The sequence below is a fragment of the Psittacula echo genome (genome assembly GCF_963264785.1).
Source record: "Psittacula echo genome assembly, chromosome: 23".
In the NCBI taxonomy this organism is placed as follows: Eukaryota; Metazoa; Chordata; class Aves; order Psittaciformes; family Psittacidae; genus Psittacula; species Psittacula echo.
This window is the reverse complement of record NC_137748.1, coordinates 6,284,498-6,408,358: the sequence shown is the minus strand read 5'-3', so window position 1 is coordinate 6,408,358 and position 123,861 is coordinate 6,284,498. Positions and strand designations below refer to the sequence as shown.

The window sequence follows — 123,861 nt, the reverse complement described above, 5'->3', positions numbered from 1 at the left end:
ACAGGGTATCTGCTAGTGAGCTGCTACACGAGCTCTGAACGTCATTAATGATGGGGAGACAGAAGCTATGGCAAGAGGAAAGTGCTGTCCAAGCCTTTTCCTCAGCCTTCCCCCACCAGGCAGACCTATTCAAACCACTTCATCCAGCAAAGAGAGGTAAGGGCAGATGGAAAAGTAGACTTTAACTCAACAGCACAATCCCAGGCAGACCCTTTCTTTCCCATAGCAGTTTGGGAGTTATCAGCAAATCATTCATGAGGGGTTCTCACCAAGCGCAGATGCTACATTACCACTAGCGGGGATTTGGGCCCCATGCGTGGCCACACACATCCCATGACCCATCTCAGTGCAGAAGAATCAGCATTTGTCCCTCCACCTGCTCCCCAGGCCCTACCCCCCCTTCCTGATCACATGCCCCTTCATTTTAGGGTTGTTTTCATGGTATATTGACCCTAGAAATTAAAAAATACATATTATCTGTGTCCTGGTGGGCTCCTCTGCAGCTGATGAGGACCAATAACCGTGTTCCAACGCCATTTCTCAAGAATCAGTGATTTAACATAGAGATATGTCCCAACCATTAAAGCTGTGTCTTTTCCTCCACTCTCTTCTTCATCCATGGGGAACAGCAGTATGCAGTACTGCACAGAGCAATAAAATGGGTGGAAGACCCCTCTCACCTGGAGTGCCAAGACCCCTCCATGGCCTTGGCACTCAAACCTGTGGCTGGAGAGAATGAGAGCACAATTCTCAGTCCACCCTCTGTACAGCACGACGAGTAGCTCCTGGATTCACCCAGCAGGAAAAGCATCAGCTTTCTAAACTTACAGATCCCAGGAGAGCTCTAAGGCACCGCCCCAGTTCAGAAATAAGCCCTCTTCCAATATTAAATCCTGTGTCTGGAAAGACTCCAAGTACCTGACTTTAAAAGAAATCCCTTGTTTGGTTGGTTTTTTTTAATCAAGAAAAGGTATTTAATATTAAATAGAACATTTATTGCCTTGTAATGATTTTACTGTAGCCAGGTATTCTAGCACTGAATGGAAGACCTTTTTTCCATCAATTTGCTGTATCCAAAGTTTTATAAAGTTGTAGAGGTCGACTTTTTTTATTTTATATTCAGAAAATGTCTCTTTTTATAAGCATTATTTATTATATAATGTATATACTTGAGTTAACTAAGATTATATATTATATAAATATATATATTTGGAGAAAAATCTATTTCAACTTGCTTTTTTTTTTGTGCTATGTCATTAAAGAGAAGGTAAAAAACCAAAAACATGCACTTGCCAGCTTGTGTGGTTTGCCTCTGAAGGTCCTTTAAGTCCTGCTGAAGAACAGCTATGGCAATGGTGGTTCTTCATCTAGCCTCTTGTGCACAGTCATACAAGGGCAAGACAATGATGGTAAAATATAGCAAATAAAGGAGGTTTTACAGCTGAAGGCTAAGTGTGCCTAAAACATGAGATTACTGGATTAAAACAGACTTTCGACTTCATATTCACCCCCATCAATGTTCTCTCAGGCTGTCATTGAATCACCTTTTGATGGTTTGGACCATCAAAGATCCAAGTTTCCCCCTATAAAGACAACTCCCGTTCATGAATAATTCTGTGGGGGTTTCTGCAACACCTCCCATACATTAATCATGCCTTTAAGTGCACACAATTTTACACAGATCTGGCCTCAAATATACCTATCCAAAGGACACAAAAATAACAAGATTGTTCTATTTTCCTGCACTGATCCCAAATTTATACACAATTACATCTGCCTTCTGGCAGAGTGCTGTCTGAAACATGGTGCTGCTTTGTGTGTGAATGATGCCCAACTCTGACTGTGCCACATCACAGACAGCATGGAAACATAGACTAGTTTGGGTTGGAAGGGACCTTAAAGCTCATCCAGTTCCAATCCCTGCCACGGGCATGGACACCTTCCACTAGAGCAGCTTGCTCCAAGTCCTGTCCAGCCTGGCCTTGACCACTGCCAGGGATGGGGCAGCCACATGTTTCTGCCTGGGCCATCTCCTGCTGGGTGGCAGCAGCGATGCCTTCAAAGCTACAAGAACACCAACAACATGTCACCAACAAACCAGACAACCAGAAAGTCCAGCCTCACGGAGTGCTTTGAGCTTAACAGTGTTGTGAGTGCAAGCTATCTGTATGTCTGCCCACCATCCCAAGCTATTCTCCACCACACCGCCCCCCCAGACCCCATCCCAACACTTTGAAATATATTTGCCTTTGGTTAACAAATCTAGTTCAGTTAAATTTCTGGAAAGCTCAGGAAAAAAGCAGTAACAGGGAAAAGAAGGGGATGAAGAATTTGGCCATTACTGTTTAAAGCAATACAGTTCTTACCATAAAGCCACTCTAGTCAAGGTAGTAGAGAAAATGTGGTGGAAAAATGCTGCCAGGAGTCATCCTCTTTTGCCACCTGCAGGAAACACTTTGGATGGAGATCTCAGAATAGGTTGGAATAGGTGGAATGCCACACCCAGTATTTTGTCCTGTTTTTTCAACACAGTCGTCTTCAAGTGTGATACCCCTGCACACACATGCACAAATCCCTGGGGCTTCCTCAGCACTGCAAGGTCCAGAAAACTCCAGGATGGGTTGGACCAGAGGTTTTCTCAGCCAATCCATTTAAGACTACCTGTGGTCAAGCTGTCCAGGCTGGGAATATATATTCAATCAACCCATGCTTAGGTACAAACTGAGCATCTCTCTGGCTATCAGCAGCCTGAGAATAGCTTTGCTCTCTTCATGCCATACATCAGCATTCCATATATACACCTCTGTTCAACCAGCACCAAAGACACAGATGTCTCCTAGATCATCACAAGTTGTTGTGCTTTTTATTGAATCCACCGAATGTGCAATCAAACCAGATATTTATTCATCAATATAGTTCTGGACAAAGACACAATAAGGTTTACATCATTTGCTCTGAAATATAAGTTAATGTGTGCTGCTGTCACTAGGACCAGCAGAAGAAAGAAAGGAACAAATCAATTCACAAGATCATACACAAAATGAGAGGGAATAATAACCACTGGGACTCGCCATGTCATCACAATACAACAGCACTGCCAAAGGAAAGGAAAGGAAAGCAGAGTGGAGTGACTAAAATACTCCAGCTGCTGTAAGTGCGCACTAAGGGCTACAGTACCTTCACCTTTGGGGCTGACAGAACGTGAAGCACCCTCTTTCCCTGGGAACACCACTTTGGGTACAAGCTGCTAACCCTTAGCAGCATGTCTGGTCAAGTTTAGGAAGCTACAATGACTAAGATCCCATAAATGGCTTTGATTTCATGCCCCACCAAATTGAGGTATGTTCCATAAACCTTATTAAACGTGGAGCCAAAGAAACAGAGGGGAGTAGCCTCATACAGTCATCATCGACAGCATCACATTGACGTGAGATGACTACTGGGGAAGGACCACGTAGCAAAGTTTGATACATTCCTTAACTTCAGTGCAAAATCACGGCAATACGTTATTTCGTGCATCTGCAGGGCTTGGCTTCCTCTCTGCCTCTACGGAGGAATTGCAACTTTGGTAGCATGGCCAGAAAATGAGATATAATGAAGCTGGCTACATGCACTCATGAAGAGCTTTCAGGCTGGAATTAGCATCTCTAAAGCTGTTAAATTAACAACAAGCTTTGATGCCTTCAATATTGGATTTGGAAGTTTCTTCTACTCTGATCAACATACTTCCCTGCCTCCTTCCAGTCCCTAATGCCACTAGCCAGTCTCTTTCATCGGGCCACAAAATACCTGGATATAAAAGAAAGCAGGTATCAGCATTTAGGCAATTCTGGAATTGAATTACTATGGGCACTGTCTTTAGGTAATCAGTCTGGCTCAGTGTTCAACAAGGCATAGTACGACATAACATCAGATCAGGATAGAGTCTTCACCACAGACTGTCAGGTTTTATTAGAGGTCAGGAGTTTTTTCCTATAGGAGCAACTGGATGCTGGACACAAGTGAGCATTAGCTTCAAAACTTACAAGGCATTTCCCTCATGCTCAAACCAAATGAGAATGCAGCCTTGCCCGCACAGAGACAGAAGCACAGTGTTCTAGGAGACACTTCCACATGATACGAGGATATTAAAGACAAAGATACTGTATTGCACTAAACATGCAGATTCCACATTGGGTTCTTGGAAACAGGGGAGCATTTCACTTTGTCCAGTATGTGCAACACAGAAGAGTAAAGAGCCCAGTGTGTATCCTCGAGGTTGGTCACTTTTCCAGCTGTTGATCTTGCACTTGGTCCACCTTCAGTCTAGGCAAGGAACTCTTGCAAAAGAAGCCAAACCCGTCAAGAAAGCATGCACATGTATGAAAGCATCAAGCACACACTGGAACCCACTCACATGGAGCCAGGATAGGTACTGGTGTGTTTCCCCAGCACAGGTACTGCCCTACAGGTATTAGTCATTTTCTAGGAGATGCCACTGTCAAGCCTGGGCTCAACTATTCCCTGTGATACCTACAGGGGAAAGAGTACGACATCCTTCTCTCAGACAGGAGAAACACAACAAATCAAAGTTCCAGATTTTAGACAAACAGCTGGATTTTAACTCTAGCACAGCCTCCTCTGATTTACTTTAGTTCAAGAACGCTAAATCGTGGTCCAACATCTCATTTAAAGGCACAGCTAAATTAAGAAAAGCAGAGAACTCAGGCATGCTGGTTCTCAAAAAGTTGCCAGGACCTCCCCCCTCCCAAATCAACCGACTTACAGCTGCAAGGAGAACTGAGCTGTTACAGAGTTCTATAAACAGAGGAGAGGCCACACTGAGATCAGCTGCACTGCACCACAGCTTCCCCTCAAGGAGATGCTTGTTTCTGAGCAGAGAAGAGGATTTTAAGCACTGCTTTAAAATAAAAGTACTTACGTTCCTTCTTCTCTCAGAAGAGCCAAGAACTTTTTCACCCGGTACTCAGGATCCATCTAAACATCAAACAAAACAGATCTCCATTAACGTGATGCAATCTTACAGCAGGAAAATGAAGCCACAAAGACAGCTGAAGATGTGTGTGTTTGCTTTGCCCATGCATTGGCTTAGCCAGAGATCAGCCTGAGTATGTCCTCATACATCCTCTGTCTTCCTCACCTCCCGTACAGCTCCAGTAGCACAGGAGAGGAGCTGCATGTGGTGGGTTAGTGCATAAGAGAAAGCTGAATCCCAGCACAAGGCTTCCAGAACCAGCAGTACCAGTGTGTGGTTTGGCTCCATCCACCAGGAACATCCCCTAAAGATCAGTCCTGTCTCTCCTCAGTGTTCGGTTTAAAAAATCCCAACAAAACAACACACAAGTTCAGCTGTCTGCACAGTTTAGGGCAGCATGAAGACCCCCTGTCTACAGCATCATAGGTGTGCAGCCACGGGGCGATGCTGTTGCAAGGCTGGGGTGAGCATTTCCACCAACCTCCAGATTCAGAACTGCCCATGATTTACATAACCTTTGCCTTCAGGTTTGAAAAGAACCAATGCTTAAGGTCAAAGCAGAAAAAGAAAACATCCTGTGTCAGAAGAAGGAATCCATTGTCAAGACTGAGTGAAATGGACTGCAACAGAGCCAGGCAGTCCCTGAAGACCTGCACCCTCTAAATACATTTAATACAAGTGAGCAATGACTTACTGACTTGCCTGTAGGTATGGAATTAAAAGCCAAGGAAGAAGAGGAAAAAGTAATCTAGATAAATGACTTTATTCCCTGAGGTGACATCCAGTCAGAGCATATCCTTAGTGCTGTGCAAGTTTTAACAGAATTGTGAATAGTGAACGGAGGGATACATGACTTATAGCTGCTAAACTACATGCCTCTTAGCTTATGCTCAGCCTCTCCTAGGAAGATCTAAGGACAGTTCACTCAGCTGCACTAAATCCATTTGATGTGAAAAGAGAGTGTGTGTGTGAAGGGGGGAAGGACTCCGAAGGGCGCTGGGATGTCAGTGTGGAGGATTAGGGCTGCACGTTACACCCTCTCATTTTTAGCATGCATACACTGTCGAGCACAAGCTTGATGGCTGCTCGCAGGCATGGATGATGGCTGCGGGGGAGGGTTAAGAGCTACATATTTCTACCCTCTGCAATTATTTTCTTTAAAGTGCTGAAAGTGGAAAATCAAGAGAAGAGCAGCTGAACAGCCTGACAGATTTATCTGCTTCAGGGAGAGAGCGCATACACCTGCACAGGCACCTTCATCTTGAAAAACAGCAGGATCCTAAGTGATTGCTATCTGCAATCTTAACATGCTGGGTGTAGAGAAGAAATTCCATGCAAGGTAAGTTAATCCAATCCTGCCAGTTGCCAGATGCTCTCCTCTGAAGTGCAGCTCTAAACAGCCTATAGGCACTGTGGGTTTTAAAGACCTCTCCCTGAACCAAGACCTGGTGATTCCTTTGTTGAGAACATTTCTTCTCACTGTACCTCTTTTCTCAAACCAATTCAAAGGCTCTCCCCACACAGCTAAAGCAGGAATCTGCAGAGAAGTGGGAACCTCTAAGACTGCTCCCATTTATCCCAGTCCTTCCTGGACCAGAAACATTCTTACTTGTAATGACATTTCTATCAGCATCAGCAGCTTCTTGATACCAATCCAAACAGGCTTTCCTTTGACATTCTGTGCAATAGTGCTGCGTTCCTTGTCTTTGAAGTTACCCAGGAGCTGGGAGGGGGGAATAAAATACAATAAAACAAATAATCAACAAGAGGAGATTGTCAGTAGGAATAATGCATCCTACCTAACTCAGGAAAGAGAATGAGAAACTAGAAAGCATTTTCTAGCTTGGAAGGAAAATTTGTTGCAATATATCTAGACAAGGCAAAACACATTTTAGCTCGTCTCGTAACATCTCTAACCAAACAGTCAGTCTCTTCCATGATGCATTCCAGTTTTTCTCCAGATTAGACTGCAGAAGGAACATAGTGGCTCAAGCCAAAGTGAGCTTTCAAAACAGCTGCTAGAGCATCTGTGTCTTTCAGGCTTTGGTGCTATTATTTGAAGGGGGCCTACAAGGATGCTGGAGAGGGACTCTTCACCAGGGACTGTAGCGATAAAACAAGGGGTGATGGGTTTAAAGTAAAACAGGGGAAGTTTAAGTTAGATACAAGGAAGAAGTTCTTCCCTGTAAGGGTGGCGAGGTGCAGGCACAGGTCACCTGAAGAAGTGGTAAATGCTCCATCCCTGGCAGTGTTCCAGGCCAGGTTGGACAGAGCCTTGGGCAACATGGTTTAGTGTGAGACATCCCTGCCCATGGCAGCAGCGTTGGAACTGGATGATCTTAAGGTCCTTTCCATTCCAAACCATTCTATGATTCTATGATTCTATTATCATTGTGACAATTCTGCAAGTTGGCATGAAAGATTTGCCTGCAAGTTGTTTTAACAGCTTTCAATATTCACTACGATTTCCACTATGACATAGAATAAGAAGCCATTAAGTGCATGAATTTATACAGAACCTATAATCTCTTCAGCACCAAACACCTTCATCCAATGTTGTTCCAAGAGCTTGACACCCTCAAGGAACATCAATTTTAAGCGTCCCAGTTATATTCATTACTCACTTCCATGCCCTTGGAATCTTTCAATCCACTCCACAAACTTTTCCCCTAAACCTACTATTCTCTCATTCTCCCTTAATTTAGTGTATGAAAAAGTAATTCAGAGAAGCCTTAGAACTGATTATGAACTTAGAACATAGATTATGACATAATGTTAAGTGGAACAGTGTTCCCAAACACAGATCTACTGCAAAATTACTCCTTTCCAACACATTTTGAGCTTGTTTGTCATCACTGAACCTTTTCTTACCTCCAAAGCCTCCATCAGCTGCTCCCCCGTTGCAATGTTGGGCACATGAATTGTAGTGCTGAAAGCATTCAGCATTTCCATTTCCTGCAGGACATCTTTGCGACTGGTGGTTCCAATGATGAGAAGCTTGCGACCCTGTCCACACAATGGAGTAAGTGTCAACAAAGGCAAAACGAGAGAGGAACCAGCTTTGGGAAGTTTCAGCTATCTATACATGAAAAATGGAAAATGGCCATGTAAAAACACCACTTAAAATAGAACTAATAGGATTCAATCTGCCAGTAACTGAAGTCATCTAGAGAATTCTCTGCCACTGTGCAGACAGTTGCAATGGTTTTACAGGTCACATTTGAAGAGCAAAGGTTGCTGTAAGTCTTCAGAGTTCCCATTGTCATTGTGGTTGTGTACAAGGACAGTACCACGTCTGGCACTCTCAGAGTTCAAATCAACAATGCACACACCAATTCCAAGTTGACCTGAGCAATAACGGTTTGTAAATAACAGAGCAATGAATGCAAAACATCAACTGCCAGTAACAATCAACTTTTAGTTCATGTTGCAAATGCTATTTCAGTGCTAGTTGTATGTCCCTGTGCAGTGTTCAGAGACACTCATCAATGCTGGCTGGTGGCTCCATCGAAGGAGCTCTTGGGATTACCAGCTGCGATCAGTCCCTTTTCCAATGCAAGGGACAAGGAGCCCATAGGTTGACCAGAAGCCTGGCTTCTGTGGCCTCCTCATTTGCTGTACAAATGCTTTGCATTCCTCTGACAAAGGATGAAAACCTATTTAAACTTAGTAAGTCTTTGATGAAGATGCTGCATCTTCACGGTATATGTTTCTGTTTCTCAAGGGCCATCATATTCCTCAACAACCTGTGTTTGAACAGATCCTGCTCCTGCTTTGAGTGATCACAGAATCATAGAATAGTTAGGGTTGGAAAGGACCTTAAGATCATCTAGTTCCAACCCCCCTGCCATGGGCAGGGACACCCCACACTAAACCATGTCACCCAAAGCCTCATCCAACCTGGCCTTTAACACCGCCAAGGATGGAGCATTCACAACCTCCCTGGGCAACCCATTCCAGTGCCTCACCACCCTCTCAGTAAAGAATTTCTTCCTTAGATCCAATCTAAACTTCCCCTGTTTAAGTTTGAACCCGTTACCCCTTGTCCTGCCACTACAATCCCTAATGAATAGTCCATCCCCAGCATCCTTGTAGGCCCCCTTCAGATACTGGAAGGCTGCTATGAGGTCTCCATGCAGCCTTCTCTTCTCCAGGCTGAACAGCCCCAACTTTCTCAGCCTGTCTCCATATGGGAGGTGCTCCAGTCCCCTGATCATCCTCGTGGCCCTCCTCTGGACTTGTTCCAACAGTTCCATGTCCTTTTTATGTTGAGGACACCAGAACTGCACACAATACTCCAAGTGAGGTCTCACAAGAGCAGAGTAGAGGGGCAGGATCACCTCCTTCGACCTGCTGGTCACGCTCCTTTTGATGCAGCCCAGGATACGGTTGGCTTTCTGGGCTGCGAGTGCACACTGCTGGCTCATGTTCATTTTTTCATCGACCAACACTCCCAAATCCTTCTCTGCAGGGCTGCTCTGAATCTCTTCTCTGCCCAACCTGTAGCTGTGCCTGGGATTGCTCTGACCCAGGTGTAGGACCTTGCACTTGGCATGGTTAAACTTCATAAGGTTGGCATCAGCCCACCTCACAAGTGTGTCGAGGTCCCTCTGAGTGGCATCCCTTCCCTCCGGCCTATCAACCGAACCACACAGCTTGGTGTCATCGGCAAACTTGCTGAGGGCGCACTCAATCCCACTGTCCATGTCACCGACAAAGATGTTGAACAAGACCGGTCTCAACACCGATCCCTGAGGGACACCACTTGTTATCGGTCTCCAGACGGACATCGAGCCATTGACCACAACTCTTTGCATGCGGCCATCCAGCCAGTTCTTTATCCACCGAGTGGTCCACCCATCAAATTGATGTCTCTCCAATTTAGAGACAAGGATGTCATGTGGGACAGTGTCGAACGCTTTGCACAAGTCCAGGTAGATCTGCCCCTGTCCATCAGTTTCGTAGCCCCATCATAGAAGGCCACCAGATTGGTCAGGCAGGATTTCCCCTTAGTGAAGCCATGCTGGCTGTCACCAACCACCTCTTTGTTTATCATGTGCCTTAGCATGTCTTGCAGGAGAATCTGCTCCAAGAGTTTGCCAGGCACAGAGGTGAGACTGACTACTCTGTAATTCCCCGGATCATCCATTTTTCCCTTCTTGAAAATGGACAATGAAAAAGCACCAGAACTGGCAACAGACTCGAGTGCTCACTTCAGGTTTGTTTTCAGCCTAAACCAGCATAAGGAGATGATGCCTAGCAGGCTGGAACCAGAGCATGCCCCAGCTCATGAGCTTCACCCAAAGGCAACACTGTGCTGACTCTCCTGTGTATTCATCACTGCCTGCACCTCAGGAGGCACCACGCTCAGCACCTTAGTCACCTCTTTAGAGGGCCAAATCCCCAGAAACCTAATAGGGAATTTAATGTGAAGCAGCCAATTCCAAGACTGATGACAGAAATGCCAGGTTTAGCACTGCAGTGGCAGAGGGAATGCTTTATTCCTAGACAAAACTCACCTACTGGCAGCCCACAGCAAGCCAAAAAAGGACTGAGTGTCTAAAAATGTCTTTAGTAGCCCTGAGAAGGGCATGCACTGTCCACCTAAATACAACTATTCCATAGGCTGCTGCTTCCACTGTGTTCTGCATGCCCACTGCACGTTATTTGCTTCCTTTCTGATCATCAGATCATTGTGTAGCAAGGCCAGGAAAGCATTTTCTCATTTTACAAGTCTGAGCTAAATCTGAACAATTCAGTAAGACCTTGCAGGTAAAGTGGAAAAACCAATGCACTCAGAGTAAGTGAAGAGCATTTGATCCTCACGCCTACAAGAAATTCAGAAAGCTCCCTCAGGTGCTCATTTTCAGCTAAAGCACTTCATAGCCCAAGAAAACTAAATGATGCTCTGCAACAGAAAAGCTTTTTGCCTGCATAAAGACAAACTTTCAGTGGTCTTCATCTTTGGAAGGGGGTGGTAAAAGAGACTTTAACGCATGCTTGTGAGCTGTGTGAAATGAGTTCCCCAAGAACACTTGACCCATTACCTGCTCGTGAGCCACAGAAGGCTGGTACAAATACCTCTGCTCTGAAGTTACCACCCAAGGACAAGGTTAAAAGGTGCCTCCAACCTGCCAAGATAAAACTAGGCTAACAGCACACGTGAGAGCAGAGCTGATGCATGCTTGAAGCCTTCAGAAGGCAAAGATAGGGATTATCAGCAGATCTGATTGAGAAAATTCCATCTCGATTCTGATTCACTTCGCTTTCATAGTTGCTCTCTATTTCCTCAACACATTGTCCTCCATGGCCTTTTGTTCAATTCAATAGTAACACTGATGTACCTGATGTTATATATGCTCTAACTCAGGAAACAGTATAAGCCCTGTAAGAACTTCTGCTGCCTTATTCACAACATTTGAACAAGTCAGGTACATGCTGTTAGGCCCCTTCAAAGAGTTTTCTCGTTATACAGGTAAGGTGCTAGGGTACAAAGGAAGCCAGACTCTTGAACAGGACTGAGCCCTCCAAACCAACCCTCCTGCAAGCACAAACCCATGCAATGCCACACCACCAAGCCTGATCTGCTTCACAAGCTATAGTAATTCTTTTAAACTGTTCATTGTTACTGTATGTACCTCCCAGAATCCAGACCAGCTTGGGTAAGGGGTTGGGATAATGAAGTTTCCCTATGAAGTATGAGCATTTTAGGGGGAAAAAAAACCCACTCAAATGCAGCCAACAAGGCAGGATGTGTTCCCAAAATACACCTAACAGCATGTATATTGTCTCTGGCTCAGCAGCAAAGACATCAGTCAAGGGAATAACAGCCTGCAGCCTTGAAGGATGCCACCTGAGCAACTTCCACACAGATGAAGTCCATGCCTGACCGTAATAAAAATGCAGACTAGTTTGGGATTTCAGCCCAGACTAAAAGGTCTCACCAGGACAGGATGTAAGCAGCACAGAAATGGAATGAATCAGGTGAGTTTTACCTCCTGCAACTTAGGTGTCCACAGATGATCTCATTCCCTGCACTTCCTCCTTTGCTAACGGAGCCCAGCTGACATGAACCTCCTCCCAGAGAAGCTGCCTACACTCTGGACTCAGCAAGCAAACTCTTCTCTAAACAACTAGTTCAGTTGTAGAAAACCAAACCGCTGACAGCCACATTTAGTCAGATGAATCCCAAACTTGCTGTAAATCAGGCCAGCGGACAATTACTACACACACAAAAATGACTCTCAGGGACTTACTGCCATTTAGGAAAGCCACTGGAATGGGCCATTGTGGCTAGTTCTTTGCAAACACCAGCTCGATGCTAAACCTCACCCAAAATGCAAACACTGATGTTTTTAGAGTGGGAAAAGAGTAAAACAAAAGTCATTATTCTAAAGGATGAACCCAGGGTGCTCTCTGTAGGCAATCCCAGCCACTTCAAATCCAGCAAAGTTGGAGAAATCAGAGGAAAGCACTGGGGATGGTCAGATATATGAAATGACTTCCCAAAATAGGTTCATGGGCTATTGAGGGGTGGGGACACATGAATCTGTTCCAAAATAGATTCATGGTCTATTAATAGAGGAGATGAGGGGGAAAGCTGCTTTTCAAAAGAAATGCTAGAGAGCATGACCTGAAATGATCAGTATCAGTTTTAAATGAACAAAAAAGTGTTTGCTTTCACCAGACAGCTCAGCTGAACTCAAGCAAGCACCACACTATGACTGGCAAAAGCTTAACAAGGCTCAAAGCCGATAGGAAAAGTTAACAGAGGTCAGATCCATCAGCAGCTTTTAGATCTGTTAGGACCCATGATCAGGACCCTGAAGGGTTGAAACCTCCTAAGAACAGATGGCTATGCTGCAAAACACTGCTTAAAACATTTTCACAGCTCCTCCTCAAAACATTCCGATTCTTTCCCTGCTTTCTTCAAACGAAGCTATGTGCCTAAGCTTGCTCCCTTTAAACTTGACCCGCTGGAAAAGCAGTTTCCTTAAAACAAGCATCATCTCTGCTGGATCAGTTACTAAAAGAGAATGAACTGTCAGGAGTCCCTTGTACTTTTCAAAGTTTCAGGCAACTTGCTCAGCAAACAAGGGGAAAACCTCCAGAGTCACAACCTGTTTGCCCCAGGCTTTACCACAGAAGCATGAAAAGCCATCAAAAGCCAAACTGGAAAAGCTGCCCTCATCCAACTACTCCGCAGTGACACCCACCACAGGACATCACTGGGTTTATTCCTGCTACTGGGAAATGGACTGCTCATGTCCCCCATTTTCAGAAATACTCACATTTTTGATCCTTAATTTCCACAGCAGCCCTTGCAAAAGCAATGTGCCACATATTGAGCCCACAGGAGAGCAGGCTTCAAGCTGAACTTCCAAAAATCAGGCATAACAAGAGAGTAAGTACCAAGTCAGGGGGAACTTGGCGTTTCAACAGCTTAAGATCATTTGGTGTCAGGCTCATTACCAGGGCCATTCTGGACCCAGTTCTTCCATCAAAAGGAATGAGATACAGCACGCCACTGAAGTCTGGACTCCCCTTGCCCATTTTTAGGCAATAAAAGTGCCCCAGTTGGAGCTCAAGGTCCCTCTATGCTGACGGGAGGATACCCAATAGAGGTGCATGTCTTGCCCCAGTGCCTTCTAAAAGTGCGATAACCCCAGACTTCACCTTCCCTACTACAGGGATTTCACCTGAATGCAGGATATCATCATGCAGAGAGCATTGGGACCCAAAGATCAAATGAGAAGTCGTTTTAAACAATCATATTTTCAAGCATTATGAGATTGATTTTTCTCATTATGAGATTGATTTTTCTACCCCATTATTCACTTCCTAATGGGCACCATATTATTGCATTGACTATGCAAGACAAACCAGAACATAAAAGAATTACATGGACTCTGCTACAAGCAAATAGAGTCTCATCACATCAGGGGAGTCTCAAATGTCAGCAAATCTAGCCAGCCCTAGGCAAGGGGAGTTGAAGGGAACTCAAGCTATGCTATAACGAAGAGGTGGATACTAAAGTGCCTCTGTCGGTTCACCCACCAGCTCTTCACTCAACTTTGGACCCTGTATCTGTTTGTGGGAAATCAACAATTCTTCACCTATAATGGGACAAAACATAATTCCCCAGGTTTACAAGTACAAAAGTACCCTCACTGTTGACTGGAGTGCCAATTCACACCAAGTGCCGTGGAATCAGGAATGCATCTGGGATTATACCAAACAAGGAGATTATTCCCCCTTTTCTTCCCGTCCAGTATCCTGGAGAGGAAAGGGGTTGGGGGCCTCTGGGAGCAGTGGAAGGGCATCCACAAGAGTGGTGGAGAGCATCTTGCTAAGCCAGCCATTTCCTAACACTGCACAGATTGTACGTCCAGCTTAGCGCAGGGATGCTGCAATGGTCTTTCACCCTTTGAGCCAATTGTTAGCTTTTCACAGGAACCAGCGGGGAAGCACATGTGAAACCTCTGTGGGGCTGGTGAGTCTCTCCATGCCTTGTGTGACTCTGCATGTAGATGAAGCAGCTTCGGCTTTCGGAGCTGCTGCTGCTTAGTTCTCAGAGAAGTCCTTTTCTCCCGCTTGGCTCCCTGCTGCGACAGCCCTTTTCAGTCTTTCTATCCCCCCCCCTGCCCCTCCCCAGTCTCCTCTCCTGCACAACACAGGGAAACTCGATTGAAATAAAGACTCAAGAGAACATGGTTCATTTTCTTCTCTTCAATCCATTTTAGAAAAGACTTTTAATTGGTTAAAAAAAAGGATGCTAAACGAAATGCCATGGTTTTGAGTCATCTTGAACTGGTAGAAATAGATACCACCATTTAAGCATTGCTGAGGGGAACAAGCACGCAAGAGCTGTGAGCAGGAATTTAAAGCAAATTCAGAGATGTTTCTAGTTTCTTTAAAGTCTAACGTGTTTACCCTCAAAACCTCTGCAAAGGACAAAAGGAGCCAGGAAGCCCAGAACACGAGAAGCTTGAAGGATTTGTCCTTCCCACACCATGTTAAAATAACACAGCTTCAATAGGAACAGGGGAGTCTGGGAGGCAGCTTTCATAAGCCAGTTCAACAGAGACATACACCTCAATGCATAATTAATAAGATTTCATCCCAGAAATGCTCCTCTTGCACACATAGCCTACAGTAATTGTAGGAAGCTGCTTGCACATTAAGTATACTCCCAGCAAGTGATGTGACAACACCGTGTGAATACATAATCTGGGCCACAGAGATGGGAGCAGCAGAGCTGTGCTGCTGAAGTGTGCTTCCCACTCATTCCTTGACTGCAGTTTCAACTGCTTCAATGTTCTTGGTTGGAAGCTTTTCAAATCAGCTCTGCATTTCGGGCCCCTCTGACTCGTGGCACAATAAAGAGCCTATCTGAGAGCAGTAACAGATATTGTCACCCCAGCATCTTGTCAACAATTTCTCTCAGCACAAGGATATACCTGGTGTGTCCCACAACACTCCACTTTTACAAGGAATGAATCTAAACCCATGATCCTAATCCCACTGACATTCATTTTGGTTTCACTTCATGGAGTAGATTAGTAACACTGACGCTACTCATGAACATTTAAAGCATGTATCTGCATCTCAAATTACAACAACCCCCTGAAACCAGCCATTAGTTCCAAATAAATTGCTCCCCAAGGGAACTAGGCATCTCAGAGGGAAATTGGAAGGGTCTGGATTAACTGGTGTTATTATCTCCCTTGTGGGTTTCTCACTTGAGCTGAAAAACCCCAAGAGTCTCCAAGCTCAAATTCAATCCTTTTCACAGTAAACACAGCAGAAAAGGCCTCTTCCTGCATGACACCACCTCTTATACACGATTTTGCTTTTTTTAATGATAAAAATCCCCATATGCCATGACTATCACAGGGAACTCACAAGGAAAAAAACCCTCTGAAGAACCGTATCATCAGAGCAGCCGAAGTAGGTCATGGCCCAAAGGGTCCATCTAACCCAATGTCCTGATTTCCACAGTAGCCAATAGTGGACACTTAGAAAACAAAAAACCCCACGCACATCATCAATCAAATGGTGACATTTCCTCAGAAAACACTCTCTCTACCCTCCAACAATTTATGGCTTAAGCAACCATAATATTGGCTGTCAACCCAAAGTCTCCCAGCCTCAAGGGCATTTCAAACACTGCAAAGTACAAATCTCCAGTAACATGCATAAACTTGGCAAATATCTAAGAGCTTCAAGCCCTGCATCCTGTTTTCTGGGGGACTCAGATGCCAACAAAAGCGCGTTTACACAGCAAAACACATTCAGAGGATGCAATGATAAACTGCAGAATTTAGTATTTTGAGTTCCTTCGACAACTGAACCAAATCGCAGTCTATTTTTCCCTATTGATTTATGGGAACAAACATGTCCTGGTGCTGTGGAAATACCCAGCAATGGGTCAATAATTACATGAGAATATGATGATCAAAACTGGTGGTACTCTTGCAGCCTTTCTGACCCGATGTATGTGATAACAGAATCCCAGTTTTACATTAGTGACTTCATGTGTCCCAGAAAGCTCACTGGGGAAAATCTTTGTTCTTCCAGGTTGCCAGTCACGAGAGGAACTTCAGGGCCCGTGGCATTAGAGTTTAGTTCAAAGTTCTGTATTTGAAAGGTCTTTTCACCAAACTCTCTAATGAAAACAATACTCACGCATACATCCCTGTTTCCAGCATCTTAAAAATGATAAAAAATTGAGTTCATGCAGGCTGTGCTTCTGTGCCTTTTCTGACACCACCTTTCAAGGTTTTCCTGTTGGTATGTTATTTATTCATGCAGCTACTTTCACAGACGCAGCAGAATTCCAGCGAATGACAGGAAAAATGGCAAACAAGAAAAGAGAAGGGTCCCTGCCTGCCTTTTTCAGCACAAGCTTCAGAAACGTTATCGCTTGTGATGTTCTTAAATCTCATCAAGCCAGAAAGTGCAAACAGACAGGATCAGCATGAGATGTAAGATCTTAAGCTTTCCTTACCCATTGTAATTAACACCTGATAATTTCAAGTTAAGAACAAATTAAAACCCTGACACCCACAATCATACATTACTTAGAAATTGATTTCTAAATAAGAAGGGAGCACATGGTTGAGCCAGGGATTGATTTGGACTGAGCAGTTCCTCAGTTAATCAGCAAGCAGACATCTTGCATGTTTAAGTTTTACATGGTGAAGGTTAAACTTGTTTCCTTAGTCAGTATTTCTGGGGCTAACTGCAGAAGATTCAGCCTTAAATAATTAGATAATTGAAGTTGAATCCTTTGAAGTTATCCTAGAAATGTCTCACTGAATAAGCAGCAGCAGGCTAGGATTAACTTGACTGAATCAAGAGACAATAGCACTAATACCACTGGCAGCACAGCAGCTATCAGCAAGACACAAAGCTCTCCACTGTCAAAATTATTACAGGAATAGGGCATCTCACCCCTCAATTACCTTCTTACCTGAGGGGGGGGCTTCTTTAGCAGCACAAGAAGGGCTTGCAACACCAGATTAGAGAACCGTGGTCCAATTGGGACATAATCTGAAAGGAAAAATGCATTTTAATGCTCACTAAGCAGATGCTCATTTAAGCCACATCAGTGTGTGAGCCAGTTCAATGCTCTCAAAGGAAACAGTTCCTGATCATTCCCAGTTTGCCATATTTCAGCATTTCTGTTATTTGAACTCACCCAGCAGTCTCTCAATGTCATCCACAACAACGCAGCTGAGTTGGGACTTGTATGCGTCATCAAAGATCTAAAAACCAGCAAGATGACCCATTGTTACATCTCAGCACCAAAACTACAATAGTCATGACAGGAGCTGATGTCCTGTTTGTAGCCAAACACAGCGGTGTGTAGAGGAATAAACAAAGAATGGAAAAGCCAAGGACCAAGAGACTCTACCTTCATTTAACAGAACACTGCCATGTCAACCAATTCAGAGCTCAGATTTGCTTTCTCACCCCGTACACAAAAAAGCCAGGTGCCCTGTGTTTCATTGTAAGAATGGACAAAATTGAGCACATTTCCTCTGTTTTACGGAGCTGGAACAATACTGATCATATAAAACTACACAAATCCCCCGCAACTGCAATGCAATTATGAAGATTCCTACCTAGGCTGGATATTGGTTACTTTTCCTTAGAGCATACTGCAGGGGGAACAGACCTGCTCAGGTACAGATTAAGCCTCCACATCACCCTTTAGAGCAGCAAACCAGTGTCCTGCAAAGCTTTGGATTTAAACACTAAGCAACACTAAGAACACCAGTGGTGCTGCAGGCCTGCCTCCAGCATCCACTGATTCAAGTGAAGTTCAAATAGCTCCTATTTGAATCTCAATTACAAACTGGGCTTCCAGCTATGAGCACATTGCTTCTCTTAGAAACTATCCAATCCTGCAACAAACTGACCTTAGAGCAACGTTTCACTTAAATGCTTCATTCAGTATCATTCAGCTAGAAGAGTAAGTGCTGGCTTGCTTCAGCAAATGGAATCTTCCTTCCTTCCTTCCTTCCACCTGGCTGCTTGAAATGATTTAAGCTGTACAACTTATTTGCATTCCCCCAGCTTCCCAAGTTGTTAAAACTCTTAACATTGCCACCTCCAAACTTCTCTTAGTCTCATTCAGTCAGAATCTATTCTCAGTGCAACCCTAAGCCTTTCCTTGCCTTCATCTTTGCAGGCAGAGCTCTAGCTCACCACAGATGAGGTGTTTTGTTCCACTGTCAGTCATGATTACCTATCAGACCCAATTTGGGCAGACCCCTGGAATTCTCCAAGTCACTTAGTGTCAGTACCACAAAAACATTCACTGAACTTCATAAATAAACATATGCACAGGAATTTAGGGCCTGCAGAGAGTAGAAAACACAATCACAAGGATAATTCCTTTTTCTATCCACCAAAGAACATAGAACTGGACTGTAATCAAGCAAAGGAGCAGGGCACGAGTACCTTCTTCATAGCTTGGCACTTGGCAGTTTCAGAAAATCCAATCATCTTATCAGGAGAACAGATCTTGATAAAGGGAAAGCTGGATTCTTCTGCTATTTTTGCTGCTAAAGCAGTCTTCCCACTGTGAGGGGGACCTGAAACACAGGACAAACATAATGAAAAAATGAGGGACAAAACAGCTTTGGTAAGGCTCAGCATGGATCTCTTCAGTGTGTTTAGACCATCTTTCAGAGGTACCTGCATTCCCAAATGACCTTTTCCTCTATGCACAAGGAACACACTAACTCCTAGTACAGTGCAGTCCCCCAGATGAAGAAAATGGATGCAGCTGTTTGAGAACACACAGACTGATTTGCCACAAAACCAACACAAAAGAGGATGTTACACATTTTGTAGGACTGGCACCAAAGCCACCATGTGCTTGTATTTTGGAGACACTTCTTGAAATGTATGTATGCCTCTTCTAAATATGATTTCTGCAGGTACTGTGGCAAACAGCATGTCAATACCACGAATGCCAAGTAAATACTGACAAAGATAGCTTGTTATTTGCCTGAACTCACACCAGACCAATTCAGATATCAAAGACACATCTTAGTCTATACATCCAATACAATTCAGTTTTGGAGAGGCAGAAGGGACTGAATACACATGGCCACATAATTCTTTTTCTCAGCTTTTTACAGTTCTATCTTTCCTCTCACGTGTTTCTTTTCTGTCCAGTTGCAGGATGTAACAGACGACCACGTGGGCAACTGATAGGAACAGTTTGCAGAATTTACTTGACGGTTTTGGGGTAGTTTTGGGCTTTTTTCCTTAAATTTACCTTCCAGAAGAACACTGACCAAAGGAGTGCGGTCACTGTTCTTAGTCTGTTGAACAAGCAGCTCCCCATCATCCAAAACCCTCGTTACTGGATCACCCCACTTAATAATACCATTCATGATGTAGCTTGCATAGTCTTCCTGGTTGGTTCCAAACGCCTGTATTAAAAGAAGGAACATTTATTTAGTGAGGAATTTTGCATCCCATCAGAAAAACAAGAAACAATTGCACATCACCAAAGTGACCAGAACCAAGACTCTGGAAGATGCTTAAGTGAGACAGTCAGTACCGGAAGACCCCATTGGTGACACACAACATTCCAGTTCAATAGAGTGAACACTGGTGGAGACCATGCACATGTAGAAACATATTTTCAGGCACCCTCAAAACAAATTCCAATCAGTGCAAGTTGTCAGTGGGCTCTGAATCCACACACTTTAAAGGTAATTCTCAAAAATGAGGCTTAAACCTCCTACTACAGGAGTACTTCACTGTGGAGTGAAGCTGGCATCCATTGACTGAAGTAGCCAAAAATGAAGAGCATACATACAGCAGGAAGAAATTCCAAGCTGCTCTCTTCATTTCTTCTATTCCTTTTCATGATTCTTGCACACAACAAATGGTACAAAACAGCCTTAGCACAGCAGGCAGAAAGAGGCTCCCTAATTTCATTCTGACAACACAGGACACAGTATACGTCAGCCCATGGTGCACCATTGTCTGTTTGATCCCAGAAGGAAGTTGTCACCCAGTGCAGTTAATGACGTGAGGTAACTATTACAGAAGTTACTCTTTGCCTACTTACTGGTTTGATGTCATTCTCCAAGGATGCAAAGAAGTCTCCTCTTGTCACACGCAAGCTCTCTGCCTTCTCCATATCCACCTCCACTTTGTTGCTGGCCTAATAAAGGCAACAAAAGGCACTGAAGTACAGCAGTACCACACACAAAACCTTACCAATTGCGATCCATGGATCCAACCCTGTAGATGGTCTATGCCAGTAAGAAAAATGCTTCTTAACAGGACATTTGTTGGACATATGCTGAACACTGTCATCCAAGCTGTCAAGGCCAGGCTGGATGAGACCTTGGGTGGCATGGTTTAGTGTGCGGTGTCCCTGCCCATGGCAGGGGGTTTGGAACTGGATGATCTTAAGGTCCTTTCCAACCCTAACTATTCTATGATTCTAACACCAGTGGAGCCATCATCATCTTCACACAGCCCCATCCATATTCCAGCCTCACAAAGTCATTAAGTAGAAGCTGTTCCACTCCACTGGGTGGAAAGCGGAAGTGAAGAGTATGGCCATGACCCTGCAGAGTAAGGAACTAAGCATTCCATTTAGAAGTTGCAGAAAAACCTCTTCATTATGCTTTCTGGGTGCTGGATTGGAAGGGGATGAAGCCTCCTCCACTGTGTGATTTTTCTCAGAAAGACACAGTTTGGTTTAACCCAAGTCTCAATCTATCCACCCCATCTTTGGCAACTAAGCCAAAAATAAGTATTCTTCACACACATCTATTTTAGGAGGTTTTCATTCTCTATTCAAGCCACATTACTGTCCTCTCCACACAAGAAAGTTTTTAAGGGGACTGGTAAATATCAGATTTCTTTCTGCTTTGTCTTTATTTGCTTCAGTTTGACCAAAGCCAGGAATCTTCCCAAGACACTGCTATCAGTACTACTTGGAATAAATAGGCTGCAGTTAACTCGGCTTACACTGCACTCCTTTCTAAATGAAAAGCATCACCTTTTTCCCCTTCTGCCATTCCCAAACCATCCAGCAACATTTAAAAGCTAAAGACTGGAAGCAAACACCCAGAGAGACAGCACTACCACGACCTTCTCTTGTCAACCATTTCTCAACTAAAGGTACCAACTAGGAGGTCACCCAAAGCTGCTCACACTGGAGCCAGAAGGTTTTTAATTCTTGAAAACAACTTGAGAGCAGCCTTTAAAGCTGAAAACTTCATTCTGACGCCTGCAGCCTTTAAAGCCAGTTGGAAACGTGTTACTGGGTACCACAGCAGATGTTGTACCACAACTAACTGCTCCAGATTCCAAACCAAGTATGATTTTCATTGAAAGTTACACGAGTCTGTAGAACACCACCTGCTTCTACCTGAGAACTGAGCGGCCCTACATGATCTGATAGCTCAGAAATAGGAGATTTCAAGGGGGTTCTTGGAAGCAACCTTTATCACCTTTGCCTAAGACCAAGGTGATGGATGAGTAAAATAACTTTAACCCTTACAGATGTGTCTCAGAGGCATCCTCTACATGTTCCATCCCTGGCAGTGTTCAAGGCCAGGCTGGACAGAATCTTGGGCAACATGGCCTAGTGTGAGGCATCCCTGCCCATGGCAGGGGATTGGAACTGGACGATCTTAAGGTCCTTTCCAACCATGACTATTCTATGATTCTGTGATCTGCAAGAACAGGGAGTGCACTTGAGCACAGGAAGGAAAAAAAAGGAATAAAAATAATCACATTATGCTTGTCTCGTAGAGTAGCAAATGCAGCCTCTAGACAGCAACCTCAGGAACCCACACTGGCCAGTAACACTGTGCCAAACAAATAACGTTAACCAGAGGATGGCTGAAATGAGAGTCCCTTCTCCCAGAAGCATCCACCAGGCAGCAATACAGGATGCCAAACATACCAACCGAGTGGATCTCTAGTACAGGTTGATCACTAGTCTACTTTGCAGATGGAAATGAGGGTACTTGAAACACTATTAATATATTCCTGAAGTTGTTTGTACACTTAAAAACCAGGGGGCTGGGGATGGGGGTGTTTGGCGTCTTTCTTTCCTAGCCTTAAACGAGTTAGAGACACACACACATACTTTGAGAGATTATCAGCAGAGTTTAAATGATTTAGAAGAATAATACCCCTTGATTTTCAATTTGTGCTCTTGCTTCTGAAAACTAGGTCAGGCCTTTGATGGAGATTTGAAATTTTGCAGTACTTGTAGGAGAGAATAAAACGCTTTAGTGTATTTCTAGCTTTTTAGTGGATCATCTGCCTGAAGGCAGCTTCAGAACAAACAATCAGACTAGCCAAAAATACTACATCCAAGTGTTTGAAAAGAAAACCAAAGTGTGGCCACTTCCCATTTGGAAGATACCGACATACATAAAGATGTCAATCACATACCAACCTAAAGGACGGGACTGCACTTCTACATTCATGCGTTGCCATTTTCTCTGCTTCCACTGTCACATTCCGGTACAACAGGGAATATATCAAAACCCTTATGGTCCCCAAAGCCACACAAAATTCAGGCACTTGAAAAAACAGCAGCTATAAGTAAAACTAATTCTTTCAGGAAAACGGTTTGCCTGAGAAGGGCTGAAAATACCTCCAGAGGTGCTGATTTTTACTTTTGTTCTGAGACAGAACACAAAAAAATGAGAAACTGTTGGTGTTTGTGGGATTTCGCTACAGGAAACAGTGACTTTCAACTATTATGGCTACACAAGAAAAACGAGCAGAAAGAACCACTTTTCCTTTAGAGAATGCTCCCAAGAGACACAAACGTCTAAGTAACCAAACGATTTCTCACTTAAATAAAAGCATGATGTGCTTCCCTCACACTCAAGTTTGGACAGACTTTTCAGTTAAAAATCCTAGACCAGTGCTGCGGAATTGCTGTCAAAGGCTTTTCTCTGCAGTAACCCCAGTTCTTGGCCACTAGAGCAAACGGGCTGTGCCCTTCAGCTGCCTTCTTCACGAACTAATCATCTCATATTTCAACACCATCAAATACTGTGGTTTGCATCTGGATTAATATAACCTGACATTTCATGGTCCTTAACTGCTTTCTAGTTAAAGATACACTGACCTCAGAAAATCAGCAAGCACGGGGAAGCAAGGCAATGTTCCTCTGGAATGGAAGGAGCTGTGAATATTGTAAGTCTCTTATGGATGATCATCAAGCGAATACTCATTTGAAACGGAAGACAGGCTCCAGCATGCATCTTTCCTATATAACTGGCTGTTCTCACTTCCATCTCTTGACTCCTGGGTCCAATCCATATCACTGAGCTCAAGACTCTACTTTCAGTTTTTATCAAAATACATTGACAAGCACCTTCCATCCCCACTGAGCTATGCAAGAGCTTCTTGGAGGTCAAGTGGCTCAATGAAAGGGGCTTAGATGAAAGAGGTAATTCAGAACGACGTAGAAGCACAATGAAATGTTAGTGTCTGTATGAATTCCCTCTCCTAAGGTAGGCTGAGATACCGTTTGGAAGTAAATACTCAAGAAAAGACTCCAACCATAATTATTTTCCCCAGTGAGAGATGACAGGACTGACCTTAATGTGTCTGTTCATAGCTGTAGACTGAGCAGCTCGAACTAACCCTTCTAATTCAGCACCACTGAAGTTTTTAGTCTCCACTGCCAGTTCTGCAATGTCCACATCTTCAGCCAGCAGCTGGTGCTCCCGCATCCGAACCGTGTGGATATGAAGAATCTGAAATCGACCCTTCTCATCTGGCAAGCCTGAGATTTTAAACAGAAGTCAGTCAGCACCTCAGCACAGCAACTTCAGCAAAGCCCTTCCTGCTCCTCAACAGTCTGGCTTCCAAAGGCTCTTTCTCACCATGAGCAACTCATTCTTACAAGCAGAGTATTTGACAGTGCTTTTTGTTTGAGAACATTCAATTACACTAACTGCAGAATCACCTCCCTTGACCTGCTGGCCATGCTGCTTTGGATACAGCCCTGGGTACAACTGGCTTTCTGAACTGTAACTGCACAGTGGTGCTTCGTGTCCAATTTTTCAACCCCCAGTGTCCCAAAATCCTTCTCTGTAGGGATTGGCGCATGGAAGAACACGTGATGTGACAGGAAGTTGCCAGGAGGGACAGGAACCAGCTGACTCTAGGGAGGTGCTTAGGCAACAGGTATAAGGAATTGTAACTGCGCAATAAGTTGTTGCTGACCCGCATTCTGTGAATGCTCTATATCTTGACCCTAGTTCAGAGGGAACTAGTGCTTCCGTCCCTCACCACACGAGTAGTGAGAAACTACACTTCTCCACAGGGCTGCCATCAATCTATCCATCTACCCTCCAGGCTGTCCTGATGTTGGGAACTGCCCTGCCATTGAGCCATCGACTACAACTCTTTGGACACGGCATCCAGTCGATTCCTCATCTAACGCTTCATTCATCAAACTCCAATTTCTCTCATTCAGGGGCAATAATGCTGTGGGGGACCTTATCAAAGGCCCTATAGATGTCAAGATAAATTACATCTGTAGCTCATCATTTATCCACCAACGCAGTTACTCCTCTATAGAAGGCCACTAGATTAGTCAGGCACAATTTGCCCTTTGTAAAGCCATGTCTGCAGTCTCTAAACACCTCCCTGTCCTCCATGTGTTTCAGCGTATCTTCCAGGAGGATGCTTTATGATCCTGCTGGGCACTGAGGGGAAGCTAACTGGTCAGGAGTTCCTACGAAGCACCTTACTCCTCTTTTATCAAGTAGGTGCGACATTCTCTTTTCTCCAGTCCCTGGACTCTGCCTTCCTGCTATGACCTTTCAAATACAGTGGAGAGCAGCTCAGTGACTATACCATCCTGGGATGCATCTTGTTGGGTCCAATGGTCTGATAATTTGCACTGATTACTGTTTGTGCTGAGGGTATGTGAAAAGACATTTTAAAATGTCCACAGTCCCCAGCAGTGGTCAGTCCTTATCATCTGATCATTTATTCTAATGCCTTGCTTCATTTTGCCAACTAAAGATGCAGGTACTAAACCTGTAACGTTATGGAGGGAGCTGCATGAAATTTAGCACCTCTGCCATCCTGGTTCACATTATGATAAATATTTGCTTTATTATTAAGTACATGTGAGCTTATGCATTGCACTATGCCAACTTGCTTACCAATCTCCATTTTCACCTCCAGCCTCCCTGGTCTCAGCAGAGCCTCATCAATCAGGTCAGGTCTGTTGGTCATTCCTAAATTCAAAGTTAAAAACCAAAATCAGCATTATTTGAGCTTACTAAGTGGGTCTCCAACTCCCGAACACAGCCCACAGAATTCAGAAGATACCCCAAAGAATCTCAAGTAAACAGGCAAAACATCCCCATCTTCAGAAATGCAGGAAAAGTCATGCCCTGAAGCAGAGTCAATAGGAATCAAGCCTGTACTTGTGACTGTATCTGCAGGGCTCCTGGCATCAGGTCAACTAGACAGCACAGCTAGAGAAGCCCCAGTCCTTCATATGCCAATACACATCATTCCTTGCAAGTTTTCTTAGACTATGAATCACTTGTTATCAAAAGCAAAAGAAGGAAGTTTTTGAAAGCAGCAATATCAGCCAATTTGAGTGCTATCTCCCTTTAAATCTGCTCCTGATGCTTGACAAATAGCAGACATTCAGTTTGGATTAGTCCAAACAGACATAATACCACTAATGATAACTTAGTTGACCTGCAATGAGGAAAGTATCAGCAGTTTTCAACCAGAACACCATAACAGAGAAAAGTAAGCACCATCATACCGATCACTAGGATGTTATTGAGCTGCTCTACACCATCAATTTTAGACAGCAGCTGGTTTACAACAGTATCATGAACTCCAGTGCTCCCCGCCATGCTTCCTCTCTGCTTGCAGATTGCATCAATCTCATCAAAAATGATTATATGCACACCGCTGTTTGCTCCAAGCTAGTGGAGAGAAAAACATGTCAGGAATGCCCCATGTCATCACTGAAAGCCATCCAAACAAAACAGTAACTTCTCAACAAGCTCAGTCCCACAGATACAGAACATTGATACCTCTAAGGGCTTTTAGCATCATGTTATGTGTGACCCCTTCCCAGAGTAACATCTTGCCATCCTCCAAAATGGGATGGTTGGTAGGCTTTGCCCAAACATACGGCTTCACAGCTGACATCCAAGGAAGAGGACTAGGCTGAATGGGAAAAGCAAAAGCCCAAAGCTGGAACACACAGCTCAGACACAGAGTCACAGTACTGAGTGTCCGGGAAAGCCATCCAAAAGGGAGATGGAGAACAAAGCATGTCTGTGGAGGCAAGCACCCAGTGTGGGAAATACTCCCAGTTGCACTAAAGTTAGTAAATACAGGCCTTGCCAGAGCAGCTTTGTTCTGAACATTTTTAAGGAGCCCATTTGTTCAGTGCCAATCAGGAACAGAACTGCTTATTTCCAGGTTCACTCAAAGGTGAAGCAGTTGCAGCTGGTAAGAGAACAGGATACTTTTTGTGACTGTATTATGAAGCTTCTTCCCTTCAAATTCCACCTCTCAAACATCTTTTGTGGCCAGTGGAGACCATACTAACACTGGGTAAATGTGCTGTCCCTGGCAATCTGCCCCAGACACAAGTCATTACAATACCAACCTTTTCGAGACCTTTTTAATCTTACAACTTGTCATCAAGACCATTCCCTCCAGCCATTATAAAGCCTATTTTAACAGGTGTGTTATTGCAAAGGAAAAGCAGCTCACAGCTTTCAGCCAGACTGCAATAAGCAGAGAGGAGACTCTTTCCACTGGGATGGGTTACCATGCAAAGCTGACTTACTAATTAATAAATCTTCGGCAGAAGAAAATGAAGTTATTTCAAGCCACTGTCAAAATCTGCAGCTTTCTTAGGTGCAAATAAAATTAAGGGATATAATGTCCTTTGCTAATGTCTTCTGAAAAGCCCTCCCTGTATTCAGCTGTGACTTGCCTGATGTACTTTCTTTATCAGAAAGATCTATCAAGATGAAGTGATCCACAGCAGAAAAATTACTATAGCACACATGAAATAAGTATTTACACCCTTTAAGGCTGTGAATGCTCCATCCTTGGCGGTGTTCAAGGCCAGGCTGGATGAGGCCTTGGGTGGCATGGTTTAGTGTGAGGTGTCCCTGCCCATGGCAGGGGGGTTGGAACTTTATGATCTTAAGGTCCTTTCCAACCCTAACTATTCTATGATTCTATGGGGCTTTTGAGAGCTGATTAAAGTAATGGATAAGAAAAAAACAAGCTTAGGAAAAACAGAATCTTCATCTCCACTTCCAATTTAAAAGACCTCTCTGGTTTTGAGACACTATCCCATCCATTAGCGTCCTGCTGAGGAAAAATAACGACACATCGGATACAGCACTTTAAGGCTTATAATATACCTATAAGGCTGTAACTCAAAAACGTGAACCATGAAAGCTTATTTGAAATTCAGCCTATGATATGTGTCACCTGAATTTAGTAGCAAAATTCCAACTAGATTATGTCTCCCCCACCAAAAAGGAAAAAGGGAACAGAAAAAGAGAGCAAAATTTGTGCAATCCCAATTTTCAGCATTGTTTTGAGCCCTTGACACCCCATAATACAAAGCACAGCATGACAGGCCCTACTGTATTACTTGAAAATAACCCTGCATGGAATTGAAGCTAACTGTCCATCCTTAGCATAGCTGGCTAGAAAATCAGGTACCTTGTCAGGTTCTAAGAGTGTTTTTCCAGTGGCCAGCGTGTCCATCTGTAGAACACTAATATTCCCTGACTTGCAGGGAATAACTATAATCACAAGCTAAGGAGTGACTCAGGCTTTTAATGCAAGCAGTTATTTTCTGATTATAAACCTCTTTTCCGGCCATTATTTAGGCACATTCATCCTGACCATGCCATTTATCTATGTTTGCATTACCCTTCTTTGTTCTTCTTCTGCATCAGCAAACAGCTTGCGGATGTTGGCCTCGGACTCGCCCACATATTTATTGAGGATTTCTGGACCATTGACCACCTTCGGTTCTCTGGCATTCAGCATCTTGCCAATCTGTCTCGCCATAAGTGTTTTACCACAGCCTGGAGGTCCATACAGGAGGATGCCTTTCACATGCTTGCAGCCTAGAACAGGAGAGAGCATGTTTAGAAAGCAGGCGTATGATGGAAAGAGCAGTACAGGGAAGAGGGAGTTGCTGCTTACAGTAGTGCTATTACAGGGATCAGGCTGCAACATACATTAGTCTTAGCTCTACTCAGTGCCTTTATAAGTGAAATTCAAACACAGAATTCCCAAGCTGGGTCAGAATCGTTCCAATGATGTGGCAAGGGCCAGGAAAAATAACCCGTGGAAGAGTACAAATGCTCTTGCATGCATTAAGCACACAAAGTTAACAGCTAAGGACTGAAAGCCTGAATTATAACTTCTGGTTAGGAATCCAAAGCAATAGAGACCACTTGGTAAACATGTGAATAACTTTTCAGTTCAACACAACCCAACTCTAGGGATGCTGAGGGGCTGCAGACACTTCATTTATATCACCATATGCCCTGAACACCAAGCCAAGATGTACTAGCAATTTAGGAAAGGCATGTACTGTACCTGGTTGGTTTCTCTCTCCAGAGGAAGAAGTGCCTACAAAGTGCCTACAAAGGAAGCCTTTCTTCACAGAAGAGCTCCAACTGAGTTTAATTTTCACGTATGTAAGGAAAACAAAGCATGAGACCCTCAAAGTTACTCAACAGCCTGTGAGCTCCCAATGTAGACATGGATCAAACACATTAATCTGATTCTTGAAAGAGAAAACAAGAAGCATTATCTAATAAAGGCCTTTTCACCCCTGTATTGGGCTTTAATGAGTTCCTTACAATACACCTAGTTATAATTGCAAGTTCATAGGAGAAATACTGAGAGAACAAAAAGGCTTCTAAGAACCACTAGAACCATCAGCCCCAAAAGCTTGACCTGTAACCAGGAAGACCTGAAACATTCACTTAAATAAGAGGGCTTTGAACACTGTGCAGGAGCACTGGCATTTAAATTCTCTCCTCTAGGGAAACACAGGAACCTATCTGAAGATGAAACCCCACATATTTTGTTTCAAGAAAATTTACTGAAACCTTAGAAATCTTGAGGTATTAACTGTCTGAGGTAAAAAGCAAGACCTTAATCAGTAAAAACTGGTTTATGCTGTAGATGACATTCACAATGCATTAATTTTACACCATATTCTTGCAGTCTGACTTTGTTAAGGATGCAAACCATCCAACAAGAGTCCTGTAGTGCTTAAGACACACATTAAAAGCAAAGCCCAACAAAGTAGCAGACTGATGGCACAGAGCTCAGCCTTAGAGGAATCAAGTTCAGTTTCTACCATCATCAAAAGTTCAGCAAGCTTGGGCACAGGGAGTTATTTGTCACCCACATAGAATGACTTCCCTTCTGGTTTCTGGCTTGTCTCAGCTATGTGGTAAGTTCACTCCACACAAGAGTCCTCATGACTACACAGACCTCACAAGCAACCTTCTGCCTTTAAAGAACAAGTCCTTTAATCCTGTATTAACTTACCCATACTCAACTGTGATTTCTTTTACTCCTGAATATTATAGCAATAAAGAATTAACTTCAATCTCAATAACTGCTCAACACAAAACAATTTCTATTACCCACATGCACTGCTCACTTTCTCTTTCAGGTTGTCCGTACACTGGCATGAAGATTCAGGAGAACATTGCTATGAGAAGGGTTTGATCCCTACCAAAGTCCCACAGAGCACTAGTGGTGCATTGAATGAGCACAGGAATAAAGCTGAATGGGTTTTATGGGCTTCTCTGCAGGTAAAACATTTACTACAAAAGATAAAATTCAAGAGCTTCAGCTAAGAAGAATGCCTTAGTCAACGTTCAGGCATCTACGAGTCAAGTACATAAACACCATAGACTGTCAGTAAAGATGAATTTCGCACAGGAACGACTGAGGCGTAGATAAATTAAAAGCTCCTCCTGTCAAATCAATGTCACGAAAGGTATTGTTAACGTGTTTCGTGAAGGAACATGATCACCTCTGTAGCCAAACAGCACAAAGCAGGATTTCGATGATGAGTGATGCTTTGAAGGGAAATCCCAAGCAAACTGATGCTCAGACAGCTCCGCTGTGCTCAACCAGAGAGGCTATCAAAAGGCTACTGGCAAGTCAGGGCACATGTGTGTGAACAGGCCTGGGAGCATCCAGAGAAAGGCAGGGAAATGGTGCTGTGGAGGATTAGTTTTCTCTAGTATGCTTTCAAAGAAGAAACACAAAGCACAGTCTGGTCCTACTTTTTTTTCCTAGTTCTCCTGCAATCCACATTCCCTCTTCTAGAAGGACATACAAACTCGTTATAGCCACTAGAAGCTTCTCTTCTACAGCCCCCAAAACCTGAACTTCTTGAAAAGCTCCAATATTCCCTTCCTCTACCTGAGCTAACATAGCTTTTGCAAAGGGCTACAGCTGTCTCATGTCCCACATTGGGAGCATATAGAAAGCAAAAGGCAAAGCAGCAGTTCCAGCTGGAGCACCCTGGCCTTTGGATAAACTTGCTTAGAAAGCTTCTTAGGATTCTCACCCTCTTCCTAGTCAAATTTGCTTATCATGAGAAAGCATCATCTCTTACCTAATAAAGGAGAGTGGCTGCTGGAGGAACAAAAAGAAAGAAGGCTGGTCAAAGGCTGGCTACTGCTTCAGCTGCCCACCCAAGTCCTCAGCTGGACTCTAATGCCATTTGCTATTCACCCCTCCAGAGCACAAATACCAGCTCTGGGGCACAGCAGGTACCCAGAGACAACCCAACAGGTACCAAATCATACCCAGACAAGCTCAGCCAATGCTGGGTATTTCACACTCAGGCTTTAGTTCTCCCACATCTGAACATCAAGGACACTACTGACCATCTGCTCCACGACTTGATTGCCACTGAATGAGCAACACTGAGAGCTGGGTCTTAGTCGGGTGGAAGAACATTCCTGAAACCAAGGCAATTAGTTCCTCTTCCAACAAAATTGCCACTAGCCACTACAGTAGAGATTTCCCTGCAGAACTGTGTTCACCTGCCTAAGTAAGTTCTAAACACAAGCAGGACTTTGTTAAAATAGGCAGGTGACGACAAACTACAAATGTGATGTCTCGGATCACAGTGGGATCCTGGGCACCACAAAGGAATTTTGATTAAGTTTATCTCCTCTTTGCTGTTTTCACCAATGCAGCCCAAATGTCAATACTATTATGAGAATCTTCTAAACACAAATGATTAGCAGTGCAGACATCTCTACCTCCTTCAGCTTACCTTGAGGCCTCCAAATCAAAGGTCATTCCTGTAACATGATACTTAATGATGAAATTTAATGACATACCGTTAGAGGTTGAATAAATATGTTAACAGGAACTAAAATATACCAACATGGGACACATTCTGCACAAAACATTAGGGAAAAAATCATAAAATCTGGTAAGAATGAGAAAGTTACTTGTGTTACCAAGAGAAGTCAAATTCTATTTTGAATCAGAACAGAGCCTACAAGGATGCTGGGGAGGGACTATTCATCAGGGACTGTAGTGGCAGGACAAGGGGTAACGGGTTAAAACTTAAACAGGGGAAGTTTAGATTGGATATAAGGAAGAAATTCTTTACTGAGAGGGTGGTGAGGCACTGGAATGGGTTGCCCAGGGAGGCTGTGAATGCTCCATCCTTGGTGGTGTTCAAGGCCAGGTTGGATGAGGCCTTGGGTGGCATGGTTTAGTGTGGGGTGTCCCTGCCCATAGCAGGGGGGCTGGAACTAGATGGTCTCAAGGTCCTTTCCAACCTTAACTATTCTATGATTCTATCACTTACCCGAAGACAAGATCAAGTTTATTTGTTCAGCTCTCACTTCTTTTGAGAGATCAGAAGAATGTTTTAGTATAAGAGGGATTTTCTCCTTGGGAGTGTAATTCCCCTTTTAATTAAAATCAAAGCATTCTGGTGTGATTGTATCGTTGAGATGAACCTACTGGGGGAACTGCAGGGATGTGAAGTACCGATCTGCACACATCAGGGAGAGATGCTTATCTTTGCACATTCATCTTCAAGCAGGTTTGAGTCAGATCAGGGTTCCCAGACTTCACCTGCCACACAGGCAAAATTTCCCCAAAAATAGAGCTGATTGGGATTTTCCCCTCCTCTCATCCTGTAAACCCAGAACTACTCCAGCCTGCATCACTGCCTTCAGTTAATCTTCCTGTTTGATTTACGTTCTACCGACAAGTAGCAAGACTCAAGTAACTTGTTTGTGTTTTTAACTCAAAGCTGTGACAGGGCAAAGGCTACACCTAAACCAGAAGGGTTTATTTTAAAAGGATTCTCAATAGCCAGTTTCTTGATCTATCAAATCATTTGCCACTGCAAAGAGAAGACAACCAAGTCAGTAAGGTCTTCCTATAGCTTTCTCAGCATACTTGGTTTGGCTGTGAGAAGTTTAATGCACGCATATATAAGGAAATAATAACCAGATTTATGACAATGGCAGGACATTTATCAATTTCTGATGGAATTTGATAAAAATGAAAATAAATCAGCTTTAGAGAAGCTCCCAATGGAATGCCTTTGGCTACACAAACAAAATCAGGACTCACAGGAAAGGGGATTCAGATGAGAGCATCTATCAAAAAAGCCCATCTTTAAAAGAAGTCATCACTGTAGCAGAAGAGTAAATGCCTCTGTCTCTTAATAGAGAAGCTACAAGAATGCAGCTACTTTAAGCTGAAGATTATGCAGAACTGCTGGATGGATTGCTGAATACAGCAGCTGATGTTTACAGGCATTTCCCACCTGGATGCTAATAGCCATAAATCTCACCAGCATTTTCTCCTTTTTGGAATAAAGCTGCATCACTTCAGTCTACTTAGAAAGTCAACATGGTATAATTTGTAAAAGCCTTGTGGAACACTTACCCACACAGCATTACAACATAAACAAGTATCAATGTAACAAGGTGACTGGGATGTCTCAAGGCCTTGTTTTCCAGCTGGACTAAAACTGTGGTTGCCAAGTAGTGATGTTGCCTCTAACCAACACCACAACTGCAGCCAGGTGAAGTAAGAGCAAAAGTCTTCTCAGTACCTGACTATGGCCATCAACATAGAAATTCCTTGCAGCATAGTTGGTGTCAAGCCCCTTCTCTTCCTCCTAAGCCTGCCATCTGAGACCTCCACATTTCCACCTTCCTGTGTCGAAGAGCAAACATTGTTCTTTCCTGGCCATGCAGAGTTTTGAAGTCCTCTCTCTCATATCTCTCCCAGTGGTCTCTTCCCAAGGCTGAAGATCTTCAAGCCAATCCACAGCTTTTCTAGTCCAACCATCATGATGACTTTCTTCAAAGTGCTTCCAGTTTTACTGCATCCTTTCTGATACAAAGGCCAAGACTGCATTCAGCAATTCAATACGTGAACAGATTACAGATTTACACAGTAGGCCCAGCAGTCCTCCACAAAGAAAGTGCACACAGAGGTCTTTAGATATGTAGAGAAAGAGTTAAGTGACCAGATTCAGCCTTACTGGCCACAGGGAACCATGTGCTTCAGCCTGAGTAGAGCACTTCATTTTACCACCACATCAGAAGGAAGCACTGATACACTTCTCAATTAAGAAAAGCTAACAAAAGAAAATACTAAGTTCAAACTGCTAAATACTTCTTTACACAAATGAAGATTTCATGTGTTATGTGGCAGCTATTACGAAGATCACTGGCAATGGGCAGGAATAGGAAATCGGAGTAGGAAAAGAACAAGAGGCAGCCCTCAAGCATATTAGATATTTGTAGATTACCTGGACATGACCTTCACCCAGGAGCACTCAGAGTGGGTGAAATCATCTCAAAGTCACTGAGACTTGGACAGTGTGGGTGAGACACTGGAGGGAAGAAAGTGAATGTCATCCAGAACGTTATAAATGGAAAAGGAAGGGAGGCACAGGCTTGGACTAAATCTTGAGAGATCTCTTTCAATCTCAGCTATTTATTGATTGTGCGATCTGGTCTTGTCACTAACTTAATTACTGGAAAATTCTGGCACAATATCTCTTAAAGTAGGTAAAAAAAAAAAAACAAGGATACAAGAAATAGCCAAAAGGAATTTCTTAGATCAGCCTGAGACAACTTCCCTCTAGGAAAGGGTAGGAGGTCACACAGAGAGGGGTTGGAACTAGATGATCTTCAGGTCCTTTCCAACCCTAACCATTCTATGATTCTGTGAAAAAAACAAATAAAGCAATAGAGGGAGATTTAGACTTTCATAAAGATATAAATAGGTCTTATAAATCTTCATGAGCATGTAGGAAACACATAAGCTGATTGAAAAACACAAAGTTAATGGAAAAAAACCCTATAAACTTTAAAGCACAACGAGAAAGGATCCAGCCTGAATTTACTGGTATGCAGTGCTTTTATTAATAGCCTGGAAGATGGAAGAGAATACTATCACATCTTCACATTACAAAACCAAGAGCTACAAATAAACTGATGGGCAGGATTAAATTCACTTAAAACCAATGTAACTTGATGCACAAGTTTCTAAATTGGGGTAGGAATAATTACATGCATGTTGCAAAACTGAAAAATCTCCCTCCTGAGGATTATAAAGAGGCATATATACTGAGGCACAGGCAAAAGCCACCAACTGAGCTGGAACTGATGAGCACTTCAACTACTGTGCCCTGGTTTGGTCATCACGCTTCTAAGCGGTGAAGAAATGACCAAGGGAACAGAAGCAACAACTATTGGTGATCCAGAGGTTATGAGAATGGTTTGAGAATCTGAGATCTCAGCCTTGAGAATACTGAAGAGAAACATGAACAGACAAGTACATAAAAGCCTCGTTCAAAACCGTAACAGAAATAAGCAATGGATGAACTGCTGCAAGCCTGAGAACAGACACTTGAAAACTGCTGATGGTGAAGATGCAGGAAGCAGTGCAATAGGCCTCCTTGGGACGCTCTGCCATTTCTGTCACCTCAGTTACAGGTTAGACATGTCTGACACCCATTCTTTCATTCAAATGATCCTATTTTAAGAACAAACGGCATGAGATCCTTTCCATTATTATTCCTCTTGTATAATATCCGAGTACTTCAAGAACATTAATGCATCCATTTTTAAGGTAGCTTAAAAGACAAGCCTCCACCTCACAGGCAGAATCCAAGGAAGAAAATAGTACCTGACTATCTGCTAATGCGAATGTTCATCTTGTGTTTTGTTAATACTTCATTTTTATACAGTGATCTGTACTCAAAAACACAGAGCTCTGAAACCAAGCGATCCCAAGAGGTCAGAGGACATGTTACAAAGGCTATGAGGAAATAGAAATTGCCTTGGAAAAGTCTGACTTAACCTACTTAGTGATGGTAACAGGAGAGGGTGGGGAATTTGGGTTCTTTCTGGTTCTATTTCTTTCAAAAGGATTGTATCACCAAAGATTTCTCTACCTGTTAATTAAGTGTACCAGTATGTACATCCAGAATCTGATTTTTCAGTGGCCTTTACAACAATTAATGGGCCACAAGTCAGAAAAATCACTTCCCAGTTGAAAGTGCCCTGCAAGTGTAAAGTTCCTTCCTTTAAAGTATCACTGCTAGGGAGGCCTCAGAGGGCACTAAGACAGAAGAGCGCTTCTTGTTTCAAGACACCTTCCTCCATCTTCATCCAGATTTATTTCCGTTTCTGCTGGGAAAAGCATGGGTATGGAAAAGTAAATTGCCCCTTAGGCAGCAGGGAGCTATGGCAAGGTTTAATGACCAGATGAAGCTGAGCTAAGGCCTCTTTTCTTGGATAAACCAAAGATTGTAGCATCAGAGTAGCATTTACACTCTTGGATGATATGGTTAACTACTGCTGATTTATATGCTTCAAACCCAGCACATTGCTTGGAAGCTAGATACACCACACACAAATTGTAAGTAATCTCTGAAGGGTCTGTAGAGCCTCTATGTAGTTATGGGACAGAAATATTTATTGCATTTGCAATGGGAGTTGCAGTTTGTGAGCACTCGGCAAAACCAAGCTCTGGGTGAGCACTAGAGCACCAGATAGCAAGCAAATTCCTTCTTTTCCTTTCCCAATAAATTACATACAAAGGTGAACAGCTGTCACACTGACATTTCAGATCTGAAACATAGTTAAGAGCAAGTTCTAACTAAGGCAAAGCAAATGAATGTCAGAAAGCTTTGTTTTTTCACATTTCAGATAAGCCCTTTAGCCCTGGGCTTCATCACAGAGCTGAGAGCTCTGCTGGGAGCCTACCTTCTTACCAGAAAAATGCTGCTTTGTGGAGTATGTGTGTAAACATGCACACGTAAGGGTCTGTGTATTTATATAAATACTATGGCACACCTTAAACTCATTGCCCAGGGTAATCAAAATACAAGTGGTCCTTCAGAGAATCTTTGTCTTCCTGTATTAAGCAACAGCAATTAAGAGGAAGAACCATCTGAGCAGCACACCCTGCAAAGCAGCTCCATAACCTGCAGTCAGCAAGGATTCCAACCTTCTCCAGAGGTACCTGGTGGAGATGTAGGTCCTCCATGGCAAAGGTAGCTGCTGCACATCACTCCCAAGGAGTGCCCAGCTGACAGGTTAATTCAGCTAATGATAATACTAAGGGAATGCAATCACAGTCTGACACACGACTGCTTATTGTACTCCCAGACTGCACACAGCCAGGGAAGTTGAATAGGAGAAGCTACCACCAAATCAGAGAATCACAGAATGGTTTGGGTTGGATGTGACCCGAAGATCACCTAATTCCAACCCTGCCACAGAAAACAAAAACAAGCTCTAATTATCTGTAACCTACTCACATTTTCCTCAGCACAGCCCAGTGACACTGATGAGAATTCTCAAAGTGTACATCTTTTACCTTAACATATGGTCACATCTAAGGACTTTGTACTGCAGCCATGAATGTATATGATAAATGCTTCAAAAGGTAAGAATATTTCAAGTCAGGGATGCTGGGCTTTCCAAAGGCCAGCTGTCAGCAGCATTTCTGAACTGGGCACAACAGAATATCTAGGTAAAAGCTTTTGTTTCCACAGCCAACACCATTTCTCTCATTTCCTCTCTCTACATATCTATTTAACAAATTTAAGTATTTGATACCGTCAAGGAGAGACATTGAAGTTATGACTTGCTCACAGGAGCAAAAACCCAGCGATCCAAGATCAGGCCCCAGAAAGCCTTGGCTATCAGATGGATGTGAAGTGGAAAGGCAGGAGAGAATTGTGCACCAGCTGGACTTGGCCTGCAGGGTTTCTCCAGTGTTTCTCCCTAAGTGTTCAAATCACTAAGAAGAGACCCAACTCACTTCACAGAGAAGTTTAACATTGATTCCACAAGCACTGGGAACAGCCACACACAAACAGGACCCATCTTCAGATGAAAATCAGCTTTGTAATCAAAAGTTTGATTGCTTCATTTGTGGGGAGAGGGAAGGTGGATCAAGAAATACAAACGTACACAGGAACTACACAGCTACAGGTTCCAAGTTTAAATATGAACCCACAGAGATTGTATATTCAGAGAACAAGGACCAGCTATAACAGCCCCAGCCACTTTATGGGACAAAATAAGACACCCGCAGCTGCATACTACTTACTACAAATCAAAACCAGCACCATTTAGCCACCTGCCAGCACATGTTTACAAAGTCATGGGACTGCCTTTCCTCCCCACCAACTCTCCCCCCCCAAAAAAGTTATATTTAGAACCTGAGCTTTTATTTCACAAACCCCAAGGCGTGCCACGGCCTGTGCATCCTCTCCAGCACTTCAAATCTGACCAAGCATAGGTCACACAAGATGCTCCATTTCCCAGGTGAGAAGGATATAGGTTTACAATGCAACTGGACATATAACCCAGGACCACAGATATTTAATATATAGAGCAGGATCATTAAGACAGAATTTCCTTTGACCTACGCAGACAGCTCAGTAGGTCAGGAACAGGAGCATTCAGTCTCACTGCTAGAAAGAAATGCAGAATCCAAAAGCATTTCAGTTCCAACAGAAAAGTATTCACTTAAACCATGTATCTCATTCATTCAGTGTTGAGTATTCATGTTGTTTCTTTGTCCCCTTCTCTAGCCAAGTAACAAGAATAAGAAACACATTCAGCAGCAAGAGGGGAAGAACAGGCTTTGTCAGTTTACTAGATCCCCAAGAAACTGCTGTGTTATAGCATCATAAGGCTGTTAGTTAATACCCAGTCTTTACAAACCAGAAGTAGGCTCTATCCTGTAACCCAGTCATACTTCTCTGGATTACACTCACCCATTTGCTCCACAATTTCAGGTGGAAAAACTCGAGAAGCAAAAGCTCGCCGGAAAATATCGGAGAATTCTTTGTCCAGGCCCCCAATGCCCATCTTCTCAAAGTTCCAGTCTGGGTTGATGATAGACTGGCGGTTCTCCTTGGTCTTTGATTTACCTGCAAAACCAAGAAATCAGTCCAAACCTAGAGCACAGCAGAATACAACAAACAGAAGTACAAACAGCAAACCAGTTCTACCAGGTCAGACCCATGTCCAGCTAACTTGAAGTTTGGTCCTAGCAGATGTTAGCCAGGAGGATGCACTATGACGAGGATGCACTATGACAAGGATGCAAGGGCAATATACCAGAGACTCCTGCTTAGTCAACTATTTTCCCAGCCTTCTAATTGTCCACTTCAGGGATTTCACAAGCCAGGTGTTGCTCCTGTGTATTTAAGGATCCATGGTAGGTTTCTCTGTCACAAATTCACCTAGGTGCCCTTGGAACCATGTAAACTTCGAACGCAGAGTGCCCTACAGCATCTCACCATGCCTGCCACTGCCTGCACGACCAAACACCTCCTTTCATGTTTCTGAACCAGCTCTATTTCATGTCTCCCAAGTCTTGTATCTGAAAAGGCAGTAACTAATTCTAGAATGGCTTGGGTTGGAAGGGACCTTAAAGCTCATCCAGTTCCAACCCCCTGCCACAGGCAGGGACACCTTCCACTAGAGCAGGCTGCTCCAAGCCCCTATGTCCAACCTGGCCTTGAACACTGCCAGGGATGGGGCAGACACAATTTCTCTAAATAGTATCAGCCTCCACTCTCTTTCAGGCTACCTGGGATGATACCAGCTTTGTCTTGTGTCCTCCTCTGTCATGCCTTTTGCAGGCAGAGCAGTTCTTCCTCCCCTATGCAGCAGCTGCTCCACACTTGCACGCCCTTGTTCTCCTTTCAGTCTCCTCTATTTCTACTACATCCTTTGACAGACAGGAACTGAGTGCACTGGTCTTTGCTTGTACCTTAAATACAGGTACAAAACTATATTCTGCTTTGTTCATGTTCTTTTATTAATCATGAGTAATAATTCTTAACAACAGGGCTCAGGCTGCTATGGAGCATGGATCCAGCATCTCCTTGAAACTATCAGACCTGGGATCTTGGCCCAAAACAGCAATCATTTTTAACCGAGGTTAGGAGTGTCTTTCCTCCCACACATCCCTTTCTATTTATTTATATTGAATTCCCTCTGCCATTTGATTTCTTAGTCACCAAGATCCATAAGAGCAAGCTTTGTCACCTCATTACTCACTCTCTTTTCCAGTTTATTCAATAATTATAAGGAAAAACAAAGGCCTCAGCAGAGATTCATGATGAACTCCACTGGCCCTGGCTGTTTACTTCTACCCTTTCATCACTCATCTACTCATGCCAGGACCTTCTCTCTTACAGATCTTTGTTCAGATTCTTTTTAAAGAAACTTTGATAAAGAACTGTGCTGCAAGAGCCTTGCAAAACAAGCAGCCTATGTCAGCCTTTATGCCTGGGCTTTCTGATTTCCATAATGAACTCTGGTCAGACCACGAGGTAGGGCTGACCTTCCCAGTGTAGCACCTTCAGACAGGTATTCACAAGGTAAGTTCTTTATTACAGTTTCTATTGATTCCTTCGGTACAGATTTCAGGCTCAAAGATCTGAAGCTCACTGATCACCACTTTGAAAATGGACATTATCTCCCCTAAAAAGCCAGTGGGTGCAAACTACAACTGTGCATTTTGCTGATTTGTTCCATAATCTCGTCTACAGATACTTCAGGTTGAGCCAGATCATGATTTAGCACGAGTTAGTCCAGTAAGTACACTAAGCCAAAGTTTGGGTTTAGCTGAAATGCACTGCTGTTAATCTCGGACTGAACACATCTGGAATCAGTATTTCAATTCCAAGTGCAGCAGATCAAACAAGAACATGCTTTTTACTAACAGCTTAGGGACAACTTTGTAGTACATACAACATACAGCACCTATACACAGCACTGTGCAGGGCAACAGTGAGCATTTAATTCACTGATTACTGTGTATTTATTACCTCATTGCTCCAATACAGCTTTTAGATCAGACCACAGGGCCAGGGATGTTCCTCTTCCCATGGAGCTTAGCCTACACTCCCCCCTTCTGGCTGCATCTGATCACAATGAAGTTCTTGCAGACTGAATTCAAACATCAGCCATTGGGTTTAGAACACATCATTTCATGCTAAGTAGGAGAAATAGAATTGGCTTGCTTTTAATTATTACAACTCTTTTCTATTGAAAAAAAAAAAAGAAAAGCCCTTTATTGAAGGCAGTGCTCCATGACACTTACTTGACTTTTATCTCCTCTCTCAGAATTTAATTATTCAGAGCTCTACAATTCTCTAGAGACTAACAAAGCACATTAAGTACCTCTGCCTCAGATCAATGAGAAGATTAAATAAAGTACCAAACTGACAGAAGTAAATTGAGGCGTAAGAAACTCTTGTCTGCAGACATCGAAATTGAATCACCAAGAAGGATTCCTATTTCCAATCATTCAGCTCTCCCACAGGACCACTCTTCACACCTATGCATGCCAGGAGGAACATCACAGGTCACTATATGACTTTGAATATCAACCAAGTAAAATATGTGGAGCTGTTGGAGCGAGTCCAGAGGAGGCCACGGAGATGCTGCGAGGGCTGGAGCAGCTCTGCTCTGGAGCCAGGCTGAGAGAGCTGGGCTGGGGCAGCCTGTAGAAGAGAAGGCTCCTGAAGGGGAGACCTTAGAGCAGCTCCAGTGCCTAAACAGGCTACAAGAAACCTGGAGAAGGGCTTTGGACAAGGGCCTGTAGAGACAGGCCAAGGGGAATGGCTTTAACCTGCCAGAGGGGAGACTGAGATGAGCTCTTAGGCACAAGTTCTTCCCTGTGAGGGTGCTGAGGCGCTGGCACAGGGTGCCCAGAGAAGCTGTGGCTGCACCATCCCTGGCAGTGCTCAAGGCCAGGTTGAACACAGGGGCTTGGAGCAAGCTGCTCTAGTGGAAGGTGTCCCTGCCACTTACAATGCTTAATCACAGTCATCTACAATGCAACCTATGGACCTCAAGGCAGCACCAAAACTCAGCCTCTGTCACAAGCTCCTGCAATGCTGGATGAGTTGAATTCTACTTTCCTCAGTGGCTGATACCCTCATTTGTTTAATTTCTAGTAACAAAGTATAGTCAAGCAGAGCTGTGCTTTGAAGCCCACTACAAAAATAATCAGCACTGAAACTCAATTGAGTGCTCACTTGAGCTCGCCAGGTTCCCTGAACCCCCGCTCCCAGCAACCTTCACCTATCACTTCTTATCTGTGGAAGAGCAGCAGCAAAAGAAGTTTCTTAGCTCATGGATTATAGAAAGAGGGAACAAAATAGGAAAATATAGGAAAGGAAAGTGAGCAATATAAAAAAGAAAAAGAAGAGTGTGATTCAGGTACAGGACTTGAATCACACCCAGAAAAGAATCGCTAGAGCCATATTACCAGCAAGGGAGGTATTTGCAACTTTAGGCTTGGTTACTATCCTCCTTTTCAACACTGATAAGGAACTGCCAGACTAACAGAGCATTTAGTCTGGCTGGGTAGCCACCAGTCCTTCAGGACAGCCACCAGGCACACACAAAGACAACCGCAGGGAAAGGGTCTCCATTGCCCACTCTATGGCCCAGGTCCCCATCATCAAAGCTGGTGGCTCTATGGGAACAAACCAGATCCCTCCCTAGCCCTACACCAGCTTCTAATTGAATGTGTGGAGGACTCAGCAATTATTCCACCATTTCTTTGCTAGTGAAGTCTGAAACGGTACATGGTTTGCTTTGTTGAGGCTTTAGAAGCTGTCTCTTTAGGAAGAGCTCAGGTTTGTTCATAATCTTGCTGCATGGACAGTTAAACAGTCCATGAACCCACAGCGCTGCGTTTTGCAGCTGCCACCAGCTTCTGAAGAGCAGCACTTTCAGAAGTGAAGAAAAGCCAAGTGCTCTTCAGAAGCTGCCCTTTCTCTTGAAGAGGAGATCTCATTAGAGATGGCAATTGCAGAAGTTTTGCACTCACTTTGAAATCTGGGCTATACATCTAAACAAGCCTTCATTTCCTATTTCCCTGCTGGTTTAATTAAATGTAATGAGAGCAGTGCTGGCTTGTTGGTGTCCTTGAGAAACAGCCTTCTCAGATGGTTAAAGAGTTAAAACTATTTCAACTAGCTGCTGTCTTTTGCTGGGCCTACTGGTCCATTGTGCCCTTCTAATCTAGGCCTAGGAGTGCAGGTTAACTTCTCTGCACACCCAACTCAATTTTGCACTGTTGGGACCTCTTAAAGTCTCACTTACCATTTCTCCTCCTATCTCTCTCTATTTTAGATATCCCATGGTGATATGTGTGGAACTGCTCTAGTATGTTGGTCACTTGTGGAGCTTCGTACTGAGAGGACAATGACATTTATCAAGCCCCTGTTTAGAAGCATCAGAGTCTGCTGCAGGGGTGGCATCTCCTCAGTGCAGTGGCTTTCAAGAGAATCCTAAGCACCTACAAACTGCTTTCTAAAAGTGTGACCAGTTCCTACAGGATCAAATTCAGTCATTTTCCTAACCATTCTATGACTTATGATCTGCTAGTTCATACAGATACCTGAGAGACATTTTGAGATGCAGTTTTCAATGGATTTGGTCAACTGCTATAACCAGAAAAACAAACTTTGAGGCATACAAGTCTCTGAGGCCTGAAAAGCAGCAATTTTCAAGCAATATTTAAAAGCAATATCAAGAGTGGCACTTACCAATCAGATTGAGAGAGGAGTTCTCAGCTTTTTCAAAGGCAACTTGACTGTTCCCAAGAATCAAACCAACCTCAATCTGCCAAAGGGAGGGAAACAAATCACTACATTAAATTCCTAGCCTCAATTTCCGATTGCTCCTTAGGTATCTCCAAGCACATCTCAGAAGGCAAGAAACAGCAGCAATGGCTCCACTACAAAAGTCCCTGGGAAGAATGTGAAATACCAACACCATCTTCTCTAAAATAACATCACTAAAAGCAGAAGCTCCTCGTCTTCTCTGAGGCAAATGGCACAGCCAGATGAAAACAGATGTGCAACTTCTCCAAACGCAAGTAACCTAAATTCCTCCTGGTAGCGAGATCTGACCAGTACTTGGATCTCTGCAGTCCCTAGGGAATGAACACGAATTCCTGTAAGCTTACCTTTTGCTTTTTGCTTGCTCCAGACTCTCCTTTGAGAATGCTGGGGTCCATAGCTTCCATGTCCTTTACCACCATGCCAAACAGTTTGTCATTAAAGCTGAACACAAGCTGTGGAAACAAAAAGCAGAAAGGGAGTTTCATTCATTCAAAAGCTAAAAAGGATTTTGACAAGAGAAAAAAATAAAGGATTTTTGAAGAGAAACAAGCCTGAAGACTAAGTTTACCACCCAACAAATTCCATATAGATTTTACCCTGTAAAGCTCTGGTGTACTGAACACATGCTATTCATGTCCTATACCTAAGAGTAATAGACCAAAAGTAGCAGAAGATCAAGTCAATAGGAAAAATTCGAACAAAAATTCTCTTTCCAAGAAAAGCTTCTCTTTCCCTCCCTTTTCTCCGCAGCCAAATGTTCTATATCATCTCTTGACATTTCCCTCTTTAGATATTGGGGCCAGGCAAAGAGAATAATTTAGCTCAAGCCTTTTGACCTTTCACATTTCAGTCTGACAAGGATCAAACTCAAAATCAGTGCTAGAGTAATGAGACAGGATGAATACTATGAGAAGCAGGGTCTGTCCCACAGAAAAGCAGGCTTTGCACAATTCCTTCCTCCAAGATTACACTTCCAAATGACCTAAGGCCATGCGAGTTGTAAACTACTGTGAGAGGCAGACCTCAATCCACCCTGAGAATATGGCAAACCAGAGGCTATCACAGATATTTGCAGGGCCAGAAGCCCACCTGCTGCAGAGCTGAGAAGGCTCAAATACAGGGTCATCAGCTTTCAGAAGTCCCTAAAATCCGCATTTTACTACCGGAGTCCTTAGAGTAGCAATAAATGTTATAATAAAACACACTGCACTTGAAAGGTGCTACTGATACTTAAAACTGGTGTTCATTTTGCTCTCACACAGAAGAGAAACAACAGTTACTTCTCGGAAGATTCCAGGAGCTGCCAAGATGTGAATGCTCCATCCTTGGTGGTGTTCAAGGCCAGGCTGGATGAGACCTTGGGTGGCATGGTTTAGTGTGCGGTGTCCCTGCCCATGGCAGGGGGTTTGGAACTGGATGATCTTAAGGTCCTTTCCAACCCTAACTGTTCTATGATTCCATGATTCTATATCCAACCAGGCCACGCCAGAGAGAATCCACCTGGCTCAAGCCTTGGGAATCTTCCTCACAAAGACAGATTTCTTTAGATGAGGAAAGGGCAGATTTTAAACTACTCTGCTCATGCTCTCAGTGAAAGCCATGCTGGTTCAACTTCCCACAAAGAAATCATTCCCACAACAAACCATCTCTGCCTATGAGCTCTCCTCTACAGCACAGAGATGGTACCCAGGCACTCTTCAGTATCTTCCATCACTGTAGCACAAAAGCATGTGCATGTTACTGAAGATCACGTTAGACTTCAAAAGCAAAGGCAACCCCGTACCTGCTGGCCTACAGAGAAGGCTTGGCTGTTGAACTGCTGGATGAATTCAGCAGCCATCTTGTCTGTGTCATATGGGTTGGAGTCAATGTTCTTCTTCTGCAGGAAATCGATCTCAATGGTCATTGTGCCAATACACTGCTTGGTCTTGTCGAAAGTATATAAGGAAACTGTTAAAAGAAAGAAGAAACAGCACATTTCAGAACAGGACATCCCCCTTACAATATATGAAATATACTCCAAGTTGGGCAGTATACATTCTTCCACTCAGAATAAGCATTGAATATATTATTTCTGACCCTTATTGCTCTTACATTCATGTTCTATTATTAGATCAACAATACAGCAACATATCTCCACTGAAAATCCCTGCATTTCTTTAAAAACTCTTAATAGTCTCCTTTAAAACAGCTCAAACATCCCACAAGCTTTGGGGGATGAGGACAACGAAAGCCAATTCACACATCCTGTAGTATCACAGTACCTACAGTATCTACATCTAAGCTGTATGTACCTGTCTTCTGGCAGCTTAAAAGCAAGTGTTAAGAGTAGTCTTGTCAAAAAATCAATGACAAGAGGTCATAACTGGCTTTCTGTAGCAACACACTGACCAGCTCTTCTCCAGAGGAGTGCAGTCATATAGTCTATCAGGCTTCTACAGCCCAGAAGAAATCATCAGTTACCCCTCACTCTGACACAGAGGAAACAACCCCTAGCCCAGAGGTGCGCTTGGGCCTATCCTAATGTGCCCCAGGTTTCCTTCAGTAATGCAGAATCAACTGAAGAGCCCTTGAAAGGGGGCAGAAAGCAAAGTGGCATGGAAGACATCGCCAACTGCACCTAACTCACACAGGTGACCAGGTACATCAGTCAAAACAAGAGGCCACTTAGGGCTTTGCTGCAGCAAAGGACAGACAGGGATGCTTCTCCAGAAGGTTAAGGCACATTATAGGAGATTTGCTTTAAGTCTCATCTGATGCAGAAGTTACAGCTAAGTGTAAGCAGTACGAAGTGAATAAGGGAAATTAGTATTTCCTATCAAGCCTCTTGGCAGTAAAACAGATCCAGAATAAACCTGTAGATGCCTGGGAAGATGTGATGTCAAAAGAAGCATCCACCATGCTATGATACATGTTTCATTCAAAGTAAGAGAAGAGGGAGAGCCTGTCTCTTGCTAAAATCTGGTCACATCACAGAACTGAGGTGTCAACTGAATACGAGTAGTCCTGACATCAAGGACTGAAGGCTGGGGGTGTCTGGTACAGAGGAGAGCAGTGATGCACCACTGGCGATGCAGAACAGAAAGCAATAGACAGCACTAGCCCCAAAAACCTGTAACATCCTAGAAACAGAAGGGCATGCTGAGGAGGTACCAGTGTAGAGAATGCAGCTGAAGCAGTCAGCACCCTTCTCCATATGTGCATCTCTAACTGCAACACGGGACCTGACGAAGCTGAACCACTCCCAGAGCAAGACAACATCCACTCCAGGCACTCAACCTTTCCACAAAGGCAAACTAACAATATCCACTCACCTGGAAAACCTTTACCATATTATTAGAGGCTCAAGGGGACTCAGCTTCACTGTGCCACTAAGCACTGGACTCCATTTAAAACTGACATTTAAAACATAGCTTTCCCACTATTAAGGGAACGAGACATAGAGAGAGCCCTGGTAAATCACTACTTTTATGAATACTTCTCCCTACCTGTAGAATAGCTTTACAAATCCTTTACACTCAGCAAGGAGTCATATGACATTTAGTCACTGCATAACATTACTGCATTCTTTTTCTGAATACATGTTCCCACATAGTTGATAAGCTTATAGGAAGGTCTGGTACAAGTACAATCACTAAAATGCTCTTAGTACTCAGCTAATGGTGCTGAATTCTAGTGTTTCCTTCCCCAAATAACTTCAGTACTAGACAGCACTTATCTGTAAGGCAGCTGGCACGTTACTGACCAGTAAACAAACAAGGGTAAAGAAACAAATACGTTTATTTTACTCTCCCCTTCATTATAAGTTATTCCTCAGTATAAAAAACAAAGCCAAATCAACTAGCAAAAAGAACTGGCTTCCAAGCAAGATCTGTGAGGCATCTACTTGTGTAGAGAGGCAAAGAGACCCACTCTAGACAAAGACATCAGACTTAACATTCAAGATCCATGCCCATGGGCTTGCTGAACGCAAAGGAGCTGGGAAAACAGCCAAGGAGTGAGATTCCCTTACTGGCAAATGTCTGACAAAACCAGTCAAAATAGCCCTCCAGGTCTGGAAAACATGGAGAGGCAGAAAGCCTGCAGACACAAGAGCAACTCCCTTCCACTAACAAAGGCCTCATATTACCTGAAGAAAGGCTGAAGGTCTGAGACGTTTCACTTCAGTATGGAAACAGAGAATTCAGCTTTTATAAAGGTAGGTCACCATCATGCTGCTGACTGACTTACCATCTATCTCTTGCCCGATGGCGAGTCCAGCCCATTTTCTCTGTCAAAACAAGACAACAATTTCACAAATCCTGACATTTGGTAGAACAAACACCCCCTCAGAGACAGTACCCTTACTCAGAAAAGCAGCTCCTCCATGAGAACCTTAAGGAGCAGCAAAAAAGGGCAGAATGGGATCTTAAAAAGGACCCCAAACTTAACAGAAAAGTCAAAAACATGGAATCATTTCTATTAACAATTCTATTTTCTGACCTTAGGAATTTATTCAGTTCAACTTCCTTCATATTATTGGTCACTCCTTGTCTCAAAGGCAGAAGATAACATCCTGGATAAAGCTTTTGTCATTCTGCTCATTTCCCACCAAAGCTCAGGTGCTGCTCACACAATAGGTAGTGCAAGAGGCAAGAAAGGCTGTTACAAGCTCCATGATCATTTTAAAAGCTTACCTGTATATATTAGTTGCAGGAAACGGTTGTAATGTGCTTTAAGGAACAATATTACCTAAAACAAAACTTGTTCAGAGAACTAGTAAGAATGAAACTGTTCAAAATCTCTAGGTCTCTTCAAATTCCTTGTAAAAGATTTGTGCAGCACAGAACTGCATGTCAGGTGGGAAATGGTTCAATAATTATGGGATACAACAACCTACAAGCTTTACTGCACCAACAGTTCTGGCTTGCTAATTGCAAAATGTGCAGCTCTTCATCTTTTGGGCTCTGCAGTATACAAACTTTTTCACAGCTTTTGGGTTTTAACCCTAGAAATTCACATTATTTTAGAGTAAAGGTGGTCAAGAATTTACATAATAAAGGTGGTCAAGAACTTTACATTATGCACTTTACTATGCATAATGAATGCACAACGAAGAGACTTTTGGAGATCTCAGACCTATGTCTACTACACAGCCATCCATGAATACATAAGGTAAGCACACATTTTGTGTAACAATGGTTCCAAGGCTTCAGGAAATACTGGAAATTAAAGCCCAGCATCAGGAATACTCAACTAAAACCTTCATCTACCAGTAGCTGTAACACAATCATAGTCACTTTTTAAAGGCAACCAACCTACCTCATTTCTTAGCAGGGGAGCTCTCCTGGTTCTACAACGACTGGAGTCTACAAAAACCAACCCTAGACCATGAGTGCATCTACTTTAATCCTATGATATAAATATCTTCTACTTATAACTGCTTTTCAGTTTGGGCATCGCAAATCATAGCTAGACATATGGTAAACATAACATCCTCTTCACCCACTCATCCAGACAAATCTGAGTTTGAACAACACATCAAAAACAGAAAGTCCTTTTGGGGCATATGCCAAGACATATGTTGAGGAAAAGAAGTCCTGAGTTTGCAGCATGGACCCGGCTTCTAGACCAGTTACTAGCAGTAACTGCTAAGAAAGCACTAAATCAGTGACCATCCTTGTTGTATTTTTGTGTTACACGACTCACTGTGTGAGCCAGTTACAAGCTACAAGATTCATTTTTCTATTTAGAAGTGGACAGTAGCGATTATTTACTCTAACCATCATTTAACACGTGATGACTTAATTAAGAAAGGAGACAAGTTAAATCTATTTTATGCATTTCATTGCACTTTTCATCTGAAAATACTAACAATGACTGAATATAGTCAAAAAACTTCCAGCAGACCTTTAAAAGAGCAACACCACGAAGGAAACCTCTTAAAGTCAGGGGAAAACAGAACAATAAAAATTCACAAGGAACAGCTATTGCTTAGGCTTTTCTTTTGGAAATAGTTTGTTTCTGGTGGGTTTTTAAAAGGTTATATTACACCTTTTCCAGTATCTTTAGCCCACCATGTGCTAAAAGTAGATCAATGTAATACAAGCAAGTTTTCTTCAGTTATAGTAGATGTCTTCTTGAACTTCTGCTGACAGAAATCAAATTTGCAGCACACATTTAGGCAGACATCTCCCTCCAATTACAAGTTACCTTCAATCCTAATCTCAAAAGAGATCTATTCCATAGCAAAGTGGTAAGTCAAACTATACAGTACCTGGGGCAAGCTGAATGCGATGCTGCCAGGAACAACCGAGGGGTGGGTTCTCAGCGTGAAAATGTATTTGTGGTTGGGAGAAGTCTTCACAACAACATGTCTAGAAGAGAGAACAGTGGTTTACTTCACTATACTGGAAGCATATTATATGTACATCATATACATCCTTTCCAAACCAAAGTATTCTATGGTCCTATACAGCCAGGAAGACTTTGCATTCATTGAGTTCTTTTGGGAACTCAGAAGAAACCAGCCAGCTTATTTCTGGTCCTATAAAGGAGAAAACAAAGCTTTTGACCTATACCATGATGCAGGTCTACATAGCAGTCTTTCACACGAGTCCATCACCTTCAGTGATATAACATGATCTCTAGGCCCAACTGCAAGACATGGTACTAATAACTACTATTTACATTCCCCCCCCCCAGTAGCCCTTTACTTCAGGAACTGTCCCATACAAATGTGACAGAATCAAGCTATAACCACAAAGACCAAGGCTGATGTATCTAAAAATCAACATTGGTTTCACATCTCAAGCATCTAACACCAAAATATCACTATCAGATCACTCAGTAGTCTGGAATTAAACACCTATGTGTTAAATTGACAGACCTCCATGCACAGGGGAAGGAGGCAGCCAGGGATTTCATGGTGCATTAGCAAAGCAGTGATCTGTGGATAAACTGCCTTGGAAAGGTGAGACATACACTCTTACAGGCCAAACTCCTCCAGAAATAATAGCAGCAAAACAGTATCACAAACACTTGTATTAGCGTTGCTTTCTGGACTAACTACAAGCAAAATGGGTTTGCGGCTGCCCCATCCCTGGCAGTGTTCAAGGCCAGGCTGGACAGAGCTTGGAGCAACCTGCAGTAGTGGAAGGTGTCCCTGTCCGTGGCAGGGGTTGGAGCTGGATGAGCTGTAAGGTCCCTTCCAATCCAAATCATTCTAGGATTCTATGAACATTTTATCCCAGTACAAGCAGTACCCACAAGCTGTGATTTCAACAATAAACAGATGCAAAGCCTATTCAAGGATCTTCATATATTGTTTAGAAGTTTGCAGAAAAAATGGAAGGAATTTCTGTATGAAAAGTAAAATCACATGGCTGCTGAGGCTGTTCCTCTTGTTTGATAGCGACCAACAAACCTCAAACTGAGACAGCATTTGAAGACCAGGAACACTGTTATAAAAACAGAACAATACTAACAGTCGGAGCAGACACAGCCATTGCATGTGTCTGTCTCTCACTCTCAGAATCTAAGCTGTCAGGAACAAAGATACTCAAAAGCTGCTTATAGTTATCCTCAGACTATGCCTGATAGCTGTTATCATCTGATAGGCAGACTTCTTTTTGGCATAAGAAAGCAAACCAAAAGGAAGATGGGATTTGTGTGCACTGGTGGCAAGGCTGATGGTTGAGTCAGATTTCACCTCATCTTCACATCTGCCTGCATTTTGATTACCCATAGGATATGTGAAGCCACCAACTCACATGGTGTTCCCCTCTTATCCATAGTCAGAAACTAAAGGCCAGATGAACTATGCCAACAGGCAAGGTCCACACTCCTGGCCATTCCCCCTCGTTGGCAGTGAATACATTACATGCACATATGCTCCACACATTCCCATTTGCATATGCACAGCAAACCCAGCACCATCCAAAAGCAGATCACCGGCTACATCGTGTGTGCATAACAGCTTCAGCCACACGGTGGGAAGGAACATACGGCTCTTTGAGACTAGAGGAAATGCGTGGCCTGGATAGCTAAAACCACTAGACAACACCAGCTTTAGCCCAAACAGGCAGGGAAGCTTGCAAACCTTGCCAAGAACTGCTAGCTCTTAATGGCACAGCAGGATAAGAAAGCATTTTAAACACATCAGAGCAATACATACATCCTCTGGCAGGTGGACCAGTGATTCTTCACTGATTCTGGCCCTAAATCACCCGTTAGATGCCTAAAACCTGAGCTGCAGGGATGGGCACCCTTCCTTCTCCATCTCCTCCTGCTCTAGGCATAAATCTAGAAACCTGTTACAAGTGGTATGGTTCCCTGTAAATCTTACAGAGGCAGAGCAAGACCTTTACTGGTGCTCTGTGGTGATCAGGGAAGTACTGGGGACTACAAGAAAGCAAGTGTTGCTCCTGTCTTCAAGGAGGATGCAAGCCTAGGAAAGTTGTGGAACTACTCCTGTAAGCCAAACATATTAAAGAACTGGGAGTAGTCTAGCATAAGAAAGTTAACTGACTGGGAGTAGTCAGCATGGATTTATGAAGGAAAACCAGGCCTGACCAGTATGATAGCTTTCTGGGATGAAATGGTGAGCTTTAGGGATGAAGGGAGAGCTGTGGGTATTGTTTACCCCAATGTTTGCAATGTAAAAATTACAATCCTCACAGACTGATGAAATACAACTGGGTAAGCAGGCAGTGTGGTGGTTTCAAACCCACCTGAACCACTACGCTCAGAGGGCTGTGATCAGCAGCACCAAGCTCAGCTACAGGCATCCATAGGAGCCACAACTACTTAAACTCCCTACTAATGACCAGGATGGTGGGACAAAGTGCAGATGACACCTGCTGACTGTGCTTCCATGCAGAGGGACTTCGACAGAGTGGGCACTTGGGCTCACACAAACCCCATTCAAGTTCAACACTGGAAAATGCAAAGTCCTCCATCTGGGGAGCAGTAATCCTGTGCACCAGTACAGGCTGGAGGGCAACTGGCTGGGAAGTGGCTTTGCAGACAAAGATCTGAGATCCTGGTGGAAAAGTTGAACATGAGCCAGCAACACACCCTTGCAGCAAAGATGGCCAACATCATCTCTGGCTGCATTAAGAAGAGCGTTGCCACCAGGGCAGGGAGGATGATCCTTTTCCAGCTGAATGTTGCTCCAAGGACTGTTTCATTTTCAATTGAATAGTAGATAAAATAGAGAAGCTCTCCAGGAAGCCATGACTGGAATCAGGAGATTTCAGCACAGAGTGTATAAGCCTGATCTACACATAGGCACCTGGAAAGCAAGGTATTACACTGCAGAGTATTGGTAAGCATGTCTGTAGGCAAAATAGGAAATAGCTGTAGTTCCAGCTATGCTACTGGAACACCTCACCAAGAAATAACACCTGACGACAAATAACATCCTATTAGAAGCAGCTCATCAGACACTATAAATGACCCAGGATTAAAGCTTCTTAAGACTGGGAGGGATCCTGAGCAGTGCACTGAGTTTGGCTCAAAACACAACAGTGAGTTTAATGTGTACAGATTCAGCATCTCTGCAGGAAGAAACAAACTCCACCACTGTTGGCTTTCACTTCAAAAAAGAAAAATGCAAGAAAATGAGGATACTTGGTAAAAATACCGATGGCTGGGGTAACCACAAAGATTTGATATAAATTAATCTAACTATATTGGAGCATACTATTCACTGAAACCATTTCCAGCGAACCAGAAAGACAGCAGAGCCTGACGGCAGGCAAAGAGATGCCAGGAAAGAAAAAAGGAAAAGAAATAAACCAAAAATAAATCAGCTTTCTGAAAAAAAACCCTCCAGTCAAGTGAGAAAATCTGGTCAAATCCTGACAGGTTCCTTTGAGAAAACTGCAAAAGGCACAGGAACAACCATGGTTCTTCTCCAAGCAGCAGGAGCATTTTCCAATAGGCTGTAAGCAACCTAAGTATTAAGAATGTTCAAAATAAGGCAGTAGCAGGAAAAACTGAATGCATTTTCCTACGCTGATGTTCACCAGGAAGGAGCGTGGAGAGCCCAGGGAGCAGGGAAATTTCAACCTCAGGAACTGTCTCTGCTTCAAAACGAACAAAAGGAACAGTGAGTCACCAGGGCCAGATATCTCCCAATAGCTTGAAGAGATGAAACTGCTGCTCTAGTTCATCTGTAAAGCCTTGCCTGAAATTATTAGAACCAAACCATGGCTGTGATGCCAGTTCTTAAGGAGGACTCCAGACCAGACCCAGGAAACTGTTGGTAAGTTTGCTGAGCAAACCAACAGAAACTGTAATAGGTAAAATGACCCTGTGCATCCATAAGGTTTTGTATTAGTAAAGAAAGAGCATAGCTTCTGTAAGGGAGAGGACAACTTACATATCTATGCAAAGATGCCAGGAAGCAGTTGAACAATATGGGCAGATATTTCTCTCGTGCATGTTTGGAAACTCATGTTAATTATTCAGCAAGGCTTCTCAGGGCTCTTCAGGTAAATAAACTGGCATGAAATAAGAGGGGTAGCCTTCCCATGTAAAAGGCAGGAATAACAGGTAAGAATAATTAGTCACTTCTCAACATTAAAAGTACTGTCATTGAGATAACATGCCCTTGCCTTCCTTCACTGCCTGGGTGTTCTCAGCAGTTGCTTCTCTCTCCAAAATACACTGGGAGTCCTCAAGAAAGTATGTCACAGGAACTTCAGATGGTGCAAGTTATCAAACACCACAGCACTACACTGATGCATTGCATCCCGTGAACTCACACGTCACAAAGCGGTGACTCACACTTGTCCCACTTTGAGGATGCAGAAAATGAAGCATGAAAAGATCTACAGTGGCATCACAGGGATAATCCACCTCGATGATACAAGGTCAAACTCCCAGGTCTACACTGTGAGCCCCAAATGCAAGCATTACCAAAAAACGTTCTGTGCAGCCAGTCATGGTTAAGATGCTACAAACCAAATCTGCTGACTGTGTGCACCTTACTGCAGCAGATCCTAGGAATGGTCCTGCTCAGTGTATCTGCAATGCAGCAGAATGACTACATCCCTCGGTAGCAGCTGAATATCATGATGTTTCTCTGTACTCCAGGCTTACGCTTTACAAGCAATTTATAGCATCTGCTCACAACCAAACATAAGCTGCTTTCTTTATGAGCCCCAATTTCTAGAAAGAGGCAGCTCTTTTAGGGAGAATCAGCACAGACAGAACCATGGCCAGCCTGCTCACCAGGCAAGCCTTGGGATGTTGCTTCCTGCTTGCTTCCATGAACATGAATGAGGGTTGTCAGAGCAAAAGGAATGCAGGCGGGTGCTGCAGCTCTGGCAGCTCCAGGATGTTCAGAGTTGAGGAAATTAACATTTGTATAATACATGAGGTACAATACTCAGTGTGGGTATTCTTGTAAGCCAATTACTTTGGAAAAAAACTCCACCTAGTGTCATCACTTAAAGAGACCAGGACATTACCTGTTCAAGCACATCCTTTTGCCTGCTACTGACTATACAAGTTGTGCTCGTTTGGATCTTTTAGGGGAGGTGGTTTTGTTTTCTTTTGGCATTTTAGACTCAAGTTGGGCTTGTGAATCCACAGTTAATCACTAAAAGGCTGGGACAGCTCTCCTGGGTAGCAGCACAGCAGACTGGTAGCACAAAAAGAGGCAAGTCTTTAAACACATCTCTCCCTCCATCCCTGCAGTTCAGAACTGCTACATTCTTCAGCCTTAGCAGAATTCACATGGGCCAGGTATTTATGCTAAGGGCCTAAGTGTATCATTCAGCACCTTTTTGAGCTTGTTTTCTCCATTTTGCAAACCCTCCTGCAATTAGTTCATTCTGTCTACAATCCATATATTGAAACCTTTAAGAGAGCCACTGTACAGCTGCAGGAAAGCAAGGAAACTAATTTGAATTGGCTTCTTTGAATACAAAGCGCTTCTGTGTGGGCTGAGCTGAAAAAATGAGGTGTTTTCTACTTTTCTCACGGAAGTAAAACCCAGAGTCAGCGTCTATCAGTCACCCCAAAACTGTAATTAAAGAATCCAAACTGTTGTGCCCACACTCTGGCTGCCTTCCCCTTTTGTTTTTGTGCATGAAAACTCTGAGAAACAAGAGAGAGCTTCTACTGACTGTTCAGCACTCCAACGTGATGTGAAAGTGAGAAGATGCTCCTAGTAACACAATTAAATGATAAAAGTCTACTTTAAATACTTCAAATATTCAAGCTGTGTAACAGGAACAGCAGCAAAACTAAAACCAAACCAAACAAAACACATCGAGGCCTGAAGTCCTTCATTAAAATACTGATCATAATTAGTTGAGCAGATCCAGATCCCAAGGAAGAAAAGCTTCAGAGGCAAATTTACCACTTTGCTACCTTCAGTTCTGAGAAAGAGGCACATTTAAAGCTTGGTCTCTAAAGACACAGAGGTTTTGTTAATTAACCTGCTGTATTCACCTTCCCAAAGCTGACATTTCATTCCACCCCCACCCAAAATCTGAAAACAATTCCTTTTTGGTTCAAAGCTGAAAGAGCAACAGCGCACACTTACTGCCCAGACTGGAAGTCCTTCTCATTCACCACCACACAGTTGGTTAATGACAGCTCATCGGTGGGACACCTTGCTGCTTGCATAGACTACGAGAAAGAAAGAGAGGAAAAAGCTGTCAAATATAATTCTGGTTTTCCTTTAATAAGCCAAGCCTCAAAACTTCTGTAAATCAACAAAACAGGTCTCATGAGTGCTGACATACCCTGAGAGCACAGTCCACTGGCATTGACAAGCCATTCAAAGGTTTCTCCAAATGTTTCTATGGGTTATGGAAATTTGTACCTAAAAGCTCTGCATTTTGTGAGGATGCTGTAACTTGTATTTCCTAGCATACCTATGGAAAATACTTTCAAATTACCTAGGAAAAAGAGGGTGGAATAAAGATGTTGCCTGTCTTCTTCCCTGCCATTACTCAGAAAAGTGAAATTTGAGCACATCCATTCTGGATACTCATACTCCAAACAGCACAGTACAATGGCAGCACTGAGAGTCCACAGGAAGGTATAATTCTCCCCAGGCTGCTATCCAGCCCCACAGAATCTCTAGAAACCTTCTCAAAAGAAGTATCATGATGAAAATAGCAGTTTCTGCTCTATAGGAAACATCAGAACAAACAGGAGAAAATTCAGTTCAATAGTCAGTTCCAGCCCATCGCTATTCAAATAATTATTACAAACTTTATGGGGTGTTCTCCCCCATTCTTCCCCCCCCCCCCAGAAGCCCAAAGAGCAATGCTATTGCAAGAGTATCTGCTCATTTTTTTCCCCTCCACTAGTACTCAGGAATCAGCCACTAAAATAACCAAACACTATCAATCTTAGCCCAAGCTACTGCATCCCCATGCTGAGGCAGCATTATAGAAAGAGCATGGCAAAGGAACCTCAGCTCATCCTATACCCCAAACCCCATTTGCTTCTACAGAAATATTCCACAAAACAAGAATTTGGGGCTCAAAATGCCTCCAGCAGTGGAGAAAAGAATGGAAACAGAAAGATGCTTCCATTGTTAGCTATAGACTGAAAGGCTGAATTTGGAGACAAGCTACACTTGACCCCCAGATGTTATTTTTAGAATCAAAACACAACTACTTTCTTTCTCAGACACAAATCTGCAGACAATGCAACAGAAACTATTTGTCAGTGTTAACCTATTGCTAAAAGCAATTCAGAATGGATTTTCTTTTACGACACCTTTAAATCCTCGCAATAAGAGAAAGAAACACACTGATCCCAACACACACATCTAGATCATTTCCCAGGAGTTAACATCCTGCTCAACCTTCCTCTGGGCCAGGACAGCAAATTCATCTCCATGTGGCCTGAATCCAGCCTGCCCTCCAGCCCAAAATCAAAATTTGACGTGGGGATGGAATTCTTCTAGAGTACTTGCTCTTTAGAAAAGGACTAATTCATTATTTTGACTGAATAATGCTCAATTGGCCTTGACATATGTGACAACAGAAAAGGATTCCATTTTCAGCCCTGAAACAGATTTATCTACCTGAATCTGAAGTGTAATAAGAGACTCAAATATTCTTGTAATAAAAAAAAATACATGTCCATCAGTGGGCTTCTGAAACCTCCCTCTTCAGACTCCCTATCTTTGGCCACTTCACACAAAAAAAAGCATTCACCATTTTGTCATTTCTCCTTCCATTTGCAAGGAGTTCATTTTGGGCAGGGCATGCCCTGATAAAGTGCATTAGGTAGGATACTTCTGGAGAAGACTGAACACAGAGCTCCTGGATTAAATCTTTTTACAGCACCAGTCCTCAATAGCATTTTTAATCCTTCCTGACCAAGTGTTTCCTGCATGTAAACAGCAAGTGCCTGGTAAAATTGCTATTCTCCCTTGTTACTCCTGTCCCCATTTGGGAATGTGCAAGCTTTGCTTTATGGAAATGCATAAATATAAAGGAAGGCATTTCAAATCCAGCATCAAGAGCTTCTTTTGCAAGCTCCAGAAGATGACAGACATGTAATAAAACAACCTTGGGTACCAGACAAGTGAAATAATGGTATCAGCACAGACTGCACTAACCATCCCATGGCCTGGCTCATTCTCCTCCTGGGGTGTCTGGCAGAAGCCCATTTCTCCCTTGGCAATGAGCAACCATTCAGGGCACATCTATAACCTGCACTGTGCTCCCAGCTCTCCAGTATAGGCCCTCCTCAGGTGCCAACATTTTGCAGAACTTCGATACATTATCAATATACAGAAGTGTTTTTAACAGCTCATGCAAGCAAAGGACTCAATGGACACAGGTTTTCATGAGCATCCATTTGAGGAAATCTGGATGTAAGAGATGATCCTTAAACTAAAGCAGCAGACAGGAAGGAGGAACACACCATTTTAGTGAATTGCAGGCACTTCCTCTTACCTCTCCTCACCCCAACAGTCACATCCCCTGCTCACAGGGATTCTTGTCTGTGGAGCAACTGAGCTGTGGCAGAAAAGCCACAGGCACTGGCTGCTCCGGAGTAAGGTTTTCTGGCATAAATGCAGCAGTCTAGAGCTGTAGCACAAGCCACCAGAGCCTAGAGGACCGTCATGCGCCAGTGGTAGTAATGTCAAGGAATAATGTAAGCTCTTGCATTTTAGGTTTCAGCTTCCCTGCACCCTGTTCCCCCTCTGCCATCCAGCACTCTTACTGCGTGCAATTGCACACCACACCTCAGGGAATAGAGGAAGCAAATCCTTAAGAGTATTTCTAAGGAACCTCCAAGTATATTTACACAAGCTAATTTTAAGCTAACTAGCAGCTTACTGCTAGCAACTAGGCAAGGCAACAAAAAGCTCTGCTGTAACAAAGCAGATCTTGCAGCTGAGAGTGAATGCCATCTGCTGCAGTTACACTGCTGTCAGTACTAGCTTGAAGGTGACCCACATACATCTTCATGGGTTGCAGCTATACCCAGGTCCACAACATTGGGCTTAAAGTAGCAAAAGAAGTCTTCCCTCCCTCCAGTTACTGTCCTGGTTTATGCAAGGAGAAGACTCCAAGGACAGCACAGCTCTGGGAGGTGACCTCACATCAGAGACAGCACCTTTGTTCTAAAGCATCCTCAGCCAGAGGCATCCATCACTGGTCCTGTGGCATCCTCTATTAAATCCATGTCTAAGCAGAGCTCTTCTCCAATATTCCTGCTGTTTAATCAAGAGCAAAATGAGACCACATGATGCACTGATAAATCTCATGCAGAAAGACAAATGTGAAGGACCTCACTTTGGATTCATGACAAAGCAGTTCCAACTCCCTGCCACAGACAGGGACACCTACGACTAGAGCAGCTTGCTCCAAGCCCCATGCAACCTGGCCTTGAACACTGCCAGGGATGGGGCAGCCACAGCTTCACTGCACCCTGTGCCAGCGCCTCAGCACCCTCACAGGGAAGAGCTTCTGCCTAAGAGCTCTACCCTGAACTTCCCTTGGTTTAGTTTAAACACGTTACCGATGATGTATTTTACCTTTACGCAGTAGAAGTTGCTCAAAAAAACAAACAGCTTCAAAAACCATACAGCTTCATAACAGAAACAATCTCCATAACGTCTGATCTTTCAGAGACTTCCAGTCTCTGAGTCCAGTCTTCCTCTACGAGAACAGGAAACCCAGTTCTGGCACATTAGGGGAGCTCAGCCCACAATGCCATGCCAAGTTATTTGAATATTTTTATACAAGCTTTTTATAAACCACACTTTTTCTCCTTCTGAATTTCAAAATAAGCATCCAAAGCAAAAGCAAGGCAGTGCTGGTTTAAAATATGCCTGGGGAAAAGAATGAATACTCACATTCATTCTATTCATTCTCACTATACTCCATTGCTGCATGGCTGAGCACATAGTACAAAAATACTGTTAATATTTGTGACTTGTTAAGGCTGATGATAGAGGAAGCTAAAGAAAAATGTGTTTCCCGTTACTCATCCCACAGAATGTAAGTTGGTGGTAGATAACAGAACTGCGCTGCTACCTGTCAGTTGTTACTTAACAGAAGAGCTAAACCATTAAATGCTACAGCAGAGATGCTCTTCATTTGAAAGAGCTGAACTCATTTCATGTACTAATCCTACCAGAGAGATTATAAAACAGGAAGGTTTATAATGCTAAGGCAGGTTTGTTCTGGGCACTGTTCCTACAGAGTCTGTGTAAGACAAATATTGTCAAAGTGTTACATGTTTAAGACTTTCTTTTGTGTAGAAGATATAGACATGCACATGCATTTATTATATGCACAGGTATATATACATAATTTCTATCATGCAGATGCTGGCAGGCAAGCATTAGGAACATCACAAGCCCAGGTACTAGACATTTAAGTTTCCTCTGCAGAGCCCAATGCCAGCTGTGTAGAAATGGGGATTTCCAGTCCAAAAAGCATCCAAGCTTTGCTGTAACAGTTGCTGGGCAATGAAGAACTTGTGCAGGAGTTTTCTTGGGAAGAAATAATTCTTAATTAATAATTAATAATATATAATTAAAAATATTCTTAATTAATAATTCTTAATCCCTGTTTACTAGGGAGCAAGCAGATGCGTGGCTGTGGCTGACTCACAGATGCTCCAAGTCAAACACTCATACACCATTAAAAGTCTGCAAATAAAATGAAGTTGGAATACTGAAAGGAAGACTTGTGATATTAAAGGAGACCTGAAGACAAACAGGGAACTGAGGTGATGATCTGCAGACCACACGTTATCCAGGACCATGCTCCTGATGGAAGTTATTGCCTGATACAGCCTGTATCTAAAGATCCAGTGGACCAAGTGACAACAGAATCCCTGATGAACATAAAAACATCAGGAGCCTGCTGCACACAGATCATGAACAGCACTAGCATGCAGAAAGATGAGCTGCAGCAAAGCTGGGTCAGTAGCCTCAGAGGAGACAACAAATCAATCTCTCCTAGCATAGGAAAGCCGGAGGATTATGATTACTTTCTACACACACACATGCATCATGGAACATGAGTAACAGAGAGGAAAAACTATATACTAAAGGACAGTAGAAATTTATGTAAAACCAGAGGAAGACTAACACAGCCACTGACTAGCAGTTAAGAAAGGGTTCCTAACCTGTAATAGCCTACAGTAAAGACAAAATCCTAACTCCTTTAGAGGCAGCATTTAGTAATAGCTATGAAAGGACTGACAACGTGATGCCCATACCAGGGACCAGACGCAGCAACCTGAGATGGCCTAAATGCTGTGTTTCTAAAACAAAATAAGTTACCAGTTCACTGAAGGTTTTTCTGGACATCTCAGAAAAATACTTAAATAAAGCTTCCAGAGCTCTGCAGCTACAAGAAGAGATCAAACACCTACAACAACATTAGGCTTGGGAAGAGAGGCCTCCTTTCCAGATGCACAGTCACTCAGAGAACCCTGCTGCGCCCACTGAGCCCTGGGACAAATAGCCCTGGGTGGCTGCTCAGAATCAGACTTCCCACCAGCTCCATTTGACCTCTAGCTTACTTTGCTGGAGCCTTTTACTCTCACCAGGAAGGAGCTGCATTCTCTCTTAATAACAAGCTCCTAAAGACCAATTTTCTCCTCCTCCTGAAAGAGGAACATAGTGGGAAAGCTAAAATCTCAGAGTTCACATTCAGATTTTTGTAAAAGGTTTTGAGCAAGCCGACACCGAGACAGCCTCAACACAGAGCCCAGAAAAGAAGGATGGATGAGATGCCACCCTCCTTCCCACGCCCCCCACACATGATGCTCCCACCTGGATGAATTACCTCCCTGTGCTCACTCAGCCGCCTGAGGCGGCCCCACGTGAACACAGCAGCCAAAACCACCTGAAAATTCCAAGGAAGCTGTGGCTGCTCCATCCCTGGCAGTGTTCAAGGCCAGGCTGGACACAGGGGCTTGGAGCAAGCTGCTCTAGTGGAAGGTGTCCCCGCCCGTGGCAGATGGTTGGCACTGGATGGGTGTTAAGGTCCCTTCCAACACAAACCAGTCTGGGATTTTATTATCTTAGCAACTACAGGATATTGGTTTTTAGGGTGGTGACTGCTTGCTTACCCTTTGGCTGTAACCCAAGTTTACAGCCAAATCAATTCAGCTCTTCCAACAACAGCTTCCTAACTCCAATACTGTTTTACCCAGTGCGGTTAGGACGAGCTCACAGCTTTGGGAATTTGGCTGTATTATTGCCAGTATTCTGCAATGTTAGCAGAACCACAATTTATTTCCAAGACTGAAGGGTTTGCCTGATCCGAAAGAGCAGAAGAAACAAGCGTGTTGAAGAACTTCTATAGACCACTGGTATCATACAGCATCTATAATCTAAACAGGTTGTTCTCCCCAAAGACATCATCCCCCAGACAAGTTCTTTATAATAGGATCAAGTGAAGTGATTTCAGAAGATATATCTGTACCTGTGCTGCTGTGCCATATAACCACTAAGCTGTTTCCTGACAGTTTAGCAAGAACATCAACTCCACCTTCCAATTAAGCGTTAATGACCCAGAATATCTGTGTTTGTAATGAACACATTCAGTTTTGGAGTGTCTGTTGCCTCACATTTCTGCCATGAGACAAGATGATCCACCATTTAATTACAGGGAATTGCTACTTGTTGTGTTTCATCTAAACCTCTTTTTAAAATGCTGAAAAGGAATGAACCATCACATAGCCACGTCCAAGGCATTAGTCTAGGATGGAAATCGCAGGATTTTCACACATTTGCTGTTAGAACACCTAATAGATGCAAATTTCTTCCCATTTATTTAGAAAATTACCCAATGGCAACAGGAGCAAGGTTAAAAATATCCCCTTAAACCTGAAATTTGCCTTGTGAAAGCCTGAGATGCTGCTTGCTTTCCCTGCAGATCTGCAGCTCACCCCCATCAGTGCTGGGCTGCATCTGGCACCAAACTTCTCCAGGACACTGACCAATGTACCAAACATTAGCTGGTTATAAGCAGTTTGTGTTTAAGACACAATACCTTGCAAGTATTTCTGTATTTTCTACAGAAAAAGCTTGTGACTTGACACAACTCTAGGGCATAAATTACTCCAGATTTTTTGACAGAAGGTCATTGCTTTATTGCATCCCAAGAGATCCAGAGAAATGCGTTAAATCTTTTTATGCTGCAAACATCTGATCTTACGGAACCCAGTATTTGACATGCATACACAGGAAAGAGCAGACCAGGGCAGCAGTGCGGCAAAAGTGCCTCAAGAACTATATACTCAGCCTTGATTTAACAAGCGGCAGCTATGACCAGTTGGCTCAAATGCAGCATAATGGGATATTGTGTTGAAAGATTTCTGTTAACTGTAGCAACTGTGCTCCTTGCTTGATTTTTAATGCTCACAGATCTTATCTTGGAGGTCAAAAACCCTCCTGAAGACAGCCAATCTGGAAATTTAGTCATAAAAATCTGCTCTTTGCCACAGAACTTCCCAAACCTGAGCCAGCATCCTGACAGGTTTGTGAATGACTGCATCAGGTAGAGACCACACTCTGAAGCCCATCCTTCCAAATAACACTGCAGTGACCAAGCAGGATACAAGTCTGTTTGTGATGATTTCACAAGACACGTACACATTTGCAGAAGTGATCTCAGGAACAGAAATTTGGATTTCATTTTCTCCCATTTCCCTAAAACACTGCTGAACACCTAGATCTTCATATTACATATTAGGAAACACCAAAAAAAGATAAGTGATGATTGAAGAGCTAAGCTGATTCACACACCTTTCTTTGGTTGCCTGATGACGCCTGTGTCTATGAAGGCTGATTCCATATGTCAGCAGAATCAGACTTAACTCATAACCATAAAACCCAATCCTTATTATTCCAAGTTTGTACCAAACCATCCAACCTGAAACTGTCCTGAGATTGACTGCAAGGAGTACAAGAGAGCACGTTAGTCCAGCGATGTCTTACGCACCATGGGAACATCCAGGGGTACAGTCTGTTCTCCACTACCACTACACTCTCAATTTTTACAGTTGATTTCAACAGATGTCACAGTACATCTTCTGCTCAAGACACAGGCAGAGATGCAGCACAGTTCCCCAAGGCAAACAACAGAAGCACCTCAGTGAAACCAGTATCACTTCCAACCCAACACAGATGTGAATCTCTCCTGAGAAGCAAACAGGCAAGTGTTTCCTATCACTGGGCTAATGGCAATACCACTTCACAAGTCACAAACAGCAAATAAAGAAAAATTAAGGTGTTAAACCATTTGTACCATATAAAACAGCCATTATTTCTAATCACCATGAACTGCTGTATAAGTTGCAGCTATTACAAAACCTTGATTTTCCTTAAAAACACATCAGTCTCTCTGATAGGGAATCACCAACATCCAACATACAGCACACAAGAGTTCCTCTGAAGAAAATCAGACCTCCTGCAGCTTGCAAGAGTAAAGTTGCAGCCACACAGACCTGCTTTATTTACTACACTATTTCTCTCTGTAAGGTCTCCAATCTGATACAAGCAGAGACACAGCTTGTTCTGGATCAAGAGCTTGACACTGCTAGAACAAGGCAGAGAAATCATCTGGCCTTTCTACATCCCTTTGAGAACTAATTCCTAATGAGGTTCAACTCAATTAGCTACAGACAGCATCAGTTAACTTTCAGAGGACCAGCCTTGGTCCAAGGGATTTGGACACAGCCAGACAGCTGCAGCCTATTCCTGCTTCTGGAGCAGATGTTGGCTGATGTCTGAGCAAGACCTAGTGGTCTGTATGCCTAATGATTCCCATGCAGAGAGGGACACAGAATAAATTATTACAGAAACAGCCATTATTTCTAATCCTCATAAACTACTTTTCCTGTAAGCTTCAATCACTGTTACCCACTGCCTCTTCCTTGCAACTGAGCAAACTCAGTGTAATTAAGGGACCAGAGGAATCCACCTGAAACAGCAGCAAGCAATTGGTGAGAGCTGGATCATGAAGTGTTTAAATTATTTAAAATATTACTAGAAGATTAAAGATTTTGCCTCTCTCCTACCTCAAGAAAGCCATTCATTTCTCTGTAAAAGCATACATAGACAAATCCAGTCACATGAGTCTAATAAAAGAGATTAAGCTCCAAATTGCACTGCAGGAGATTGTTTCAGGCCAGAAGTAGTCACAGGAGCTTCCTCTCCCCATTCTCAGGTTCAAGCACCTTTTAAAATGCTGACAACAGAACAACATCAGTGTCCCAGTATTAGACTCACTTGTTATACCTAGAGATATCACACACCTCCACTCTCCTACCTACTAGTCCTTGTTTATACAGACAAGGATCAAAATAGCTCCAATGTCACACACAAAGCAGATGCTGCTGCCTGCTCACCCTTGTGAGAGCTGTTGCTATCCCACATGCAAGCTGGAGAGAACAGGTGGTTCAGTTGTTAACTCACATTGACAGCATCCCAAACCAAAGCTATTAAAAACCCACAGATTTCTTCTGGGTTAACTGCAAAGGGTGAGACGAAGAGAAAAGGTGCAAGGAAGAAAGCGAGACTGCACATCTGAAGCAGGGACAGAAGAAAAGCTCTTCACAAGAGCCAGACCTCAAAACATGTGGGGTTTTTCTCAATTAATCAGCATTTTGGAGGTGACTCTTTAGTAGATCTGCTCATCTGTGACACCAAATTTCTCACCACTGCTCTGCACCACACCACTGCACCATCTGTCCTTGTGTCCACCAGGCAAACCATAATAGAAGCCAATAAGAAAACCTATTCCCCAACATATCAATCACTGAACTGTCTGGCCAAGACAGAAGGTATCAGCCTGAAGCAGGCATTAACCAAATCTGTGACTTGCCCAATCTGATGGCAGTAAAGCATTCCTGAGCATATTGCAAAGAGAGCAACCTTAACTGCATCTTGCAGCACTGGCAGATGGACACCTGAAAACAAAGTGGATATACAGGGCACTACAAGGAGTGATTTGACACACAAAACTGTTCCTTCACATTTTAAGGCCTTGTTGGCCACTTGCTGATGTTATCTAAGCAATCATCAATAAGGGATTCTTTTATTTTTTAAATAAATACAGAATAAAACCACTGCACAAGGCAATTTGGACCCACATCACAACATGGTGCTTGGCTGGTGCCCGCAGGGCAGAGGAGGCCCTACAAGCCTGCCCCATATCCCACAGCACCAAGGGGTCACCAGGGCTTCAAAGCATCCTTAGGAGACTTCAAAATCCTGCCACAACCCCCATGGCGACAGGAGGCACCTCAGCCTCATAGAGGCCCCTCATGGAACCCCACAGTCCTGCCCCACATCCCACAGCACCAAGGGGTCACTCCACATTCACCTCTAGAGGACTCCCTACACAATATACTTAGAGGATCCTGCCACATAACCCACAGAGAGAAGGGTGACTGCAGCCTCACAGCACCCCTCAGGCACCCTAAAATCCTGCCTTGCTCCCCACAGAGCCTGAGGGACACAGCAGCCTTAGGAAACCCTAAATCCTGACAGCAAAAGATCACTAGGGCTTCACAGCACTCTTAAGGTACCCCAAGATCCAGCCCCACACCCCATACAGAAAGGGGTCACCCCAGCCTCATGATGCTTCTGAGGGAGCCTTAGAAGCTCACCCCACAGCACTGAGGGGTTACAACAGCCTCACAGCACCCCTGGGATACCCTAAAATCCTGCCCTGCATCCCACAGACCCACTGTAACCTCGCAGTAACCGTACAGAACCCTAAATCCTGACTCACATCCGCAGGATAGTGCTCACCCTGGCCTCACAGCGCTCCTGAGGGAACCCTACAGCCCTGTCCCGGGTGCCACATCACCAAGAAGCCACCTCAAACCCCGCAGCACCCTTGACGGACCCCAGAAAGACACAGCCCCACAGCACCCTCAGGGCTCCCCCACATCACTGGGGGGGGGGGGGTCACCACATCCTCACAGCACCCTCAGGGGACCCCACACCATTGGAAGAGCCACCACAGCCTCACAGCACCTTCACGAGACCCCACACACCCCCCAGGGCTGAACGACCACCCCGGCAGGGGGGCAGCCAGAAGCCACCGAACCACCCCGGCGCCCAGGGAGTAGCAGAAGCGGAGGAATGGCAATAGCGGAGGGGCCAGGCAGGGCGGGACGAGAAGAATCCGTCCCTTTTCCCCCCCCACTTACCCGCCCCGCCATCTTGCCGCTGCGCCCGGCCCGCAGCGCCGCCTGACAGCCGCGCCGCAGCGACGGTCCCGCCCCACGGCCGCCAGGGGGCGGTGCAGCGCAGGCGCAGCTACGCGGCCGGGCGGGTCCCTGAGGGCCACCGACTCCATACAGCCCTCTCATTGGCCTAGCGGCCTAACGTCAGCTGGTAGCTGTGCTGGGATTGGTTGGTTGCGCCGTGCGCGGGGTGGGGTGGGAGGAATCGAGGTTCTCCTGACGGCGGGTGGGCGGTCAGGGAGTGTGGCGCCTTTAGGCGGCTGCCGGAGAGCCGGCTTCAGGCGAGGCTGGGGGACCGGGTGTTATCCCCGGCCTGGGAGCAGGATGGGCCAGGAGTTAGCCCGGAGGGAAGATGCGGCCTGAGGGGTGGGGCGTGCAGCGGGCTAAGCCCTGCGCTGTGAGGGTTGAGTGGGATCAGCCTTCTAGGCAGACCCCGGCCAGCAGAAGGGCTGGCAGCGGCAGAGGTCGGTCAGGGTTTGGAGTGTCCTTACATCTCTGGGCCCTTGCGTGGAGTCCTGAACAGCTGCTTGAGCAGGCTTGCAGTGCTTTGTGGACAAAAGGCTCCAGAAGGAAGTGCATCAGTAGAGCAGCTATTTTAGATGGGGTGCTGTGGCCTCCTCCAATGGTACATCCAGTGGGTTGCCTTGTTTTCTGCTTGTTTTCATTCAACAGCATCTGGTTTGTACCAATGGCATGGGTTTATGCTTTGTGCTACAAATTACAGGTATGTGAGAGCCTGCAAGACACATAATGAGACCTTGCACCTGCCACTCTGGTCTCAGCACATTTCAGAGGCTGGAGTTAACCTCATACTTTGATAAAGCAGGTTTGGGGCTTATAAAGTCTGCTGCCGAGCCTTCACCCATGATGTGAGTGTCTTCTGCTCATTGCAGCTCTTGCTTCTATATGGAGCTGGTAAAGCCTGGTCCAGTTCAAGCACTTACAGCAGCCATACTCTGGATATAGATCTTTATGGGGGCCCACTCCTGTTGTTTGGTTGCAACACTGCTTCACTCTTAAGAGCACAAGATCATATTGGATAAACTGCCTGATGCTCAGAGTTTTCAGAGCCTTATTCCCCTGTGTAATGTTCTGCGGGAAAATGAAATTCCAATTACGGTCTTTGGTCCTGACTGAGGGAAGCAGGCAGCAAAGACTTGGACTCCAAAGCAGGGGTCGATAACTGGCTCCAAAGCTGACCTCAACAGCCTGGAAATCAATTGAGAGAGCAAGCGTTAATGCATTAGCAACCTGTCGCATCGGCTTCCTGCACAGGGCTTTGGCAACATAATAAAATATTAATACTGACTTTAATTGCTGGTTTGCTGCCTTGAGCAGGTAGCAATATCAGGTAGAACTCAGGGGAGTGCCAAGTTCATAGAAAACTAGGGAGGCATTTTAACACAGAGGCAAGAGTGGTCGATAGCTCAGTGCATGAGTACAGGACCTGGTAGACAAAGAAATGTGGTCGATAGCTGAATGGGCAGATGTGAAAGGTGCACAAATTTGGTTTCACACAATGAGACACTGTTCTTCCTGCTTGCTCAGCAGCTGAGCAGTTTCTCCATCTGCATCCCTTCCTGGACAGACATCACTGCAAGGGGAAAACATCTCCGAAAAGCCATTGTTAAATATCCAATTAACCCCTTGGCTTTGGGCAGGAAACCGCCAGGTGGTTCTTGCTCAGGGGGGATTTGCTTCCCAGCCTCTGTTATGTGTGAAACTGGCTGTGAGAGCCACAGGTGAAAACCTGAATCTGCTGAAACAGTGTTTTCATTACAGAATCCCAGACTGGTTTGTGTTGGAAGGGACCTTAAAGCTCTTCCAGTTCCAACCCCCTGCCACTGGCAGGGACACCTTCCCCTAGAGCAGCTTGCTCCAAGCCCCTGTGTCCAACCTGGCCTTGAGCACTGCCAGGGATGGGGCAGCCTCAGCTTCTCTGGGCACCCTGGGCCAGCGCCTCAGCACTCTCACAGAGAAGAGCTTCTGCCTAAGAGCTCATCTCAATCTCCCATCTGGCAGGTTAAAGCCATTCCCTCTTCTTGTGTCCCTACAGGCCCTTGTCCAAAACCCCTTTGCCAGTCCCTTTTCCCTTAGGCACTGGAAGCTGCTCTAAGATCCAGAAGAACTTCTCCAGAAGATTAGAACTTCTATTTCCAGGCTGTAAAAGATGATACAGGGGGCTTGATATAAGAAACGCTAGTGCCTGGAAAATATAAAGTACTTTTTAGCTTAACTTAAGTTGTAGAAAGAAAACTATGTTATAAGTCTGTGGAATTTAGGGGCCCCACTAAACATGAGTTAATTGTTTCACACTAGCCTTCTAAAGTATAACATTTCACACCATCCTTCTACTTATCAGTTAGTTCAAAGACAGAGCCTCCCAAGCATCTGCTAGCTTGGGATACTCCTTGCCTGCCCATCCTGCAATCAATTTTGCAGGAAGGTCACCCTGTTCTAAATCTTTGCTAGTTAACAGAAGAATTACAGATATGGTTGGTTTCAGCTAATTGTGTGACTACTGGGGCATTCAACTGTGCCAAAGGTGAAAAGTTTAAGAAGAGGAAGGCTCGTTTACTTCATCTTGAAGACCCCTACTCACAAGAGGAAGACTCATTTACTTCATCCTGAGACCCTCGCCCATGACCACGGGGGGGACACTGCGCATGCGCAAAGGACTTTTTAGCTCATTATAATACGAAGTGGGGATAGGTCATGAATATGTATAAGCGTGTAACATTAGAGGATAAATGTAGGGGGAAACAACACTGAGGTGTGCATACTTTGGAGGAGCTATCTCCATGCACCTCAGCGCTGAATAAAAGCATACCTACTTTACAACTTCAACGAGCTGTGGAGTCAAACCACGTATCAAAGAGAAGTTTTCCTCTGAGCAGGTAAAGGTGTTGGGCATGAAGAAGTCGTCTGCCACTGCTCCCCCACCAGTAGGCTCAGGCTGACACCATGTTGGCAATTCTCACAGTTCTGAGCTTCCCTGATCCCTCTGCCCTGTGGCCTTGAAGGAGTCTCCTGCAAAAACACATGCAGGAAATAGGACCTCTGAATTTGCAGGGAAGTGGCTGAGGGGATGGCTGGGGGGGAATGGTCACGCTCCCCCACATTTTACCTATTCAAATGGGTGGAAAAAAAAAAAGCAAAGTTCTCCCAAACCAGTTGCAAGGGTGCCCTGGTTCCTTTTTGGATCTGGAATCAAGGGGGATCGCAGCCCACTCCACTTAGACCTGAACTCCAGCCACCACTTGTTCTCCTGGTGACACGGCTGCATCTCAAAGAGCTTTGGGCACAAAGCTCAAACCTACGGCCAGCCCCAGAGCTCAGCCCTGCATCCAGTCCATCACTGGGACTAGGAATGAGGGATGAGATTGGGAAGGACTTCACTACTGACCCCACCTGTGGTCTGGAGTGAAACCTCCAGCTCCCAGCAGACACAACATTGCCTGCAGGCCCTGGGCCGGTTGGCCCTGCACCTGGGGTGGGTTTGGGAAGGCAGGGTGGGCAGGACCCATGCCTCCACTCTCTCCACTAACCTCCCTGTGAACCCACCGGATGGCAGCTGCTGAAAGAAGCAGGGAGGCTGGAGAATAACGGGGAGATGGATCACAATTCCTAACAAACTGCCTCTGTCATGAAGTTACTCCTGTACTGCCTGGATCCACCCAGAGATGGCAGCCAAAATTATGTCTGTAAATTCCATAAACAGCTTGGGAAGCATCAAGTAAAATACCTCAAGAAGTGAAAACAGTGGTTGGGTTTCAAGGCTTCTGGGTTTCCTTAGTCCTTTTTTCAGTGAAAACAGCGGTATTCACATAACGAGTGTCTAAACCAGCAGCAACAGTGAAAGCACAAAGCAGGACCGGCAGGGTCGCCCTCCTCCCTCTGCCGTCCACTTCCCTGCGGCTCCCCCTTCAGCCTGGAAGCCCCGAGCTCCGAGGCTCCCCCCGCTGCTGACCCCCGCAGGGTCTCGGCCCAGCAGGCCCCGCCGCGCAGTGCGGGGATCGGAACCGCAGAGCGGGAGGCAGCGGCATCCCGGGCAGGCGGGGGCCAGGAGCTAAGGGCACCCTGCTAGACGGACCCGACACGCCTTTGGCTCGGTCCTAATGCAGCAGCCGGGCAGGTGCCAGCCCCGCTGCGGCTGCCGGGGGTACCGGAGCGGAGAAGCCGCTCGGGACCGCCCTGCTTCGGGCTCAGGGTTGGGGCGAGTTTTGGCGTACGGGGGAGGCACTGTCTCCGGGTGACCAAGGCCCCCATGGTTCCCCATTGGCGGGAGGGACGCGCGAGTTGATTTTTTATTGGCCAGGTGTTATCGGAGAAGGGCCAATAGAAATAAAGCTCTGTTGCCGTGAGAGCGGCTCCGGGCTCTCTGTGTAGCAACCGCGTGAAGAACACAGAGGGTCATGCTGCGCGGGGAGGCGTGAGGGAGTGAAGCAGCTTCTGATTGGTTAAACCGCTCAGAGGTTAGCCAATCCCCTTGGAGGGCGCGGGGTGGGGTGGTGGTTGGCCCAGCGCGAGGCTAACGGCCTCCCGTCGCCTCAGGCGGCCCGCCATGGTCGCGAGCTGGCGGTGGCCGCTGCAGCCGCTGTCCCGGGGGGTCGCCCATGGAGGTGAGGGGCGAGGCAGGGCCGCGTGCTGGGAAGAGGCTGGGCTGTGCGGCTCTTCCTGTCAGAAACCCAGCGGGCACAGTTAGAGCTGTGCCGGGCGTCGGGCCCCGCGGGGCGCCCGTGACCCACCGGGGTTGAAGGAGGCTTCACTCAGTGCTCCGCCGTCGTGTGTCTGCCGCCGCGAACGGGCTCAGTGCCGCGGTGCCCTCCTCTGTGGGGCGGCCCGGGCCTGCCTGTGGTGAGGGGTGCTATGAAATAGCTCGGAAGTGTAATTCCCAGTGGCCTGAAAGACTTCCATGTGGGGAAAAGGAGTGTGAAGGGTTTGGTGGGTTTGGGGGTGTCACGAATCCAGACCAGTTTACTATGCCTGTGTGTTCCCTCATTCCTTGAGATCGCAAATCATGTGAGAGCCAAGTGTCCTTACTAAACAAGGAGAAAATGTGGCACAATTAGCATAGTTCTGACTTTGTGTGTTCACATACGTGTAAAACGTGGCTGAAAGCAACTCTATGAGTACATCTGACTGCGGTGTAGATGAGAAGGAAAATCATTGCTGTAGAGCTACATTAGATATAAAGTGTGTTTTCATCCTCAGCTGTGGAGGAACATCTTTTTAGGGACAAGTGCTTATTCAGAATACTTTTCAGAACACTGATCCTATGAAACTTGAACCTTTTCTGGCTTTATTAAGCATTTTCAATGACCTGCTATGGTAATATTTAAAGTATTATACAAATAACTTCACTTTTTAATTTGGGAGCTAAAGGTTTTTTTGGCAAGTCAGTTTTATTTTAGCTTTACATTTTCTTCATGCACCTTGCCTTGTGAAGAAGGGAAGAAAATAGCACCTAGCTTCTGTTCTGTGTTCTGTATTCATTCGTTGCTCCCACTGGCCAGCTGTTTCTGAGCTCTTGCAGGCTGGTGATGGGGAGAGGGGTGGTTCTTTAAGTGGAAGTTGTTTCTCCTGTAGTTGCAGAACAGGGCAGATTTCCACTGTAGCTCCTGGTATGTGGGGTACAGCAAAACTCTAGCTCCTGAAGTCTGAAAATGCACATCCAGGATGGAATAGGCACAGCGATGAAAGGACAAGAGGTGTCTAGTGGTGCACAGAATGGCTCCTCTGCTGTTGCTGGTGAAAGGATGGTAATTCTGCTCCTCTGAGGTGGTTCGGGAGCCTCCCAGCACCTGAACAGTGTGAACAGGTCAGGTGTAACCAGAGGGCTGGTTTCCTTCTAACCTGCACCTTCTGTCTCCAGACTCCAGGTGAATTTCTGTGGTTTGCTGGGTTATTTTAAGGGTAAATATGAAAATGTTCCAGTGTCAATGTGTAGAATAATTGCTTGAGAACTCAGATGGAGCAGAATCCACAGGTAAATTATAATGTTAAGGAAGTTCCTGTTGGTATAAAATCTGCAGCTCTCAGGTCTGTGCGTAATTATGTCCCTCTACCACTTCTTTTTCTTGTTTTCTATAGCCTAAAGGTGCATTCAGAGGTGGCAGTCGCTGCTGGAGTAGCACCGAAGCTGGCGGGAGGCTGACTGATGTGTTCAGTAGTGTAATGACAGGCTCTGCCTCGCTGTATGGTTGCTACAAATCACAGGTTCCGTTGATTGTAAACGAATCTTTTTATATCTGTGTAAGAGTTCGTGTTGCTTGTAAACAAAATGGTCAAAAAGCAGTTGCTCCACAAAGTAGTATATTTTATATCTTTAACATTTAACCCTGTAGAAATACCATGATTTTTTTTTCACTTAAGACTGAGAAGGCATGTTATATTTAAGCCAAACAAGCTCCTTTTCACTTTAAACTGGGCAGAAAACCTTTCCTCTAGACAAGTTATTGGCTGTAGGTTCTCTATAATGACTGGGAGGAGGGGGAAGTCTCCTGATTCCTGTCAGGGGTTATCTGCTAGAAACTGCGGCAGGCTTTTCAGGCAGGGAATTCTCACTCCTGTGTGTATGTGTGTTGGCAGCAGGCACCAGCAGGAGTTACTTGCAGCCTTGTGTCACATTATGTGGCTTGCTTGCTCCTCGTGCTGTGGTTACTCTGAGAGTGAACTCCACATACAATGATGAAATGATAATTTGATGTGTTTAATATTAATATTAAAATCTACACTTTTATTGTATATAAAATGCAGAATGAAGAAAATGTAGAGCTGCCTCAGACATACGGTTCTTCCCTTTCCATGTCAGAGTACTCCGCGCCTGTGGACTTTTCCCTTTTATATGTACCATGGTCTACATATGGAGACGATACTAAACAGCCTGCTGCTGCTCAGAGTAATGTAAAGTCCAGGTAGTCATCTTTGACAGAATGAGAATGTGTGTGTTGATGGAGTAGCTGGATTGTTTTGGGTTTTTTTGTTCACTTTAACTTATGAAATATTTTCTATGAAGTCATGGTTTTAATACAATTTGTTTTCAGGATTCAGCCTGAAAGGAATGATTATGGCAGTGAAGCAGATTTATATGGCCTTGTGTCTAATATCTTGGATGAGCAAGAGAAATCGCAGCCATATTGTGCTGAGGGGTGAGTGTGTTGCCACGCAAGCACTGTTGGCATTCTTCTCCCTGAAAGCTACCCTCACTGATCTCAGTCTGTGTTCTCTTAGTCATCTTTGCATCTGCTGTTGGCAAGTCCTCATGCTCATCAAGGTTTCCCTTCTTTGCTCCTAATCTTCCAGTATTTCTCTTGGGATACTTGAAAGCTTTTCTCTAGGTACTCAAATTACATGGTACCTTCTGGCTTTCTGGTATTTATGGAACTTTTTAATTGACATTTTTTTAAGTAAGTCCTTCATAAGCATTGTGGAAATGCTATATTCAAATAAATCTCCTGAAATATACACCTTGGCCTACTTATTTTAATTTTTTTTTAAATCAAGACTGAATTCAGATTTTAGGTGTCTTTCTTAATTCATTTCAATTCACAGAAGAAATACACAAAACACAAAATCATACTCTTTGATGCTTCCCTGAACTGGCAGGAGAGAAGGATTCCATGCATGCAAAATGAATGTTTCTTGATATTAGTGCTACCTGAGCAATATTACATATCTAAATGTCAGGTTTATTATGCCTGCATTCTAACACCAGAAGAAACTATTAGATAGTCACAATTAGTTGTCACAGAAGGATTCTGTATCCTGGAGATACTTGGAGGGCTCACTCTCTTGCTTGAATCTGAGTGTTCTAGGTGTAAGAGGTAAGAAAGGGAACCCGGTTCTTAAGCCAGACACCACTCTTCCTTTCTGTCCCCCCAGACAATTCAAATGGCTTCTGTACATGTGCTGAGTTCTGTAGCTGGAGTGAGGGAAAAGAGAGTTAGTTTTGCTCGAGTGCTTTACAAATCCCTTTGCTTCAGACAGTGAAGGCTGGATTTCTGTTTCCAGTACTGCCAGGTTTGGCAGTGACTGCAATGACTTCCAGGCACAATTGCATTTTTTCCTTAAGCTGTTTATAGTTTTCCTGGACAGTGACTGATTGTCCTGTGTTAATGATGGTAATTAGGGGAAGGAAAGGAAATGTGCTTATCCTTGATGTACCTGCAGGAAGCCGTGTAAGGCAGTGTAAGCCACGGGCAAGTCTGGAGCAATAAGATGATACACAGAAGCATTTTATCTGGGCTGCTAGGACACAGCTTTGAGAGGTTGTGGGTAGTTTGATAAGTACAATTATCTTGTTGCTTAACCAGGAGTATTTTGGTGGTGACAGATAATAAATCTCTTGACAGGATTTGCTGTAATTTAGTGTGTACACATCGCTTGCAGCTCAAAGGCATCATACATAGCTCCTAAGTTATATGGATGGGTAGAGAGAAGGCAGAATCCTTTTTCTCATCTAGTTAAGAGTAACTCTGAACATGACAGTAGTGGATAGAAGCTGGAGTAAGACATCTTTGAATCAATTGAGAGAAAGTATTTAGGGGAGAGTTGGGTTCTTAAGCCTTTTCCTGCAGTTGGAAATGGAAGAGGAGCACCACAGATAAGACTAACAATGTGTTTCTTGTTTTCCAAGGAGTTGCCCTTCCAACTTGAAGTCAGTATGGCCCATGAATGTAACCAGAATTGTGGACCACCATGACTTATTGCCAGAAACTAAAAGACCAGTTGTTGGAGCTGCCTCACAACAGGGTTTTTACAGTAGTGAATCCGTATCTGCTGCTGAAAAACAGTACTTGCAAAGTGGTACCCTTGTGTCACAGCAGAAAGCAGATGAATGTTACCGCGGGTTTCCCAGCCTGGACCCTGAGGAGCAGAGTCTGTACCCTCCCAGGAGCGATCATGCCAACTGTTGCAACATGGAGACTAATGAGACTATGAAGACAACACCCTTATATCAGAACTATCCATACATAAAAACCACCTTTATGCCCCCAGCTGAGTATTCAGAAGCAATCGAAGACTCAGGAGCTGATGTTTATCCTTACGGAAGGGAGAAGGCATGTCCCAAAGGAGCAGATGCCCTGTTGCACCAAAAGCGGGCGGAAACGTTTCTTCCACAGTTTCACAGATATAATAAAAACACAGATTATAGTAGGTACCCTGAATATTCTCATGCTAGTAAAGCAAAGCCTAACAAGAGCACCAATTGTAGCTTCCAAGAAAATAAAAAATTAGTAAATGGAACCACTGAGGCACCACCTCTGGACGCAGAACCCTATACTAAGTTATTTCAAGTTAAATCAGGAACTCTGAAAAAAATAGAAGATACCATTTTATATCAGCAAAACTTTACATTTCCCAAGGCTGTAGGACTTCTACCAGAAAAACAATTTGCAAATGAAGCTTCATTCTGCACTGATTCGGGACAAAAATTCAAATACGGACTAAAATCTTTCACAGCTTGTCCAGGGAAAAGTGATTGTGCAAATGGTGTGGAAAAGCAGCAGTTTTCCAAGTCTGATCTTCAGAATTCTGAATACTGTAAATCACTTCCATTGTTACCAAACGCAGCAAACCCTTCAGCAGGTACCACTGTAAGGCCACCTTGGATGAATATTCCATCAAAAACAGCTGCTTCTGCCCCATTTCAGAATCCTTTGCTGAAACAGAATAATCGTTTACCTGCTTTTCCAAAAAGTTCCAGTCATTCTAATGATTTTTTACAGTTGCCATCTTCAAATTTCCCTTTAAATAGTAATTTATTTCACAAGTACTTTCAAGATAACCCTTCATTTTTTTCAAGTCTTGATTTTGGTTATAACACTGCAGAACGAGCTCGGTCTGCTGCTTGCATGGAGGCACTGGTTAAGAGTGGAGAAGAGAATCTTACTGAGTATTTAAGTGAAAAGAAATTCAAGCAGCCAGATGGATTCTGTGACAGTTATGCAGCTCAGCAGTTTGGGATCATTGAAAACATGAACAAACACCGTTTCCAGTTGAAGCCACTGGGTGAGTGTTACGATCTGGAAGGACAGAAACGTGCAGATGGGCTATTGCAGAACGTGTACCAGGATTTCATGGAGTCTCAGGCACAGTTTCATCTCAGGCAGGGGAGTGGAGACAGTAAGGCCATAAATCCCCTGACGTGCCTGCAGGCTTCAAGCTTTTCCAGCAATTGCATGATGGGTGACTTCAGATGGAATCAGCAGCTGGGCTCAGGTGCCTTCCCCTTGAAATCAGGTTGCCTCTTCAGCCATTCCATTGTCCCTCTGGTGGAGTCTCCTGACTTGTTCTCCCGTGATGATTTAAAACGTTTCTACCCTTATTTTAACGATAAGGTGTATGGTGAGGGTCCTTTCTCTGTGTTTGTGCCAGGATTTGGATTTCAGAAGCAAGTTAAAAGCCGTAGTGGGCCTGCCAGTGAGCTTCATGTTAGACTGGAAGAATGTTATGAGCAGTGGAGAGCTTTGGAGAAAGAAAGAAAGAAGGTAAGAAAAAGAATTAATAGCCATATCACATGTTTGATGTTGATCTCATCCAGCTCAGTCCAGTTAGAGATCACTGGTAATTCTCACTATTATGAGTTGATGTTTAATGAGACTTCAGAGTTTAAAGGCTTTGTTTCCCTGTCTATTTGGGACTGAAAAGAGACATTTTGAAGGTCTGTAGCCTGTTTGGGAGCGTAACTAACATTGTATTGAGCGTTGCACTTAAAGCAGGAATTCAGGGACTTTTTCAGTCTCAGAGTTGGGGTGTGTATGACTAACAAAGCCATGATGTTTGTAACACAGTAAGTACAGTGCATCTGGAAACTTTGAAAGTAAATCCAGTAGTTATATTTTGAATTGGAATAAACTTTAATCCTTTCAAGAATTAATTAAATTTCTTAGACCCTCGCCTTTTAGTTCTTTATATGAGGAGTTCTCACCTCTTGTTTCCCTGAAGTTTTAAACCTAAGATATGTTTGAAGGGGCTCTTTTTCCCCGGAGAAACTGAGGTTGAAGAAAGGGTAATACTAAAACACTTGAACTAAAGTTTCATGTAGCTGTATATGAAGCCCTACTTAGGGCAACTGCCCCTCTTGGTCATCAGGGGAAGTGCTTCAGGTTACCCTTGCTGCATGTAAAAGCTGACTTAATGTCTCCAATTCAGCTCAGTTTGAATTTCGATGCCAGCTGGAGCTGTGAGAGAAGCAGGAGCAAAGGCACCTGCAGATAGTGCGGCCAGGCATTTGGCTGAGGACTGCTCTGAGGAAGCTCTGTTGTGCTGGTCCACCAAAAATCTCCATCATTGTAAGGGGCTGTAACACAGGAGGGGAGTTGTCAGGGTGTTTCCTGGCAAAGGCTGGCTGTTAAAAATAGGAGTCAGGGAGAGTCTGACTTCAGGGGGAGAGCCTGGGGTTTAGGCTTGGGTGGAAAAGTACAAAAGAGAGTTGCCACATGTGTGGCAGGGGGACATGGTGGGGACGATTAGGCAGCAGCTTTATGTGGACCACTACAAAACAGTCTAAGAAATGCAATTTTAAACTCGATTCAGCTAGCTGTGTATTGTTCCAGGTATTCCAGAGCCACAGAGCAATGGGGTGAGAGAGACTGGCATCTGAAGTCTGGCAGTCAAGATTCAAAGTCATTTTCTGATGGCTAAATAAAATATGAGTTCATTTCAACAATTTAACAAGGAACAAGCTTTCTGTAGCTTGACTAATTACCAAAATTAGGTTAATTGCTGACTTAAACAATTTGCTTTTAATTTTGTGGGTGAGGTCCACATCTGTATGCTCCATCTTTTTTTTGCCTTGTAATTCTGGCTTGCCTCCATTTTATTTAGTACGGGCTGTACAGAGTGTGAGAAGACATAGCACTTCTGAAACACCTTCTATGGGCATCATTACTTTAGTTGAACTGCTTTCAGTAAACAGTTGTTTACTTAAAACAGGTGACTGTCCAAATGGTTAAATCCAAATGCCTGAATCCTCCTTAGCTACCAAAAAGGAACAAAAAATCCAACCCCTAAGGGAAGAAATTGTCTATCTGATATTTTTTTCTTGGTTCTGTAAAAAAGCACAATTACAGCTTACATTCTTAGGGAGTTATTCTTTTGTTTTCCTGCAGACTGAATCAGCTCTTGCTAAGAATTTCCAAGGGAAAAAGGTTTCCAGTGCTAACAACACTCCAGTTCCAAGGCTGACATCAAACCCATCAAGAGTTGATCGCTTAATTGTGGATCAGCTTCGTGAACGAGCCAGAGTGAGTTGTAGGATTCAAACTAAAAACATCTATTGAACTGATCAGACAGAACTTAAAGTACAGTATAAGATAAGTGAGATGATCAGAGCAGCTTTTCCCAAAATAGCTTTCTTCTTAAATGCTGTGCAGGGAATATTTCAGCAGTCCCTGCTAGAATTCCTGCAGCTCCAGGAATTCTCCAGTTCACTGCTGCTGTTACCAGCGAACCTGCGGAGTGGCTGCAGCTCACGTTTACAGCCCTACATGCCAGGAGGATGCAGCTTCTAGTACAGGAGCGTGCATGAGATGCCACAATCCAGTTGGCTAACCAAACTGCTTGCACAGCTCTACGCTGTGCATTTTGAGCTTTTCTGTTTTGAGCAGCTTAGCAGAGAAATGGTCACCCTAGATTTGTAGACACTGCGTTACACTAGGTATTTGTGATGGAAAAAGCAAGTTTAATTAATGTTTATAAGACTTTGATATATATATATTTGCTTGAGAGTCTTGTATTTTTTTTAATGCTAAATGGTTATTTGATGCAACTTCAGCCTGAATTTCTACATTATTAGTTTGCTGCTCAAGCCAAACAGCTATAACCTGTAGAGCAAACATGGCCAATGTATTTGGAGCTGCCTGTGGCTCTGTGGCCAAATGACAGTGCCAGTGCACAGCATCATGCTGCTTTGTGAGGCAGCAGCCTGCACAGAATTCTGCAAGGGAGGCTGAAGGGAGGAAGCAAGCAGGAGCTGAGCTGCCAGCAAAACAGCAAGGGTCTGATCTGCCTCTTCTGAGGCTGAGAAGCAAGAGCCAGAATGCTTGTGCTGCAGGAGGAGGAGACGTGAGCTGAAAGCGCAGTGCTGGAGCCTGCCCCTGTGAGGGGATGTAGGATTCAAGGCAGCAGCTGTTGTTCTGAGGAATGCTAGTTCTTGGAGGAACCAGTATTGCTGAGCTTGGCTGCTCCCGAGCAGCACTGGTAGGGGCCATCTTCCCTACCAGTTTCACAGAGGTCAAATACACCAGGGAGCCCTGCCTGCTTGCTGCCTGCTGAAATCTCTTCTGTGCAATTGCCTGGCTTTGGTCATACAGCTGAGTAGAGAGTATGGTGAAAGACTTGCTTAGTGTGCACTCTTTAAACTACTGCTTCATGAACCCCAAAAGAGCAGTGTTATGAAGTTTCCACTTTCAGAAGGCTTGCCTGTCCTTGTCCTGGTACTTTAAGACTGCATCTAAAAAAGGACTTAATCATATCTGGCCATTTGAGGAACCAAACTTCAGGGCATAGAACCTCAAACCATTGTTAGGTAGCAAGTGAAAAGTAGTTTTAAGAATGCTCGAAAGCACAGAGGCAGTTGAACGTGGATTCTAACAGCAAAACACTTAGTGACAGCCAAAGATGAACTGCTACAGAGGTTCGAGTGGAAGTTGAGCTGGCTGAGTCTTCGTAGTGTGGAGCATCTAATTAAACCCTCTTGATGGCCACACACTTACTTTGGTTTTCTCATTTGAGACTTCCACTTGCGGTTGCTTTCACTTCCAGAGCAAAGCCTAGCTGATGGAGAGGTGACAGTAGCTTCCTTCACTATGTCATCAGTAGCTATTACAACCACTTAATAGTCAAAGAACAAGCTTTAAACCAGGATCTTCTCTCTACAGACTGTATCTCATCTCTCTTGTGTCTGAGGAGATGTAAATCCAAGCTCCATTGTAATTGGAGAATGTCCCATACTGATACATGCTGAGTCTGGACATTCAGCTTGTCCTGTCAAAGCTCTGTTATTCTCAACTAACAAATGACTTTTACCAGAGAGAGGAAATCAGAGCTTATTTCTAGTAGCTAGAGTATATATGGGCTGGGGAGCACATTATGTAGTTCCTGCTTCAAATACAGTTTTGTGAAAACAGTCATCAGAGTTGGGCCTGAAATGTCAGTCCTTACCCCATGGTGCATGCTCGCTTCCAGACTGCAGGGACTGTGGCTGGGAGCCTCCAGCAGTCAGCCACAGCATCACTGGTGGCTTGATGTTTTTCCCAATGAGGGACCTGAATTACTTGGGAAGCCCTGTGGCAGCCAAAGGGATAGATCAGTTGTGCTTTTTAAGAGGAGGGCAGGTTCAGTTAATTCCTCTGAGTTGTGAGTGAAAGGAAGGATCTCTGTGGAGTGCAGGATAAACTTCTGGAAAACCTGAGAGGGTGAGAAAGCAAGCATTTGAGCTTCGCTGACTGCTGTAGATTTTGCTTTTAGCTGCCTGGCACTTCTCCCATGCTTAGTATAAAGAATGTAGGCATTTAACTGTCAACTGTGGATCCCACTGGATCAGGTTGAGGTACCTGAAAGCCTGGTCTTCAGAACCTAAGTCCTTTTGTGGCTGTGGACGTGCTAGCAAGCAAGGCTGTAAAATTATGTCAGGTTCATCTTACTTTGCTTCACTTGCTTATGCAATCCTCCTGTGCCACTCCTTAAAATCTGGCTTTTTCTTCAGGAACAAATCTAGGGATTTTAAACAATCTTACCTGCTTTAGCTTCCTATCCAAGTGACTGATTCCTCAGCTGTTTGTGTGAAGTTCCCTCTGCACTTTTTTAAACTCTCAGTTTCCTTACAAATGTGAAATGTCACTTTTTGATTGTATTGGTGGTTGTTCACTGTAACTTGTGCATTTTATTCCTGCCTGTGTTTCCCCACCCTACTGGCCTTTGCCAGACCTCAGGTTGATCAGGACAGGTCTGGCAATGGGAGCTTGCTCCTCCCGAAGCACACTAAAGCACTTAGCAGGGAGTGGCTGCTCTGTTCTGCTCTTGTGGATGCTGTTACCAAAGTAACTGTCTTGGCCAACAGCCTGCTCTGAGGATACTTGGGACACATTGGGCAAATTGTCCTGCTTCAAACACCTTTCTAGCCACCCTTTCTTAGGTTTCCAAACCTCCATGCCAGTCATTTTCCTAGAGAAGCCTACTGTTTTCTCCTGCAAGAAAACATCAAGAACTTTGCTTTGCACTGTGCTCTCAGACCCTATGTTTCTTCTTTTTAACCTGTGGATGACCATTGCCCAAGGAACATTACAATTTGGAATTTTTAGTTTTATCTCTTTCTGCAGACCAGCAACCAGGTTCCTCAGTGGTCTGTGAATCATCATTTAGGAATGGCTTATCAATGGGAAATACATAATAATGTTACTGGTGTAAGATAAACAAGACAAAACCAATGCAGACTTTGAACTGATTAAACAAAACTGAAGTATTTCTGAATGCTGGTGCTCAATATTCTCTAAAAGAGCTCCTTCAGTACTGGATATCCATTCCGAAAGTCAGCCAACACATGTGGTTCCACAGCAGCTTTAGCAAATCCAAACCGAGACTGGAACAGCACAAGGAGATCATCTGGGCAAACACTGGCTGCCCTTTGTGCGATTGGTTTTCAGCCAGATAACTGCAGCAGTACTGAGAGAAGGGAGGATCACAGTGGTCTTCAGTCAGAGGAGTGCACACTGTCAACAAACCACCTTCTGTCGTGTGTTTGCCTCAAAGTTGTATATATCTATTATTAATTAGTAAGCTGCATGTCCTAATATTTGGCTATTTTAGCTTTGCCGTTGTGCTGTACACACCCAGGTATTCTACAGCTCCAGGTTTGGAGAAGAAACTCTAGGTAAGAATTTAAAACCACCTCAGCTATAACTTTATGAACTGTTCTCAAAAGAAAGTAATGGTTATCATTAATCTGTTCTTTCTAATCCTAGCTAATTTTCTTGTAAGTCTAGATGAGTATAGTTTGAACTCCTGTAACATGTAAAAATGTTCATTAGGTTGTGACTTTACTGGGAAAAATGGAGCGCCTTCGCAGTTCTCCCCTTCATGCTAACATTTCCACTGCTCTTGATAAACATCTGGAGGTAATTCATGTAGTGCAGTCACGTAGAAAAGATGAAATTGTAAATGCTTCCAATCGACAGAGGCAAGGAGCTCCCAGATGCCAGGATGACAGAGGTATAACTATGCTTACATACTTTTATAAGGTAGCTGAAAGGTTCTACACATATTGCAAGTGTATAAAAAATTAACTGTGAGGGTTATTTGATAAACTTGCGATTTATTTTTCAGTGTCTACAGCTTGATGGGGTTTAGATGATGGTTTTCAGAGGATGCTAAAACTGGGGTGTAGTGATAAGTGAGTTAAATCAATTTGGAGTGCATTTATTCAACTAATAAATCAGCAAGAGATGAGAAGGTAGTGGGCGTTTCTTTGTAATGCAATTTGGGATTGAGGATGAGCATAGAATCATAGAACCACAGAATGGTTTGGGTTGGGAGGGACCTTAAAGCTCATCCAGTTCCAAACCCCTGCCACAGCAGCGACACCTTCCACTAAACCAGGTTGCTCAAAGCTATTATGATATTAAGCTATTGCCCCTTTCTTCTCTCTGTCCCTCATGTACCTGTTTGTACCCCTCTCACCCTGTCTTTATTTATGTGTAGAACTTTCTTGGTAGCTCCACCCTGAATCTGTGCAGTGAGACCAAGCTGGCCTTGTATTCCAAATGCGTTTCCTCTTCAAGCGTGTTCTGTTGTAGATGGGCATAAAATACAAATTGTACTTTCAATGGATACACAAAAATATACTCATCAGAATGTTTTTATACAATATAGCAGGGGTTTTTTTTTCACCTGTTCACCATCATTCTTAATTCTCTTTACCTCAGTTGAAGATGATTGACTTGTTTAGTAACAGATTATTTTTCAGGATCTTTCAGGAGGATACAGATGTTTCATTAATTTTCTGAGGGGAAAAAAAGACCCTTTTAATGTCTCTAACTCTCAGGTGCTGTATTCAGCCAAAGACTTTAACCAACTCTTCTTTATTACTGTGGGATTTCTCCTTCTTCCCTGGTAATGACCTGAATGCCAAGCACATCTCACAGCTTTAACAGGCACATTTATGTGAGGGTCACTTATTTCTTCACTTTCTCTAGGCAGTTCAGATGACACCATTCCTGTGGTCAGTTCCTCATTCCACAAAGCCTGGTGTGGAAATTGGAATTTTGAAAATACGGGACCTGATGATCACATCTTCCCACCCTGTATTCTGTCCTTTATTTCTCTGGAGTTACCCTTCCAAACACTACCTTCTGAAATGCTTTGGGTGGCTGATGCTTGTGTTGCAGAAGGGGCTTTTCATGGTGATTCTTCACAGTCACCTGAATCAGTTTTCTATACCACTCCTTCCAGCTGCTTTAGCAGTGTTCACTGTAGAGGAATGGATGGTCACTCTGTGCAGAAGAAAGGAAGGTGTCTCAGGTTGGGTTTTGCAGGAACCAGCCCAGGGAGTGAGAACAGGATGAGCTGCTGAAGGGGGATGGTGAGGGAATAAGGGTAGGCCTCTAAATTCTGCCCTTTTCTGAGGAGAACCCCCAGGAGGACCGTGCTTTCACCTGGAACGGTGAATCCAAGAACATGGGTTGAAGGTAGGCGCCAGGTTTTTGCAGTAAAATGAAACTGCAGTCGCGCTTGCTGAGCACTAGCAATTTGGAAGAGCAGACTTTGACTTAAAGTCTCCCACTGCTTCCAAATACCATGGAAGTGTTTGACCATGGGGTCAAGGGCACATGTGCTTTCTGTGCAGCACACCACCACCCAGTGTGACCCAGCTATTGGAAGTGAGTATGCCCCTACCCATGCAAACTCTGGCTGAAACATCCAGTGCCTGGAAGAGGGCATTGAATTTGTTTCTTCCCAGAGCCTGCCATTAAAATCAAAGCATTATCTATGCCTGAAGCCATTGCTGTTGAATAAATGGACCACTGCACCACCTTAATCTTTGCTTTAAAATGGTGGGGGTTGGCACACGTTTGCAGAACATGCTCTGTAGGCTTTAGTAAAATGCTGTAAATGGGCTATTCCTTCACATGCCTAAATAATTTCTTGGGTAAGATGGGCAAAGGGTCCACTGTGTGGGTGTGGAGGAGTTGCTGTCAAGGTTCACAATAAGCTCAGGCAGGAAGGAGTGGGCAGTGCCTTTAGTACATGTGTACATGGAACACTTTCAAAGGCAGAGCCAACCTTGAGGCTTTAGGTGCTACTGAAGAGTAGGCAACAAAGTACCTAAATTCTGTAGACCTCCTTGTATGAGGGCACAAAAATCACTGCTTTCTCAGATTCAAACTTTTACAATCTTATAAAGAGACAGACAAAACCAGACACTAAAAAGGGCCGAAAAGTTTCACACTCTGTAGCAGTGCCAGGGTGAATCAAACCCAAACAGTGCTTGCTGCTGACCTGTAAGAAAGATTAAACTGCCATTTCCTCCTTGCAGATGTGTTTGCTCTGGCTTTGGCAATTAAAGAAATGAGCATAGCAACACGTAAAGCCCGTACGACTCTGTGGTGTGCGCTCCAGATGACCTTACCCAAACCTGCAGCTGGAAAACTGGACCTGAAGAAAATGCTTCAGGAGCTGGAGCAGCCTGAAGAGAAAGCCTGTGAAAACCCGGATGGCAGCAGCATCCCGAGGCAGAGGGCTGACGTGAGCAAGCACTAAGGACCACTGCACCGAGAAATACACTCCACAGGGTGTATGTGAGATATATATATGAGAGATGCTACACTCATTCTTTTTAATGATTTGTAAAGTTTTGAACTAATATTCCTATTTAAAGCTGTATCTTGACAAGAAGTTGAATTTGCATTAAGGGCTCTCGGGTTCTACTTCAAACTGTTCACATGGCAGCGTCAGAATATCGTAAACCAAACTGGTGAATGTTAACTTAAAAACTAATCAGATTTCTTAATTAACAGCCCAGGGTATTATTTAACTTCTGCAGGTGACCCCTGGTGTACAACTCTTCCGATAACTTCTTTTAGTTTTGCTTTAGGAAATAGGTTTTAAAACAATAATTCTTAAAGACTGTAGTCTAACAGGGTGTCTGGTCATTGTCAGATGAGATTGTGATGTAAAAATGGTTTCCTCATCGAACTAAAACCTGGAAACAGGAGGACAAAAAATGCGAAGCATACCCAATATTCATGTAGAATTAAATATTTAAAACAGAAATATTTATGAATTTGAGATTTTAGATCTAAGTTGGTGAAAGGAGAATGCACCGGTTTCTACTGGTAGGACAAAATTGCTGTTGTGAAACCATGCAATTTAGTAAACGTGTTCAAAATCATTTGGGCATGCTCTCGGGGACTAAACAAAAGAAACATGTGTTTTAAAGTATTTAAACCTAATCAAAAGACAACATGCACACAGGATTATCTTTTTAAAAGCTGTGCAGCAGCTGAAATAATGAGCACTGGTTTTAATACCTTCACTTGAAAATTGGAAGAGGCACCACAACATTCTGAGATGTAGGTTTTCTCAGACTTACTCTTTTCACTAGTTTGGCTTGAAATTTGGTTGTCATATTTTAGACTTCTTATCTGACCTCTGTGGTTTTGACAGCTCTGAGTACTTGTTTATCTGCATATCTTAACCTGTACAGAGCACAAGTAACTTATTCACCACTACAAAATGCTGATTATTATGTGGCTCAGGAGATACATGGGGTTTTAACACTTGTAGCATCGCACTTATAATGTGTGGATTAAATTTATTCAGCTGTCCTTGCCTAGATACCCTGCTATTTTACATGTCTCTCTTCTTCTTACTTCTGGAAATCCTGATATGCAAAAAGGTGCGATTGCACCACATAAATTGTCACAGGATGATGGGAGAAAGAAACCAATTGGGGACGCAGCAGGAACCAGAGTCAGTTTTGATCACCGGATGACCAAAAGCACTGCCAGAGCAAGCAGCTTATCAGAGCTGGAGAGCAAAGCCCACCTTCCTGCCACACATCACAGCATGAAGCTTGGTTTGGTTCACCCTAGGATATGTTGATGTTAAAAGCAACACTGCACTGACTTCAGTCTGTCTGGTAAGAAATAAATTAGGTTTGGTTGAAGAGCATTTGTTCTGTGATTGTCTTCACAGCCTCAGCTCCTAGAACTTGAGCCATTAATAGGGAGTGTAATTTTCAGTTAATTACTGAAGTGCGTTGGGAGGTATAAAGCAATAGTGATACTGAAATTATTCTAGGGTAGAGAGAAGTGACTGTAACATAGGACAAACCAGGGGGGAATTATGTCAGTGCAGGGAAGCCAAAGCGGTGGATTTTCCCTGCAAGTATCTCACTAGTTACAAGCTCTGTATTGCCAGGGGAATCTGATGCAATGATTTCAGTGTCTGCACTAGAAATCCGAGGAGCCTGTCTGAGGCATTCCTGCTCTATACATCTCTTGGTATTGATGCCAGTACACTCTCCTGAATGTCCTGGGCATCAGTCAAGCATCAGCCTTCAGCTCTCTTGAGGCACTGAGTCAACAGTGAAAACCATGGGCTCCAGCAGCTCCATGGCAGAGCTGCTGCCTGCTCTGTGCTGACGGGTGCAGCTGAGACCCTTCAGGTTCACATGCGTTGGTGTTTGCAAAAGATTGCAGCACCCTCCCGAGTTTCCAGCAGCGGAAAGCTCGTGGAGCTATCTGGTGGATGCTGCTGCATGGTTGTGGTGCTCCTGCTCTGCCCAAGGCTGTGGGGCTGGGCCTTCCCTTGTTGCTCTTTCCCTGTCCCTAGAAGGGCTTTTCTGACCAGTGGTATGCAGTCTCAGGGAGCCAGACACAACAAACCACTGCCAACCTGCACTTGTCTGTGGGTGCAGGGTGGGAGTGGGACCAGAGGGAGCCTGTCTGCAAGAGCTGCCACAGCGTGCTTGTGACTGCACCCTTGTTGGATCTGTACAGACCTTATTACATGTACACGTTTTGACACACACGGCACTGCTGTTTGTTCTTGCTTGGCTCCTGAGCCCAGCAATGGGTAGAGGGGGACAGTTCTTGTTATGAGGGGGTGAAGGCAGCTCTTTCCTCTGGACTTTTACAACCGGAGGGCTCCAGCAGCCTTGGGAAATGGTGCGACTCCAGGAAAAGCAGCACTGGGGCAGCCCTCAGAAACGCTGCTGGGTAAGGGACAGCGAGGACACAGGACAGGCCAGATGGGAGCCCCAAGCCACACAACCACGATTTTCATTCAGACAGAGGAACTCAGTTCTTGGCCAACCAGTTTTATTATTCAAGTCCAAAGATAAAGCAGTTAGATATACTTGCAGCAGCGAGTTAAACAGGAGCACGGCCCTTGAGGCAGACTGGTGCTGAAAGCAGGTGATGGGGACACGGACTGCCAGCAGCACACGGCTCCCAGAGCAGGAAGCTCTGGGCACACCAGTTCCTCCCGCACCCTGAGAACACTGCAGCTCTTTCATGCTCAGTTACAGCAATTAGTGTTCTCTCCAGAGGCAGGTGACACCAGCACAGAAAAGGCTGGAAACAGCAAGTACCAAACCCTTTGGAGGCAAGAGCAGTGTTCAGCCCTGGCAGTAACTGGGCTTGGCAAAAGCCACCAGCCTGTAAACCCAGTGCATCCAACTCACAGCTGCTCAGCACTGCGCCATGCTCAACCACTCACACTGGCAATGGCCAGAGCAGTGGGCAGTGGCAGGGAGCACCATTTTCCAGCTACTGGCATCAAGTCTTAAAGTAGCACAGGGAACTGACCAATTTGCTACCACTGCACCAAAGCCTGTATCTGACCTGTGGGTGATGCCGGCACATAGCTGCAACTCACCTGGATTTTCATCTCATTCCCTTTCTTTCGCTGCAGAACAGCACTTGCCCTCACCGAGGTGAGCTCCAGTCCTGCTCTCGCAGCACAGGCACAGTGTGACCTAGTGCTGTTCTTGGCAGCAGAAATACATGTATTTGCAAATACATTTTTCAAGGCTACTGTAAATAAACACATTCACCCTGTAGCAACAGATCCTTGATTACACATCAGAAAGGGGCTGGCTCTGCTCTGTTCTCAAATCCCAACTCTTGCTGTAAACCAAGGCTGGCAGGAGGACGCAGTTTGGAAGCCCTCTCCTACGCTGTGTTTTGCTTTGCTTGAAGTGGTAAGGACAAATCAGTTTAAAACCACAGACATAATCACTTCACCGTTCTTTGGTACAGACACTGGCCACAGGAACTGACTGGGACATGGACACCACAGGCACATGGCACACTTCGACTTTAAGAGGTGCTTGAAATTTCTCTTCTGCTAACTAAAACAAAGAAAAAAACCCCAAATGCTTCCAAAGAGTCACTCGCCAGCCATGTGTCCAGAATTTCTGCTGCTTTTTAAACACACACCATATTCATAAGTATTCTTATCCCCTCGAGAGTCCGACTGGAGAACTGCAGCTACCGCTTTCGCTCGCCTTTCTGTGTCCTTTTCTTCTCCTTTTCCTTCCGCTCCTGCTTGGCCAACTTATCCTTCTCCCGCTGGACTTTATCTTGCTCTTTTTTCTTCTGGAACTCATCCCGTAGCAGCTCCCGTTCCAGCTTCCTGGCATTCACCACATCCTCCATGTTGGTGTTTCGGAACAGCGCTGGGGGCGTGTTAAGGGCAGACGAGGCTCTGGCTGAAGCCACACAGCTTCTGCTCTGCAGCCCTATTTTGGGGCTCTAAACTAGACAAAGCTTTAGCACATGACGTGGTTTATTCTACCTCCCCCCTCACCTTCTGGCTCCCACTTCTGCTTCCTCACCAAGCAGGCAAGGAATTTCGGAATGAAGAATAGAGAAGGAAAAAGGAATCTGCTTGTTTTTCACAGAATCCCAGACTGGTTTGGGTTGGAAGGGAGCTTAAAGCTCATCCAGCTCCAACCCCTGGCCACAGGCAGGGTCACCCTCCACTAGAGCAGGTTACTCCATGCCCCATCCAACATGTCCTTTTTCCAAATAGAAAGTCATGCAGAGTCAATGCACACTGCCTAGGAAAGGATTCGTTCCTAGAAAAATCAAGTTGCTACAGGTTCTTAAGACTAATATGTAAAAACATCTGTAAAACCTCTACAAACCTAAGAGGAAGAAAAATAACACTGGGTACAGCTTCCTCCAGGGGGTTCACTACAGCTGTGTCTGTGACGCGTGGTTTTACGTGTCCATACGTGTGTGGATGTATCTGCAGGCACTGCTTACAGCAGATGGGACAGCAGCAGGGAGCCAGCAGGGATAAGGCCTCCCAACAGCTCTCCACTGGGATGGGATGGGAGCAGCTAGGGTAGCCCTGCCCATCCTGCCGGCCACAGGAACAGCTGCAGATGTGGGAAAGGGGCAGCTCACACGAAGGATCACCACAGTCTCATGTCCTCCCCCCACAGCAAGGAGTGGCAAATGCTTTGGGAAGAACATTAGAAAGACCAAGTGGGTGCCTCCTCCACTGTCTCTTCCTCCTAACCCCAAGTCATGCAGGGACAAGAATAATTTAGATTTTCCTTTTAATGATGTGCTAAAACCTGCTTCCACCCTAAACCTGCCAGCTGGTGAGCTCAAGGAACATCCCAAATTACTGTGTTGAGGAAAACATGGGATACTTGATCTTTGTTCACCACAGACTTAATAGTTTTACAGTAGTTTTGTTTCTGCTGCACTTTTAGTAATTCCCAATGTGATTTCCCTCTCTGGACACCAGCTAACATTAAGCTCGTGTTCATAGGAGAATTATTCTTACCCATAAGCATGTTCTATGAAGCTTCAAAGAGGACAGAAGAGGGAAGGCAGGAACAGAGGAGAAAAAGAGATTGACAGGATCAGTCTCAGCTGTGCAGAGGGCACGTGTGAAACTCTTAACTCTCATTACAGAATCATAGAAGCATAGAATAGTTTGGGTTGGAAAGGACCTTAAGATCATCCAGTTCCAACCCCCCCTGCCATGGGCAAGGACACCACCCACTAAACCATGTCACCCAAGGCTCTGTCCAACCTGGCGTTGAACACCACCAGGGATGGAGCATTCACAGCCTCCCTGGGCAACCCATTCCAGTGCCTCATCACCCTTACAGTAAAGAACTTCCTCCTTATATCCAGTCTGAACTTTCCCTGTTTAAGTTTGAACCCATTACCCCTTGTCCTATCACTACAGTCCCTAATGAAAAGTCCCTCCCCAGCATCCTTGTAGGCCCCCTTCAGATACTGGAAGGCTGCTATGAGCTCTCCATGCAGCCTTCTCTTCTCCAGGCTGAACAGCCCCAACTTTCTCAGCCTATGAGCAAGGTCAGGCTACATGAAAAGAAAAATAATCACCAAACTTAGAAGGCGGCCCTAAAGCAATGGGGAGTATCAACAGGGATAAGGAAAGATGGGAAACAGGAACTCACCATGGAAGCTGCCTTCCTTCCATAAAGCCTGCGTCACCCAGAATTCAAAGGATACATTTTTCTGACCCCATGTTTACTGCTGTCGCAGTCGATCCATCCTGTTCATCCTCACCAGTGAGATGATTAAGGAAATATGGACATCAGTAATGATCTTGTGCCTCTGACAGTCACACTTAACTCCAGACATGCCAAATAACCCTTCTGTCAAGCCACAGGGAAGTGACTGAACACTCACACAGACTCCACATGTTCAGCTCCCTCCTGCTGCTCAAGCACCAGGTACCATTCCTTCTCATTCCCTATTCAACTTTGCTCTTCAAGGAAGAACTTGTTCTTCAGCATTACAAAGAGTGAACTTTAAACTCTCCCACTTTATACCACTCTAAAAAGGATTTTTTCAGCAGATTTTGCATTACAAAGCAATAGCTTAATTCAGTTCATTAACTACCATGCACAGAATTACCAGGAGGTGATTCCCCCCCTCTTCTGCAACATACCTGGACTGGAGGAACCTTACCCAGACAAGCATCTTCAAAGGAGCATCTGCTCACAGTGCTCCGCAAATAAGGAGCTTCCATGCTTTTCTCCATGGAAGTTATTTTATCATGGAGAAGGAAGACTGAAAAGTTTCCCCAATTTTCCCAATAAAGACACTGTTTTCCTTTAGGACATCTCTAATAACCATTATCCTTCAAAGCACTGAGTCTCAGCTGGGTCAGGAAAAGGATATTCCTCCTCATCTGTCACGTTGGCATACTGGGCCAGGAGAGCAGCTTTCCTTTGCTTCTCCTCCTGGGAGACCTCTTTGGGCTTCACCACAATCTTGGCCTGCTTCTCCATCATGCTGGCAATGGCTTGGATCTCATCTGGCAAGGAGAGGAGGCAGAGCATCAGACACGGCAGGATGTGCCACGTGTGCACATAGCTACCTTCTACCACTGAAATGTTTAGCTTGTTAATAACTTCTCCTCAGGATTCTGTTATTCTAAGTAGATATTGACTCCATTGGGGATTTATCCTTTCATGGAACCACAGTGAAATAATTGAATCCTTGCACTTCTAACAAGCTAGACACACACTGCTGCCTTCTTCCTGCGGCAAGTGAAAAACCAGCCCTGTGGGTAACCGACAGTATGAGCAGGAGGAGTCCAGCAGCAGCTCCAGCAATTCCAATCACTTGTCCCCAGAAGAGGGGTTTATTGAATGCACAGAACAGTGTAACTTGTCCCTGTCCCCAGGCAAAGGCAAGGTCAGGCCAAGGACAGACTGCTGCATGTGTGGTTCAGCTGCCTTGTCTATACAGGGGAGTTGAGTGAGACTGGTGAAACCCTGAGGTTTAGACAGGAGAAGTGCTATAGAAACACAGGCCTCATGAAGCTGGTGAAGGACCTTAAGATTGGATACAAGGAAGAAGTTCTTTACTGTAAGGGTGATGAGGCATTGGAATGGGTTGCCCAGGGAAGTTGTGAACGCTCCATCCCTGGCAGTGTTCAAGGCCAGGCTGGACAAAGCCTTGGGTGACATGATTTAGTGGGAGGTGTCCCTGCCCATGGCAGAGGGGTTGGAACTGGATGATCTGAAGCTCCTTTCCAACCCAAACTATTCTATGATTCTATGACCTGGAGTGTGATGAGGAACAGCTGAGGGACCTGGGGGGTTCAGTCTGGAGAAGAGAAGGCTCAGGGGGGACTTTATCGCTCCCTACAATTGCCTGACAGGAGGATGGAGCCAGGAGGGAGCTGGGCTCTGCTCCCAAGGAACAAGGGATGGGACAAGAGGAAACAGCCTCAAGCTGCACCAGGGCAGGTTTAGATGGAGCTGAGGAACAATTCCTTCCCCAAAGGGTGCTCAGGCATTGGAACAGGCTGCCCAGGGCAGGGCTGGAGTCACCGTCCCTGCAAATGTTCACACAGCGTGGAGATGAGGCCTCAGTGCCATGGGTTAGTGGTGGCCTTGGCAGTGCTGGGGAACGACTGGACTTGATGATCTTAAAGGTCTTTTCCAAGCTGGTTGATTCTGTGATCCCATGATAAGGACTCACTGTAAGAACTCCTCAAGAAGGACATCAGTCAGTGACAGCATTCTGTTTGCAACCAGAACCAACCAAGAAATGCAAAGCAAACAAAAAGCAGGATTTAGCCAGAAGGGATGCAACATGGTCACAGGCTACGGGCAGTTGGAGGATTACTAACTGATCCATGCAGTGTGCTTAAACCAGCTACATCTTCCCAGCATATGACTTTATTGTACTCCAGAGCTCTGCCCACTGACCAGAAAAAGCCTCCCATGATGACCTTCCTTCATTCCTGAGCCAACAGCTGAAGTCGAGAGATGGATTCAGAGAGGGCACAAAGAAACAGTGGGGCTATAATGTGACTGGGAAAGGAGCAGCATTAGTACAGCAACAGCAGCCTCACAGAGCATCCCCCACAAGCATTTATGGGGAAAAAAGGACAACTTTAGAAGATCGTGAAAGAGGAGAATAAGGGTGTTTTCCTGATGTGCACTGAGGTGAGCAGCAGCAGATGGGACAGCCCAGCTCTCCACTGGTGCACTGGGATAAAGCCACTGGCTCTCCAAACTGCCACAGACTGAAGCAGCCCAGGCTTTATCCACACCTCCCAGCAGAGTGCTGCCATGGCTGCAGTGAGCACTGACCAGAGGGAAAGCCCTGGCTGTTTTGTGAAGGGAAACTGAAAAAATCCTTCAGGAATTAAAAAAGAACCCAAGGGGCTTTTCATGTGCAGGATTCTGAACTCAAAGAGCAGCAGGATGCCAGGGACAGCCACAAGTGAAACTACTCGTTTCCTAGTTCAACTCAAAACAGTAAATAAGCAGCAATGACAACGAGAAGCAAAGCACACACAGTAGCAGCATTGGTTTTAACTCCTGGCAGGACGAGCACACAGTTCTCATTTTGGCAAGGCCCTGCAAAGCACTCACACCACAAGGAAGGGCACACTGAGCAGCGACACTACCTGCTTTTTTCTCTGTGGCATCAACAATCTGAGATTCAGACCACTTCTCCACTACTTCCCTGCAAACATCGTGTAAGAGATCTTCTTCCTAGTGAGAGAAAAGAGACTTTCAGACTTGGAACAAAGCTTTAAACGAGCACTAGCCAGGTATGAAAAGTACCAGCTGCAAAGAACCTGAACACCCAGCAGTAAGCTCAAGTCATACAGCTTTTCACACACCATCTCCTTGTTAAATGCAGACCCAGGGCTTGGGGTAACCTGGGATGACACAAGTAATGCCATGCACTTACTTTAAACAGGTCAGGACTAGAAAGCACCCTGACATGTTACACACACCCCCAGTGAGTTCCTTGTCCCATGATACAGCTCTAACAACACCCAACGGTTTCCTGGCACTGGCTCTCAAGGTGCAACAGCCCCACAGACACCAAGGAAAGGCCATCAGGGCATCTCCACTCTAGAAATGCACTGCCCAGCATCATCCCTCTTCTGAGCAAGGCTGCAGAGAAGGTACTCAAAGGCCACTCCAAACCAATCTCACTAAAGCAAGGAAACTGGACTAGATAAAACAGGGGGATGGAGCTGAAACTGCTCTGGTTGTATTGACAGACCATCTCCTCCCACCAGCAGGAACATCCTTGGGCCTGCCTGGAGCACATTCTAGAGGGGGCAGTGGCTGCCTTCACATGGTTGTTCATGACTGAGGAAGACCTGAAAACTTGGGCACCTACAAAAAACACCTTCAAGTTCCAGGACAAACCATCACTGAGGACATTGCCCATTGAGCAGAGGAAAGCCCACCTGCATGGAGGACAGCAAAAACTGAGTTCTCCACAACTGGGGGACAGACAAGGAGATAAAAGCAGACACAAAAGTCTCCACGTTTTGCTCCAATATGAGCAAGACCCCAAGCCTGCAACAGTTAAGCACAGTTCAAGGCTGAACACACACCAGAAGGTGCCCAGGCTGGAGACGAAATGCTACAAGGACCAATGTGGGTATTGGAGGCTGTGAGAGGAGGTGATCTGCAAACAGAAACAGCAGGACTAAGGGCTTGTGATTCCTAGCCTCAGAATCTATCTTAAGAAGTCAGCATGCCTTTAACAAGAGCAGATCTTGGATGATGCCTTAACTGCTAAGATCAGGTATAAGCAACACCTTGAGATAAAGACACTGTAGAAACCTTACAGCTCCAAGGAAAATAAATACTGAGGAGAAATCCCAGGGCTTCAGGGGGGCGATGCCCGCGTGTCCCCTCGGTTCTCCGCACCAGACCTCCCCGGGCACGGCGAGGCCGCGGCTGCCCCTCAACTCCTCGAGGGGAATCAGCCCCTTGCTCTGGGGTGAGAGGAACTCCCCCTTCCCGTCCCGTCCCATCGCTCACCAGGGAGGTGGCCAGGACCCCGCGCAGCGCTTCCAACCGCTCCTCATCGCTCTCCTCCTCTCGGAGCAGCCCCTGGATGTAGGCACCGTACACGGCCCTGTCGAGGCCCAGCGCCTCCAGTCGCGCCGCCAACCAGGCCGCGAACCCTCCCGCCGCCGCCGCCTCTTCCCCGCCGGACGCCGCCATCTTGGACCAGCGCCACCACCGCCACCGCGCATGCGATACGGCGGCCGCGCAGGACAAACCTATGGCGTTGCGGCTCCACGGCGTTATGCCTGCGCGGCCGCTGTTGACAACGGGGTGGGTCTGAGTTTAAACGGCGGCGCCTCACGGCCCAGCCACCATGGCGGGTCCCGGAGCGCCCCGGCCCCTCCGCGGGAAGTCTTTCTACCTGGACCTTCCGAGCGGGCGCGCTGCGCGGGAGCTGGCGGTGGCGATCAGGCGCCTCGGCGGGGTGAGGCTGCGGTAGGCCCGGCGGTGGGGTTAGGGTTGGAACGTGGGCTCCCGGCTCCACTCCCGGTTCCACTCCCGGTTCCGGTACGCGCCCGGTCTCCTCTGCGCCCCGCTAGATCCTCCTGGGCCCGGCTCCTGCCTCCCCCGGGTGGTCTGGTCCTGAGGGGCGGGGAAGCTGCCTGAGCCGTGGTCCAGACGGGGGTAACTGGGTGCCTGACCGAGGTAGCACCTTGTGGTAGATGCCAACTGGGTGCCTGCTATAGGACACCAGCCAGGCGTTGATAACCGGTTTTGCAGCGATGGGAGTGCTTTCCAGTAGGTGCTAACTGGTTGTGTGGCGATGGAAGCACTATCCAGGCAGTGATAACGGCTGGGAGCTGGTTGTGCAGCGCGGGAGCATCTCCCAGTAGGTGCTAACTAGGGCTCTGCAGCATGGGGCTGCAGTGGGGTCAATGCACTGTGGGTATCCCAAACCTTGAGTTTCCACCTCTTTCCAGCTTCTGGCTCCTGTGCAAAGGTTTCTCTGTGTGTTTTGGCTTCCTCGTTCCCTATTGCCCTGTTCTGCGAGGAGCTGCTGGTCCCAGCTCTTCCCTTCCTACCGTGTTCTGCTCTCCTGAGGACAGAATGGCTAATGACAGTGGATGTGCTCCTGAGAACAAAGCTCTCCCCACTCGTGTGTGATGTCAGGGCCTTTTCCTCAGCTTTTTCTTTGAAACCGTTGCTTGAGGAGCAGATAATGGGGAACAGGCTCAGTCTGAAGGTTCTGCTGATGATTTGCACATGTGGTCTCTGAGGGTCTTCTCTTCTTCTGGGAGATGAAAAAGGAACTCCTTGTAGAGATGAGTGCTTTCAGCAGCCCCTTAATGGTGTGTGGGGTTAAGCTGAAGGTGGCAGCTCTTGTTTAGCAGGTCTCTTTCAGCTCGGAGTTGAACAGTCTCAGAGCTGCTCTGTTCTGTCTCTCGCTGCAGGTGACCGAAAGCTTCCTAAGCAAAGAAGTCAGCTATGTGGTTTCCAGCAACAAAGAAGCCAAACGAGACAAAGCTAAGACTCGGCCTGAGAAGCGCAGCAATGAAGCTTCAGAAGATGCAAAAGCTATGGGCCCAATGCCTTCTTCCTCCAAAGGGAACCATCCCAGACCTCACCAGAAGCCCTCAGACGCTGTAAGACCTATAAGTGTCTATGAAGTGTGTATAAGTGTCTATTATGGTTTAGGCCACCTCAGTGTGGCCAAAGATATGGAAGAGGTAGAACCTGAGACCAGTGTTGGAAGATAAAGTTGTTCCTGCTCTGAGCAGCCATGTTGGGTGTTTAGTTTGGGTTGGGGTTTTTTAATCCCCCTGGTCTGGTGATTCGTACCCATGTTCCTTGTATCTGCATGTCATTGTCAGCTCAAATGTGCACATCACAGCTTTGAGCTAGTAAACAAGGGTATCTGCTCAAAAGGCAGAGGGAATAAAGGGCTTGGCTGCCTTCCCAACAGCATGTGCAATGATCCTGATGCAGAGGTGTGTCTGGAAAAGCCAGGGTCATGTAGACAAGATAAAACTGTCGCAGGGTCTGGTGCATGCTCACAGACACAGGTAGGACAAGGCTGTTGTAACCTGGGAGTTTTGCAACAGGGGATTTCTTCTGGGTCCTGTTCTGGGCTTTCTGGTCATTAGTGCTTGTGGCCAAAGCTCCAGTGTCCTGTGCTGAACACTGGTGTCTGCTGCAAGCTGTGGCTGTGAGGAGAGCCTCCTACCCCAGTCTAAGTCATAGGCATCTGCCAGCTGGACCTGGCCCACGTGCAGGTGGGACGCCTGAGCTGATGTTGGCTTTCACTCCCTCACGGTGTTTGTTCCCTTGTCCTTGCTCACAGCACTACCCACTTGTCTTACAAAGAACTTAACCAGCATGCTGAAATCACTGGCATGTAGATAAGACTTGGTTCCCAGAAAGGGCTAGCAAGGCTGTTCCTAAACCCTGCTAGCACACTGGCTAAGTTGCTGCTTCCTCTTGGCTCGCTCTGGAGTACTCACTGCTGTTCAGTCAGAGCCTTGGCTGAACGGCTGCTTGGTGTAGTCCTAAGGGGTGTCTCTGCTGTTTGCAATCCCTGGAAATGCTGAGTCCTGCTGCCTTTGAGATAAAGTCTTGGCCAGACTCCCCTCAGCAGAGAGTAGGTATCACTAGAAATCATTCCTGCTGGACAGCCACGCTGCCCTCAGCTTGCTGCTGCCTGGTAGCTCTTTGCTTTAACATAGTACTTGGCTTCTTTCCCTGTAGGTCCTGATCAGCAGGGGAAAGGAACTGCTGCAGAAGGCCATGAAGAATCAGGTGAGCTATGTGTGGATGGGCTTTAGCTGAGTAGGTTCAAAGTGCTGCTGAGCAGTGCAGAACCAGTGCCAGCCGCTTCTCCAGAGCCCCTGTCCTGTTGAAAGGAGCAGATTCTGGGGCTGGTAAAGGTACAAAGCAGTTCCTTGTGGCCTGCAGAATATTGTGCAGTGCTCCTGGTTGCTGTTCTTCACAGAGCCTTGTCTTCCATCCATGTTAGTACTTCTAAAGCCTGTCTCAGTGATCTGGGTGCTCCATACAAGAGAATGATTAATAAAAGACCCATTATTTGATGACTTTTTAGCCTAGAAAGAGCTAAAGCCATATAGCTGGGGCAAAAGGCTCCCTGAGGTCCTTTCACTGAAATCACAAGTGGCCAAAAGAATCTTGGTGCTCACTTGGAAGCTCATGTCATAGCAGGGGTTACAAATTTGACTTAGGTGCTACTATTAATTTGGGATAGATGAAACATGAGTTTGAACCTTTTCTGCTGATTTTAATAACAGCTACACAATGGTCTGTCAATTGGGCAACAGGAAAATCTCTCTAAAGTAGATTTAGAGCTGCTTGTGCTCACACAGGCATCTCTGCTTTGAACTGTACCTTGCCAAACCTCTCTGTACAGGACACCTGCAGTGGCAGCAGCATCCTCGCCAGCGCTCGCCTGTGGGGAGTCCAGATCCTGCATGTGGATGGTATCCTTCTCTGCAGACTGAAATTAGCTGCTGGTAATGAGTGATTTTGGAGGCAGGTGGAGCAGAAGTGATGTAGGAAGTGTGGTACAGAAGGAAGCAATTGCAAGCAATAGCTGGTATGTGACTGATGCCATCCTGAGCATGGCTGCCTAGGTCTGCCCTCCAAAAACCAGATGAACTTACCTGTATAGAGCATGCTCATGATCTAGTGGAAGGTGTCCCAGCCCATGGCAGTGGGTTGATCTTCAGGTCCTTTCCAACGCAAACCATTCTATGATTCATTCTATGCTACCATCACATTTACAATAGCCAATGCTGTAATATACTGAAGCTGTAGTATTCGAAAATGTTAATGGCTTGGTCAGTGCATTAATTTGTTCCAAAAAGACCATTGTTACTAATTGACCTGGAAGTACAGATCATGCTAATGGCAGGATTTGGTCATTTTTAATTAGGAAGTGCTGATGTTCCTGGTTCTGTGCTAGAAGGCACTTCCCATCTCAGTGATGAATGGGGAGGGGGTGATGGGAAAGACAGATGGTATAACTGATTCTAATAATAGGCCTAGAGTAAAAGGTTCCTGAGTGTCTAATGACAGTGACATACTGCTATGGCTGAGCCTGTCTGGGTGTGTGATGGAGGCAGCCACTGCTTGTATATTCCTGAGCAGCCAGCTCTGCTCAACCACAGTGGTGCTGCAAATGTCAGGGTCTGGCCTGTGTGCTGCGCAACTCCTAACAGTGCCTCATGTCCACAGAGGCTTAAAGCCAGGCACCAGCTCTACTAAACAGCAAACCAGGATGCCATCCCTCAGAGCACTCCTCTTTGGCAGCTTCTTGGGCAGATGAACTATGTGGTGGTGATGCTGCCAGGTGATGGCTGGTTCAGGCGCTGTGTGCTCTTGCCTGGTGTGGATCAAGAGTTAAACTTGGGCTGCAGTCAGAAGGGGAACAAGCTTCTCTTGTTGAGCTATGGCTCTTTGACATCCCACCTGCACAGATATGTTGTCATACGCTCAACAGCTGCTGCGTGCTGTCTCAGAAGCAAGGAAGCAGTGCCAGAAGACAGAGGTAACTGACTTAACTCCAGCCAGTTTGAGGTACTCGGGATCCCTTGGTAGCTCTAAGCAATTCTCCTACCTCCTCTAATGCTAACAGGTTAGAAAGCAGGGTCATCTCCTAGTTTTTCATCCAACTCTAGGCAATCTGATGCTTCTGTTTATTGACAGAGATGACAAAAGTGGGGGTGAAACCAGATAAGAATGAGGCAGCCGTTAGTTATCAACATCTTCTGTAGCACAGCAAATGCTCTTTTTGACTTATAAGGGGCTAAAGGTAAAACAAAGCTCATGTGGCTGGTACACTGGCTTTCTGAAGCTTTCTGAACTACTTTTTAATGCGTGGGAGAGGTCAAGGAGAAGGTAGAGCATTAAGATCAGAGTGGCAGGCTGTGTATCTAGGTAACTTGGGAGACAAAATACCAGGGGAAGGTGATACCGTCTCTGATGCAGGGCCCCTGAAGTGGTGGATGAGACTCCTGCAATCTCACTGCCGCTCTGGGGTCAGTGGCTGCAGTTCTGCCTGTGCTGGCTCCCATACTAAATATCTCACTCTCTCCTTCAGGTGAAATGCCTTGCCACTGGATTGAAAACGTGCAAAGGTAGGCATGGAAGTTGTGCTCCAGTTTACACTCAGATGCAGAGCTGCTTGAAGAAGCTTCACTTGGAATTTGAAAATCCATCTGAAGCTTCAGTAATCCAAAATATACCAAACTATTAAGGCAGTTTCTCTTGAATGGGTTTTGTAATTCCTTCTCTGAGTCTAGCTGCAGCCTCCTTATACAGCTGAGGATGTATAAGGATGTATAAGCCTTTTATTTCAGGGAGTGTTTTTAAAATGCCATAAACCATTTGCTCCCAAGAATCCCAAGGCACCTGAGAGCTCTGCTGCTGGCACTGCACATTGAACCCACTGGCTCAAATGATGTTTCAAAGAATAATGCGTCCTACAGAGGAGAGCATGTTCCTCACATCCCACTCATTTCTGTTAGGCTGAAATGTACTGCTGAGACACCAGTCTAGGGATAACACTTCCAAAGGGGGGGGGGGGGAAACAGGTTCTCATCTGCAATTAGACAAGAGAGCCAGTTGTGGTTCTGAGATTGGCACCAGTAGCTTAAGTTACTTGGTGACTTGTTTGACTTCACTCGTTAGAGAGTGAGCAGTCAGTAATACTGCGGAGCAGGCTCCAACCTGGATTGTGTTTGTGATACTTGGAAGATTATTTTCCAGGTTGGGAAGGGGAAAGGTGGTTAAAAAAAGGCTTGAAAAGCTGTTGGATGAAGGCAGATTGTCTGTGGCACGCTCCAAACCCCATGTGGAGACTTGTGGTGACAGCTGAGCTGGTTGTCACTGTGCAGCACTCTGCCATGAGCTCAGGACCCTCACACCACTCTTGAGTTGTATCGAGGGCCCTAAATGGGGCCTTGCTCTCAGAAGTGCTAAGCATTTGGCAGCATTTACATGGAAAAATTGATCCTGTACTTAAATAGCTACTTCAGTGACATAAAAGCACATTTGATGCAAGCTCAGGTGGAGGCTTGAGGAACTAAGTGGTGAGGGCAGGTGGACTCAGCCTTTCTGGAGGATGAGCTTCACATTTCTTTGGAGAAAATAGCACTGAGTGCTGGGCTCACAGGAAAACAAGGCACCTCGCCCTTCAGAGGCATAAGGCAGGCATGAGAGGCTTGGTTTCAGGGTCATGCGGATGCCCTCTGGGAATACCTTGGGGTGTGTTTGTTTCTTAACCAGACCTGTACTCAGATTTCCAGGCCGAGTGTCATGTTATCACTTGTAAGTTGAACGTAACCTGTGAGAGAGGAGAGAACTGGTAGCTTCTTCTCCCAGCCTGGCCCTGAAAGCTTTTTCCCTGAATGCACTGCTGAGGCTTTCTTCTGCTCCCCTAATATATCTTATACCTCTCTAGGAAGCATAGCTGCTGTTCACCCTCCTCAGGGACCAAGCAGAGGCCAGATACTGCCCTTTAGCAGTGTTCTCATGCCAGGCTTGGCTATGCAGCATGTTGATTTGTCTCCAGCAGCTCTTACTGCTTTGACTTAACTGCCCTGGCCTGAGCTGTTCTGAACACCAGGCTGTTGTGTAAAGGTAAATGGGGAAGGGTTGATGCAGAGCTCTGTGCTTGTGCAACTGCTGCTGCAATATGGTTCTCATAAACTCAGGTCTCATGCTTGGTGGCATGTTTTACATTGAGGATGCATGGCAGGTTTTAGAATTCGAGCCAGAATTAGAGGCTTGGGGTGAGGCCACTCGCTGATAAGACCGGGGAGACATGAAAGATGCAAGGAACTTAGCAGGATGTTCTTTTAAAGGTGGAAACAGCCCACATTTGGGCTGCCTCTGGGGTTTGGTTGCCCTACTGAGTACCCTAGAGGTGAGGGCTGCTGCAGATTACCTAAAGAACTGTTTTGGCTGTGCTTTAGCCATCACTTGGCATTCACAATGGCAAAAGTACCGGTGAGCTTGGCTCTGCAGCCCAGTTTTGTTGGGGAATGAATGAATGAGTAGGGAATTTGGCCAGAGCATCTTCTAACCAGCTCGCTTTCTAACAGGAAAATTGAAGCCCCCTTTTCTGAAGGTTGAAGACCAGAGCAGGTAAACGAGGTCTTTCTAAATATCACACCTTAAAACCTCAGGGGCTCCAGGGAGGGAATCCTTTGCTGGTTTTATTTGCAGTGAATATTCATCCAAGCAGGCAGAGTATTGGCTTCTTTGAAGACCCTGTTGCTCACTGGGAAGTTGACTCTCTCCTAGAGGGAGGCAAATAGAGTTTAAAGAAACAATCTGGGTGGCTCATGTGTTGGGAGGGGGGGAAGGTGTTAAACGGGACTTGACAACAGTTTGCTTCCTTGCTCAGATTCCATTTGTGATCCTCAGCAGGTCACTTAATCTGCTTGAGGTCTCTGAAATGAGGAAAGAGTTTGAAACACGAGGTCAGGGCCTGTAACTTGATTACAGCATTTGGCACAAGGCGATCTGATCTATGTGGTGTTCCCAACAACTCTGTAACTCTAACAGTATCCTGACTGCCAATGAATTATTCTGAAGGCAACATTTAAGGCAGCTGCAGTGTCAAATATTAGGTTTTACATGCTGCATGCAAGAGGGAGATGTGGTCTGAAAACCAAACCCTTCCCGTGCTGCTGTGTAGCTGGAAGCACTGCACTGCCTGCAGCTGCTGTGCCTTGGAGGTAAAGATGGGTTTGTAGGTGAGTAGGCAAGCCTGTCCCCTGTCCAAAACATGCCCCCATCAGTGCTGTTAATGGGGATCAGGTTTGTACTTCCAGTGAGAAATGGGACATCTCTGAACAGCCAAGTGAAAGTACAGCAATGGGCAGTGTCTCACCATGCACGAGGCAGCACCTGGAGCCCCTCTGAGGGAGGACAGCTCTAACCAGGCTAGTGCCAGGAGTCTGATGTCCTGATCTGCTGGTTTTAGGCAATTCCGGCCCTTCCATCACCAGTTCAAAAGCTTTCCTGACCTGAACTTCCTGGCACCCAAAAGCTCCAGCCCATTTGAGCCTCTGAGAAGCCTCTCCAATTCTTGCAGAACCAGGTATGTTGTAGCTCCTTTTGTGCCAGTTTTTAACCCAACTCTCCTGGTAACTGCTGCCCTGCTGGTTCCTGGCATCTAGATACCCACTTGCCTTCTGGCTGTGGACAAAAGGAGCCCTGTTCCTGGTGGCTGGAAGCTGTGGCTCGAGCTGTAGCTCAGAGGCAGTACTGGACGCCTGCTGATGCTGTCAGTGAGGGCAGGGGAGATCTTTGCTGTTATCTTGCAGGGCTGTGGAAGGCTGTCCAATAGGCAGCAAGGGGGAGAAGAGCCCCCAATCCACACCAGTCACTGTGCCAAAGAAAAAGAGGGGATTCTGTGAGTGCTGCCAAGAGACCTTTGAGGAGCTACAGAAGGTAAAGGTTCCCCTGGGACCTGGTTCCCTGACAAAGTGAAGGGGCCCACTCAGCAGCTTCATGAATCATGTCATGCCCATTATCACCATGATCCCTTTTGGAAGGAAGACAGGCTGCTGGATGTACAGCCCGTATGGCTGATCTGGAAGGATCAGCCTTATAGATGAAAGCCATAGTATATCTGTGCTCTGACCTTCTGCTCTGGGCAAACAGTGAGAGTATTGGAGCACACATGGGGAGGAGAGCCTCGAGGATCATCCCATTGCCTCATCTGTAAGGTGGGAACCCTATTCCATGGCAGTCAGGGGGCATGGGCTGACTGAAAAGGTGGGAAGAAGGGGGTTTTATCTCCTGGAAGGTGCTAAACAATGTGGCTTTCAGAGCCCAGCCTTTGATGATAGGCAGTACAGACTTGGAGTCTGCATTTGCACTAGCTGCTGGGGAAAGCTGTAGGCTGCTGTGATATAGACACAACCTCCTCATTACCAGGTGTCTATGGGAGAAACAGAATACTCCCTGTAAGCAAGCAGGGGTAATAGCATTGCCTGGGTTTCCCAAATTTGCTTCCAAATGGCTCTATCTGGTGGAAAGGCTGCGGGAAGTGGCTGTTACAGCACATTTCCCTCCTGGGAATGGCTAAGAGTCTCTTCTACCTTCCAGCATCTCCAGAGCCCCCAGCACAAGCACTTCGCTCTGGACGACTCGCAGTACGCCCCTCTGGACCGTGTCATCGCGCAGCTCAGCTCCAGCTTTGTGGAGCACTCGGCCAAGTAAGTCTTTGTGAATCTGGGAACTCTGGAGCTGGAAAGCAGCATGGTGCAGCTTGGCACACTCACAGGAACGGGGCCTGAGCCTCCATGCTGCTGTGGAACTGTTCCGTAACTCATGTCCTGTGCCAGGGAATCAGCCAGCAGGGAGAGGGGCTGCTGACTGCAGGGACCAACCTGACACCTGCCAGGCAAAGTTTGGGTGAGCCATGGGAGATGCCCTGTGGCTTCTGGGAACTCGCATGGCCTTCTAGTGCCTTTTAAACTAGCAAGGGCTGCTGAGCCCATTTTTTCTGTCCCTACGTCAGGCGCAAACCCCACTGCTCTGTAGCACTCCTGTGCCCAGGCCCTGGGGTGGTGCGAAGGCTGAGAGCCCCCTTGTGCTGCCCATCTCTGCCAGCAGCAGTGTCACTACTGAGCCTCACCAGGCTAGAATTTCTTAGTGCCTCCTGAGCAAGGGCTTCCAACATGCTGCAATGCAGAAAAAGCCTCATCTCCCCAGGGGAGGGTGTTCTAGGCCTAGGGAGAGTGAGCATTAACTGATGGTTCTTCTCAGGGTGCTTCGGTCCTGCCTGACAGATGAACACTTAGTGCCTCAAGCACAAGTTACTGGAGAAATTGAGATGCTGACAGCAGAGCTGGGAAAGGAAAGGGAGAAGCCTGAGCAGGAGCTGTTTGTTGAACACAGCCTGAAGACCAAGGGAGGTTCCTGTTGTCTGCCCAGGGACAGGCTCAGTAACCCCAGCGAAGGAGAGGGGTTAAAGACCTGCTCTGTTGGAGCAGGGCTTGCCAGAAGGGTCTGTGCAGCTCATGGCACCCTGGAGGAGTTTGTGCTAGGGGATACAGATTTGGGCTTGGCTCCTGACCTGGGCTGGGGGGCTTGCATAGAGGACACTCATGGCAGAGAGACAACAGCTTCCTCGTCTGAACCTCATGGACAGCAAGTGCTTGGGCCTGCCAGCCACCTTCCACAAGCACTGCCTGCCTGCAGGAAACGCCAGCTCTGCAGACAGAGCACCCAGGTGGGAAAGAAGCCCAGGCTGGAGCTGGAGGGTGGTGGTGGCCTCTCTCTGTGTGAGCAGGCAAACCCAGTGGGTGGTGGGATAGGTGGACAGGGTGCAGGACAGACGTCTGAGCCAGGCTTGCCTGGTGTGGTGGAGGCTGGCAGCTTGCCTCTAAGCACAAAGCTCTCCAGCAGACCTTGTAGCTCTGTTGGTTTGGACTTGTGCCTGTGCAGGGAGCCTGGGGACCCTGCATCACACCTTGAAGCTGTGTCTAGGGGTTTTGATACCACAGAGGCTGCTGCAGCCAGCACTGTTGGCGAGTGTGGCTGGAGCAGGGTGAACGTGAGTTCCAAAGGGGAGCAGCTCCGAGGGGAGAATGAAATCACACACAGAAATGTGATTAGCCCTGACGTGGAGAGCACAAGGAGCCAGACCAGCTGCCCCTTGCCTTCTCCAAAACTGCTTGGGGCCAAAGCTGGATGTTGCTGCTCACTCTGTGTCAGAGCAGCAGAGAAAAGAGCACCGGACCTCCTGGGCCATGGCAAAGAGCAGGGTCCATGCCCTGGCCTCCTTCAGCCTCTTCCACGGAACACTCAGGCTGAGCATGACTTCAGCAGTTCTTCTGAGTCAGACTGGGATGTCTCCCTGCTCTCCACACTAACGGGTGTCCAGGATGGCAGGATTCAGCCTGCAGACCGGGAGTTGCTCCAGAGGACACATGTCAGGGCAAGGGACAGTGGGTATGAGTCTCAGTTCTGCTCAGTGCTGAAGCAGAAGTCAGAGCTTGCCTGGGCAGGCGAAGAGGACAAGAACTGCTGGAACTGCTGCACTGAGACCAAAGGTGCCTCTTTCCCCATATTTGAGACCTGTTTTGGCAGCTGGACCAGCTAAAACCACCTCCTGGCTGTTCTCTGGGCCCTTGGTGGGAGCTGGAAAGTGGCTGGGAAGGGATTTAACAAGGATCAGGAGGTACAGCTGAGAGCTGGAGTGAGGACCATCAGAGTGAGGCCGTCTCCAGCCACCACAGACAGGTGGGAACTGATGGGTGATGTGATGGTTTCAATGGGCAGCTTCAAGCTGGTCTTCTCTGAAAGTATCTCTTCATCAGGCTCATGCTCTTTGCCCTTCCAGATTGTAGAGCAGGTCCTGTTCTTTCTCTCACCTGGTCCTTAGAGGTGCAAGCACAGGACAAGAGGGCTATGGGGGTGAGCTCTGAGTTCTTGCCGTGCTCTGGGGTTTTGGGGCATGTCTGTAACTGGTACTGAATTTTTGGGGATTTTTGGTTTTTTAGCAGACTTCTAACCTTTGAAATAAAACAGCAGCTGAGCTCCTGCCCTGCTCCATGGGGTCCAACTTCTCTGGTGGCCCAAGTACAGCTACCAAGCACCAGCAACAGAGGCTGGGTGATGCTGGAAAGGACATGTGGGTGATGGTGGGCATCAGGCGTGGGCCATCACTGGCTCTGGTCCTGTAACATCTCCCCATCCATGGTGTACCCTGGGCATGTGGTCAGCAGGCTCCAGAAAGCTCTTGTACCCGGCACAGGGGTGTCCATGTGTGGAATGGCCCTCAGTGAAGAACAAGGTGGAGAAACTGGAGAGCAGCTGGGAGGAGGCTCTCGACCTCAGAGCGGGGCTGGCTGCTCTTGTCAAGAGGAGGTTTTGGGGTACCTAAAAGCAGCTGAGGACTTGGGCTTTGTCTTCTGGGGGGCACTGGAGCCTGTGGCTGCTGGTGCCTTTTGGTGGGGCTGAGCATCACCCTCCCATGGTGCTGTACACTCCCCTCCATCCCACAGCTGCAGTACCCAGGAGTTTATTGGGGCTTTTCCTGTGCCCAGATTGTTCTGTTATCCCCAGGTGTGGAACGTGGCCTTGCACCATCCACTCAAAATGAGGACAACCCAAGAGAAGGGGTCTTTGTTGTTGTATTTCCTGAGGATTATGGCTGGTGGGGACCCTACAGCATCCCCCGGGTGATGGTCCAACACTGACCCATTCCCTGAGTGCCAGCACCCACAGTTCAGATCCTGCCCTGGGACCCCTGGCTCCATCCAGGGCATGAGTACTGCAGCTGACACTGGCACCAGCTGGGGACCCAGGGCCACTGAGGGGCTCCACACCAGTTGGGGGGGGATTCTGTCCCACTGGGGGGGCTCTGCGAATGGCTGGGGGCCCTGGTGCTGGCTGGGGACTCAGTACCAATTGGGGGCCTGGTACCAGTTGGTAGCTCCAGTTGTCTGGAGGGGCTCCAGTGCTGGAGGGGGACCCTGGACCCAGGTGGGGGCTCCAGTGCCAGGGACCAGTTATAGAGACATGAACCAGCTGAGGGGCTCAGTACAGGCTGGGGTTGGGACGGACGACAAGGTCCTGTGCTGGTTGGAGGGGCTTATGCTGGTTCATGATGTACGGGAGGGGGTCCATTACCGGGGGGGGGGGTGTCCAGCATTGACTGGGGGTACGCGGTACCCGTGGTCCTGTGCTGCGCTGGGGGTGTCAGGTACCGGCTGCTCCACTCCAGTCCCGGCTGGGGGGTGGATGCTGGGGCACACACACGCGGTACCGTTGGGGGCTCCGGTACCGGCTCGGGGCGGGGGGGGGAGGTGGCACCGGCCGGGGCTCCGGTGCTGCAAAGCCGGGGGGGTGCCAGGGGCGCTGCGGCAGCCGGGGCTGGGGAGGGAAGGACGGGGCGGGCCCGGGGCGGGCGCTGCCGGTGCCGCTGCCGGCGGCCGGTGCCGGTGGCGGGCCCGGTGCCGTGTGCGCGTGGAGGGAGGGAGGGAGGGAGGGAGGTGGGGGGGCAGGGGCGGCGCTCCCGGGCCCGGTGGCCGCTCCCTGCCCGGCCCGGGGCGTGGGGACGGGCGGGACGGTCCCCGGCTCCGCGGGCCCGGTGCGGCCGCGCTCGGATTATGAAGGAGCCATGAGCCCGCTGCGGGGCTGGCTGCTCGCCCTGCTCCTCTCGGTCGCCCCGCGGCCAGGTAGGTCCCGGTCCCCGCATTCGGCATCCTCCCTCCGGCCTCGGCATCGCTCCGGTCCCGGCCCCGCCGCCGCCGCTGCGGCTTTTTCGCTGCATCGACACATTTTTCCGCAGCGCCGCCCCGCAGCGCCCCGGGAGGGGCCGGGCCCGAGCCCCCCCCCCCACCTCCCCGCAGCCACCGGCCCCGCACCTGCAGCCCCGGCCCCAGCTGCCGGTCCGCCGTTTGTCCCCCTCCCCGGGACGTGTCCCCGAGCCGGCCCCGTGTCCCCTCCGGAGCTGTCCCCATCGCGGCCCCCGCCGCGGCCCCCGGGTGTCCCCGCTGGAGGTGTCCCCAGAGCAGCCCCCCTATCCCCACAGCGGCTCCGTCTCCCCTGGGTGCCCGCCCCTCAGCAGATGTCCCCATAGCGGCTCTCGGTGTCCCCTTGGTGTCCCCTATGGACGTGTCCCTGCACCAGCTCTCCCATCCCCTCAGTGTCCCCTCTGCGGGGGTGTCTCCATTGAGGCCCTCCACATCCCCTCAGGAGGTGTCCCTCCACAAGTCCCCCCCGTGTCCCCTGCATGAGGTGTCCCCACACCAGCCCTCCGTCTCCCACTGGGATGTGTCCCTATACTGGGCCACCGTCTCCCCTGGACACCTTCAGAGATGTCCCCGTCCCGGCCCTCCCTGTCCCCTGGATGTCCCCTCCAGGATGTGCTGCTGTGCCCTGACCCCGCCTTCCTCCAGGTGCAATGGGTCCCTGGGTCCCTCACATCCCTGCTTGCCCTGTGTCACTTCAGCAGCCACCCGTGTCCCCTGGGTGTCCCCTCCAGGACATCTGAGGCCCCCTGAGCTTCCCCTCCCAGATGTGTCCCCATAACTGGTCCCCCACTCCCCTGGGCACCCCCCAGCCCATCCTTCTGGGATGCGCCCATACCTGGATGCCCCGCCCACGTCCTCCAGCCTGGGACATGTCCCCACGACCCCCTCTATGTCACCTGAGCATCCCACCAGGACATGGGCATCCCTTTTGGGATGCGACGCCAGGCTTGGCTCACCCCCTGACCCCATCGCATCCCTCCTCATCCCCAGCTCTCCCTCTCCCCAGCCCCCAGCGGTGTCCCCAGCCTTCCCTGGGCCACGCCAACGTGTCCCCTGGCCGCAGGTCCCGCCGCGCAGGCCCCCTCGCTGCAGCGGAGGCTCCCCCGGGCCGGATGGCAGGACGGGAGGGTCGCTTCCCAAATCACCCACCCCAGCAGGCTGGTGGGGCACAGCTCGGGAGGAGAAGTCCAGAGGCATCAGCTGGACACCAGGGTCAGGAATGAGCCTGCAGGAGGAGGAGGCCCTGTAAGTGAACCACAACCCCCCTCCATCCGCTTCCTCTAGGGTCCCCGGGTGGGCGGGCAGGTCCCCAGGGGGCTGCTGTCACCAACCCGGCTGCACCCCAGCATGTGCATGGCCCCCAGCATCCCAAAGCGGAGCCTTCATCCCCTTGGACTCCACACCACTGCCCCTGCACGGATGTGTGCCATGAAATCCCGTTAAACCTGGATACCGGCGCGGGCGGGCGTTGGGAGCGATGAAATGGAAGCGGGCAGGAATCCTGCAGTGTGAACGGGTTCATGGCTCCGGGAAGGACGAGCGGGGCCATGCGGGAGCAGCCCTGCGGGTCCCACCCGGTGCTGACCCCAAAACCGCAGCCATTCCCCCCTTTCCGGGCTCGCTGCGGCCGGTGACGCCCCCCTGGGGCTGTCGGTGCTTCGGTGCCGGCACCCGCGTCCCATCGGAACCCATCGGGTTCGGTGCTTTCAAGGCGGAGGCGGCGGCGCGTATCGATCCCCGCATCCCTACCGGATAAAAGCAGTAACATTGAGGAGCCGCCGCCGCAGCCGCGGTTTAAACCCGGAGTGAAGGGAAGCCACCGGCTCCGGCAGGACCGGAGGAGGCGTTAAAGCGGGGTGTGCGGACCCCAGACACTGGCTCCCTGGGCAGCCTCTGTGGCCTCCTGCCCGACCGCATGGGAACGGTCTTGGCTTGGGACACCCCCCCTGCGGTGCTGTGCAGTGGCAAACGCGTCCTTGAGCCCGTTTCACCACCCTGAGCTGCGCCCAGGCTCCCAGCGAGCGGAGGGGGCACCCAGGGAACGGTTCGGGTTCTCCTTGGCCGCCATTTCCCCTCGGTACCGGCGCTCCCCAGGGATGCGCTGCCGGTGGCGGACCCTCACCCGTGCGCTGAGTTTGCCGGGTCTCGGAAGGGCGCCGCAGAGCGCAGCTCTGTGCTGCCGGCAGGAATTAGGTCAGGAATGACGGGACCGCAGGGCGGGAGAAGAGGTGCGAGGCGGGGGGGGATGCTCCAGGATGCACCGAGGAGGTGGCCATGGGGTGCGGGTACCCTCCCGGCGCTGCAGCAGGGATGATTTGGGGGCAAAACGGCGACTTTTTCCTTTATGTTGGTTTTGGGGGGGTTAAAAGTAAAAGCGCCCCTTTACAGGCTGCGGGTTTGGGGGGGGTTAATGATGTTTTAATTGTCGGGGGGGTGATGGCTCCATCTCTCTCGCAGGGGCTGCATCTGGCGCGGGTGAGCTTCGTGGTGCGTGCCTTCGGCTCAGCCTTCACCCTCGACCTCCAGCTGAACCAGTGAGCAGCGCCGGGGGTCCCAGTGGGGTGGGGGGCACCTGGGTGCTGAGCCAGAGGGGAGAGGGGCCCAGGGGTGCCAGCACCCTCCCAACCTGGGGGGTTCCGCAGCGGGGTGGTGCCACGTGTATGGGGGGCGGGTGCACGATGCTGCAGGCAGGGCCCTGCTGCTGCTGTCTCTGTCTCCTCATCCTCTTCCTCCTCTTCCTCCCCACTGCCTCGGCCTCTCACCTCCTTCCTGCTCCCGGCAGCCACCTCCTTGCCTCCCGCTACGTGGAGCGGCACGTTGGGGCGGGCAGCAACGGCAGCCACAGCACGGTAAGCTGCGTGCCGCGCTGTATCACTGTGCCATGCTGTGCCATGCTCTATTGCACCATGCCATGCTCTATCACACCGTGCCATGCTGTGCCATGCTCTATCACTGTGCCATGCTCTATTACTGTGCCATGTTGTGCCATGCTCTATCACACCATGCCATGCTGTGCCATGCTCTATCACTGTGCCATGCTCTATTACTGTGCCATGCTCTATTACTGTGCCTTGCTGTGCCATGCTCTATCACACCGTGCCATGCTGTGCCATGCTCTATCACTGTGCCATGCTCTATTACTGTGCCATGCTGTGCCATGCTCTATCAGACTGTGCCATGCTGTGCCGCGCTCTATCACACAGTATCACAGTATCACAGTATGCTAGAGATTGGAAGGGACCTCAAAAGATCATCTAGTCCAATCCCCCTGCCAGAGCAGGAACACCTAAATAAGGTTACATAGGAATGTGTCCAGGCGGGTTTTGAATGTCTCCAGAGAAGGAGACTCCACAACCCCCCTGGGCAGCCTGTTCCAGTGTTCCGTCACCCTCACTGAGAAGAAGTTTCTTCTCAAGTTTAAGTGGAACCTCTTGTGTTCCAGTTTATACCCATTACCCCTTGTCCTATCATTGTTTGCCACTGAGAAGAGCCTGGCTCCATCCTCATGACACTCCCCCTTTATATATTTATATACACTAATAAGGTCCCCCCGCAGTCTCCTCTTCTCCAAACTATAGAGACCCAGCTCCCTCAGCCTTTCCTCATAAGGGAGATGCTCCACTCCCTTAATCATCTTAGTTGCCCTGCGCTGGACTCTCTCCAGCAGGTCCCTATCCTTCTTGAACTGAGGGGCCCAGAACTGGACACAATATTCCAGATGTGGTCTCACCAGGGCAGAGTAGAGGGGAAGGAGGACCTCTCTCGACCTACTGACCACCCCCCTTCTAATACACCCCAGGATGCCATTGGCCTTCTTGGCCACAAGGGCACAGTGTTGGCTCATGGTCATCCTGCCATCCACTAGGACCCCCAGGTCCCTCTCCCCTACACTGCTCTCTAACAGGTCCTTCCCCAACCTATACTGGAACCTGGGGTTGTTCCTGCCCAGATGCAGGACTCTACACTTTCCCTTGTTATATTTCATCAAGTTACTCCCTGCCCAACTCTGCAGCCTGTCCAGGTCCCGCTGGATGGCAGCACAGCCTTCTGGCGTGTCAGCCACTCCTCCCAGCTTAGTGTCATCAGCAAACTTGCTGACAGTACACTCAATTCCCTCATCTAAATCACTGATGAATATATTAAATAATAACGGTCCCAGTACTGACCCTTGAGGCACTCCACTAGATACAGGCCTCCAACTAGACTTCATCCCATAGACTACAACTCTCTGGCTTCTCTCCTTCAGCCAGTTCGCGATCCACCTCACTACCTGATCATCCAGACCACACTTCCTCAGTTTAGCTATGAGGATGCTGTGGGAGACTGTGTCAAATGCTTTGCTGAAGTCAAGGTAGACCACATCCACCGCTCTATCACTGTGCCATGCTCTATCACTGTGCCATGCTCTATCACTGTGCCATGCTCTATCACATCATGCCAGGCCCTGCTATGCCAGTTCTGAGGTCATGGTGGCTCATTTATAAACCCATCAGGAGCCCACCAGCAGCTCAGCATCTTCACCCGGGTGGCCTTAGGCAGACCCCCTTGCCCCTGGGGTGCCCCATGCATTGGGGTGCTGCTCCAGTGGGTGTCAGGAAGATGCACCTCACACGGGTGCTGGTGATGGGTGATGCCCAGGGCACCGTGCACACCCTAAGGGTGACAGGCAGGGAACCCATGAGTCACCAGCCAGGGGTAAAGGGGTCAGCACCCCGCACAGCACCATCAGGATGGGTCCAGGGCAGGGTCCATCCAGCTCAGCCCCCACCTCTCTGCTCGGGCAGGGCGCAGGGGAGCACTGCTACTACCAGGGCCGGCTCCGGGGGCAGCCCCACTCCTTTGCAGCCCTCTCCAGCTGCCAGGGCCTGAGGTGAGTGTTCCCCCCGCAGCCCTTGGTGTGCAGGGCAGGGGGTGCTGCACCCTCTTACCCCCAATGCTCGTTGCAGTGGGGTCTTCTCGGATGGCAGAGCCACCTTCCTGATCGAGCCCCAGGCGGGTGTCGAGCACAGGCAGGTGAGTGCCCCGGGCCTTGCCATGGGCCTGCTCCAGCTCCCACAGGGCAGCATCACAGCCCCAGCTGCAGCCTGGGGGCACAGGGATGTGGCAGTGTCGCATCCATGGGGGCCGTGACGCTCCTCTCCCCATGGCAGGGCCTTCGACCGCATGTGGTCCAGCGCATCCCCAACTGCTCCCAACCGGGTGAGCCTTCATGTGGAGCTGGTGCCTGTCCCCATGGAGCGGTGCTGGTGGCCCCAGGTCTTGTGTCCCACCAGCTCTGTCCCTTCCCTTCAGGCTGCCTTTTCCCTGTGTGGAGCCAGCACGTCACGGGCGGGTTACCAAAGCTACGGCGACGGCGGCAGGTTGGGGGTGACAGTGGGGACATGGGGCTGGGGACAAGGATGCTCAGTCCTTGGTCTCTGGGTGCTGGCTTGGCCTCAGCACGGCCCTGCCATGGGTGCAGCCAGGCTGGTTTGTGGATGCTGGGGATGTGTTGGCAGGATGCTGCTGCAGGCCCAGGGATGCCCTGGGGACCCTGCCAATACCAGGGGGGACCCAGGTGGCTTCCCCGCTCCGTGCATCCCAAGTATCCCTCATGGGCAGCCACAAAGGGGATCCCAAAGCCCCATTGCTGGGGCTGGGTGGGCGGATCTGCCGGATCTCAGCTGTGGGCTCCCACCGGCAGGTCCGCCGAGCCCAGCACACGGTTCACAGCGAGACCAAGTACATCGAGCTGGCCGTGGTGAATGACCACCAGCTGGTGAGTGCTGCTGGGGCTGGCAGGGTCGGGGTGCCCCCCTCCCACAGCCCAACCTGTCCCCTGGTCCCCCCGCCTTAGTTCTTGCAGCTCCGCAAGTCCGTGGTTCTCACCAGCAACTTCGCCAAGTCCGTGGTCAACCTGGCTGACATGGTGAGAGCCCCCTTGGCCTGGGGGGGCCCTGGCACATGGGGGGGGGGGTTGTGTCCCCAAGGTGTCTGTCCCCATCACTCGGTGGATTTGTCCCCAAGGAGCTGGTCCCCAGGGGGTTCATCCCTGGTGTCTGATGGGTTTGTCCCTGAGGGCGATGTCCCCTGGTGGGATTGATCCCACCGGGTTGGTCCCCAGCACCTGCTGGGTTTGTCCCAGGGAGCGGTTTCACCCCCAGCACCGTCCCCCCTTGTCCCCACAGATCTACAAGGAGCAGCTCAACACCCGCATCGTGCTGGTGGCCATGGAGACGTGGGCCTCGGAGGACCGGATCCGCATGGGGGAAGACTCCTTGGAGACGCTGACGGAGTTCATCAAGTACCGGCGCGAGGGCCCGGCGGAGCACAGCGATACCGTCCACCTCTTCTCGTGAGCGCCGCGGCCACGCCGCATCCCCGGGGCCGGGAGCCGCATCCCCTGTCCCCACCATCCTCTTCCTCCCAGGGGCCGGACCTTCCAGAGCAGCCGCAGTGGCACCGCTTTTGTGGGGGGCATCTGCTTGCCCGCCCGTGCCGGGGGTGTCAATGAGGTGGGTGCAGTGGGACCCCCGTGGAAGCAGGGCGGGGATGGGGAGGGTCACCCCGGTGACGCCCCTGTCCCTCCCGTGTACAGTATGGCAACGTGGCAGCCATGGCGGTGACGCTGGCGCAGACGCTGGGGCAGAATGTGGGCATGATGTGGAACAAGCACCGCACGGCCGCAGGTACCCAGCAACCCCCCGGCAGCTCGATGGGGACAATGGGGGGGGGACCCCCAAGTGCCACCAAGGGGGTGCAGGGCAGCAGCATCCCCCAGCCCCTCTGCTCTCCTCTAGGGGACTGCCGGTGTCCGGACTCGTGGCTGGGCTGCATCATGGAGGACACAGGGTGGGTGCCCCTGTGGGGGCATTGGCGAAGGTCCTGCCCTGCTCTGGGGACCCAGCCTGGTGCTGCCCCCCGGTGGCACTGGGGGGTGACGGTGCCCCCGGCCCCACAGGTACTACCTCCCGCGGAAGTTCTCCCGCTGCAGCATCGATGAGTACAACCAGTTCCTGCAGGACGGCGGCGGGAGCTGCCTCTTCAACAAGCCCCTGAAGGTAACAGCCCCCCCCCGGACTCCCTCATCCTGGGGAGAACGATGTCCTGGGGGTCCCAGGGGCTTCTGCTGTGTCCAAGGCAAAAGCAGCAGCATCGAACCCAGCGTCCCCAGTGGGGGATGGTTTGGGAGGGGGGTTGTCCTGCTATTCCCTGGGGACGATGCCCTTTGCAGGGGGCTTGGGGGCACCCCCGGCATCTCTTGTGTCTGTTGTGTCCCCCAACTCGGTCCTGGCAGCTCCTGGACCCCCCAGAGTGCGGCAATGGCTTCGTGGAGGCGGGCGAGGAGTGCGACTGCGGCTCGCTGGCGGTGAGTGGGCCCAGGGCTGCCGGCATTACCTGGTGATGTGGTGTGACATGTCGTGACATGGTGTGACATGTCGTGGTGTGACATGTCGTGATGTGCCATGACGTGACGTGTTGCACCGGGGGCTGTCCCGGCAGGAGTGTGCCAAGAGCGGGGGGAACTGCTGCAAGAAGTGCACGCTGACCCATGACGCGATGTGCAGCGATGGGCTCTGCTGCAAGGGCTGCAAGGTGAGGGGCCGGGGAGGGGGGGATGATCCAGGATCCCGCACGGATGGATCCGGTGGGCTCCTGATGCGCTGGCTTCATCCCCGGGTGCAGTACGAGCCTCGCGGAGTGTCCTGCCGGGAGGCTGTCAATGAGTGCGACATCCCCGAGACCTGCACCGGGGACTCCAGCCAGGTGAGCTGGAGTGGGAGGCGTGGTGGCACACGTGGGGCCGTGTGGCATCACCCATCCTCTTCTGTGTCCCCCAACAGTGTCCCCCCAACCTCCACAAGCTGGATGGCTACTTCTGTGAGAACGAGCAGGTGAGGCTGTGGGGCACGGCCGTGGGGCTCAGGAATGGCCCTGCAGGGGGACATGGTCCCTATGGGGCTTGGGAACGTCCCCATGGGCTCCAGAATCCCGGTGCTGGTGCATGTTGGTGATGGCAGCCACGCTGAGTCCCACACACATGCGCAGGATGCGGGGTTTGGGTACCAGGGTCCCCAGGGTGGGTGAACCCTCAGTGTGTGCCTGTGGATCCTGAATCCCAGCAGTATCCCCAGCAGCTGCAGTCCATTCTTCGCACACCCACAGTGATGGGATGAGCAAATCCTTCCTGTGGGTCCCTGTACCTCAAACACCGTCCCCTGCACACACGTGGCTCCCGGTCCCTGTGCCTGGCACTGGGGGGGGGGTCTTTGTCCTTGCACCACACCACGGCCACGCACACGCGCGGAGCAGCCCTTCTCAAGCCCCGTGCCCCGTTCCGCAGGGGCGATGCTACGGCGGGCGCTGCAAGACCAGAGACAGGCAGTGCAACGCGCTGTGGGGCCGCGGTGAGTGCCAGCGCCGGTGGGGGCTTTGCCACGGGGGGACCGGGCGGGGGGGGCCAGGCAGGTGACCCCCGCTTCCCCCAGGCTCAGCCGAGCGCTTCTGCTACGAGAAGCTCAACGTGGAGGGCACCGAGAGGGGCAACTGCGGGCGCGAGGGCCTGGGCTGGCTGCAGTGCAACAAGCAGTGAGTGACCCCCCCCCGCCGTGTCCCCATGTCCCCTCCCGGGGGCCGCCCGCCCGGCCGCTGACACCGCGGGGGCCTCGCAGGGACGTGCTCTGCGGCTTCCTGCTCTGCGCCAACATCTCCGGGGCTCCCCGGCTCGGGGAGCTCAGCGGCGAGGTCGCCGCCACCACCTTCTTCCACCAGAACCGCTATGTGGACTGCAGGTGGGTGCCAGCGCCGCGGGGTGCGCCCGTGGCCGGGAGGGTGCCCCCGGGTCACCGGCTCCCCCCGTGCTGGCGCAGGGGAGGCCACGTGCAGCTGGTGGACGGCTCGGACCTGAGCTACGTGGAGGACGGGACGCCCTGCGGGCCCGGGATGCTGTGTCTCGACCGCAAATGCCTTCCAGCCACGGCCTTTAACTTCAGCTCCTGCCCCGGGAGCTGGGATGGGAAGATCTGCTACGACCACGGGGTGAGAGACACGGCGTGGGGGGGGGACAAAGGGGACCCCCCCCCCGGGGGGTGTCACAGGGCGGTGGGGGGGTGACGCCGTCCCCTCGCAGGTCTGCAGCAATGAGGGCAAGTGCATCTGCCGGACGGAGTGGACGGGGAAGGACTGCAGCGTCTACGACCCCATCCCCGAGCCGAAGCCGACGGGGGAGACAGAGCGCTACAAGGGTCCGTGTGCCCCATGGTGGGCTCCCCACGTCCCGCTTTGTCCCCAGACACCCTCCGGGGGACCAAGGGGTCCCCCCTCACCCTGGTGCTGCAGCTCAGCTGGGCACAGCTGGGTCCTGCCTCATCCCAGGCCCCCCTCATCACTGGGGCTGTGTCCCTCCGTGTCCCCTCCCCACTGATGTGTGTCCCTGTCCCCTCCTCCCTGTCACAGGTCCCAGTGGCACCAATATCATTATCGGCTCCATCGCGGGGGCCGTGCTGGTGGCTGCCATCGTTCTAGGGGGGACAGGCTGGGGATTTAAGTAAGCAGCCGATGCATGGCTCATCCCTTCTGCTGCTGTCACCGGCCACGCCCCTCCTGTGTGCTGTCACCGTGTCCTGGGGACACCCCTGAGCTGGGCATCACCTACACTGTGGGTCCCTGGGGGATCCCTCATCTCCTTGTCCCTGCTTGGTCCCCTGCCCCTGCCTGCATGTGGCACTGGGGGGGCGTCACTGTCACCCATGGTCCAGACCACGTCTGTGCCCAAGCACGGGGTGCAGTGCTGGTGCCCCCATGGCTGTCCTCCTGCTTGGACACGTCTGCTGCCTGTGGGACCAGGGACACTGGCGGGGGGGGGACACCCGGACACCCAGGGCTGGCACTAACGCTCCTCTCCTCTCCCCCCCGCCGCCCCCCAAGGAACATCCGCCGAGGAAGGTACGACCCGGCGCAGCAGGGAGTGTAACCGTGCCCCCCCCTCGTCTCCTCCTCGTCACCGTCACTGTCACCGTCACCTGACGGCGTGGGAGCCCCCTCGGCCGGGCCCGTCTGTCCGTGTCGCTGTGTGTCCGGCCGTGCTGTTTCCATCTCTGTGCCCCCCGCAGCTGAAAAGAGACAGGGGTTGAACGAGGGGGGGGGAACACTGGCAGCAGCCACCCCCCCACACACCAGTTGCTGGCTCTTTTCAGCTCAGTGTCCCCCCCCCATGTGTCCCCCCCATGTCACAGCCTCACACTAAACGCACCCCCACTTCTGTGTTGCAGGTCCGGGGGGGCCTGAGCAGAACGGCTCTGCCCTGCTCCCCCCCCCCCAGCGCCTCATTAACAGCAATTAAACGGGGAGCCCGTGGAGGAGAGCGGGGGGGGGACACCCGGGACCACCCCCCCCGACCCCCACCGCACCACCACGAATGTACCGGCCCCCCCCGGGCTGGTGGCACCGGGATGAATGTACTTGCAGGGGCGACCAGGGACTCCCCCCCGGCCCACATTCCCTCCTCTGCCCCCCATCAGCAGCTTCCTAGGGCCCGGGTCCCCCAAAGGACAGGCCCAGTGCTCCCCAGTACCAATGTATCCAGGCCTGGAAATTGCATCCCACCCACCCCAGATGCCAGGTCTGGGTCTGTGGGGGCCAGGACTGCACCCCCCAGATGTCTGTGTGTCCCCATGTGGGGATGTGTCCTCCCAATGTCATGGCTGCACCCACCCAGCCATTGAAACCCCGATGTCCCCCACAGTGGGGACAAGCATCCTTCTATGGCAGGGACCCCCCTCCACATCCCCAGTTCAGGCAGATGAACCCCAAACTGGTGGCACTGGCGCTGGAGGAAGGGTCGGTGACAGCAGAGGGGGGGCCTGCATTAGAGGGTGAGCCCCAGGCTGGTGGCACACAGGGGTCCTAGGTGGGTGCCACATGTCCCCCCCAGCCCCATGGCAGGCGGTTGCACTGCACCTCCTGGGTGTCCCTGACCCCCTGGGAGGTGGGTGGGATGTGTCACCCCATCCCCATGGCACATGTCACCCTGCATGGGGTGGCTCTGTAGGGCCACCCAACCCACAGCACCACAGAGCACCAGGGGCCCACACTGGTCCCTTCAACCACTGGTGACACTCAGCATGGGGGGACCCCTCTGGTGACAATGAGTGTGTATGGTGGGGACACGCCTGGTGACACTCAGGAAGGGGTTAATGGGGGACAACACCCCATGCCCATAGCAGTGGGGGTGTCCCCCTGTGTCCTCCCTTGGCCAGTGTTCCTGCCTGCCACCGGGGTCCTTGCCACAAAGGTAGAGGGTGACCAAGGGTGTCCCCAAGCCCAGTCATGGCCGATGCACATGGTGGTCCCCATGCTGTGTGACAGCCCCCTCAGCACCCATGGGTGCACAAGACAGGGGACAGGGCACTGCCATGCCAGGGTGCTGGGAGGTGACAGTGGGACAGAATGGTAGCTCCTCGTGTGATGGGCTTTGGGGACACAGGGACACGGGCACAGGGAGGGGGGAACTGAAGCAACCCCCATCTCCATCACTGTCACCACAATGTCCCCACTGTCACGGCCACAGTGCCAGGGTGGTCCCTGTGGCGAGGGGACACCTCTATTCCAGTTGTCACTGGGTTTGGGGACATTAATATACATATAGCTATATAAATATGGGGTTTTCTTAACGATATTAATGCTGCGAGGTCGAGCGGTGCCACCGCGGAGGCACCAGCAGCTCGGACAGGGGGTTCACCCGGTGCTTCCAGAGCCAAGAGAGCAAACACCCCCCCCCAGCCCCCCATTCCCGGCAGGGGCCGCGCACAGCGGGGTGGTGACAACCCCCAGGCCAGCCCCCACATCCCATCCCGAGCTCCTGCTTTGCACGTGCTGCGGAACTGGAGCCGACGCATGTTCCCAGTGCGGTGCCTGGCTCTGGCCCCAGCAGCCTCCTGCAATGCCACAACTTATTTACAATAAAGGTTTGGAAAAGGATGGGGTTGTGCTCAGCACCGGCGCTGTGAGCGGGGGGGACGGGGCCACAGGAGCCTGAGCCCCACCACATCTCATTGGGAGGATGCTCCGGGGCCTGGTCCCCTCCACGTCATCCCACCAATACCCCATACTCCACCCTGGCCCATCCACAATGGATGGCACCATCCCAACCCTTACATCAGAGTCAGGGTCCCATCTTATGGACCCAGTGCCACATGGTGAGTGCCACCAAGCTCCCTCCCTCCAAGCTCTCGCCTGGTTGGGGACCCTGCCCCACAGCAGGGACACGTGGCTGGTCCCCATCCCACCATAGAGATGCTCAGCCCTATGTCAGGCCCAGCATGGGGACACTGCTCCATCCCTGTCCCACCATGCACACCACTTGCTGTCCCAGCATGGGACTGGTCCCTTGCACACCTCTGGGACACACAAGCTGCTCACCATTCCCATTGCAGGGCCACAGGGGCAGGTCCCTGTCCCCTCCCAGGGCCACCCTCAGGCTGGGTCCTGCTGGCTTTGCAGTGGGGTGTGCAACCCCTGGCAGATGGGGACTTGGGGATGGGTCCCCAGCTCCCAGAAGGGCCCATGAGGATGGAGCATGATCCCACGGGACCAGCCTGCATGAGGCTGAGCCCGCACGGTCGGACCGCTCAGCACATCCACCACGAGAGGGCTCCCCCAGCCCAGTCCATGCCCGGCCGGCGCAGGAGATGCTCTCGCATCCCTGAGATGCTCCAAGGCCACTTCTGTCCCCGAGGTCCCCAGCTTCCAGCTGGGAGGATGAGCCTGGGGACAAAGGCACAGCCTGGAGCGGGGGGGGGGGGCTGCAGCACTTCCCCCCTCACTGGGGTCCTCTGATGGCAAAAAGGGTGGCAGGTGGGTGCACCACATGAGCGTTGCTACCAGCACCCTCAGCTCAGCATCCCCATGCCCATGGAGGGTCACTTCCCTGGGGAATCCTTTCTCTGCCAGCCAGGGACACAGGGTGGGATGCAGGACAACACATGCTATCATCAAGCCCCTGACCAGGGGGGGCCTTGCAGAGCCCCTGGGGGACCCACTCTGGTGTCCTCCTACACAGGTAGCATGAAAACACACTTGTTCAGCACCTTATCATAGAACCATGGAATGGTTTAGGTTGAAGGGACCTTAAAGCTCATCCCATTTTAACAGGCAGGGACACCTTCCACTAGAGCAGGTTGCTTCAAACCCCATCCAACCTGGCCTTGAACACAGCAAGGGATGGGACATCACTCCTTATGGCAAGATGCTGAGCACCAGGGCCCGTGCACACGATGCAGGGTGCTGGCGCCAGGGGGTGAGGACACTCGCTGCTGGCTCTGCCCCACTTGGGGTGCCCAGGAGCACCTTGGGGTGCTGCCTCCCTCAGGAGCAGCCCCAGCCCCAGGCAGGAGCCTCTCTACTGGTTCCAGAAGGGTCAAGCCCATCTTACCAAAGCAATCACTGCCATCTGCTCGCTCTGTCCCTCCGGCTGCAGCCTCACTAGAAGTGCTGTGGGATGGGTAAGATGCTGGATGAGCCTCTGACTGTGGCAGGGAGTGTGGGGTGAGCAGGCAGCTGAGCTGGGGGGGTCTGCATTAGGAGCATCCCCCCTGCCCCTCAGCCACAGTGTCCACTCCTGCCAGGGCCAAGCTTGGAGCCGGCAGGGCCTTTCCTCCCCCCAGCACCATGAGCCCCTCAAGGGGTTTAGCCACAGATTTGCAGCAGGCACAACTGAGCTGCAGCTATTTTGGGCTCGTGTCTAGATACCAGTGCAATGAGTGTGCCAGAAATATGCCAGATGCATAGACTGGGTCTGAATCTGAAGCTATTCAGGGCCTTCAGGGTCAGGAGGGCAAAACCCATGACTTGCAGTCAGCCCAGCTCCTGTCTGCACCCCGCAGGGTCACACAGCACCTACACTGGCTCAGGGCAGGGTCCTGCTCACCAGGACACCACAGTGGGGTTGCACATGCCTGGCACAAATGAGATGCTCCTTGACCAACATCCCAGGCCCACAAAACCTACAGAAGGCAGCAGGATGCAGTGCCCACAGGTGCTCAGCGCCCCAGGCAGCTGCTTCTCTCCATCACAGATGTCTCCAGCTCCATCACATTACCCAGCTCCTCTGCCTTGAGAGCCCAAACCAGAGAGCACAGGCTGGCTGGATGCAGCCACAGTCCTGCCTGTCCTCAAGCAGTTTTATATCAGCCACCGGTCCTTGGGCCCAGCTCTGATCCACACTCTTCACACGTGCTAAAGGTGAACCACACCACCCAAGGGAGCAGCCACAGCCTCCCATTGCCATGTTGCTGTTAAGATGCTCCAACAACGATGCTGTGAGGTTGGCATCGGCTTTGTGGTTCCTCCAAGGTCACTCGTGGAGCTC

At 47.7% G+C, this 123,861-nt stretch overlaps 5 protein-coding genes across 7 annotated transcripts; 3 read left to right on the top strand and 2 right to left on the bottom strand.

Moving 5' to 3' along the window:
* Window positions 1–2,960: 2,960 nt before the first annotated feature.
* NSF (N-ethylmaleimide sensitive factor, vesicle fusing ATPase) lies at window positions 2,961–67,463 on the bottom strand. Of its 2 annotated transcripts, none has more exons than XM_080633590.1 (21): window positions 67,398–67,463; window positions 56,278–56,363; window positions 49,993–50,092; window positions 47,967–48,006; window positions 45,520–45,686; window positions 44,081–44,188; window positions 43,659–43,734; window positions 38,856–39,011; window positions 28,448–28,647; window positions 26,295–26,460; window positions 25,675–25,749; window positions 24,094–24,281; window positions 20,577–20,672; window positions 19,773–19,929; window positions 18,947–19,080; window positions 17,679–17,745; window positions 17,451–17,530; window positions 7,847–7,981; window positions 6,585–6,698; window positions 4,922–4,977; window positions 2,961–4,512 (listed from the first exon to the last, which is right to left on the bottom strand). In XM_080633590.1, the coding sequence occupies exons 1-21, from the start codon at window positions 67,407–67,409 to the stop codon at window positions 4,497–4,499; spliced, it is 2,229 nt and encodes a 742-aa protein (XP_080489716.1). In that variant the 5' UTR covers window positions 67,410–67,463; the 3' UTR covers window positions 2,961–4,496. The 2 variants fall into 2 exon arrangements, with proteins under 2 accessions (XP_080489716.1, XP_080489715.1); XM_080633589.1 differs by having other exon boundaries at window positions 2,961–4,319.
* Window positions 67,464–72,049: 4,586 nt separating this feature from the next.
* Window positions 72,050–86,195, top strand: MEIOC (meiosis specific with coiled-coil domain; the record flags this gene model as incomplete). The annotated part of the gene is made up of 8 exons (XM_080633496.1): window positions 72,050–72,055; window positions 73,527–73,652; window positions 74,193–74,350; window positions 74,480–74,584; window positions 76,072–77,926; window positions 79,550–79,684; window positions 83,468–83,648; window positions 85,972–86,195. The coding sequence occupies 8 exons, from the start codon at window positions 72,050–72,052 to the stop codon at window positions 86,193–86,195; spliced, it is 2,790 nt and encodes a 929-aa protein (XP_080489622.1).
* Window positions 86,196–88,750: 2,555 nt separating this feature from the next.
* On the bottom strand, window positions 88,751–96,438 carry CCDC43 (coiled-coil domain containing 43; the record flags this gene model as incomplete). The annotated part of the gene is made up of 5 exons (XM_080633201.1): window positions 88,751–90,120; window positions 91,946–92,004; window positions 92,621–92,756; window positions 94,869–94,956; window positions 96,253–96,438. 5 exons carry the CDS (start codon window positions 96,436–96,438, stop codon window positions 89,933–89,935), a joined length of 657 nt encoding a protein of 218 aa, XP_080489327.1. The 3' UTR covers window positions 88,751–89,932.
* A 46-nt stretch (window positions 96,439–96,484) lies between these two features.
* Window positions 96,485–107,796, top strand: DBF4B (DBF4B-CDC7 kinase regulatory subunit). Of its 2 annotated transcripts, none has more exons than XM_080633733.1 (11): window positions 96,485–96,706; window positions 97,674–97,865; window positions 98,968–99,018; window positions 99,641–99,710; window positions 100,710–100,780; window positions 101,333–101,369; window positions 103,338–103,380; window positions 104,225–104,341; window positions 104,568–104,694; window positions 105,355–105,464; window positions 106,018–107,796. In XM_080633733.1, exons 1-11 carry the CDS (start codon window positions 96,596–96,598, stop codon window positions 107,354–107,356), a joined length of 2,268 nt encoding a protein of 755 aa, XP_080489859.1. In that variant the 5' UTR covers window positions 96,485–96,595; the 3' UTR covers window positions 107,357–107,796. The 2 variants fall into 2 exon arrangements, with proteins under 2 accessions (XP_080489859.1, XP_080489860.1); XM_080633734.1 differs by lacking the exon at window positions 96,485–96,706 and adding an exon at window positions 96,725–97,571.
* A 1,582-nt stretch (window positions 107,797–109,378) lies between these two features.
* On the top strand, window positions 109,379–119,466 carry ADAM11 (ADAM metallopeptidase domain 11; the record flags this gene model as incomplete). Its single annotated transcript, XM_080633413.1, has 26 exons — window positions 109,379–109,436; window positions 110,578–110,759; window positions 111,972–112,048; window positions 112,297–112,363; window positions 114,299–114,384; window positions 114,461–114,527; window positions 114,665–114,713; window positions 114,807–114,874; window positions 115,198–115,272; window positions 115,351–115,422; window positions 115,682–115,848; window positions 115,924–116,008; window positions 116,092–116,182; window positions 116,294–116,345; window positions 116,455–116,554; window positions 116,791–116,862; window positions 116,997–117,089; window positions 117,180–117,260; window positions 117,338–117,388; window positions 117,838–117,901; window positions 117,983–118,082; window positions 118,166–118,285; window positions 118,364–118,532; window positions 118,624–118,738; window positions 118,950–119,040; window positions 119,421–119,466. 26 exons carry the CDS (start codon window positions 109,379–109,381, stop codon window positions 119,464–119,466), a joined length of 2,298 nt encoding a protein of 765 aa, XP_080489539.1.
* Window positions 119,467–123,861: the final 4,395 nt, after the last annotated feature.

Excerpts from the sequence above, each read along its gene's own strand:
- DBF4B (XM_080633733.1), top strand. The coding sequence starts at position 96,596 with ATGGCGGGTCCCGGAGCGCCCCGGCCCCTCCGCGGGAAGTCTTTCTAC. Across the intron at positions 99,019-99,640 it reads AGAAGGCCATGAAGAATCAG|GACACCTGCAGTGGCAGCAG; the intron begins GTGAGCTATGTG and ends CTCTCTGTACAG. Across the intron at positions 101,370-103,337 it reads TGGATTGAAAACGTGCAAAG|GAAAATTGAAGCCCCCTTTT; the intron begins GTAGGCATGGAA and ends GCTTTCTAACAG.
- NSF (XM_080633589.1), bottom strand. Across the intron at positions 7,982-17,450 it reads TAAAGAAGCCCCCCCCTCAG|GGTCGCAAGCTTCTCATCAT; the intron begins GTAAGAAGGTAA and ends TTGTGTGGACAG. Across the intron at positions 6,699-7,846 it reads AGCTGATGGAGGCTTTGGAG|CTCCTGGGTAACTTCAAAGA; the intron begins GTAAGAAAAGGT and ends CCCCCCTCCCAG.